Source organism: Lepidothrix coronata, unplaced genomic scaffold (assembly GCF_001604755.1).
Source record: "Lepidothrix coronata isolate B3197 unplaced genomic scaffold, Lepidothrix_coronata-1.0 Scaffold18, whole genome shotgun sequence".
In the NCBI taxonomy this organism is placed as follows: Eukaryota; Metazoa; Chordata; class Aves; order Passeriformes; family Pipridae; genus Lepidothrix; species Lepidothrix coronata.
In genome coordinates this window covers 1,305,064-1,449,242 of record NW_016690198.1, presented here as the reverse complement: position 1 = coordinate 1,449,242, position 144,179 = coordinate 1,305,064, and the positions used below count along the sequence as shown (strand labels likewise).

At 38.6% G+C, this 144,179-nt stretch overlaps 5 protein-coding genes across 16 annotated transcripts in view; 1 reads left to right on the top strand and 4 right to left on the bottom strand.

Annotated features, from left to right (window-relative positions):
- Nucleotides 1-74,951, bottom strand: part of TRPM6 (transient receptor potential cation channel subfamily M member 6) — a 92,598-nt gene extending 17,647 nt beyond the window's left edge. Inside the window, exons 1-32 of one of the 5 annotated variants that reach the window (XM_017807378.1) lie at nucleotides 74,672-74,951; nucleotides 52,320-52,399; nucleotides 51,499-51,537; nucleotides 46,178-46,358; nucleotides 45,598-45,811; nucleotides 44,658-44,782; nucleotides 43,685-43,856; nucleotides 42,225-42,399; nucleotides 40,756-40,879; nucleotides 37,434-37,506; nucleotides 37,217-37,317; nucleotides 33,553-33,687; nucleotides 33,054-33,107; nucleotides 30,570-30,710; nucleotides 29,108-29,242; nucleotides 28,491-28,771; nucleotides 27,324-27,552; nucleotides 26,563-26,718; nucleotides 23,632-23,766; nucleotides 22,427-22,555; nucleotides 20,115-20,366; nucleotides 19,008-19,182; nucleotides 17,293-17,407; nucleotides 15,367-15,566; nucleotides 12,847-12,979; nucleotides 10,019-11,163; nucleotides 9,197-9,309; nucleotides 8,171-8,297; nucleotides 7,185-7,282; nucleotides 4,923-4,981; nucleotides 3,322-3,347; nucleotides 1,626-1,676 (exon numbers count right to left, since the gene is read on the bottom strand). In XM_017807378.1, coding sequence (XP_017662867.1) covers nucleotides 1,626-1,676; nucleotides 3,322-3,347; nucleotides 4,923-4,981; nucleotides 7,185-7,282; nucleotides 8,171-8,297; nucleotides 9,197-9,309; nucleotides 10,019-11,163; nucleotides 12,847-12,979; nucleotides 15,367-15,566; nucleotides 17,293-17,407; nucleotides 19,008-19,182; nucleotides 20,115-20,366; nucleotides 22,427-22,555; nucleotides 23,632-23,766; nucleotides 26,563-26,718; nucleotides 27,324-27,552; nucleotides 28,491-28,771; nucleotides 29,108-29,242; nucleotides 30,570-30,710; nucleotides 33,054-33,107; nucleotides 33,553-33,687; nucleotides 37,217-37,317; nucleotides 37,434-37,506; nucleotides 40,756-40,879; nucleotides 42,225-42,399; nucleotides 43,685-43,856; nucleotides 44,658-44,782; nucleotides 45,598-45,811; nucleotides 46,178-46,358; nucleotides 51,499-51,537; nucleotides 52,320-52,399; nucleotides 74,672-74,686 — 5,188 coding nt within the window. In that variant the 5' untranslated portion in view covers nucleotides 74,687-74,951. The remainder of the gene's footprint in view (nucleotides 1-1,625; nucleotides 1,677-3,321; nucleotides 3,348-4,922; nucleotides 4,982-7,184; nucleotides 7,283-8,170; nucleotides 8,298-9,196; nucleotides 9,310-10,018; nucleotides 11,164-12,846; nucleotides 12,980-15,366; nucleotides 15,567-17,292; nucleotides 17,408-19,007; nucleotides 19,183-20,114; nucleotides 20,367-22,426; nucleotides 22,556-23,631; nucleotides 23,767-26,562; nucleotides 26,719-27,323; nucleotides 27,553-28,490; nucleotides 28,772-29,107; nucleotides 29,243-30,569; nucleotides 30,711-33,053; nucleotides 33,108-33,552; nucleotides 33,688-37,216; nucleotides 37,318-37,433; nucleotides 37,507-40,755; nucleotides 40,880-42,224; nucleotides 42,400-43,684; nucleotides 43,857-44,657; nucleotides 44,783-45,597; nucleotides 45,812-46,177; nucleotides 46,359-51,498; nucleotides 51,538-52,319; nucleotides 52,400-74,671) is intronic. The other 4 variants (XM_017807380.1, XM_017807381.1, XM_017807379.1 and 1 more) reach the window with 4 other exon arrangements.
- Nucleotides 74,952-77,511: 2,560 nt separating this feature from the next.
- Nucleotides 77,512-83,007, bottom strand: CUNH9orf40 (chromosome unknown C9orf40 homolog). Its single transcript, XM_017807255.1, has 2 exons — nucleotides 82,650-83,007; nucleotides 77,512-78,834 (listed from the first exon to the last, which is right to left on the bottom strand). Exons 1-2 carry the CDS (start codon nucleotides 82,968-82,970, stop codon nucleotides 78,679-78,681), a joined length of 477 nt encoding a protein of 158 aa, XP_017662744.1. The 5' UTR covers nucleotides 82,971-83,007; the 3' UTR covers nucleotides 77,512-78,678.
- A 171-nt stretch (nucleotides 83,008-83,178) lies between these two features.
- On the bottom strand, nucleotides 83,179-104,783 carry CARNMT1 (carnosine N-methyltransferase 1). 3 transcript variants are annotated; one of them, XR_001873548.1, is made up of 8 exons: nucleotides 104,460-104,783; nucleotides 101,784-101,979; nucleotides 100,653-100,816; nucleotides 93,296-93,436; nucleotides 88,843-89,021; nucleotides 87,714-87,823; nucleotides 86,638-86,741; nucleotides 83,179-86,392 (listed from the first exon to the last, which is right to left on the bottom strand). XR_001873548.1 is itself a non-coding variant. In XM_017807245.1 (8 exons), exons 1-8 carry the CDS (start codon nucleotides 104,777-104,779, stop codon nucleotides 86,291-86,293), a joined length of 1,320 nt encoding a protein of 439 aa, XP_017662734.1. In that variant the 5' UTR covers nucleotides 104,780-104,783; the 3' UTR covers nucleotides 83,362-86,290. The 3 variants fall into 3 exon arrangements, 2 of the variants coding, with proteins under 2 accessions (XP_017662734.1, XP_017662735.1); XM_017807245.1 differs by having other exon boundaries at nucleotides 83,362-86,392; nucleotides 87,710-87,823; XM_017807246.1 differs by lacking the exon at nucleotides 104,460-104,783 and adding an exon at nucleotides 104,236-104,439 and having other exon boundaries at nucleotides 83,362-86,392; nucleotides 87,710-87,823.
- A 3,055-nt stretch (nucleotides 104,784-107,838) lies between these two features.
- Nucleotides 107,839-118,321, bottom strand: NMRK1 (nicotinamide riboside kinase 1). 6 transcript variants are annotated; one of them, XM_017807250.1, is made up of 9 exons: nucleotides 117,899-118,317; nucleotides 115,757-115,804; nucleotides 115,254-115,344; nucleotides 114,565-114,613; nucleotides 113,037-113,199; nucleotides 112,888-112,959; nucleotides 111,823-111,932; nucleotides 110,780-110,869; nucleotides 107,841-108,310 (listed from the first exon to the last, which is right to left on the bottom strand). In XM_017807250.1, the coding sequence occupies exons 2-9, from the start codon at nucleotides 115,783-115,785 to the stop codon at nucleotides 108,231-108,233; spliced, it is 684 nt and encodes a 227-aa protein (XP_017662739.1). In that variant the 5' UTR covers nucleotides 115,786-115,804; nucleotides 117,899-118,317; the 3' UTR covers nucleotides 107,841-108,230. The 6 variants fall into 6 exon arrangements, with proteins under 6 accessions (XP_017662737.1, XP_017662736.1, XP_017662742.1 ...); XM_017807251.1 differs by having other exon boundaries at nucleotides 118,139-118,317; XM_017807248.1 differs by lacking the exon at nucleotides 115,254-115,344 and having other exon boundaries at nucleotides 107,839-108,307; nucleotides 117,899-118,321.
- A 136-nt stretch (nucleotides 118,322-118,457) lies between these two features.
- On the top strand, nucleotides 118,458-140,982 carry OSTF1 (osteoclast stimulating factor 1). Its single transcript, XM_017807254.1, has 10 exons — nucleotides 118,458-118,619; nucleotides 129,357-129,403; nucleotides 129,973-130,023; nucleotides 130,107-130,170; nucleotides 133,093-133,146; nucleotides 133,579-133,686; nucleotides 134,152-134,201; nucleotides 134,317-134,395; nucleotides 134,862-134,960; nucleotides 138,871-140,982. The coding sequence occupies exons 1-10, from the start codon at nucleotides 118,586-118,588 to the stop codon at nucleotides 138,927-138,929; spliced, it is 645 nt and encodes a 214-aa protein (XP_017662743.1). The 5' UTR covers nucleotides 118,458-118,585; the 3' UTR covers nucleotides 138,930-140,982.
- Nucleotides 140,983-144,179: the final 3,197 nt, after the last annotated feature.

Sequence of the window (144,179 nt, the reverse complement as noted above, 5' to 3'; positions counted from 1 at the left end):
GTAACCGAAAAAGCCATGGTGGCAGTCTTACACAGCTTGTACATTGTCTATCCTTCTTTTAAGATTACTTCTCCATGCAGAACTTAATTAGAGATTACTGAGTCCAGCAGGGTAGAGCAAAGGGGACCCATGACTCATCAACCCATGAATTAGGGTCCTCATCTGAGAAAATCTACACTTTGGACTAGTCTTGGAGCATGGACTGAAAATCATGATCTTCCTTTGATGATGACTAGGAGCATGCTCTGATCATGAAATTAGTGCATAGCAGGGACAAGGTTGTGAACAGAGCAGCTACCAAACCTGTGCCATCTGTCAGACCCTGCCAGCAGTCACTCTACAACCTTGAGATGTCATACAACATGGACTTCCACCAGCTGCTGAATCTGGGAAAAAAATCTAATTCTTTTGGATGTGCAGAGAGGCAGGATTTTATTTGCTTGCTCAGCGTGATAGAAAAATAATGCATAAGCAATATATGGTATAGGATTTTAGTGTCCAATTTTTGGGCCTAGTTGGCTAAATTCCATTCAGGTCTTCCTGAGAAAAGAAAACTACACTGCAACTTCTTAAAATATTTGACAACTCATAGTGGAAACCACTTTCATCTGTGCTAAAAAAATCCTACCTCATCTCAAATAGTAAGCCTAATGAGGGACAAATTAATCACTACAACAACGCCAACATGTCAGGCAAATTACTCCTGTATGATTCATTAAAATCCAGGAGGTGTTATTCCCAGTGAAAACAATGTGGATTTTGAATTTAAGGAGGCTGCTATTACTTCTGGTTTACCCCAGCCTTGCCTGTAAAAGAGGCCAAGTCCTGTGAGCAATCTACTAGCAACCTCTCCTCTGAGAAAAACTGAAACCCATGCCTCATGGGATAATCTGTGTACACTCAGCTCAGGAAAAGACAGGACTGCAGGAAATCAGCATTAAAATTATCTATTCCCTGCCAGATTTTCAGGAGTTCATAGGTAAAAAACACAGATTAAGAAGTACAGCACCAATTTACTGAAGAAAAGAATTCTAGAAAGTACAAAGGAGAGTGTGGGAGGTGTGAGGGGAAGTGACAGCTATCAACAAATTAGCACCTCTTCTGCCCCCTCAGGAACTGGATGTGCATTCATTGTTTCAAATGATATTTTGAAAGTGATTATCTACAGTCTGCTCTGGATTTGCCATATATACCCAGAACAGAGAAATTATTAGCAAGAAAATAATTAATAATGCTCTCACTTAAGTGTTAGGCATGAATTAACAGAGAACCTTCTTAGCAGTGGTCAATTGTACAACTCTTCAAAATGAAAATCACAGAAGATGACAAGGGGAGGACTAATGTTCTTTTTAACTGCTTAAATTTCTCACCTATTATTCTGGTGTCTCTGCTGTGGCAGATTGTATTACAGGAAAAATGCTGAGGAGCATTCTGGGAAATGTAGTTCCTTATACTCTGTTGCACACGCTCCATGGAATGCTTGTATGTAATTGGTTAAACATCGTTTGTTACTTTTCAAACCTCATACATATATCAGATGTGGTTTTTTTTCAATAAAGCTGATTCAGGCGTCTGCCACCCCAGGCGTCAGGGTCTGTGCCCACAGTGCCGTCACTCCTCCTTACCTGAGTAGTGATGATGCAAATCTTGAGATGTTTTCAAGCAGGCGAAGATATCTGAAAGAATTTTTAAAGGATCATTACATTAATTATTATAAAAGACATAAATGTATGATTTTTTAATTCCTCCCATCTTAGAGTTTGTCATGAAACAGATTAATCAGAATTACTGTCTCAGGATTCCAAAGAGGAGAATTATTAATTGGCTTTAAGTACATTGTAATATACTGTATATTGGCAGATTTCAGTTATCAGTGTAATATAGACAGATGACTTATTTCTTCAGGAAAATGGTGGGAAAATTGTGTTATTAGTCTCAAGGACATGTTAAGCCAATTACATCTCTGGGATAACAAAAGAACTTTGCTGTCCACCATGCTTCTTGGTCTCCCAAAGGCATGATTTTTCTAAGCCATTAAGCATTCCATTAACTATACTACTGAACCAAAGTTATAATAATACTGTCCCATTAACCTGCAGCATCTAACATGCTGTTAAAAATATAAGCAGGCAAACAATTTATGTGGTGACATATTTAACAGGCTCAACCAGACCAAATTTGGTCCAAAAATCTTGGTTTTACAGAAAGATGTTTTTAATACAGCCAACATTAATGAGCATGTTCCCATTAGGTGGATGAAATAATTTTGTTCGGTTAGAAAACAGTTCTTCAAAATGCCAGATTTTAGAATTATATATACTGTACTACTGTTAATTCTGAAAAAATAAGATAATCAAAACAATGTTCATCAGATTTTTGAATTTAACACTTTTCTTCTTGGTGTATTCTATTTGCTTATACTTCCTTATCTAGCACGAGATCTTATACAGAAGTATCAACAGATGTTGGGGGAAGGCCTAGCACTTTCACTGCCCTTAGTGATTCGAAGTTCCTTGTGCTTTCTTTCTTGCTGGATCCAACAACTCTGCTTGCTGCAGCATGCTTTGGCATGGAAGTGCTTTGTGCAGAGATGAACCCTGAAAGAGCAGCACTTGAAGGAGAGATAAGACTAAGGGCTACTCATTTCTGCATCACATCTAGCCTCAAAAAGAGATAGATGCCCAGATGCTCAGCCTCTTACAGATAAGTCATGTCAGGAAAACTGGAAGATAAGACTAAAATGCAACAAATACAAGTGAAGTTAATACTCTACTTTTGACGAACAAAGTATTTCCTCGCTAAAACCTTGAATTTCTTCATTGGACATTTCAAAATAAATTCAATCCTTCACTGTTGTCATAATTTCAGGTAAACAACACAAACGGAGGAATTACACAAAATTGCAACTTGAAAAATCGAACATACATTAAAATTTTATATTACAATCTGTCTTCAGACTAACACCCTGTTTAACTCAGGAGGTCTCTTATACTGTAAGGGATGAAAGCAGAACCATCATCTTAAAGATCTTTTTCCTGCTGAAATTACTGGGCAGACTAGAATAAAAACAGATTTTTCCATTTAAGATTAGGCAGTTATTATGAGAAAAACATGTCCTCATAAAAAAAAACCCTTAAAGTACAAATTAAAGTTTTTAATTGTTTGTATTGTTTCATGAAATAATGAAACAATATCTGCACATTTTCCTATAACCCTCGACTACAGTAAATTAACTTCCTTTTTGGATTTTGTACTTCAGAATTGTCAGAGTGAGATTTGCAAACGGGAATTAAAATGAGTGACAAGCAATGCAAAACTTACTGTCAGTTTCCTCTGAAGCTCTCAACCTGTTTAAAAACAAATACTTGATATTTTAACCTGAAATTTCCGTCATTAAGCTAATACTGGTACACATAGATCACATATAAAGAGATGTGATCTATGTGAAGGCTAAACTCACAAAGGTTTGATCAGCAATCACAAAACAAAATAACCCTCAGTGCAACTTTGTTCAATGCAGCAATCAGCAAACCACCTTCAGGTATTGAAGATGTGACCCATTTTTCTGCGTGTTTCTTTCTCTCCTTTATGTTGAGCTGCTCTGGATTCTGCACTGGTGTTCATATCTTTTACACTGCAATAACAGTATCAGTTACAGACCCATCAATCACATACACAATAGTTCATTTTTCAATCAATGTGAGATATATTAATGTGTCATTACCACCACTTCTGTATGTATAAAAACATACTTTTTAAATTTATGGGCTTTTGGATTAACAAGTCTGCTTATACAAAAAGACTATTGCATCAGTAATAACATTAAAGCAGTCTTTCACAGAACACAGAAGATACAATTCACCTCACAGACCAAAGAATCCTAACTGAGGACAACTGACTAAGTGACAGAATCAGGCCACTCAAGAGCCTGTATGTCTTGCTGGTACATATGTGGTTTGCTTACCACCTATAAATGAGTCAGAGTAAAGAAAAAAAAGAAAAAAAGAAGAAAGAAAAGGAAAGCCACCCAAAACCACCCAAAATAACAAAAAAAACTTCACCCAACCCTCTCACACACACACCAGTATGCATAAAAACCAAAAAACCCCCCCACAGTAACCTTTTTCCTCCTCTCCCCATGGTGAAATCACACAGGATGTAACGGCTTTCTAGTATCTTTTATTTATTACATCCACAGTGCTAAAAAATAAGAGCAATATAAAAGAAATTGATGAAAATAAGAAAGAAAAGGAAAGGGAACATACAGACAGCACTGCATGTGATAAAAATACTCCTAATATTAAGATAATGATTAAACAAGCGGGGGGGGGTGGAAACCACTTCTGAAACCAGTATACTTTCACCAAATATAATCAAAGCTTAACAACTTTTGAAAATGCATGAAGATATTTTATGCAACTCAGCACAAAAGACATTAATCAGAGAGTGAGAGAAGCTTTCAGGAGCTGCTAGTATTTTAACTATTAAAAAAAGAAACATATAATTTGCACAGCAAAAGCAAATGCAACTTTTCATGCTCACTAGACTGGAAAAATGGTCAGTTAAAGATGGTTGTAAAACCACAGAATCATAGAATTGTTAAGAGTGGAAAAGGCCTTTAAGATCATGAAGTCTGACTGTCATCTTAGTGACTGACATAGAAAATTGGATTATTATTAGAATTGGAATGGGTGTGCATTCCACCCAATATCATACACTTTGTTTAAACGGATCTCCTTTATCCCCAGTAACAAGGCTTCCCCTAAGCATCTTAAAAAACTGAATTGCCTTAACTCTTCATTTCACATAAATTTCTCATATGAAGTATCAGAAACAAAACTGAAGTAGAAATCTGCAGACAGCATTAGATATCTCTTTCTGAAAACATGCGAAGGGTATCTTAATACGCTAATAATACATACGAGGAGTTCCTGTTCAGATTACTTTTCTTCATATTTCCAAATACTCTGTTACTCAAACCCTAAAAAAGAGAGATACTTTTACTGGTAAAATATGCACATCACTATAATATGCACACTGCACAGCTCAAAAAGATACAGTCTTAAAAACAGTTATTGATATGCTTATTGTTAACATAAATAATGATAGGCAGGTGAATCACAGTATTGCCAAACCTACACTAAAATGAAACTAATTAGCTCACATCGCAGTGTTCCGTGTTGCCTCCACACATTTGAATGAAATGCTCAGGTACCATATCTCAATACACTCACAAAGCTTGTTAAAGATGTTCTAAAATGGACAGTATAAGAGAACTAACTTTATGTTGGAAAATTCCAGTTCAGGGATAGGCTTTACAATTGTTGAAAATAAAATTCACTCTAAACCTCTATAACAGAAGAAGGTGACACGCTGAGCAGCTTTCCAGTGATATTTAGATCACATATTTTACAGGTCTTTTGTTTAAAGAAATACTGAAGTAGTCTTTTAAACTTCCAGCAATATTAGATAAAAATGGGTCAGCTAGGTCCTCCTAATGTGCTAGTCAGAAATAGAATTTTTCTTCTGAGTAGTAGTCAGGCAGATTTCAATTCTCAAACGAAAAAGGCCCCTCCAAAAAATGTTCAGAGACAGCTAAGTTTAAAGATAAATCAACTAAAATTCAGCTTCTAATTTAATCTGAAACTTAACTTTTTTTTTATTTCTCTCATATATTGACCTTATAGCTTGATCTGCAGATACAAAAATCTTTTAAAAACCTTCCTACACACACCCTTGCTTTGCTCCCTGCTATCTACCAATAGAGATTCCTAAACTACTAGTATGCAGTGGATACATCTGAGAAGTACCACTTCAGGAAGAGAGATTTCTTTAAAATATATCATACTACAAGTGGAACAGTTGGATGCAGCAATTTTATTACATCTCAGTGATAAATACAAACTTTCATAGTTCAGAGGGGACTTAGAGAGAGGCATAATAATTCAGTGGGTATTGAAGACTGTATCTTGGAAGAATAAATAATCTGAAGTCAATGTTCTGAAAGTGACTGGTTTCAGCATAACTCCAATACTGCTATTAATCACTGGATTTTTTTTAGAATTTTAAAAATCCTACTCTTGAGTTTTACCCAAGAATATCTTCATATGAGTTTTGAAGCACCAGATGACTTGGTTCTTTCACACAGTTTTCCTGACTTTACTTTTATTTTGCTTGTCTGATCTTGTGTTCAACATTTCAAAGATTTATTGATTTATACTCCAAGCTTGGGTCTTACAGAATACAAAATCAGTAAATGTATTTCTATTTCTCTCTTTCTCTTCATTTTTTCATAGAAAACCCCACCATTTTAAAAACTGACATTCAAGCTCTCTTTCCTGATATTTGGGATTCAAATTCTACAACACTGGCATATCTGAAATTATCTGGTTTATCTTTATTCTTAAAAAAAAAAAAATGCAAATAATAACATTTACAGTGAAAAATAAGCTAAGCTTTGAAAGATCACCATTTTAACAATCATGCCAGAAGTAAAACAGACAAGGAAGGGTACTTTCATACTGTTGAAAATTAAAAGGAAAGGATAGTTTCACATTTCCTTTTCTTAACTTATTCTTTATTTCCTTTTATACTTGTGAAATACAAATTGGTCTAGCTCCATTGCATTGGTTTCCACAGGCTGAGGACCTTTAGATTAAGGAGCTGAAAATTAATTCTGTTAAATTACAAAATATGTTTTAATAAGCCAATGGTTAAGAAATCTACACTTTGCAATTCTTATCAATATTTAACTACTGTTTTGCAAGAAATAACTATCTCTACAGTTCACTCACACAATAGAGTGAACACTATGTAACTAACTTTCCAAAATTTGCTTCTGAGCCATTCTGCCCACAGGTTCAAGACTAAGCTGTGTGCTCAGGCGTTGCCTAATGAAACATCAACACACATGCCATTTCTGACTAACTTCATATTCAGAACAACTCTGTGACTCAATAATTTAATATCTTACTTTGATAATCTTAGTAGAGTGTTAATAGATGTTAAATTATTCATTTACTCGCACACATAGACTGAGCCAGCAGACCACAAAGTTCCTCATCTCTCAAAGAGGTATGTCATGACAAAGAACCTGTAGTGGCAAATCTGGCGACAACAGTAGAGCTACCCTAAGCTCATCCCAGCCAAAACTATGGACTAGGATGTGTAATTGTAGGTCTTACCTCTCGAGAATGCCCCAGGTAATCACAGAATGGTATGGTATGCCTACCGATGTCTTGATTTTTCATTTTCTGGTGCGTGAAACTGAGACGTTCCAGACCTAGCCAAAAGAGAACGTCAGCTATTTCTAGAGTGTAATGAACAGCTCTATCATTATAAACCAAATACCTATGCAGTGCTATAAAATGAACATGTATATACCATATTGTCCAAGCAAACCCATATTTTATAAAAACAATAACAGAATTTCATAGGGATAAAACAGACTATTTCCATTCTTTGTCAGCAGATTTGGGAGGAGTGCAGCCCTCCTCAGATCATGAGGTACTGAGTCACACCATTCCCCAATACTTCTCCCAGCAGCTCTCAGGATGAAACCAGTGAGCCACATCACAGCAAAGCTGAACGATAAGATGAACTATACAAAGGACTTCTGAGAATGAAAGAGATGGAGAATTATTAAAAGAAGAGTAAGGAAGTCATTTCTTTTCATTTCAAAAAAGACAACACAAAATTTATATCTTCCATTTGGAGGATGTCTTTCTGAGCAATGAGAAATGAATAATGCAAGTAGGGGATCTGCCAGAAAATACAGTATCACAGCACTGCCTGCGAGTGTAAATGTCCTGGAAAATCATGAGTTTATTTTTGCAACTAGCCAGGATGCCACTTTAAAAGATACTTCAGGAGAGGAGACAAAGACACCACCCTCCTTCTTCCCACTTATTCCTAAGATCAGCACGCTATTGTCTTCCATGCAAGAGAGGTAGTGCTCCCAGAAAGATTCAACTGACCTTCCATCCAATCTATATCCCTCTTCAATGATGCAGCAAATAACCAAGCCATGTGTGCTTGCAACCAAAGTCTAATTTTGTGGAAATTATGCCATGAGGTGAAAATGGTGGATGACACTTGAATTCGTGATTTATATTTACTGCCTCTTTTTAAAAACTGTTCTGAAATTCACTGTTTGCAAAATGTCACATACTTAGCTGACTGAAATTAGACACGGTGAGCCAATTCTTGCTGTGTTTCTCTTGCTCATCCCAGACATTGATCTCTGCAGGCTCTGAGATCACTTGAGTGTTTTGGGGACAATCATCCACTCTAATCACCTGGCAATACAGTGACAAAACAATACTCAATTTACAGGATAACTAGCATCTGCAGTTCCTCTGATAGCCTATGGTGTGGCCTTTCAGAGCATCACTGAAATGCCAATGATGAACATACTACCAACCGAGAAACAGGTTTTCCAATTTTTTGTTACAAGTTGCAGAAGACATGTTGCATTGGTCTAGTAAATACAACTCATGAAAGATCTCACACTATTTAAACATATTTGAACTTCAAGACCTAATACATTCGGAGGTATTTGATCTCAAAGTTTGAGTATTTGCTGACCTGAGCATCTTCTGTAAACAAAACAGTCTTCAGCATTCATCTCATTAAACAGTGATAACTCTTCTTAGTTGACAAAGACACTAGGAATTTCTTTATAGTTCTATAAATAGATTTTTATATATGAACACACAGATACAGTTACAAAAAGTTGCCCCATACATATGACACAATCAATATGGTTTCTGCAACATGCAAAGTATTTGCCATCAGAAAACACTGTGGGACTGTTGTAGGCAGGAGATAACCTTATGAGGCCTAGCTTCCTTGTTTACAGTTGTATACCACCTGGATATGGCCCCTTCTTCAGTCTATCCTAGATCCTATGGACCCTCCTCAAGTTCTCCTGCCAACTGAAGTGCAAGGACTGATTTATTCTTGTGTAAAATCCATATCACTCCAGTACACTATCCAGCAAAGTCCCTGAGCATCAACAAGTTCAAAAGGGAAATCCCACACATTTCAAATAAAAGGAAAACTGAAGCAAAGCTAGACACACACACACGAGATACCCCAGTTCGTGTGCAGCATTTTAAATGTATACATTTTCAATTAAATCACACTGCAAAACTGCTCTTAATGAATGAAAAAGACAGTTTGCATCTGCCCATACCGGCACCTGAAGGAGTTTTTGATTCCTCTTTCCTCTCCCAGGCGTTCTGTCTCTGTTTTGCTGTTTTGCTTTTGTTGCCTCACTGTGGTGTAGCTCACTGGATCGTAAAGACTCTGCAGAAAAGAGCCAAAAAACCACCTCTAAGTTAGAGAGTTTCGTTTACTAAGGTAAGACTGAGAACTGGCAGATCTCTAAGGCAAGCTGAGAAAGACTTGTGACATCCAAAGTTAATACTCATGCAGTTCAGTGCACAGTTGTGCACCATCACAAGATATAAAACAAGAAATGTTATCCATCATCTCACATTAATCATAATTAGAACAAGAATTTGCTGTATTTTAGTTCTTGGTAAGCAAACTTCGTGGTGAGCAGGGAGGGATTTAAACTCACTACAAAAGTGTATACCTCTTCATTCTCCGTGCGCCCATCTGACCTACGATAATGCTAATGTATCTCTAAGGGATCGTGTAACTTATTTTGGGTCCTGCAACTCTTGCATTGCATCCCCATGGCAAAGAGACTTCCCCAGAGTGAGCACAATCCTTCTGTTACTCCATTTGTGTAACCACAGACAAAGAGAGCTCATGAGAAGGGGAGAATCAGGGTGGCTGACACATAGGTGTATCACAGCTTGGATACAAGGCTCACTTCAGAAATTCCCAACTGCCAGACCCACAACAAAGAAAGTGAAAGAGTAACTCTGGAACCTCTGCTACTACCATCAACTGCAGCTAATATCTTATCAGTGCAAATGAAAGATTTTTATAATGTCTAGGACTCTCCAGTAAAAGATACTGTACAGGTGTAATGTTTTATAATTACCGCCTATAGCCTTGCAGGTTTTCCCTGATCTCTCTTTCTTAGGCAACTGTAAGCTCTTGCTTCTGCAGAAACTCCAGTCCCTCTGGAGTGGGCTGATCCAGAAGGAGGTGCTTTGTTTCAGCATGTTCTGAGAGATGCTGCTGCTGCTGTGATGTGACCAGTCAGAGTTGTAGGAGAAGGACTTTGATTCTATTAACTGGACATGCCTGAGAGGACTACTCTTGCAATTATTGTCCCTGTCATAGGAGGAATGTATGTACATGGCTTTCTTCTTTGAATCTGAGATGAAAACGCCTTTTTCATCACCTTCAGAGAACCCCCAGTTCACATAACCACCTTCAGTTTCTTCCCCATCATCGCAGGGGGATGCTGCACTCTTTTCAATATCCAGCGGTGGCTGGAGACCCAGAGGATGATCAGACTCTACAGCATTAGTCTTTTCTGATGGCAAATGAATAGCAAAGTCTTTCTGGCTCCAATGATAATCTTCTGTCTCTTTTCCAATGAGGCTGACACTGGGCAAATTTTGCTGCATCACAGTGCTACTTTGCAGGTCATCTCTGACCACTTCATCCTTGTACTTGGCAGGAGTGCTCAAAAAGGAGAAATTTAAGGTGACATCCTCAGACAAAGACCCTCCCTGATGGTCAGGGGGCACCAACAAAAACTGTCCATACCTAAGGGTTGACTTAGTCTCAGAGGATACTCCTGAAGTGGGTGTGTCACCTTCTATCTCTACTTTTTGAGAGCTGTCTTCTATTACCTTGTTACTCTGAGACCTCCATACATGGTCTCTGCACTCTGATGGACCCGGACTCCTTACCACGCTCCGTAAGAGGGAGGGTGGCATGCTGTAGTAGTGGTATTTCTTGTCGTACAAACACTTCAGGCTGCTCAAGGTCTCAGAACAGAGTGCATTGCTCCAGCTATGTGGCAGCTTCCTACACGTTTGATGTTTTGTGTCAGCCAGCAAGGCTTCTTCCACCTGCAAGGTGTCTACAGCGGAAAGGACTTTCAGGATGTCCACTGTCAAGGCAGATAAGTCTTGCAAGTGTCCTAGCTGGCTGTCCAGGGAGAGTAAAGACTCCTTGATAAAAAATACCTTCTTATGCACCTCCTTAAGCTGTAGAAACATCTCCTCCACTCTAAGTAGAAAAACAAAATATAATTAAAATACCAAAACATAGATCTTTACGTCCTTTTGCAAGATGATGAAGGAAGTCATTAATGCATTTCAAAAAGTCAGTGTTTCAAGCAGACACTTTTTTTTTTAATGGTGACTTTCATTTTTGTCAAATATCTATACTTGACAAAACCCAGCCAACAGCCAGTGTTTCCTAAGGAAACAGACTTTTTGCTCAAAAAGTATCTATTTTAAAAACTCTTGTTTTCCTACTAATAGCCATTCATTGCCATTGAACTACTAAACCATGGACAGCAGGCAGCTATTGCTGCCAGTGTAAAATGCTATAAAGGATATTTCTTGTCAGCTAGTCATCCTGCATTTCTACATTTCTTGTGCAAGCATGAGGACAAGACTTACACAGACCTACATGTATTTTTCAGTCTTGCATTTCTCAAATGCTAGAGACCTCTGGGAAAGAGGTCTTCCCAAGAACCTACTTGGCCTCTGGAAGCGGATTCTCTGCATCTTATGGCATCAGTTACCTTTAGGTAAAATGCAACTTCCTAAAAAGCAAAGCCTATTTTTTTATCATCTTCAAATCTCCAGTAAAAAGTGCAAGAACTTCTTGGCCTGGAATTATATCATTTTAACCAAATAATTATTCTCATATTTCCTGAAGATACTCTCTGGTGCTTTACCACTAAGCCAATGATAAACTGGTTGCAGGCAATATGCAGTAGTCATTTCTTCCACTTGTCACAGAGTAACTAAAAGATATAGTATTAACTAATTGCTGAATAAAATCAAAGATCAGTATTCCAGAACATTTTTTTCATCTAAATTAATTTCTTGCATGAATGTTATGTAATCCTATGAAGTGTATTTCACTTCTGCACTCAGAAAAAAATTCCTTTCCAATTCTATATTTATCCAGTAAATGAAATCTTCTTGATGTAATCAATTCTGTAGCTTTTGAACAAAGCTGTTTATTTAATTTCTTTTACAGGTGATGCTTATACTGCTTCTGTTCTGTTTTAACCTGCAGAAAGTAAGATTATAAACAGGGAAAGATTAAGAGTCTAACTTTTGCTAGGCAAAACAAATTTGTTAGGTGAGATGAGTGTTGGCATTTACTAAGACTTTTTAAAATTTTCCCTTTTTTTAACTCTTCCCCTTAAATGTAGTGGCAGATTTGCCATTGATTTCAATAGAATGCTAAATTAGGCCAATACTGAGAGTTTTGAAGCCCTACTGACAGCTGTGTATTAGCATTTTGCAAACCAAGACACTATATTGAAAATAATGCTAAAATGGTTTTATGGTTATTTCTGTAAACAGCAATTATACTCAATCACAAGCAATACTCTCACAGCATTATTGCACTGCTAACCTTTTAAACAAACACATATATTATATGATATTTTCTGGCATGTTTTTGTAGTGCTAACTGGTCTGCAAAAGTGAAACTTAGTAACACCTAACTGTACCCCTTTAACCACCTACACACATCTGGGGATGCAGTTCTGCCAGCAAGGCTTCCCAGACAGACCTGACATGCACCTCAAACAGATATATTTCCATCAGATTAGCAAGGTCTATGCATGTTCACAGTGCCCATAATCTGTTTCAAAAGCATTATCTTATCAAAGTCGTTTTATATGACAAATTTATAGAAAGAACACAAATCTTCAGCAAAACACACCTTTCTGTGGTCAGATGGATCCTTTCACTGTCACTGGAATTCTGGCTTTCGTTCTTTTCATGAAAATATTTGTCCACACACTGTTGCTCAAAGTCATGAAGTTTCTTTAACTCCTCATCACTCAGGTAGAGCTCTGAACAAAGGAGGTAGGAATCAGTATGAAACATGCTGATAATTACAATTCTTTATGAACATCCATGAGGAAAAAAAAATAAAAAACTTGTCAGAACTTGTTTACACTCCTTTCCTTGAAAAGAAAGAATCAGGCCTAACTCTGTGAATTTGGGCTTATGCATAAAGACCCTACATGCCAAATAGAGGAAATTATGTTTTTTATCTTTCCTTAGACAGGGAACATAACCATACTGACAAAAATTCCAGTGCACTTCCCTTTAAAGCCTCAAAAGCACACACTCGAATGGTTGCACACAAAGATGTATTTTCTCACAAACTTTTTCCTTTATTTTGTTATGCATGTGTCACTTACAAGATGTAGGTATACATATAAAGGCTTACAAAAATGTCACTCTAATGTGGTCAAGACATTCACTTCAGGCTAGTCACCTACAATTGCAGTCCTTCCAGGTATTCAAAGGTGCAAAGCTTTTTTCCCAACTAAATGCTTAACATGTGCATATGTATAAAACATTAAGGCATTCTTAATTAACATTCATATGTATAAAACATTAAGATCTTCTCTCCACCCCCTTCCTCCCCAAGATTCCTAGAGGACGAAGAAAACACTCAGAAGTTTACAATTTGGGCTGTTCATGATGCTATTCTTCTAGCACACCAAGATTTCTGAGAGAACAGATTGATTGCAAAACAGTACAAAGAAATGCATATGGTGGAAAGCTGTTTCTCTGATTCAAACTCCACATTTTCCAAGCTCCTCTTTTCTTTCTTTATTTTAGGTACCACAGTCCTCACTGTACTTGATAAGGGGATATCTCCATCAGGTAACAAGGCAGTGTTTGTCACAAGCATGTAAAAAAAAGCTGCAACACACAGCTCAGCAGCCAAAACCCCAGCAGTGTTCTGGGGTTCCCCCTTTCACTCCCAATGGGACTTGATCACCTTTGAGGCTCTTTTCCCCCATAACCTACCTGTGTTCTTTCCTCCAATATTTTACTCCGTATATTGGTATTTTCACTGATTTTCCACAGGGTGGCACTGGATCCTCATTGCGAAAACCAGTTAATTATAACCACACCAAAATTAAAGTAGAAGAAACTTACCAAGCAATGCACAGGTATATAGAAAAGGGGCACAGAGGTATACAAACGGGAAAAAATTCTCCTTCTGAGAGAAGTGTAAGCAAGTCATGAGCCCCCTTCTATCCAAGGACTTTTAGATGTGCTAAGCAGGGTTTTAGTTTTCCTTTAGCCTGATGCACCTTACAAGACACTCTCTATGCTACATCAGTGATTTATGCTATTCATGCATATAAAATAATCAGTGGCACTTCAAAGTGCCTACTTCGTATCTAGTGTATCCAGTCATGATGGAGAAGGTGAGCCTGAGAGCAGCAGTAAAACAGCTTAGCATTGATTATTTAAGCCTGGTTTTGAACCCTGTAACTACCTGCAAGCATGCCAGATCTCTTCAGGGATTCATTGTTTAGCAGAGCAAATCCTAAGTAAAGCATGACTCAGGCAGGATCCTCCCCACATCTCTTATTAGGTTCCAAGGGTGTACGTTGCATCAAAAAGGATGAGGCTGTATAATATTATACACCAGTGTTTCCCAATGTTTTTGTAGAAAAGGTTATAGCCACCAGCCTCTCGTCCTCCCCATTTCTCTGCCTCACCCCAACCATCAAGCCCCACTACTGAGTATTCATTCCCATCCCAACATCTTGTGGTCCCATCCCCTCAACAGCTAGAGCTACTCCTGGCAGAGCTGGCAACAGTAAGACAGGGAACTGACATCACCTTGAAGAGGCATTAGGAAGGACGCTGGGATGAAGACATCCAGGCTGGGAATGTGCAGTGATAAGCCAGTGCACAAAGGAAAGGAAAACAGTGAGAAGGTGGGAATCCTCTATGCTCTCTCTCTGCATCTGCCACCACTCGATCCCCTTTGTCCTTGAGTTCTGTACCTTCTTTCTCCAGGTAATAAAAAAGGAATTGTTGGTCTTTTCATGACAAACATACAGAAATTTATACCCTCACTACTGTTTAATTTCTTTAAAAATAAGGCTATTAATTCCTACAGAATAAATTGCTGTCACTTTATTTCAGCTGTGTGTCACTTTATTTCAGAGCTGTGAGGTATCTTGACTGATGCACAGTATGTAGCACAGCAAAGCATTCCCCTAGTCACTTAGTCATTTTTTCCTTCAAGAATTCTCAGGGAGTCAAGTTAAATTCAGTTTTCAAAATTAAAACAGCCCTCTACCCAGAGAATATATTTTTTCTTTTTTTTTTTTTTTTTTTTCTTTTTGAGGAACTCAACTTCAAAGTGATGGGAGGCTGACAAACAATTGTCACCAGCTTTTTCTTTTGGTTCCCAGCTTACTTAGTCCAACATCGCCTTCCTCTTGATCCAGCTCATTTGGGGGCTGATGGCGGAAGATGCGATTTATAAGAAGTCCGATGTGGCTCAGCAGGATGAATGGTGGAGGCAGCCATGGTTTCTCATGGTAGGTCATAATGTAGCGGTACCGGTTGTACTTCCAGAGCTTGTTCGATATGGATTTCAAATCAAAATAAACATTACTGAGAAGAGAGTGACAGAGGGAGGGGGAAGGAGGGTAAAACACTGTGAGGAGTACAGCCAATATAGCACAAGACGCTTGTGTACAGATCTAATCTGACACTGAAGTGCCATTCCTCCAGTGAGGTAAATCTGATTAGCGACTTTCATTTAACAAAACAGCAACATGTGTCAGCAGCTAGTGCACTGAGAATGAGTGCATCAAAGCTGCCTAACAGATTTGGAGATTCGATTCCCATTCACATTAATGGAACTTGGACAGAAGATATCACTGAAGTGGCTTTGAAATCTCAGCCATATTATTTAAACTTTAATGCACAGCCTAACTGAAAATTCAACACTGTCTACCTCTTTGGACTGGACTAAAAGTGGGTACCAGGCTAAGGGAACACTGTTAACAAAACGGTTCTGTGCACTCCCCCTAAACAAAATACTGCGGCTACATGAGCCATTCTTCTGCAGGATACTCACTGGAGCTCGGATATTATTAAACACAACTGCTGTTGCACAGAATAATTTTCCATATCTACTATCATAGACCCAAGCACAGGAAAGCAACGTTGTGGTTTCTGGTACTGTAATTTCATTTGAACTGTCATACTACACACACAGTGTATAGTCACAAAAACATCAGCTTTGCTTCTGAGACCATAATTAAATATATTGCTCATACCCATTTTTCATCCCATTTCTGGAACAATCAAATCACTACGCAGAAGATTTATCATATCATCATTGCTGAAGGTTTAGTTCCAGAAATAATTCAAATTGCAATTTCACAGCTGTGTAATATAAAACAATAGACTGATTCCTTGCCAAAATTTCAGGAAAGGGATTTTTAATTGGAAGTGGGAATAGAATGACTTTTGATAGTTCATTTTTCTTGAATATTAATCACTACATTTATTCATTTAAATTTTCTTTTAACCTACAGCTGACTTTTTCTTCCTCAGAAATGTTAGAACTCTAGGAAAAAATTATTAACTACTTGGGTTAGGCTGCTCTTTTCTTATATATTACAGAGCTTGATCCACTACTAGAGGCTCCCTGTTAAAACTTGAAAGGTTAAAATGACTATAAAGACAGTGATTAATTACCATAGAATTACTATGAATTACTATAGAATTAGTATGAAGACCCTTCCTACTCAGGGATTAGTAATCACAGCAGACATTAAAAGGCAGTTTGTTAAAAAAACTACAGTTAGATTTCAGTCTAGAACATAAGAGATTGCATTAAACAACAGGAAATTTCAAATTATTTGCTAAAGAAAGAGCATACTCCTACAGTCATTATTCTCTTCCCTTGATGTGCCAGCTTCCTCTTCCTCTGATGTGCCAGCTTAAAACTTGGGCTACCCTATGATGAATGTTATATGGGTTCTCAGCACAACACATACAACTTTCAGGAACAAAATAAAATTACTTCAGAGCTGAATTAATGTTACCTTTTTTGCCAGCTGGAGTTGTCTGCTTTCACAGAGTCAGACGCTTGTTAAATGGTAAAACAGTTTAGGTGTCTTCTCACTATCCCTTTCCTTGCACTGTCTTGTTACCACCATTCTTTTTTTATTCACCTTACCCCCATGGAAGACATGGTGGTACAACACCCATTTATGGTAACAACGACCATTAACATGCCTTTGCTGGGGCATTTTTGGTGAAAGGCTTTTGAGAAGCGTTGGTAGAAGCATTAGTTGCTTTTGCAGCAATATACCAAGGTACCTACTTAAAGAAAGCAATAAGCAAGTTGACCATGATGATGTATTGCACAAAGAGGTAGACAGCTTGGAGGAACGGTGTGAGGAAGGAGCCAGGAGGACAGTCTTCATTGTTTTCACAAACTGGAAATTAAGGACATACAGAGCGTAGTTAGCATGGAAATCAGAGCAGAGCACAGCAATGGCCTGTGCTTCTCATTTGTCCAAGCAAGAAACAGAATAGTCCTCATTAATTTCACAGATATAGATCACTAAACTTCCAACTAAAAGGTCAACCTTCACCTAAAGGAAAACTGCAACCTCTTTATGCTACTACAATCCCATAGTTACCCTCACAGTTCAGAAGCTGCAGACACCACTTCATACATATCAGTTCTTATTCCGGTCACTCCAGTTTTTTGTTAAGGGGAAAAACGATGCAGCCAAAATGCATTTGAGAGATGGCACACACTCAAGCAAACTGAAATCCAAATCTTTGATCCTTAAAGCAAGTGGCAAAGCTTTCACAGACTCCACTGTGGAAAAGATATAGCTCAAAGGCTGCTTTATCAGTACTGGAGTGATATTCATTTAGAGCTTCACACACAAAATCACATTGACTCATATGCAAAAAGATACATAAGGCTATGCATATTTGTGGGATGAAGCAACAAATCACAGAAATTAAGGGATCTCTTTTAATGTTTTTAAAATATCAAAATAAATATTTTTCAGTCCTTTTAATGTCTAATCAAATTTCAGACCTTTGAGGAAATTTTAACACACATTTATAAAGCAGCAGCTCTAAATTCAGGACATATTCTGAGCAAAAAAGTCACTAAAGAAATCATAGCTTTATTTGGGAAGTGTCAAATTTCTGAAGGTTTAGCATTACTAAGTGATTAAGAGGATTAAACTGTGAAACTGAACAGTGTGCTTTCATTAAAAGAATTTTGACTTATATAACCAAAATACATAGTCATCATGTGACTGTTCAAGCAGTAATAATGTATGCAATATTCTAAATTATTTTAATGAATTGGGTCTGTCCTGAACTATGTAACTTAAATATATGTATCTATTTCCATACCTACTTGTCCATTTTAGGGATTGTTTTACTTGTACCCATCACACAGTAGCATGAGAGTGCCTTCCATCGGTAATGCTGAAACACCTCCTGGAGTGCCTGGTTCTTCTGTCTTGCTAAGACAAGTTCAAAGCCATAACCAAGATACATTGTTTTTCCTATTTACACTGATTGGTTCTATTTTTCCTATGTTCACATGGTTTACCTGTTTAAGAATGATGCCAGGTAACTTATTTCTCCCTTTTTTTCCCCCACCTTAATTTTTTTTCTTTTTTAAGGCAATTTTGTAGTCTTTTCTTCAAGAGATCAGCAGCTTTGTATTCACCTGATTAGTGAATCATTTCAGTGCCAGATCCCCCGAGCATGAAGTAGCTAAATATTACTTCCTATGTGCTTTGCTCTGAGATTTGCAATATACGTAATTTTAAGCACTGAATTTGAAGGGTTTAGAGCCTAATCTTTATTTTTAAGAAAGAAACTAATATTCTCAACATTATTCATGCAGTATTACTCATTAAGGACATATATATGCTGGAATCAGAATTGTTTGAGAAAGAACAGACTCAACGAGTACTCAAAACTCTAGTAGCCCAAAGTAGGTGTGTTTCTGCATGTATTATATTTAAGCTGTTGAACTGTATTATGAAAATTACCTACCATCTATTTCTCCAGCATAGACCTCACCAAACATCATCCAATAGGGCTGAAATACAATATCTCGTGCCAGAGTCCAAGAAGGAGGCTCCTCTGGTGAAAGAATTGCCTTTCGTGACACCCCAAAACTCAACAGAACTATGGCCATCATAATCACAATATAGAACATGTTTGCTGTCTGGAAGACATGTTTGTGTGAAAGAATTAGTTGTGTTAATTATATGTGAAAGAGACATACATTATAGGGAAATCTGCTTTTACAAATCAGAGTATAAAAGAGGGGTAATAATCTAATATGTTGGAGAAAATAAAATATTTTATTTCTATGACCTGACTATATGAACATTTTGTAGAGGTTAAAATCCTCCTGGACCAAAAAAGCCACAAGTCCTACTTGCTTCCTATGCCCCTCTTAGATCTTAAGCAAGATTTGAAAAATGCAGAGATCTTATGATGATGATTTTTCTCAGTGGTGTTTCTTTCAAACTGAGAGGAAAGAACACCAATGAAAACTATTTTGTCTTCTTAAACTGAATTGGAACTACCATGCAAGAAAAAATGTAAAAGTATTAAGAAGGTAGACCTCAATAACGAAGTGAAATTACAGTGGGAATTTGCACATGTCCCTCAAGACTAGGCAGCAGTTCAGTAGCAGTTCTTATACTAAAAGAGAAAAAAAATTAACTTTGATCTCTGATAAAATGGGATACAATTATTTTAATCAAGAGCTAAAATAATAATGAAACAGTTTCCAAGAACTAGGGCAACAATCTATACTATTGAGCCCATCTGCAAGAGGCAGTAGCTTTTCTTCCATAATCAAGCTGGATAAGAAAATTAATTCAAATGCAACCCTTTTCTAAGGAATGACGTAAAAATGGCGCTTTTTTGGAATAAATTTGCATAATTAATAAATTAAAGAAAAATTAAATCTGATTATGGTCAACTCACAAACAGAAGAAGTCACTGTATTTTCAGGTAATACATTCACTATGAATTATTAGGTGACCTCTCCTTTGACCATCACTCTTTTCTGTCACTTCTCAGCTGTATATATTACTGAATAGATGCCTTAACTACAAAAATACTGCTCCAAAGCACAATACTTACCATTTTCCCAATCATTGTCAGGTATGGGCCAGCATGCTGGTTCACAGCAAAAAGATCAAGGAGCCGAGTATACCAAAATATAATATCCAAGCAGTAAAGTAGCCTCCCTGCAGTTTGAAGAGGGGGGTTGGACCAGCGCAAACCAAAACCAATCATAAACAGGATGATAGCTATAGAATCAGTAAAATTCCAGTATTCATAAATCCACACCTTCACTTTTTGGCAGAATTTTCCAGGTTCTGAGATAAATACCTGAGTAGAATGTGTAAAAAGTCCACAACAAAATGCCATTAAAATCACAGATACATTATTTAACCTTTTCTGTCTGAACTATTTTACAATATTTGGGAATGTATCATTTCCCCCCCTGCCCCTATTCCTTTTCTTTATTTCTGCTTTAGACCCATTAACTGCATATTGCCATTCACCATCAATGGAGGTTTGTACTTAATCTATAGCATCATATTCCTCAAGTATGCCAAATAACTCTTCCTAAGGAAAAATGGATTCCAAACCTGAATCCATTCACTAAAGGGCACATACCTCAGCAGAACAGAGCAGCCAGTATAGAATTGTTACTCATAGGTATCATTATAAATTAACAAACATTTTCTAAAAGGATAGTCATGACCTGCAGTGGCCTTTTCATAAACCCCTAAGTCATGGAAATTACCAGCCTAACCTTGCTGATGGGAAAATAACTAATGCCTTTTACTTCAGACCAAAAATATAAAGAAAGATCCTTGTATTCCACCAAGGACACCTTAAAAAAAAAGGAGTGCTGGCAACTAGCAAGGTAAAGAGTGAAATGTTCACTCCTTGAATTGCGAGATGCCCCAAAGGGATTTTAAGCTTCATTGAGCAAATGTGTGAAGTGGAATCTCTGGGAGACCATAAATAAAACCTTTGCACATTGCCGCAAGTGAGGCCAATTATGCGGTGTGTAAGGTCACACTGATAAGTACCAAGTAAAGGAGAGATTTTGAAATGTTATGCACCAATCTTGCAAGAACTTATGCATACAAACACATTAATGTAAACAAGTGATCTGGACTAACTCACATGACTAAGTAGTTGCAGGATCAGGGCCTAAGGCTTTAACAATTAGTTGATACAATCTAGAGAAACAGAGGTTTGCAGTTATATATAACAAGGCCCTCAGCAGTTAAAAGCTGCTTGTGTAAGAAAGTGTCCTACAAAGTCTTTGCCAACAGAACAGAACTAGAACATGGAAAAAGAAAATCAAGTAGAAGACATCAATTTCAAACTGTGCAGTGAATGATAATGCTAGAAAGAAGAGCTGATGTTTCCACTGTCCCACCATCAAGATGATGCAAGAGTCCAACAGAGATTTTCAAATTTCAACATTTTTCTCATTTAGGGAATCCTGGTGATTTTTTCAATCTTATCTCATGCAAAGACAGAACTTGCAAGTTTATCCAAGCTTCTATATACTTCCAGCATTTGTGCCACCCCTTGAAATCTTTCACCTCAATACTGCTGTCACAGTCTTCTGAGTGATCTGCATTAACATCAACTTCACTCAGAACTGTGGCTGATTTTTTGCTATTTATTCCTCTGGAAGTACAGCATTTCAAATGTCATACAAAAGATAATTCACATTACTACTGTTTACTATGTGCTAATTTTACAGTGAAGGTAAGTTGGCTCAGATACAATAAATTGGGAAATACATAGCTCCATTTGTCCCCACACTCAGGTTTGGACAGCTAGTTGTGTCCAGAAGTTTGGGTCTAATCAACGGCAAATAATTGCAATCAATTTTGATTGGAATATCATTTTTCTGTGCTCAATGTATCCAGCATTAAAAGTGGATGGTGGTTTTTTTCCAAGTTCATTTATAGAAGGTCAGTTAGTCTTGAGAGAGAGCCCTAGATTTTGCTATGAATAATACTTACTAATTCATAACAGTGTCCACACTCAGGTTTAATATCTAATATAAATATCTAAATATCTTCATTATTAGAAATCTAATGGTCCACTCAAAAAAAATAAGAAACATGTGACTACATCAAGGCTCCAAATCTCAATTCAGCACAGTCACTCTCAAGTGACCTGCACATTACCACCAGCTCTACACAGAAAAGAAGGACAAAATTTAAGATGCATTTTCAAGGCCAAAGCACTGGTCTTCAAATAAAAGTCTTCTAATAAATTAATTCCCTGTATAATTCTTTCCTCTGCTAAATTCTATACAAAAATAATGCAGGATTTGGCATTCTTCAGATTATGGTATTCTCTGGGTTATGATATATCCTCTACAGATGAGAAGAGTGAATGGAAAAGCTTACCTCTCTGACTTTTTCAATAGCAGTGGTGAAAATATAAATGATAACAAGCCATTCTTGCACACTTGGTCTTGGTCCCATCTTCACCAACACAGTATAAGTAAAGAGCATGAGGAATGCCATGTATGACATCTACAAAAGACAAGGCATATAATCCATATGCACAAAAATCTCCAACAAATTTCTGCAAACATAGTAATAGGTGATTAACCTGAATATATGTATTCAAACTACTAGGGCACTGTCAAATGTTTGAACGCAAAATCTTTATTCTAGTTCTCCAAAGTTTTGTTTTATTTTGTTTTGTTTCTATGGGAATGTCCTTAAACACCATTTGGAAATTGCTACTATAGCGCTGAAAAAATAGGTAGGAGCAGAAAATAAACTATTGCAGCACATGTTCACCCCATATATGAGACAGACTATTTCAACTTGGATGTTGGACAAAATGGTCTCCAGAGGTCCCTTCCAACCCTAACTATTCTGTGATTCTGTTCTGTGGTCTGCACGCTATTTCTTGAACATAAAGGTAGTCCTATGCTTTTATCCCAACCTTCTATAGGAGGTAACAATTCTCAAAGTTATATAAATCACTGCTGGTTAATCAGTGCCTTCCAAAACCCAGGAAGAACAATATGAGGTGGAAAACATGCTGTAAATGTATCTGACATAAGGGATTAACAATCTATAAAGCAGTTAAGCACAGCCCATTAAAGGAGTAAACGTTTATGCACATGGTGGTCTGACCCAATGGGCAGCCTGATCTTAAACATCCTGAGCTCTACTGACACAGGGTTACTTAAACTGATTTAATAAATGCATATTTTTCTGTAGCAAATGATCTCCTATAGATTAATATTCACTCTTTCAGAAACAGTTCCCAAAGAAAGGGGCATAAATATCTGTGAGATACTAAAGGTATTTAAGGCCAGCTTCAAATCTGTCTCTACATGTGCAATTGACCACTGTAAAAACCTGTGCTTGAGCTTTTCTTTAGTTCCTTATAATTGTTTTTCTGTTGTCTTTCTTTTTGTTTTAACACAGTTACATGACTTTAGTAGAAAATCTTTCCACTTAATTGCCAGAGAAATATTCAAATATCATCCCATCTACACCTACCAGTGACTGCAAAGTAAAAGCAGAATTAAGTGGCATTTGAAGGATCAAAGGAAGGATTTGTCAATCCAAGTTCTAGCACGATCACTAACCGTGTGAAACCAGAACTTGACAATTGGTGCGTTGTAGAATTCATAGATTTTTCTAGTGCCAGGTAGGTCTCCTTGTCCACCATCTACTTGGCTTTCACCAGACTTCTGAGCAAGCTTTTCCACATCGTAATCTTTCTGTAAAAGAAAACAGCATTTTAAAAGTAAGAAACAACAGTCTATGATTGCAAAGGTAGTGTCGTTTCAGAGGGAAAATAGACCCAAATGTCTAAACTTCGCTCTGGTCTAAATCATTACTGTAGTTTGCTTTATTCTGGTTACAACCATCTCATTTGCAATAATTACCATGCACACTTTCCCACTAGAAATACTAATTTAGAGTTTGCTCTTATGACTACAGACAGTGGACCTGGTGTCAGCAGACCTGAGTCCACTCCTATTTCTGCCACACATTTCTTTAAGTCTGTAAGCATCACATAATCACTCTGTGTCTCACTTTTCCCATCTGTAAAATGTATATAAATAACAACTTCCATTCAACATAACTGTGTTAGCTAGAACTCCACTAACACTTGTGATTACATCCTGAAAAAAGAACATCAGATTTCTGCTGATATATACAGTTGCACAGAAAATGTCAAGACAGTGAAATTCTAAATACGGAATCTAATTGTTATTTTTGCTGTATTTTACATCTGATTAGAAGATAAGGTTGTAATAAGTACTCTCTAACGAAGATCTGCCTATGCAATATAAAGATAATTCCTTTATTTTCTTCAGTAAAATAAAAACAAACTGACACCTAAGAAAGTAAACATACTTCATTTTGTATCCACAATTTGCTTGAGTACACCTCTGAAAGTTCAAATATCTGATTGCTGCTGAAGCCTAAAACAAGCTGCAGACATAGCAGGGGGCAACTGACAAAACCAGAATGTGCTTAAAGGAGTTTTCAGTGATGAAGGAGGGAGGCCCGAGGGATGCACACACGCATTGCTCAATTTGTTAGAGAACAGTGCTAACAGTGACAAGTTTACTTGTTCGAACTATGGGCAAGGCTGAGGGAACCAAACTAACTTGTTCAGTTTTGTTTCAATGCTGGCCAATTGTCTTGGCTAATATCAGTTCTAAAACTTACTGCTACTAGACATCTACAGTTTGAACGCAAGTATAGAACTTCTTATGTAATGTATTTATCCCTATTACACAAAGTTTCCTTGAGTTATCAGGGCGGGGGGGGACGGATTTTTTTCATCACATTAAACTTGAAAAAGGGCTAAACCACAGAATTTCATATACAGATTCATCTCAATATGTTAAAATCAGATCTTCCTAGGTGAAGGAGAGAATACATCTCATGAAAGAGTGCGATTTCCAGCTGCAGCTGGTCATTGGAATTGTGAAAGATGCTCTATAAGGCATATGTACACTGTTGAAATTGTATATTTTTCTATATTATTTCCTATAAGATTATTTAAGAAAAATCATTAGCTCAGACTTGTGCTTTAAACAATTCTCTAATAGATAAAATCAAAAGTAAGCTTATTGCTAGTGCAGGAAGGGAGCAGCCCTATCTGAGGCAGATCAAAAAAAGTACTTATATACATTTCTCTGCAGCCTTCTGCCAGACTCCAGGGGTAATCCTACTGCAAATAATTACGATTGGCCTGTCCTCTGTATCATAGTTGTTACCTAACCCTATAAAAATAATTTTTGAATCATGTTAGACAAAAACCACAGGAGACAATGGCTTTGAGCATTTTTCTGCATCACAGAAAAAAAAATGTGGCAAAAATAAGTCTACCCAAAGTCCTCAAAGACAATCTGTCTTCTTTTATTGTACACAAATTGAAAGTTAATTGAGAAGGTCCTAAGCAATCTACAATATTTATCTGATGTAAGGTAAGCAGAGAACAAAAAGTTGCCTGACAGCTCTCACTTAGCAATCATGTTTTCATGGGTTAGCACCTCATCAACATTTACCCTTTGGCATAGAAATTCTCCATGTCTGTCCATGTCTAGCTCAGACTGAAAATTTTTGGAAATTCTCAGCTCAAGGAATGTGTGGTGGAGAATGAGAAAGGGCATTAACAGAAATCTTGGAGAATTCTTGAAGATCTCAAAAGCCAAAGACATCACCTCACTTATGCTGGAGATTCCTCACCAGCAAGCCTAAGAAGGACTTTTGCACAACCACCTGTCTCTGCAGCGTGTTTTGGCACTTGGTTCAGATGACTAAACCAAAAGCACAGTGCTTCCCTTTAAATAGCTTTAAGATGCTTTAAATAGCACCTTTGCTAGGCTCAAGGAATGCAGAAGACACCCTGTTTTTCATCAAGTAAGACAGGTGCTAGACCTCTGGAAGGGCTACGATGTAATTCAGGAAACAAAACTACAAGGAGAGAGTAAGAGGGAAGGATAGTCATGGAGAAAGGGAGAGGCTGAGGCTGAGATGCAGAATGGGTCAGGCAGAATGGGAAGGAGGAGTGAGTTGGAAAGGATGGGACCTGGACTGTCACAGTTCTGCTGTTTCCCTGCCCACCTGGGCAACCTGAATTGAGTTTTATAGTTGTGATTTTGCGTATGACATGAAATCTTTCTTAGACTATCTGGTATACAAGATTACATTGGTACACAAGATTACATAGGTATTTATCTGCACCTTGAATAGACTTTGTGCCCTAAAAGACCTGCAACTGACAGATAAGTATAATCTCAATATACTTGTGTGAGGTTGGGAAGGATTTTCTCATTATGACCAGTGGCAGAAGTCACCAGAAGTGACATCTAGGACAGACGAAGCAACTCGCCCAAGTTCACATCAGTCCGTATCCAAACCAGGGATCTAATGACTACATCATGAGAACTGGGTTCCAGCACTTCCAGCTGATGACCATCTTTTCCCTCCTTAGAATTATACTGTGGTAAACAAACAAACTCTGACACTCAAAATTATAATCATCACAGACTAACCAGAGACAAAGTATCTTTAGAGCTGATTGGGCTCTGATCCCCGTGATACCATGTGAACTGGTGGAAGTCTTGAGATTGAGGAACATGAGACATTTCTGCCTTGCTTTTAAACTCTAGCATCAAGATGGCAGGAGGGAGGAGAATACTCATAACGACCTAAAAGAGAAACACAAGATTCAGGAAATTATTTCAGCAGAAATTAATTGCTCAATAGACCTGAAGCCACAGTCAGCCATGTGTGGTGTCAGCACAAACCCAGCACAATTCCACTGGCCTGGGAGGAAGCCACTGGTGCTGGGAATCTCTGTATCACACTCTGACAGCCTCTGAAGGAGTGTATTGTTCTTGTCTGTTTTGTGGCTTTCAAGAGTGCCATGGTATCTGGGGATGCTTACGATACCGCTTCCTATGTTCAGAGAGCATTACTCCCATCAGCAGCTCTGCCAGGGAATAAGCAATGTGCAGAAGCAAGAGCAGGTAAGGGGGGACTGAAGGGTGCTGAGAGAATGGGAACACAATAGGAATAGGAAAATAAATCCCCTCTCCTAATGTCACCCCATAGGTGCTTTTGCAAAGAAACAAACCAGAAGCAAGTACCGTTTCCCCTCCCTGCCTTTCTTTTGTTTTCCATATGTGCACATTCCAACACGTGCTTAAGCACAACTGTCTGAAGCTGCATTAGCCATGTTCATAATCAACAAAACAATCATAAAGCATCTAAAGAGCTTCTAAATACTCAGAAAAAGCTAGAGTTGTGTTACCTTAAACCAGGAGTTCTTCCGCATCTTCAAGCGTCCCATCCACATATCAGTCAGCAGCATCTGTGTGCATGTATGGGATATGAAAGGCCGCAGGCCTACAGAAACCGCTAGTTTTAAACAAGTTGAGTTGCTCCAGTTTTTCAGTTCATAGGTCAGCAATTTCATGGCCATCTGCTCATTTTGTTTGAATGCTTTGTCCAGCACATCTAAGGCAAGCTGCCCAAATTCCCTAAAGCAGAAAAGAATTAACAGTCAATATAACAGGGATCTATCCAAACTCAGAATCATTGCTGCAAAGAGGTTGTTGTGAATACTCTCGTAACTAAAGTTCAACTAGAAATCCTGTTTTCTATTTTTTTATTTGTTTTGTTCTTAAGCTCTCTCAGTGATCAAAATGGACCCTATGAAATTCTGTGTATATCCTTCAACAGATTCATCACCACTGTGGCCAAGCACTGCAGGCAGTTCCAAAAGTCTCTTCTATTAGACAGGCTTTAAAACATCTCTGTAGGCAACACTCTCCAAGGAAACTACAATTCCTTCAAATTAAGCTTTGGAGCTGCATACAAAAGAAGGCAGTACATTTTTATTGTACCTGAATTTTAGGCATGAAGTCTACAAAGCACAAGATATATTACTAACTAAAATATATTACTACTAAGAAAAACTATCAGAAAACACCAACTGAAAATTGCAAACCTAAAGAAAATTCTTTGTCTACTTTCCTTTTATTCACTCAATTATTTCAGGATACATTTTTGATTTAGTCTTACACAGAGCAGGATTTTAACACTGATTTTAGTTTGTTCATTACTACTTGTTACAGATTTGAAAAGTCCAACACCTGTGTGCCATATGGCTTCTTAACAAATTGAACTGTAAGGGAAATTTCAGCCATTCACTTGACCATTTAGCAGACAGAGAGCCATGCATTACTCACTTATAACTTAATTTTCAAAAAAGCATCTAGGGAATATACAAATAGCTTTTCTTTAACTCTCAACCAGACTGCACACCAATACATAGATCCATTATATAATATCGATAATTTGTTTTATAATCCATAGTCCATGGGATCACTAACCCTATAAACTCTTAGTGGATTAGGAAAATATCTAACCATTCCAAGCACTGCAGAACTTTATTAACTGAAGGGACAACTCATACTTTGAATACTTCTTCAGTTCTTCTGAAGTATCATCCACCATGTTGCTCTGTTTAGCTTCACGTGCCATTGCCCTGTAGAGTTTGCAAGCTACAACAGCCTTGACCATGGCTTCCTCTCCGTGCTTCCAGAAGAACATTGCCATCTTCTGTCTTTTCATTAATACTGCCCAAACCAGGAGGTCATTATAGGGGTAGATAAAGCCAGTTGACTCATAATTCTCTGCATAGTTTATATCCTCTTTTAATTTCTTCTTATACTTATGGAAAGCACTGGATCTTTCCTGTAAATTTGTTAAAAAAAAAAAAAAAAGAAAGAAAATCCCAACAAATGATTGAGATTCAGATTCATAAGAATAAACTGCACACAAATCTGAATTGCAAGTATTTGATATTGCAAACAATTGCAACTGTTTGATGGTTATATATATTTAAGTCATAAACCACAAGCTAGGATCATGTTCAGATTACCAATGGTAAGAAGCTGGTAATACTACTGAAGGAAAAATACTCCTTGCTCAGTATCCATGCCTTTTATAGCTTCCTTTTCCAGAGTGTTGGGCATTCTCCAAACCCTGTGACTCCAAGATCCCCAAGTCTAAAGTAAGCAATTATATTACCTTGTATTTGTAAGGCTGTGCTGTTCTGAAGAACTGAGAATGCAAAGTACTTTCAGTAGATCCCATTCCACTGTTCATCCTATTACTCTGATGAAAGGAATGAGACAGGCTCTGAGAAAAGCTGGAGAGTACTCTCTAGATCCAAAGGCATACCACAAAACACAAGGAAAGAAATGCAAATTAGATATGATTTCGTGCCTGTAGATATATGCTTGTACTTTCTGACTGCAACACTGCATGTGGAAAACTGATGTTATTCAAAAACCAGTGAGTCAGTAATCACCATAACTACCAGTGGAGCTTATACAATAAAGGAAAAAATAGCCTGCTTCACATCTTAGTTAAAAAAATATATATTTTTCTGAAACTCTGAATTCAAAATATTGATTTTCCAAATAGCATCCATCAGTTAAAACAACACCAGGGTTTGTACCAGACTAGAATAATCCAACTGGAAGCTCTTCTGAGTGCCAACCTTTTTTATAAAGTGCCGTAAGTCCTTTGGAAAACAGAAGTCTCTGAATTTTTTGCTGCTTGTTTCCTTTGAACATCTAGCATCCCTATAAATTTTGTTCAGTGTTGACACAGAGGGAAGAATGTTACGAGCTGAATCACTAATGCTCTTTCCTGTAGTACTTAGTTATATGATTATAAAGTGTCATCCATTCCTGTTAAGGTTATATTTCATCAGCAAACAGTGAAAAGTGTTACAACTGCTCATATATCTTTTTTTAAGCATTGTATTAAACTAGTGACATACAGGAAACTTTTTCTCTGTTTCTGTTCACTACAAGTAACAGTTTTCATTATTTCTTCTCATTTTCCCTGATCCTCCTGAGATTCTTCTCTTAGTCATGAAAGCAGTTCATGGGGATGATAGGGTTTTGTTGTTTGTTTTTTAACATGTGGAACTACTTCAATCAAAGTCCAGTTCTACTATAAAAATTGGGTAGAATTTTTATGCAGTGATGTTGGCAATGATATTCAGCTAATTTATTGAGAAGTTTAGGTTCCTTTTAAGTTACTGGTTTTGGAAAGTCAACAGGGAAAATGATGACACACCCTAAGTCTAGTTCAAGGCATGTGGAATTCACTATTTCTGTGATGTGGTTCAAGTTGCAAGAACAGAAACATGCAACTGCTTCAGAAAAGGGAAAACGATGGTTGGTACAGTCTTCTTGATCTTTATTAAAGGATGACAGACAAAGAACACAACCCAACTACTGGACACAAAGGTAAATTTACTGAATTAATAGTTAATTTAACAATTGGTACTCTTGGGGACTTGTCTGTTTTACTTGCAACCTCCCCACAGCTGGCAAAGAGATTCATAAAACAGACAAGTCTGGCATACCTTTAACTGATGCTCTTCAGGCAAATCACAATGACAACCTGAGCTATTTTCAGGTGTCACATTTTGCCTTTTCTTGAAGACCAGCGGTAGTAATTTTGAAGAAATTACCTTATGTTTTCTGTAGAGATCATTGTAGTGAATTCGGAAATGCTTCCTTGTGTAGCTGCTCCGATAAGCTTCACCAAGGAGGTACTCTATTACCAGTCCAATATCAATCAGTGATATCTTGTAATCCAAAGGAAGGGTATTCTGAAACACCAAATGTCACAAACTTTTCATGATGCTATTACATACCATAGTCAGCCATGTCAGAGCCCTACTAAGAGGTAGTCTGGAAAAATGTGCAACTGAGAGCTCCTGCTCTCAGGAAACTGTATACATTCATTAGGAATATGGAACTCCCTTGGAAAGAGAACACAGGCACATCCCATTTTCAGGCTGAAAAATGTGACGTTTACAGTTGACTGCACACACGTTGCATAGGGACATATAATGCATGATCCCAAGACCGGCTTCAGTCAACTGTGAGAGTAGTTGTTCTTCAGGACAATCACGAACATCAGAGAGACAGACAAAAATCTTCTCCTCATAACAAGAGAAAACTAGCATGGGGTGATTTGGTCATTAAGGTCATTCATTAATTAAAAATCAAGAAGTAGCTGAAGCATGTATTTAATGATGCAAATAGTTCCTGGAGACTGGAAATGCCTTGTAGAGGCTCAAGACTGTCTCTTGTCAACTAGGACAGAAACTGTATGTGCATTAGCTCTACCTTCTGAATCTCTCACCACTTCTGCTTAAAGTACCTTCACTGTCCTTCCCACACCCTTTACTTTGTGACAAATTCTCTGAAGAACAGATTATTTTCCACACAGATGTGAAAATTATTGGTAAAACCTTAAAGTGCAAGTCTTTAAAGTGAAAAATGGGCCTGTACATAAATAGGATCTGAGACATTATGTATTTCTAGCACTACATGCCTTTCAGACTGTGAAAAGTCTTTTTTCTGGACTGAGGTTTTTTTCAATAGACTTCAATAGCCAGCTAAGGCCACTTAGCCTTGAGTAGCAGAAGGCTTCAACATGTTGAACACTCTGGGGCAAAAGCACATCTCACAGAATGGAGCTTGTCAGCTCTGTTGTTGAGAGTTAGTTAGGCAAATATTTCTGACTACCTATACTTGTAGATACTTCTCTGCACTAAGCCTCACATTTTATGATATCTGAGCAGACTGCAATGTATCTCCATTCAAATGAAGCAGAATCAAAGGTGGTGACCCTAATGGAGAAAATATTCTGAAATCCATGATCACATCACTCTGGTGACTGTCCCACTTACTGTGTCACCATAGTAGACTGTAACTGCATGACCCATTAACAGAGCACTTACACATATTAACAGAAACTCCAGTGAAAAAGGGTTTACACCATTTAGCCCTGAGTGCAGATCCCAAGTAAGTTTATCTTACACAATGGCATAGAAAGTTTTGATATTGTGCAGATAATTTTTACATAAATTCCATTAACATATATTAAGTGCCAAAAGTTTTTCTTCAGATCACACGCTGAGTTTTCCCAAAGTGTCCTGAGATACATACAGGGCATGGATTTTAGGAGAGGGGTCATATCAATTACTTCAGTATCAGTGAGGGAGACAGATTTTTCAGCTTGGATAAGTTAGATGTTTTTTCAACACTGAGCTCTTCCAGATCTTTCACATAAATCAGACCTTGAATATGTTCATCAATAAGGGAAAATACACAAAACAGTTTGTTATGGAGATCAGAATACCATACATCTATCTAAAGAACCATAAATGAGATTGACATGAAAATCACCCACAATAATAAAATCACACCACAAATACAACAGAACTCTGCAAAGATTAGGATTTTATTTTAGCATTCATACCCTGGAAAGAACTAGCCAATTAATCTATTTTTGGATCTAGGAATCTCCTGCAGTGAAGTCTAGATGCCTAAGTAACAGCTCATCCCTTCCTGGCTAAGCAGTGCTGTGAGGTACAATAGATAACAGAAACATAAAATAAATTAATGATGTACCCAAATAACAAAGCTGACACTAAATTACTGATGGAGCCAGTGCTACATGCAGTAGTCATCCACTGCAACCCTCTGTTCTCCTAGGCAAAGCAACACTCTAAAATAACATTATATTTTGTCACAGTATCTTTTTGTTATTGCTCAACAAGGAAAGAATATTTTAGCTTGGGGGAAAAAAGGAAAACCCTAAAACAATGACAGTAATTATTGCACTAATTCACTAAGTCTTTTGTACAATCACTTCATAACATCACATTAGTAATTTGAGAAAGAGAGTCTGATCTACACGAACTGCTTGGCTTTGAAACTAAAGTACAGGATCCTTGGGAGCCTCAATAGAAGTGTGCTAGTTAATTTCTTAGGGGATCAATGGGATTAAGATAAAACCATTTAGCAGATATAGGACCATAATAATGAACCCATCACTTCTATTCCTAAAATTTCTCTGTGTTATCTAATAGCAGTGTGCCAGTGGACACTGAAGTTCTAAGCTACCATTTTTGCTCCCCAGCCTTTCCTATGTCTATTACCTGTTTCACATCTCGAACTAGGTGATATAACAGTAGATTTGATGGTCCTTGTTTCTGTGGTGTGAAAAGAAAAGACAGTAAACAAACATGCCACTCTGCATTAGAAAATCAATACAGTAAAAGAAATCAGCTAAAAAATCTTCAGAATAAGCTACTGCAATTGAAGCTCTCTCCATTTAACACCTACACACAACTCTCCTCAAAAATATTTCAACACTAATCTGCAACACATCTACTATCTTTAATCATGACATATTGTAGAAAGAAGCTGATATAGCTTTGGTCTAAACAACATAGCATTTTCAGCAAGACAAGCATGTCTTTACCGGATTTAAATCTGAACATATTTCTCATAAGCTTCCTGTGAATACTCAGTCTGGTTTAAGATAGTGAATCAAAAATAACTAGCTGGTACACCAACCCAAAAATCCCACATTACAATCAAAAATTAGCAAAACCCATTAATTTCCAGTTGTACACTGGAATTCCAAATACTCACTGTATTGTAGAGTTCTTCTAAACGAGATATGGTAAGAAAATGGTGCATGTTCACTCCATGCTCTATTAACAGCTTCACAAAATCCACGCGGTCCATCACTAAAGCATCCAGCATTGCCTGTTCCAAGGCACCAACCTCCAAATGGACAGAGTTGGAGGAAAAGCTTAGAAAATTACATTTGGAAATAAATAAAACATTCCTGAACAGCTAATAATCCCTTTACCAAAATGACTATGTTTCTTTAAAGTGCACAGTACAAAAGAAAAATATGCTGGAGGAAGCATCTGTGTAAAAAAATCCAACAAAGAGGAGAAGCAAAACTGAGTTACCATAAACCCAACATCTGCAGAGACTTCTACGAATGTAACTTTACAACTAGACTCTGATAATACATTCTCTACTCTCTAACTCACTTCAAAAGCCAATGTAGGATAATGCATGGGGTGGAGGGAAGCCTTTCTTTTGACGTATGACAAAAGATATTTCAAGATACTCTATTTCAAAATCTCTCTAAAGAACTGAAATTTCTTTAAAGCACACTTTTTTCAAAGAAGAGGCAACATGTATTAGAATAAACTCTCTTAAAGAAACCATGAAGCAGAAATCTACCTACAATAGTGTCCAAACAGTGAAAGCACTGTACTCATGGCACTTGCGCAGAGCTCAGCAAGGTTTCTACATGCAAAATAGCAAAGGAGTTAGACATATGAGGTTCATATAAATTCATATAAAGTTTTTTTACAGAACATGTATGCACAGGAAATGCAGTGGGGCGAGCAGAATGAGGAGGCTGGCACTGGGGCAAGCATTACTCCTAGCCTGAAGTTAGTCCATTCTGTGTACATATTGACGTTTGACAGAAATTATGTCAAAAGATGACCAATAAATATGACAGAATTTTCACATGTAAAAAGAATACTTATGCACTGATTCTTAATTATTGGTGTTTCTTCCAGAAATATCTCAGGGTGACTGACCATTTTTGTATTAAATTTCTTGTAGCAGTCATTCCTTGAGCTGTTAGTGTGTCCGAAGAGGTTTAGACAGCTATTTGGTAACTACTAGAATGACATTCTTTGGTGTGAAGTCCATTTGAGATTGAGTTGACATTTGAGCAGAAACATAATTACAGCTTATTACAGTCTTTACCTTCTGAACTTCTAGGACCAGAGTTCTAAAAGAAATGGCCACAATCTGTGCCTAACTGTGCGTGTTTCCTTGAAACACTTACATAGACAGAAATATACTAAGACTCTACAATCACCTAAAAATTGCTGCTTAAAAACATAATTCAAAATTTGAACACACAATCACAATAACCCTGCAGAAGCTGTAGCCTCTGATGATTGCAGGTCTGGCAGTTCCTGACAGTCAGAGGGTTACACCTCTTTAATTAGAAAGCAACTAATTTAAAGGCAAACCTAAATACTGTGCTTATACTTTTTTTTTTTTTTCAGTGCAAGAAGAAAGTAGTTGTTATTTAAGATTATTTTTTTCAGCTCAGTCAAAACAAAAACTTTCAGGAGTATATGTCATTTTAATTTTTGCTTGGAGAAGCTAAAGATCAAGGCTTATTTATTATGAGATCTTTATGTCTTACTTAAAGTGGGGAATATAGTCATTATTTGACAATGGCTTTTCATATCAAATGCTGCTGAACAATTGTACTGAAATAGATATGAATAGGTACACAGATTTTTTTCAAACATATCAGAAGCAGAGAAGTGGGAGTAGGGGTCCTGCCAGTGGATCTATAAGGTCAGAGGATAATCAGCGTATAAAAGAAACACTCAAGGAGATAAGGTTATTGCAGACACAGTAAACTAATTCATTGCCTCACTGCTCACTACAGAACAGTTTGGGAAAGTCGTATACTTGAAGCTGTTCTTTATGGCAGATAAATCTGAGGAACTGTGTCAAATTGAAGCGTCGGTAGAAAAGACTATAGAAGTCATCCATAAATTGGTAACAAAATGTATTCACCTAAGAGTTCTCAGGGAACTGAAGTACAGTTGAATTCAACCCCTGTAACAGCATCATGGAAGACAGTAGAAAATGGGTAAATACAGTAGAGTAAGTGGAAGCAAGGTTAAAATTCTAGTGGACCTACCTTCTCAAGGCATGAATACAAGTTAGAAACCAGTAAAAAAAGCATACAACCTATAAGGATTTATCGTTAGAGAATTATTCTTAGATAGCTATCTTAGATTTATTCTTAGATAATTATTCTTAGATGAATAGACAACAATCTGTAAAATATTAGTATTTCACTAAATATCTAAATTAGAAAATTGAGTACAGTGCTGGTCTGCCTGACTCAATAGATGACTTTTACATCTGAAAAAAAGCACACAGAAGAGCACAAAATATGGTCAGAAAAATGGAAAACCTGAACAGATCCTCTCCTTGGAAGAGCCAGGAATAAAGAGGCTGAACAATTCAATAGTTCTCTAAACTCTTGTGTGTTAAAGAGGTGGGGACTAGGAAGATGTTATTCCTTACTTCTCATACACACGGAATCATTGAATCACTTAGTTTGATGATCTTTAGATCATCAAGTCAATCTGCAAACCTAACACTGACGAGTCCATCTCTAAACCATGTCATGAAGTACCACATTTCTACATGTCTTTTAGATAGTTCCAGGAATGGTGACTCAACCACACTCTGTGTAGGCTGTTCCAATGGTTGATAACTGTTTTGGGGAACAAATTTTTCCTAATATCCAATATTGAATTCATGGATGTTTAATTGTAGACATCTCAGGCATAGTCCTCCTTCAGCTTTACACACCACAGGAAAGTATGGGCTGGTGACAAAAAATTCAGGTCTCTTGTTGTGGCAAACAACCACCTATGGCCACTCATATATATATACAACTGCATCTTTTTCAAAATTTACATTTTAAAGAAGACACACTTGGGACTGGAAAAATCAACCTTGTAATTCTTGGCAGAAAAAACTTAGGAAGTACTTCTGGGACCATCAGATATTATTTCTTGAGCAAAATACTAACTTTTATAAAAATGGGAAAAACATGTTAAGGCACATAGAATTTTATATTTGCCATATATAAAAATCATGTTATGTACATAAAAAACTTGCTAAGGGAGGTTATACTTAAATACTGGATTACATCTGAAAACTTGGAAACCACAATTTATGGGCCTGATTTAATTCCTACTTTATGTTCTTTCACATAGATATAGTTAATGTAGGTCTAAATCATGGCTTGCCTTCATTGTGGGTATTCCTAAGAAACGATATCTAAGATAATGTTACCACAGTTAATTTTACCTTTTTTTTAACCTGGTGATTTACACTGTGATTTCTGTATTTCTGTCTAGAGCAAGGAAAATAGATGCAATGTTCCTTCAGAGCTTACATCTTTGGAGAAAAGAATGTTTTGGGGTAAAATGAAATATCCCTGACAACTGATAATTGTCAACTCCTCTCTGGAGAAACAGATGAGATCTGATGCATTCTGCAGTTGAATACTCCACAATTTTAAGGATAATGCCCCTCCAAAATCACAGCAGATTACAGGACACTGATTCTAATCATCGAACTATTTCTTAATTAAAGCTTGACAAATGTAAATCATGGAAAATTAGTCATCATAATAAAGTGTAAAGACACTGTGAAAAATAAAAGGTAATTGTACCTTCCAGTGTTGTCCATAAGTGAGTACATGTTTCTTGGCAATATCTAGCTGGTTCCAGGCCAATGCCAAATCTAGCTGATCTGAAGTAGACATATTTGTACCTAGGAAACAAGTAAAGGATCTAGCAGTTTTCACACATTAATGTCACTCCTTTGCTTTGAACAGGCAAGTCAATGAGACTCTATATCAGATGAAAATAGGTCATATTTTTCAATACCTTTCAAGAGTGCAGTCAGAATTGCCAAATCAATGTCCTGCTCATCTTCAGACTCGGCATCAAATATGGTTATCTGTTAGAATTGCAGAAGTATACTATTTGAGGTGAGGCAGAGAAGTCTGTAGTTATTTCTTCTTGGTATGGGCTGTGGTAGATTAAATTATACATATTTCAACACAAACAATGGCAAAGGCCCAGACATAATTTTCCTTTGTTTCAGACAGAAAATGCACCATTTTGTTTTTTAATGCAATGGCATCTCAGGCAAACTGGAATCAACCTACTGCATGAGTCTCCATGAGTCTATTTCCTTTTGATTAGACCTTAAAGCTGAGAAATATAGAAATGTAACATGTTTGATATCCACTCAGTTTTCAACTAGAAAACAGACATTCAAATAAAGTAAAACAAAAAATACTGAAAATATATTGGGTAGTTTTCATTTTAGTGATCCTTGCTACAATTGTCATTACTCCTACAATAAATTCTTGGTACTCCATCATATTTGAAAAGTTGTGGCAGACTGGTGAATTTCCCAGCAACTGGAAAAGTGGAAATATAACTACCATTTTTAAAAAGGCTAGAAAGAAAGGCTTGGGAAACCATAGACCAGTCAGTCTCAGCTCTTGCCTCTTGCCTGGCAAGATCATAGGGCAGATCCTCCTGGAAACTGTGCTAAGGCAAACGGAAAATAAGGAGGTGATTGGTGACAGCCCACATGGCTTCATTAAGGGCAAATCATGCCTGACAAATCTGATGGCCTTCTATTGCAGAATTACAGCATTGATGGATAAGGGAAGAGCAATTGATGTCACCTACATCAATTGCATTTGATGTAGGTGACAAAGCATTTGATAATGTCCTGCACAACATCCTTGTCTCTAAACTAGGCCAACGTGGATTTGATTGGTGGACCACCCCATGGACAAAGAATTGGCTGGATGGTGGCACTCAGAAGAGTTGCAGTCAATGGCTTAGTGTCCAAGTGGAGACCAGTGACAAGAAGTGTCCCTCAAAGGTCAGCATTGGAATCAGTATTATTTAAGATGTTTGTTGGGGACATGGACACCGGGATCGAATGCACACTCAGCAAGTTTGTGGATGACATCAAGCCGAGTGGTGTTCATACTCTAAAGGGAAGAGATGCCATCCACAGTGACCTTGACAGGCTTGAGAGGTGTGCAGACCTCATGAAGTTCAACAAGGCCAAGTGCAAGACCTGTACCTGGGTCAGGGTGATCCCAAGAACAAATATAGCCTGGGAAGAGAATGAATTGAAAGCAGACCTGGAAAGAAAGACTTAGGTGAAGGATCAACAAGAACTGTAATGTGCACTGGCAGCCTAGAAAGCCAACTACATCCTAGGCTGCCTCAAAAGCAGCATGGCCAGCAGTATTTGGCCCAGTTCTGTCCAATATCTTTATTGATAATCTGGATGAGAGGATCAAGTGTAAGTAAATTTAGTAAGTTTAGTAATTTTAGTAAATTTAGTAAAATTTAGTAAAATTTTAGTAAATTCGAGGACAACATCAAGTTGGGTGGGAGTGTCAATATGCTAGAGGATACAAAGGCTCTGAAGATGGATCTGGACAGGCTGAATAAATAGGCCGAGATCAATGGCCTGAGGTTCAATAAGACCAAGTGCTGGGTCCTACACTTTGGCCACAATAACTCCATGCAGTGCTACAGGTTGGGCGTAGAGTAGTTGGAAAGTGGCCCAACTGAAAAGGACCTGGGGGTGCTGGCTGACACCAGGCTGAGCAAGAGCGAGCATGTGCCCAGGTGGCCAAAAAGGCCACTTGGCATCCTGAAATGTATCAGAAATAGTGTGGCCAGCAGGACTAGGAAAGTGATTGTCCCCCTGTAATCAGCACTGGTGAGGCTGCACCTCAAGTCCTGTGTCCAGTTCTGGGTCACCCACTTCAAGAAAGACATTGAGATGCTGAAGTGAGTCCAGAGATGGAAAATGAAGCTGGTGAAGGGTCTAAAGAGTAAGTCCTGTGATAAGCAGCTGAGGGAGCTGGGGTTGTTTAGCCTAGAGAAGAGGAGGCTTATGTGTGACCTTATCACTCTACACAACTACCTGAAAGGAGGTTGTAGTCAACCGGCACCTTCTGCCACGCAACTAGTGACAGGACAAGGGATCACAGTCACAAGCTGTGCCAGGGGAGTTCAGGTTAGACATTAGGAGGAAATTCTTCACAGAAAGAGTAATTAAACATTGGAATCTACTGCCAAGGGAGGTGGTGGAGTCACCATCCCTGGAGGTGCTTAAAAAAAGACAAAGACTGGATGTGACACTTGTTCTAGTTGATATGGTGGGGTTCAGTCAAAAGCTGGACTTGATGATCTCAGAGGTCTTTTCCAACCTAACTGATTCTGTGATTCTTCCCCTCTACTCTGCTCTGGTGAGATCCCACCTGGAGTTCTGTGTCCAGCTCTGGGGTCCCCAACATAAGAAGGATGTGGACCTGCTCAAGCATGTCCAGAGGAGGCCCACAAAGATGATGACTAGAGCACCTCTCTTTTGGGATTGTTTAGCCTAGAGAAGAGAAATCTCAAGGGAGACCTTGTAGCTAGCTTCCACTATCTAAATGAGGTCTACAAGAAAGATGGGGAGGGATTCTTTATCAGGGAGTGTAGGGATAGGACAAGGGGTAACAGTTTTAAACTTAAAGAGGGTAGATTTAAATTAGATGTTTGGAAGAAATTATTTACTGTGAGAGGGGTGAAGCACTGGAACAGCTTGCCCAGAGAAGTTGTGGATGTCCCATCCCTGGAAGTGCTCAAGGCCAGGTTGGATGGGGCTTTGAACAACCTCATCTTGTGTCCATGCCCGTGGCAGGGGTGGTGAAACTACATGGTCTTTAAGGTCACTTCCAACCCAAACCATTCTATGGTTCTATGATTCTCCTTGCAAATGAGCACTTGAGCTCCTAAACATACCAGCAAATCACAAGAGTACATTGCATTACAAGTTCTAGGAAAATTCTGTTTTAAGTAGAAAATGGAAGGAAACCTTTCTAAATTATAAATAAGACTCTACTAGAGAAGCAAAAAACTAGGAATTACTTGATCTTTCCAGTGAAAACAAAGATATATGGCCTTTTACTAAAATCAGAAAGGCTGTCATTTCATAAACAAAAGCTGAAACTTTAGAAGTCAACTAAGTGGGCTCTCTAGAGCTACTCAATATAGAAATTGGCACAGACACCTTCATGTTATCTTTATATTACACCTGTGCGCCAACCCACCACAGAAGAAGCAAAAAGGTTAACACCAAATTAAGACATCCTAAATTCAGGGCATGAGCCCCACTCACGGAGTCTCTGTGTTCCATGCATTCCATCAAAATGTGAAATAGATGACTGGATTGTTTCTGTTCCAAACCAAATGTGTTTTGAATCATCACTAAAACCTCTTTCTTCACTTGAGGGCACAGGTCCCTGGAAAACAGACATACAAGCAAGAACAGTTATGTTTTAGCTACTTCTTACTTGCTCAGATGTCACTTCAGAAAAGATGAAACTTGTACTAAGCAGAGACATATGGGAAGTCTCTTCTTTTTCTACTTCTCTGTTGACTTAATCCTGCCTTCTTTCAGCATAACAAAGGAAAGTCATCACATAACATAAATTATTATTCCCATGGGTATTTGTTCTGACATACATATTTGCTACTGGAAATATAACACATGAATAAGTTAACAACTTTGAAAGGATTGTCTGTGAACACAGAGCTTAAAATCAGTGGAAGTTTAGCAAACTTTTTCTTTCTTTCAATAATCATATAGAGATAAAATGAATTTGCTCACTATTTTTTCATTAGACTTCATATCTCTCCTATCTTTCCCCCCCCTATTTATCTTTCCATTAACATTTCCATCCACACTTCCTTTTGAAATAGAAGGATTTTTTTTTCAAATATCATAAATATGGAAAAAAGCAAGTGAAGAAAAAAGTTCTCAATAGAACATACTAGGGGCAAATACTACCTCTCCAAAATAATATTTAGAAAGGACAATAAGTAAACAATTAGGCCACAAAATTTATTAAATTGTTTATTGCTCAAATCAGAAGGAATCCAGACCATCTCTTTAAAATTTGATTTTTTTAATCTAAAAAGGTCTCTGACTTTGAAAACTTTCACAAATAATATTAATTGGCTTTACAAATACATATATTTTTTTCCAGTTTGGATGAAAAATTTTCATCAAGGTAGGTTCAATAGCGCCTGCAGCTGAAACTGCACTGGCAGTGGCACAGAGTTACAGCTAGACCAGAGTGACAAATCTGAGTTACCACTGAGTAAACCAAAGCAAAAGACAAGGAAACTTAGTCCTCTTCGTGCTGCAGTCTGAGGTTTCTACAGCAACTAATCCCAGCTCTAGTCTCAAAAGCTTTATGCAACCAAATTCAAGCCCATATACAGAGCATTAATAGCAGGAGAAACAATAGAGTCAAAACACAAGCAAACACTCTGGAGTCATCCAACAGTGTCTTTCACAAAGGTGAGAAACTTTATAATAACTCAAAATAGCTACTCGCAGGTTTTGGTCTTCAAAAAAGCCCCAGTAAATTTGGCAGAATAGTTATTTCAGCACTAGTTTGAGACAGAGAAGGAATAAACTCTACTCTCAACAGAAGTTAAAGTTGGCAAAAGGCCATAGTGGGGTCCCCCCTAGAAGCATTAGAAATTATCTCATAATATATACGAGGTTTTGAGATAGGTGTTTCCAGGTCCCTGCCAATATGACAGACCAAGGAGGAGGACCATTATGCCACTACTCACCCTGTATCGCCTGTGTGTTTGTGGGTAAATGCCAGGATATCTGCAGCTCTGCCAGTGCCCTCATAGACCACGACAGGGACAGCTGGGGTGGCCCTCACGTACTCCCACACCATTAGGATCACACTGGGGCCTCCTTCCATCACCAACCCAACTATGGGTACACCTTGGCTCATTCCTGTTTCAAAACACACCTAATCAGTCATAAACACGTCTCAGTCACACATAAAAAATTCAAAACATCTGGGAAAAAAATACTTATGAAGGAGTCATACATGGTTCAATGAAGATGAAATCATGCCTTCACCATCTCTAAGCTGACAAACACTTTTCAAGACTTTCACAGAACTTCTGCAACCAGATCGTAAAGACCCTGGAAAACTCCTGAATAAACTGTAAGTGGCCCTAGCACTGGAAATTAAAAATATCCTTCCAAACATCCCTCTGGCCTTTGTGATAGATGTCACATGCAAGGATGTTTGAAATGTGTTCAATATCCATTTGGTTACCTACATACCCATAAAGGTAATCATGCATTTCTTCAGAGACTCTCTCAAGTTTTGCAGCAGCAGGGTGCGTTTTTTAAAAAACAGAAATAAATTTCAAATACAATGCAATAGAAATGAAAATACTACAGAAAGCTTGACTTGTAAATACTCACAGTAAGAAAAAACATAAGAGTCTGAGTAAGAAGCTCTATATATGAACATATTAAAAATTAAGTTAGTTGCTAAGTTTGTAAATTCAATAATGTGAGCACATAAGGGAAGCAAGGGTTCAACATCATAACTGCTAATGCCTTTTTAACATACCTCGAGATTCAAATGACTAGGTAAAAGTGATATAATAATTTGTACAATCTAGTGCCTAAAAGGAAATACTTGTCTATGTAATAAATAATTAATGATTTCTGAACCATAACTTAGTTACCCTATAAGCAAACAGTGGAAGTTATGCAATCTGTCAAACATTGTCTAAAGGTATTACTTTTGCAACCAGTCTTTATTGCTGTACCTGAGGACGTCACAGGCTTCAATAGATAAGAGTGATGAGGACAAAAGTAGTGAACAGAGGAAAAAGGATTTGAATCCCATTGAATGTAACAACTTTTCCACCTAGCAAAATGCTGGGAAAGTATCTAGTGCTGATACAGAGACCACACAAAACTGCAAAGTGAGCAAATGCTCAATACTCACTAAATAATCTGAGTCATTTAGATGTCTCTGCAACTAAGAAACCAACATGTGAGTTCATCCAAATGCATAATGCTTTATGAATATAAAAATGCTGTCCTTTTCATTTTTCTGATATTCATAGTTCAAGACACATGCAATTAATAACATTTGACCTCAGTGAAATCTATGGCAAATCGAAATGTATAACACGTAACAGGAAATGTCAAGTACCTCCACAACTTTTAGGATAGGTTTTTCAGTCACAAAGATGACCACAGTAGTACTCACTCATATGTATTTTTTGAAGTGATATGTACTTCTCCAAATTCCTCCTGAGCATCATCTCACTACCATACTTGCCTACTGTGCCATCATCCGCCATTAGAAAATAAGAATGCATGCTGTTGAGCGTACTCAGCTTGCTGAGTGGGTTACCAAGAGTCTGGTACAGGCAAACTACCTGGGAAAACCAAAATAAAAAGACCCTTAAGAAAACAAACAAAATACCACCATGTATGTTGCCTCACATGTATGTATTCATCATTCTGTGATTGTCTGAAATCCTCCATCAAGCTTTTTGCGTTTCATCCTTAGCATTTCATTCTTAAAAGCAACAAAACCACAATTAATAGCACAGAAAACATTTCTGATTAGGTTTGCAATACTTATATTACAATCTAAGGATTACAGTCTAATCCTTGCAATAACTGAAAAACAATGGCATAGTTTCCCTTGGTTGTATTCCCTTTAAATACACATGAGCTAACATTTATCAGGAATGATTTCACCTTACCTCTCAAGTGCTCTTACACAGTTAAGTAGATTGTGCCCTCGCAGTGGCCATCATATAAAGTTATAGTTTGTGCACAAAAATCACACATATTAATAGCATATTTGTGTACACCATTAACCTGATTGCTTATTCTGAATCTTAATATAGAAATACATAATTTGCAACCACAAGAGAGTTGCCTAATTAATTACAAAATTTGAAAAAGGAATGGCAATTTCCTGTAAGAAGATAAATATTTTAAAACTATTCACATATGAAAAGCAAAATACAGTGCCTCAACATGCCACAGAATGAATAGCTGAGTAAAATCAGCGGCTGATTTTACACTGCTGAGTAAAATCTAAGCCTCTGTTACTGAGAAAATGTATCAATACAGTGAAATGGATCAAGAAGAAAATCAAGCATGTGAGAAAGCTATAAGATCCCATGAATATGAAGGCTTTTATTATTTAAATCCGTCCAACTCACATCTTTTCCAATGAGATCCCTCTGGTTCTCAATGACACCCCATGGAGGAATCCCAATAGTGCAGATCTTTCTCAGGTGTGGTGAGGCACGGCCTTTCAGTGCATCCCCAACATGCCTGGACACTCCTAAACAGATAATGAAATCATAATTTTTCTTCTATATTCTGAGACCTACTCTAGGACACCAAGAAAGGTTTTCCCATCACTTAATTTATTCTATGGTTATATTTTAACAAGAACATCCCACTCAACATGTGTTATTGATGTACACTTCAGGAATCATAAGGCTCACATATAATGCACCAATTCTTCAAACTCAGCACATATTCCTAATTAGTAATACTCTTCTATGTTGCTAATGGTGCTTTCAACATCTATAAAACTTCATTGTTTACATAAATGCACACGACAGTTCTCCTCTAAGCTCACCAGCTAAAGAAGTAAAACTCTTTCAGTTCCATGGATTACTGACCCCTGAGTTTTTGAAAGTACTCTAAAGGGAGTTTCAGATACTAACGGCTAATTAATGGATTATCCTAATTCAAATTTTCTTAATTATAAAACACAAGCTAAATTTAGATTTGAAAACTGTTTTTTCTTGAAAAGACCAGTTATAGTCCTTAGAACCTAAATACTTTAATGAAGCAGATAAATTGACTACAAATAACTTCTGGTTAAATACAGTGTTCCTTATTACATGCAGAGTACTCTGAGTTTTAATAAAAAATAATATTAAAAATATTCAAATGCCTGTCAACAGTAAAGGAATATGATGTCACTCTTTGAATTATGCATTTTTCCTTAAAAAAACCAGTTTTCTTTTGTATTACCATATCACCAATTTTCAAACAATTTCAATGTATTTGACCTAAATGTATATGCTTTTATGCAGGGAAAAAACACCAAAGGCAGATTGAAACAAAGAAAAAGAATTACACTACCACTGTTGATGCCTTCTGTAATTATCCATGCTCCTGTAACCTCAGCAGCCTTCACCAAACCTCTGCTGAAAACCTTCTTGACCTTTGAGGGAAGCTTGAAATTTTGAATGCCTCCATGAACAGAGATCACGAGCTTTGGCAAGTCCATCTGCCATTCTTTAACCATCAGGTGCAACAGCTGATCTGAATTGCTATCATAAGAGAGTCTAATATACTGGAAAGAATAATAATAGGTTAAATAAACATATTTTAAATACTCTAAGAAACTGCAACACATTACAAAGTTCTCAGCATTAATGTCCTGCAGATTCTGTGTCAAATAGACACAAAGTGTCATAATACCACTAAAACTGATAGCACAAAAATACATCTGTGAGTAATACAGACAAGACAGCCTATCCTTAACCACATTAACATGAAGTCAAATGTAAAAATATCATACACAGACTTTAACCTGACTTACTTTCAGAGTCCCCTGCCCTCTTAAGACAATCACTGATATTCACCCAAAACCACTTTTTGTCTTTCTTATGCTGAAATTATAAAAATAAGTTGGACATATAAATACAGCGTCTATTACCTTGGCATGGTAAGTGTGGTCTCCATCTTGAAAATTGATTGTACCAAATGCATCTGTTGGGCTCATCTTTGTGTGTTTTTGCACAGACCATTCTCCATCATCCCTCTGTGAACCAGCTCGATAAACAGGCCAGCTGTACTGTACTCCTGGGTGTTCTCCAATCAGCCGTCCACAGCAACATCTCACATTAAAAATACAAAAATTATTTTATATCAAACTCACTTGCATACCACTCTAGAGTCTTCACCTGAATAGTCCAAACAGCTTTTCTAAAAGAGGGATATCGCAGTTTTTGCACATGGAATATAATAAAAATTAACTGTGTTGAACATGTTTGAATGGCAAAATGACATTGAATGAAATCAAAAATACATTTTGTTGGATATAGAATTTGTTCTCTACCTGAGGAACACTGATAACAATTTTGGGGGGTTGGACTAGATAGTTTTCAAAGGTCCCTTCTGATCCAAACCATGCTGTGATCCTGTGTGATTCAGTAACAGCTAGTATTTCCCAAATAGCTCATGCTTTGCTCCAGTCAGGCATGCTTGGTCTCTCTAGCCATCTAGCAGATGTTAAGGATTCCTGAGTGTCTCAGATACACAAGACAAAATGTTTGCCAAGGAGGATGGAAACCTTCCTGAGGTAGGAAGAGGAAAAGAAACAAACTCCTCCCTCCAAGTTATTATATCTTTGAAAATTAAGAAGCTTTAGGAGAAAAAAAAAAGTGTGGAAAAGGAAATAACAGTCCCTTACTATGGAACATATATAACAAAAACAGAACAAGCAACAACACCTTAACTGAAACTTTAAACAATTAAGTATATTTGCCTTTCGGCGCTGTTCTAACCACAAACAGCAGGGACCACTGTTGGGCTCCGGGAGGCAACAATGAGAATGGTGACCGCGAGCTGTGTCAGTGCCCCGTTGGGTAGCGGGGGAGGGAAACAGACAGGAGGCGGCAGCCGCCGCAAGAGGATGCTCTGGTGTGCAGCACTGGCGCAGGGCGTGGCCGGGGCGGGTACCTCGCTCCAAACGGTCCGTGGCGAGGGCTCACCTCACGCAGGAAAAATTTTCCTCACCCAGCAACTGTGCAGAGGTTCACATGTGGAACACAGCCCCACTCAAAGGGAACCCCCCGGCCGGCAGCGGTGGGGACTCTCCCGGGCTCCTCTCAGCAGCGGGAGTGGCGACTGGCAAAGGACAGGGCCTGCTCCTATAGGGGTGCGCAGTCAGGAGACTCCTCCTCAGGAGCCGAGCAGCACAACGAAAGCGGGCTAACAAGTAGTGCCAGCAGCCTTAACTGTCGCCTGCCTTCGCGCGATATCCCCCTGTCCCCCATAGACTCTTCCCTTTGAGCTGGTACCCCAGCCGAGGTTATACAGCGAAACTCGATCTTGCCCCACTGCCTAGGGGGCAGAAGAAACAAAAGAGTCCCACCTCTGCAGAGAAAGCTATTAGCTTTTCAACAGGAGGGCCATTAGAATCCGAGCTTAAAAACAATGAAGCTTTGATGCCTCTCTCCTCCTAGTGGAGTCTTGCTCTCCCCATGCCCAACCACGCTTCAGTGTAGAAAATTCACGTAGAAAAGTTTGAAACTGTAACACTGAGCTACCTGGAAGATCTATAGCCAAGACTAAGAAGCTCTCAGGAAGGTTGAGGAAGCCATAGCAAAACATTACATACAGCTGTTTGTGGGTTTTTTGGTGATGTTTGCTGCTGCGTGCAGAGTGACAGGGTGCAAGGAGGAGTGGCACTACAGCCTGAGATGATAGTTGAGTCAGAGGAGAGGAGCAGAGGGGCACTTGACTCCCACACATGTCCCTGGCACCTGTCAAGCTGCAACCCAAGGTGCTGAGGTAGGTGCTGGTGTTTCTGAACAGCCAGTTTCTATCAGATCTCCAAGGTTGTGGATATCAGGGAGGTCCCCTGCCTTCAAAAGGCAAAAGCCATCCTGGGGAACCACAGGCCAGTCAGCTGGCCATCAGTTCCAAGTAAAATCAAGAAACAAGACCTCCTGGAGCACACATCTGGGCACATGAGGAAGCAGACAGTGACAGGAAGCAGTAAACAAGGATTTACCCAGGATGACTGACCCACCTACTGCCTTCTGCAACATAATTGTGGGGATGAGAACAGAGCAGCAGATACCACCTTACCTCCACTCTAGCCAGGCTTTAGTAGTTGGTCTGTGACATTACAGTCCAGGAGGGATGACATGCTGAGAGGTGAGGACCTGGTTGGGTGGTGGGGCCACTATCAAGCAGGGTCCCGTAGGGTCTGTAGAGGGTCTGTCCTGTTCAGCCTCTCCACCAGCAATGTGGAGGAGGGGAAGGAAAGAACATGCAGCCCTGGAGAGGGTGCAATTCTGGGGCATAGTAGTAGGTGCTGGTGGCCAGTGAGCTGAGCCAGGGCCATCCATGTACCTGGGCAGCAACGGGGGACAGTGGTGCCTGGGGTAGTGTGAGCAGGACATGGCCTGAGAGCTGGGGGACAGCAAGGACTGTCCCTTGTGCTCAGTCTTTGTCAGCCCCTTTCTGGGTACCACCCCCAGTTTGGGCCCCCAACACAGAAGAGACACCAGCAAACTGGTGAGATTTCAGGGGCAGAGTGACTATCCTGGTCATCGTGGGGCTGGAGCCCTTGTTCTCTGAGAAGAGGCTGTGGGACTGGAGAGAGCTCAGGTGGGAGGAGAGACAGATTCAGGGGCTCCAGCAATACACCCGGCACTGATTGGAGAGGATACAGAAGATGTGGATAGGCTCTTCAGTGGTGCATGGCAGGAGAGTGAGAGGCAGCAGCACAGCTGAAACATGGGAGGCTGAGGCTGGAAATAAGAAGAAGCCTTTTTTCCAGAACGACCCAGTGGTGGAATCATGGCTTGGGGAGGGTAGGCTCTGCCCCTCCTTGGGACAGCATCCTCATCTGTCCCCCCTGGCTGAGCATGCTCTGGGAAGGGGCTGGGACTGAAGAACATGTTCCTGGAGAGGGTGGGGCATTGTCAGGAACACAAAAGCAGGCTACTAGAAAAATCATACTTTGAGCAACAAGAAGAAACCCAGAGGGTCAACTCTGAGGTAAAAGTAACTGCAGTAGTCAGACTACAATATCCAGTGCCCTAGCAGGCAGCAATTTAGAAGCTATATCCAAAAATTATGCCTTTAAGTTCAGATATAGAGAAAAATTGTGAGAACATCTCAGATGTATAAGGATGCAGAAATTTGGTACAACATTTCTGAATATTCATATCGTGAGATCAGTCTAACTGCTGTCTGGGATGCTTCTGTGAGTGCTGCACGGAAGAGTAGATCGAGGCCATTTCAACAAACTAGGGAAGCATGGACAAAAGTGCCAATAAATTACTCAAATTTGATTAGCAACTACTAAATGGAGTCATTCTACTTAGAATTAGCAAATAGTTGCATAACCCATTCATAAACTGTTTGCAAATCTTGGAAGTTCTCTGCAAGTAAGAAATCATTAACAGATTTCATTTGCCCACAATATCAGATCAAATTATAGTAGGCATCAAGTACATTCACATGATTTTAGACTGTTGTGGAAAACCACAGATCTCAGGAGGTCCAAAACCTGTTTCATTGCTGATCTAATAAATATAGTATAACCAGTCAAAACAATCATGTGAAAATTATTTCACCTTGTTCAAACAGAAAAATTCTCCTAGAACCAAGCTCTGTGCACACATTGAGACATACAAGAAGACAAGAACACTTAACATTTGGGAAAATGTACTTGCAAGATAATGGCTGACTGAAGTGAACGTCAGACAGCCACAGACATTCTGCAAACATAGACTGACAAATCAGATTTAAACAGCATGAAATGCTCAGGAAAAAGTGAAAGAAACAGCTACAAGATAAAAAACACACAAAGGTATGGGATGTCTTGACAGAGAAACAGGAAAGAAAAAAATAAACCCATCCACTGGGGTGCACATTTCCTGTTTCTCTTCCTCCCTCTCCCAGTGTAGTATTCACATTCATGCAGTTAAACTGTGTTTGATTAAGAGGCTGAATTGGTGAAAGGTAATCTTAGTTTGGTTTTCCACCTCTTCAGGGTAATTTCTCTATCATTGAGCTTCCCAGACCAATTAACAATATGTTCACTCTGCAGGGGTAGAGGGTGAGGATTGCAGAACTGCTGTAGTATTGATTTAGATAGAATTGAACTACTATATTCTGAAGGACACGTTAACATTAGTTTAGATAACCAGCTGAGTATCTCCAGGTTAGCAGGAAGTATTAGAATCCCCCCGCATTTCTGCTTTCAGAAAACCTGCAAAAATCTTTGAATCTCTGTTCTTCTGCCCTAAAGCAAAGTGTACATGAGACCATTATCTTAGAAGGAGCTGAAACTTTCTAAACAGATTCCATGCAGATCATTTGCCTTACAGGCCAGCACAATTCTGCATATTAGCCCTTTACAGTGATCTGATTTTAAGGAGTAATTTATTTAATTTTTGTAAAACATGACTCTTCCCTTCACATAAATCTTAGAAGCAAAATAAAATATGAAGCATAATAAAAAGTCCTGCTCATGCAGGTGACAGGATTACTTGGCATCAGCTTGCTAGTCATCAGGTATTGGAAACTCATTGTTTTCTGTTGCTTCAGCCTTCAGAAGCCTTTAACACAAAACAAATGTCAAAGAAAATTGAAATTTGTGTTCCAACAGCTGATAATTTCTTATCATAAATATACAGTACCAAAACCTCTTTGGTAACACCAGCTGAAAGACAAATGTTGGATTGAAAGCAATGACTTAATACAAGCCACAAAATACAAGTTGTTTGAAAAAAATCACAAACTACTTGAAAGCACCAAAGGGATGCTATTTTTGTTGCTTGCTTTCCCAAAAGCAGTAACTCAGAATGCTTACTGCACAGAAGTTGAAAAATCTTCAGAAAACCTTTTATCAGGGATGTTTCTATTATGTCCTTTCTTCTCCTTTCCGTAATTCTTATTGTTCTCTATTGCTTTTGTCTCACGCTCTTTCATATAACCCAGGATATAGCTGGAACTGTCTCACTGAAAGAAGCATTTCTGCCTTTCATTCCTCAGGAGATTAGGACAAACTCACCCACACAAAGTATTTGGATAAAATTTTCTATTTCAAATAATGTAAGGGCTATCATGCAATTTATTCTACTTACATTTATGCTAAGCATTCTCCAGCACACCCCTAGAAATGCTGCTCTGACCATATAATAAGAAGATTTCTCTTGTTATTATTTCCTTGACTAGGAATGCCTATTACTAGGTCATTATAAAAATCATAGATATATATTTATGTACTCTTACCTGATTAAATTCTGGCACACCTGGCATCCTGCAGGACACCTGTGATAAAAGGTTGATAATTAATACACACTTGCATAAAAAAAGATACCTGTAATGCTATTCTTAAAGGATCAATTCAAGTGTGAAAAAACTCTTATCAACAGCATTACAGGCTGTCATCTTATGCACCAAACCCTGGAAGATGTACTGGATAACTTTAGATAACTTTAGATAACTTTAGATAACTTTTGTTTGGCATTTCACATGTCAAATCCTCATTTCATAGACAAGTTATCTATCTTATCTATGCTACATTAACCATGTATTCAAAACCATATGATCAAAATCACAGTTTCAGATCCTCAGGTAACAGCATCGACTAGATACACCATCTGAAATGCCAAGTTATGTTTGCTTTCCCACGTCCTAAAACACAGGTTGAGATATGTTACCTTCCTTACTCTTTTCATACTCTACATGAGTCTGAGCAGAAATTTCTCAAAGACTGATCAGCAAAGGGATTATTCTGAGGAAGGGAGAAAGTAATACAGCAGTTCGTCCATGCAATTCAATCACTCAGTTAGATACCGTATTAGTTTTGGTTCCTGGACTGAGAGCAACAAATCTAAGAAGCCTATGAAGGTTAACTGTTGCCAATTTCTAATTCAAATGAACAGCCTGATTTACTATGTACTCGTGACAGGATCCATGAAAATCCATAGACCAGCAATCACCAAAAAGGACACTGAAAACTGTCATCCAAATCACACAAAATGCCCATAAAAAAATTATTCTGATTCTTTCTAAATATAACAGAAAGAAAGTGAAATTCATAGTTTTACCTGTGTGGATCTTTTGAGCTGGGAATGATGTGTGTGCATTCTCTTTTACTGAAGACCTCTTCGATCCAAGTTTTGGGGGACTAAAAGGACAATTCAAAATTAATTGTATTCCCCAACATCAGAACATGATGTCAAAAATTGCACTGTAATGACAACATGGCTATATACAGATAACATAATTCAGAACAATTCCCGTCATGTTGGGTGAAACATGATAAGCCAAAACAGCTCTGAACAGGCCTAGCCCTTCACCTCCAAGCTTTACAGAATTCCCCAGAAATCAATATAAAAATTTATTGCTACCATGAAAATTATTTAGAGGTTCTATCAAACACATGTACAATAGAGAAAGTAGCAAGGACAAATCAGAATTGCTTTAAGGTTTGCACTCTCCTTCTGCCAGAAGACTAGCAAATGGCAATCTTACTAAAGCTGAGTTAAAAAAGGCAAGATTTTCATTTTACCTGGGAGAGATGGTTGAGTCCTTCTTTTATCATTCTTGATAAGAGTAAAGAATAGATTCATTCTGGTCATATGTTTGCTCAACAAATGAACAGTGAAATGCAAAAGCAGGGACCTAGACCTAGCACTGAGAGTGTATGGTAGGTGACCTTTTTCCACTGGCCTCCTGGTACACTGTGAAAACTGTGTCAGTTACAGCTGAGCAAACTGAATAGTCACTGGTAGTACACAGATTTTTTTTCAAAGAATCTCCCTGGGAATCTTTGAACCTTTCTCTTCAGGTCTCTCAGGATCAACTTCCCTGAAAGGAACAATAATTTTCGGATGCTGAACTGTGAAATCTCTGGATCTGAATTTAGTAAACACTGGAAGCAAAGGATTTCTTTTTTGTCTTCAAAGGGAACTACCCCCACAATGAACTGTGCAATGGACAGATTTTTTTATCATAAAGAGTAAATACAATTATACTGGTCATTATTGCCTTATTGTTTCTCATGTTCATCTCACTCTACATCTGTTGTCTAGCTTACAAATAGACAGGAAGCTCTCTAGGACAGAGCACAGCAGTGTCCTTGTTTATGGTTAGGCATACAAGGCATACAGTAATCAAATAATAAGCATTAATTCCTTATTCACTCCTCATGTTTAAAAACAATTGTTCCTTTGCAAAATGTCATCCCTGTGAAAATATTTATGGTACGTGTTTATCTCCATATCTGTTTTTAAATTGTGTCTTTCATACCATGACTTAGAAAACAATTCTATTCATGAGAATGCCAGTAATTCAACTTATTAAGAGTACTGCTGGGAGCATTTTATGGATGGAATTCAACAATATCTCATAAAAATACCTATCTTTTATCTCCCAAGTGGAATTATGGTCCTTAATAAAGCAGGCCCAACTAGTCATGCAGTTATAAAGGGCAATGAGTTATTTGAACATACCTTCCACCAAAATTAATAGATGCCCTACCATTGGTTTTATTGTATGCTGAAACAGACCCCCACTGACAAAGATGAATGAGATAATTAAAAAGCAGTTTGCTGGTATTGGTGTGCATGTGTATTCTTTTGGGAGCAATTGATTGAATTGTGTCTGTTTGAGCTTTGAATGAAGGAGAAACAGTGAGGAAGATCCTCTGGACTAGCAGAGCATTGGCATGAAAGAAAATTAATTAACTTTGAAAGACACATAGTAAAGATGAAGTGCAAAAAATAAAATCCACAGGAAAACACTGGAAGCAGTGAAGCAAATTTCATTACTTTAGGGCAGGGCTTTTGGTAGTATATTCCTTAGTAATCAGTACTGTTTCATGCTTCCTAAACCACTTTATTCTAGTTGTTTGAACTATCAAGCAACCACAAAATGCTTCTAATACTACAATACTGGGGGTCTCTGATTTTTCTGAAACCCTTTACTATTTCTGGTAATTTGTTTTTCACTAGAACTAAGGACCAAAAAACCTTTTTATGTTATGGGATGCCTCAGATAAGAATGACTCTTACTAAACTTTTCATTAACAGGAATGAGTGTGACAGAATGGCCAAGAGGTTGACAAGCCTTACAGCATTTGTTGAGGCAACATGCTCAGCCTTTTGAGAGAAGAATAACATTCAGCTGCTGTCACTTTAATTTAGTAAGAGAAGTAAGAGTTCAAAGGAACTTTGAGCAAGTTGTTGGCATTACACAGACTCAGGGAGCTCCCATTGTGCTACTTCACCTCCAGCATGATATGCTGGAAATCAATGCCAAGGTCTCCTGGTATACATCAGCTGTTTGGTGTGGTTATTTCAATCCAAAATATAACTTGCAGTCCTCAGCGATGGCAATACACTGTGTGAGTTGACGTTATAATATCTAATATGGGAGATGAAAAGACATCTTCTCTACTATTTTTGATATCAGCTAAACTGCCCCCTAAAAGACATCCTGTGCTTTAAAAAGTTTCCATTTTCTAGATTTCAGAGCGTGATTATGACTTAAGACAAAAATAACAATGCTTAAAATTTGTGTATCCTTTTTCAATTTGATTCAAAAGCACCTTTTTCTTTTCTGCAACTGAGGCAGTAAGGGCAGTGACCGACACACACCACAGCTGATCAGGCCACTCTAGTGACAATGGTTTGGGCTCAAGGTCCAACAAAGCCAATGGAAAAAAGAACTTTATAGCTTTGGATCACATGCCATGAATTTTTCCTTGCTACTGCACAGGTCATTGAAAAAATTGCCGAATTATTCCAAATGAATAAGGTCACTATGAAATTTATTTGACCTTTGAATCTCTAAGTACAAAGGATGCTCTTCACCCAGTGGCCCAAATACTCCCCTAGCACATCACAACAGCTAATTCCACTTCATGATTCTCAGTAAATAGGACTGAAAACAAAATTTCAAAGTGCAATTAATATAACACTGGGAGTTTTCACCCTGCCTGCCAAAGAAACATAATAAGTTCCCATACAGATATTTCACTAATAATCTTTGCTCATTTACATAGAGTTTGCCAGAGTACTGTCTATGCTACACTCCTTCACCTATTTGATTCCTGTAGTTTTTACATTTTAAAAAGCAGTACTTGGATAGCATATCAACTGTACAGGATCCTGATGAAGCCTGTAATTTTAACATTTATTTTCATCTCAAAAAATAAACATGTGAATATAACAAAAACCATCATTTGCAAAGTCGACCATTTTTTTCTTCAGTGAAGTTCTTGAGCAGATCATACCACTGAAAAATATATATATATTGAAATTCCAACCAACCATAGGAAAACAATAGGAAAAGAAAAATGCAAGACTATCACTGTATTCCATCTTGTGAAGCACAGATCTTAAGATTTTCAAAAAAAACTGTGAGACACACATATTTACCATTATTCTTAATTTAATATAGGTAAAATCTTCACTTAGTATGTAAAATTTACACCATAACAACAACATTAATTTCTTAATCTAAGGCTTTACTTAGATTTTTAAGCTAATTGTATGATCAGGAAAAGGGTTGTAAAACTTCATGGTTTTTACAGTCATATATGACATTAGGGCAGGGCAAGTAAAAATAAAAAAGGAGACTTCTGAACTGCAGTCTGTTTGCTCTTGGTTCCTAGCTTTGTAAAAGACCTCTGTAACGTGTATCTCCTTCCACAAAATCCTAACATTCCAAAAGTGCCATAATTTAATTAAATTTCAACAACAAATTAAAATTTCTCCTGTCACTATACTGAGGTACATATACCTCAGCCAGCATGAACGTGTATCCTTTTTGCCATCAAACCCTAAAGGGAAACAAAAATAAACCTACATGTTCCTTCTGACTGGCAAATTTCTGTTCTGATATACCAAAGTGAAGCCAAGTTTATATTGCAACCTTCCTTCCAATTTTCCTCTGAGGAAGTCCTGAGACCTTTGTGAGTTTTGGCTTCTCATTTTTTGCCAGTCTGAGGATTAGGATTGCTGCTTATACTTCCCTGCCACAGAAGAGGCTTTGGAGATTTCTAGACTGATTTAGTCAATGGAGTGGCATGAGTTTGGCTCTGAAATTTAAGGCACATGAGTAGTTTTTAGAAAATTGCTTTTAATCACTTCTCCAATATCTTTAATGTCTGAGATCCTTGCATAATATGGTATTAAAGGGACACTGTCAGGTCAAACCTGGTTAAACATAACTAATGTTCAAAAATTAGGGTTTCCAGAAGTAAAGAAAGAGATCAGAGTGTAAAATTCAGGGAAACACCTGCACCACTCATTTCTTTCAAATCCTTGCTGATGGGCAGTGAGAGCAGACAAAACCTAAAAACCCTGCCTAGCACAGAGGTAATCTGTCCTTCAAAATGCAGGGGTGCTATCACCTGCAAGGCAGGTGACCATGGTAGGGTCAGGTATGCAGTGCTTGGCTCACCAGTCTCAGAGGACAGGGCAACACAGCCCTGCGATCCCCTGCTGTACAGCTCCCCACACTGATTTCACCACTCACCCATCCAGCAAAAACAGGTGAATGCTTTGATTTTTCTTTCTGCTTTCTTCTCCCCCAGCCCATACAACTCTCCACCACCACTCCTGTAAAAGACTGGCCAAAGTCTGTAGATGCACTGCACCAATTAAACACTGATAAGAAGAGGGTTAATGTGCATTCATTAACTGCTGCAAGAAACATTCAGCTCCTTCAAGACCAGACAATAAGCACTGTTCATTGGTTGAGTACCAAACTCAGGAAAACTAGGTCACAGTGCTAATATTAAACAACAAATTTTTAGTATCATTAGTTGTACATATGTCCGCTTTAGAGTGAAAGGCACAGATATGCACACTTTTCTAATGAAACAGCATGTGCTTTAGACAATTTTTCCCCTGCAAAAGGAAATTAAAAGGCACACCTCTCTCTGTCAGAATAATTTCATCCATTTTTTAAATATAATCAATTATTGGACAAAACAGTAGCAACTGCCTTTAATGACATATCATAGCTCCAGACAGGTGCAGGTAATAAGAAATCACATAATGACTAGCGAGTTTAAGTAAGAGGTTAGTCAACCTAAGCAAAGTACAGTTGTGCTGGAAACTAGCCAGAACAATCAAGTTGTAAGTAGCTTATTGAAACTGCGACAGAGAAACAGTGTCTTAGCCAAAACACTGTTTCAAGAGCTAAAAAGTGCTGTCAAGCACCATAACTCAGCTCTGCATACACTGTGCATGTAGTGAAACCAGTACACAATGTCACTTTCAAAGAACTTGTGTTTTCTAAAAGACTATAACTAGCAGAGCCAGTATTTCTGCATTGTTGACCAGGTTTGTCAAAATTTTAATTAAAAAAAAAAAGTTACACATCTATACATCTTTTTCCAGTTAGGAAATTGTTACCATTAAAGAGTATTAGATGAAAGCAAATACTCTTTAAAAAGAAACAGATAGTCCTGAGGCTAATAGAACTGCATCAGTACTCAAGTATACAGCACCTGTAAAGATCCAAACCGATTTTCAGTACCAGGGAATGAGGGAGGTAATATTTTCAGGAGAAAGCATGCCTGTGAGAAGTCAGCATACTGCAGTCTGTGACCAACCTTTACTCATATACACCAGAGGAGGGAAAGAAGAACTTTCCCTTATTACACCTACTGCAAGAATCCACTGCAAGAAGAGTGTCCTAAAATATTAAACCCTTTTAAAATTACCTACACATAGAGCAAGTCAATTGCAGTAACACTGGATACCTGAAATGCAGCCAGAGTTCTTTTAAGCTAACACTCAAGACTATTTCACAAGAGCTCAGGGTATAAGCATATTGGTATCTCTTGAACCCTTACCCCTGGAAACTCTTCATGGCAACTGGTAAATTACTGCCAGCATTAAAGAGATTTCCAACTTAACAGGCTGTCTTGCATAAGCTTTTCAGGGCAGGAACTTTCTGGTTCAGCATCCATTACACGCATGCTTATGGTATGAAGTAATACAACAACTGATCGTTAAACAAAGAACACCACTTCAGTTCCACTTAGGATAGAAGTACATTGTCATACTCCAGGGTCACACGCAGTAAAATATGAACCCATGTAATGTTTTCAACACACTCTTCTAGAATTTCCTTGTGTTCAGGCTACCTGCCATAGGGTGACTTCCTGGCTTTGAAACATAGATATGCTGGGGTTCCTCTTATCTTCATCACTACAATAGGTCAGTACATCTGTTAGTAATTGGCAGCTTTTGCTTTTCTACTCTTTCTTACCTACTTCTTTGCCCCAGTGCTCAAGACTGGGACATCAAGACTGCGCATCTGTGGAAATACAAAATTATAAGTAACTGAATTTGCCAGAAAATTTTATTCACTAAATTTCAAAAAGACTTACAAGAATATCATGCAAATAATTTCATTTGAATGCTTCCACTGTTCACCAGTTCACCATGCCCAATTATAAAACAGCTATTGGCTAATCTCAAACTGCCTTTGCAAGCAGACTGCAGATTCAGCAGACTGTCAGATTCCCCTTTTAAAGACAGAAATAATTTCAGGTTACAGCAGAATTTTTGTGATTATTTCCTAGTAACTAATTCAAACTCATCCACTGCAAAATATTCTTAGATGTTCACAAATAAACTGCCTATATTAACAGAAGTCATCTGTCCTATCAGGATAAATACAGACACAAGTCAGAGTAGGATAACAGAACTTCTTAAAACTCTTCAGATATGCTGAAGAGAGATTTTAGATTTTTTTCCTCAGAAAAAATGTAGCATGTCAGCTTCTCAGAAATATATAAATTCAGTCTTCAATCCACATAGAATGCTATGACATTTTCTTTCACAATTAATCTACCGTACTTAAAAGCTAAGTATGGATGCCTAAGTGCTTTTCTGGATTGGGGTCTTACATCAAAGACTCATAAAACTGTTTCCAATATTTTGATCTCAAGCTTAGCCAATAAAAGAAAAACTCTATGACTTTAATGGGCTTTCCAACATGGTGTTTCTGATCCCAGAGTAGACTGCACAACACAATTGGAAGAATATTTCTGAGTGCAAGTGTTAGTGAGGCTATGACAACAAAACACAGGAAATACTAAAACCAAAACTATCCCTGTCACAGAAGGTCCACCTTAACTCTTGGAGCACAGAGCTAGTGAACTGATGGAAAGCTTAGCCCAATCTGAAATACTAGACCTTTAATTAAATTGTTACTTTTTACTTTTTACTTTTAAAATTTATTAAGTAATCAATTAAGGCTTTCTGCTATCCCTGAACATGTAATGTTTTAGAAAAACACATCAAACAGCAGTTCTACAAGAGCACGCCCAGCTTAGCATATTCTTTGCAGCTGGAGGGAGTGAGCAGACTATCCTGTCCCACTGCAGACCACAGGGCAGTGGACTAGGTGGGAAAGGCCGTGCAGGCACTCACCTTAACACCTCTGACAGCAGCCCAGCTTTTGCAAAGGAGCTAAACACAAGAAATCTTAAAACACAATTTAATTCCTCAGCCCTATCCTTGAAACAGGTTCCAGAAACATTGCTAGAAATCCTATATTGGCACAGTAACAAAATCTTCATGGGCCTGACAGCTGCATACAGCAGCCCTTGCACACACTACAAGACAGGCAGGCTGTCACAGGACTGAAATTCCATTTTCCAAAGAAAGACGAACCTCAGGTGATTTCTAAAGAGGCTGAAGGTATTGTTAGTCCCACCTCTGCATTTCCCACCTGGACACATCTCACCTCTCCCATCAGTTCTGCCCTCCATACCACCTTGCAAACAAAAAGGTTTCCTTTTCAGTGCTAGCTCACTGTTAAATGTAAGTCATGTCATTAACTCATCAAATATCACAGACCCAGGAGCAGTCACCTCAAACCAGTTGGAGGAAGAGCCAGCCATGGCCTGGGAGCAGCCAATGGGAACTGCAAGGAAACATCCTCCTGCCTTTTTGTCCCACATGTCGCCTGAACACACCCTTGGGCTCTCCACCAGATCTTACTGCAGTTTCAGCCTCATGTCCAAGACACATTCTGTGATGCCAAGCTTATCCCATTGTTTATTGCACTGGAGGTTACAGCAGCAACCAAAGGGACCCCCAAAGGCTTAGTTTCACTGGGGTCAGGCAGTGAGAAGCAGCTGCAGTTGCATTTTATGCTGGGCTGCACAGGATGACTTGGCAGCCATCGCCACTGCCCTCTCGGCATGAAGCTGAGCTGCGGCTCCTGGCTCCCAGCAGACCAGGCTGTGTTTCTACGCATACTCCCCTGTCTGCTCCTTCTGTATGGCCAGTCTTCGCGAGCGAAGATTTGGGAAAGGTCTTTACCCTTCGAGCCTGCGCAGTGGATTTTTTAGGTGAGACCCAGTGTGCGCTGAACTGAGCCCACCCTTTAATCCTGAGGTTCATCTGCCGGGGCCGAGCAAGCTTGGACAGTGGCAGTGAGGGTCTCAGGACGTAGGTTTGTTTAGAGTGACCTTCTCTTAGATGGATGGCCTTACAGGGCTGATGAGCTCCATCTGCCCAGGGGTCTTTTTCCCTGATCGGGATCCACCCTGATGACAACTCTTCTCCCTCCAGTCACAGCTCCAAACGGCACTCAGCCTTCCAGCATCACTCTCTGCTCACCAAGATGGCTATCTGCATCAGATGGTGTTCAGATGGTGTCATGAGCTGTTCTGGCAAGAGGATGAGGGAAGGGCCAGAGCATGGGCAAGGAGGGTACTGCAAGGAGAATGGACAGGACAAACACACTGACAGGGCTGAGGTTGCACAGCACTGCCACCCAACCTTTCTGAAACACTGGTTGCCTGGCAGGCACAGAGATGGACGTACTTCATAAGCATTGGGGATATATTAGTAGAAGCTCTGATATGCCTCTTTGGGGGTTAAACTGCACCAATATAATGTAATTAATTGCACTGGCTTATAGCAGTAGGACTGATCAAACCTGGGATCGTTCCACCCCAGTCAGGCTGGTAAAAAATTTATATCTACAACCTGACCTCAGCAATGCAGCCTAGGTCGATTGACATTACAATCACAACAGGCCACCAGCCCTTCAGAGATATGACTGAGTCCCTCATTGTCAATGTACCCCAATGGAAATCATTTTTATAATGAAAACACATTATTTTTTCACATCACAGAACTGACATGAAGGTGCAGCCATGGTGTTTACCAAGTTCTAGACCATTGCACCTGAAAAAACTGAAGGCTGGGAGGCAAGTCTGCCCAGACACAATTCCTGTGCAGAGTTTTTCATTACTGGCAACACTGAGACTTAATAACCAGGAAAAAACAGAAACACCAATTTCATTAGGAAATCAAAGACTTCTGATTTGGAAACAGTGACAAGAAGATGTCACAAAACCCTTTTTCTGACTTGCATTTATCAATGTACAGTGCAGCAGAACTCAGCTTCTGTCCTAGTGAAAACAGCTAGAAACTCCAGAAACTGTTTTTGGATGCCTCCTTCTGTTCCTATAGGATAGACAGCAGGAACTGTACAACTCAGAACAGCGTGTACCAGCAACGGCACTATGGCAGAGATGCAAAGCAACAACAGTCCCAAGGAAAGGATGAAGACAAGTACTTAATACATCCTGCCTTTCTTGAGGCTTAAGCACTATGGTCCCTCAAAGGGGCCTCTCTTCTTTCAGGACTGCGAGGGGAAGGTATGACCAGCTCAAAAACTAAGGCAAAATGCTAGAGATGATAACATAAAGCAAAAGAACTAGTAATTCAAAGTATACAGAGTGGATCACAAGGGTTTACCTAGAATGCATGAACACAGAAACAGGTTTATGTATTACACAGTGGTTGATAGAGCCAGTCTGAAAACAACACAGAAGGAAGATCAAAACTTGCCAAACTGTGGCCACCTCAGCTCCCTATTGTGCTGTGAACTGCCCAAGGGGTCTCAAACTCATTACTCATTCTCAAAAAATAGGATTACCCTGCTTGACCTACCGCCTCCCTGGATAGCCCACAAAAACCTATGGATTGGCTTATTGGGGGACATGTGTGGGGACACCCATGTCTTCAGTTAACATAGTGCTACTAAGTGAAAAATAAATTTAAGATTATCTAAACCACAAAAAGGAGGGATGAAAGGAGTGATTTATTTAGAAAAAGAAGTAGGAAGAGTATTGCACATTGTTCCCATAGATTTTCCTCCTAGGAAGGTTTCATTCAGCTTCAGCAGACCAGATTAGAGCCACACAGATGGATGGACATCGTAGGTCGGATATAACAGTCCAGCATGGTCTGCACCATCCTATTTGTAACACTAGTCATGTTCAGTGTAGTGCTGACCCCAACGTGAAGGGACTGACCTTCCCTTCTTACTGCTGCAGCTTTCCCCTGACATGCTATCCTGTACTGCAATCCCACTTTAAAGGCAATACTATAAATCAAGGACAATTCTGGCCTCATGACCATTAAAACCTGTTTTCTATTATTTGGGGCTTCTCTCACTGTTGTTATACAGGGGCGAACAAGAACTCCTTGGCATGATAGAGGAGTGACATGCTGCAGCTGTTGGGCACATGAGGTTCTCCACAAACAATGCCAGTCACAAGGTATGCAATGTTTCATTGGCCCCAGAGGGACCTACACTCTTAGATGCCAACAACATTTTTGAAAACTGAAACTCAGGCACATAAATAATTGAGATGTTTTTGAAAATGTTACCTGCAGCGTAGAGTGGAGTACTGTGTGCACTGCATAATCGTGTGTATGCATAGACAGACATATTTATCTACATTTTCCTTTATGAGCTGTAGAAATTTTAAACTCACCTACCTTCTGGTCTTTGAAAACTACTACATGGCCTTTTACTTTTCACTTAGTTGGTCACAAAGGGGAGGAGGGGGAAGAAGTAGCAAGTAGAAATTATCTGTTCCCTGTTTCTACAACACTAAAACAAAAAACAAGTGAAGATGGAGCTCTAAGAGACATGCCTTTTTCTGGTACAGTTCTGTATGATTATTATGTTTTCTTCCTGATTCTGGTTACCTCCAGGGACAACATACTTCAGCACATTCACTACTGGGTAATCTCTGCACTCCTGACCTCCTAACAGCCAAGAAAGCTTCAGCATTTTTTCTTTATCAAGCCATAAAACAGTAAAGGAAAGAGGTACAAACATAACAATCGATTTTGTGCTTATTGTGGTTTTTACACTACTATGTAAGCCTGTTACTACTTTAAATAAGGTTGTTATGCTATAATACAAACTTAGCAAAGTCTGTAAACTGATTTCACCACTTCAGAGCATGCTTTTAATTAGGGAAAAAAAAAAAAAAAAACAACAAAAAAACCCACAAACCCCAAACACTAAAAACACACTATGATGATATTTTCTTAAATTCATTTCAGGGTCATACCAGTATGAGCTTATGCTTATAGGTAACATTGCAATTCCCCTGGGAGGTCGAAAATACATGAACCTCTAAAAACTGACCACTCTGTTTTTGTAACAGGAGTTTGTAGTTTAATTTCAGGTGTTCACAACTTAAAACACTAGCTGTTTTTTGGGGTTTTTTTGTGTACAAGTAGATGCTATGTATTTTGAAAATTATATTCATAAACAGACATACAAAGAATATTACACTATAAACATATTTTTTGTCAGCAAGTATATCAGAAATGGATACAGTATATATGTTGCTACAGCATGATCTGTGTGAAATACCATTCAATATTATGTACAGTAGCAGAGCTCTCTTCTTAAACTCCCAACATCCGAATCACAAATGTTCCATCTTTAAATAACAAAACGGAGCAAAACCAAACAAACAAAAAAATCCCAAACAAACACAACCCGAAACAAAACAAAAAAAACAAATCAAACCAAAACAATACCCAAAAAAAACTTTCAGTCAGCATCATGGTAAAAAGAAGTGAAAGTTTACTAGAGCCAAAGGCACTTGTCTTGCATGTTACACCTAACCTCATGGCATTCGACAGCACTGCCACAAAACCACCGTGCGATGTCCTGCTCGTAGCGTGGGCAATATTTTTTGCTATAAGCCTTTCATGGCTACCAGAATACAAGCAGATGTATGTGTGTGTATAAAATCACTCAAGTCCCCGTTTGCAGCAGAACAGGGGACCAATCAGTATCGGCACCAGAACATCAAATCCCTGGCGAAACAGCTCCGTGTAGCCCAGGGGGTTCTATTTGCCGAGACCTAACCGATCTGCTCTCTCCCCGAGTCGCCTGGACTTTCAGACGGACCCTGTTGCCATTTGCGGATTAGCTCAGACGCCGCTCACGACACGGCGAGTGCCGTGCACGCCGACGGAAACAAAAGAGCTTTAGCTCCGAGCCAGCCGCCCACCACCCACTCTGCGCGGAGACGGCCTCTCTAGAGCAGAAGGGACCGTGGCCCAGGAGAGGACGAGGAGTATCGGTCCCCACAGCCGACGGTCACCCGGGGAGAGCAGCGGCGCCCCGGTGCCGCCCTCACCTGGGGGTCCGCGCGCTCGCGGGGCGGGAGCCGCCAGCCGCCGCCCCGCCAGTCCCGGCCGCCGCGGCACACGGAGCCCAGCGGCGAGAGGAGCAGGTCCCGCCACGCCGCCATGCCCGCCGGGCCGGCGATCCTTGTCCCGCGGCGGCGGCGGCGGCGGCGGCGGGGTGGGCGGGCGGCGCCCTCGCGGGCGCGGCGGCTCCCGGGCCTCTGTCCTTTACCCCCGGCCTCTCAGTGAGCCATGTGCTTCGTTGTTTCTGTCCCCAGTACGTGAAGGTCTGCGCTGTCACAAGGCAGCGACGACGCTTTCCTATGCGAGGCGGCCGAGTACCGGCTCTGCCTTCGCTGCCGCCCGCCGGGGAAGCACCGACGGCCGCGCCGAGCACCCTCTCTGCAGCCCCCCGGGGACACGCTTCACCCCGGGCCCACCAGCGCTTTGCTTCCAACTTGCCAAGTTCTTCCTCACGTCGGGAAACCGGACCATAGGTATCCCGAACTCAGTATATGATTTTTGCCTATGGTTTGCCTGCATCTCAGCTCCCCCTCCTAATGCTTGAGTTTTGATCCTGGTCATTTTTTAGGGGCCTGTAAAAGTAAATTTGTGGTACGAGTTACAGCACTCATGACAAATCTAAGAGGAAGGTCCAAGTGTAAATCAACAATTTTCTTGAGTTGTGAACACTGGAATCATATGTAATCAAGACATTACTAAAGGCAAAAGGTGAAAAAAGAAACAGTAGCTGTATTACAGCTCATGGCAATGAACTCAAGCAGTGAACAAGAAAATAGGCTATGACCAGTGTATTAATTAAAGTCTTCATAGAGTGGTGAAATTTGGATATAAACCCAAATTTTTGAATACTTAGGTTCTTGATCTTCCTAGTCTTCTTCATATACCTTCTGTATAATTTCTTCCACACTGACAAAGAAAACTCAAAGACCACAGCCACCAAACCAAATCAAGTACCTGCAGCAATTATAGCTGGTTGTACCAAATGTGGACTGATAAAACAGGCATACACCATTCTTCCTTTATTCCGAGTTTTGTTCTGTTTCCATTCTTTTGTATGTTCTCCAACTTATCTCAAACCTCACTGTTCATTCAATCTCCAGTTTCTCTTATCGTGAACTAACCTTCTTCCTATGCCAGGCTCCAGTTCTTTGGTTTCTCAGCTCTGCCTGCTCATCTGCTTCTAGCCCACTGCTGCTAGAAGTACCACTGTATTGACTGTGAGCTCCAGTGTCCATCTGCCTCTGGATTTTATCTGTATTTCCAATCCACTTGCTCTTTCTAAATGTTTCTCCCATTTTCTGGTCTCTCTACTTTTAATTTTCCTGCCCAGCCAAGTCTCATCTTCCTCTGTGGTGTTCAGCTCTCTCTCTCTGTCCCCTACAGGAGAGGCTTGCATTTGGATCACGCTATTCCAGTGCATGAGCCTGGGAGCAGAGCCTCTGTGAGCACCAGGGAGAAAATACTTCACTTTTAGTTCAAGAACCCCAAAAACTCAGCAGCACCACAAAAAACAGAGCAGGAGCATGACTCAGGGCCTTTTGAAATAGTGGCTGTCAAACTTAGCACTGGTTTCACATAAACTATTACTTCAAAGACAAAGACAATAATAAAATTGCTTCCAGCCCCCTGCCAAACACAATTTTCTGCTTCTTACACTGCTTCTATTTTTTCTTTAGACTTCTTATATTGCACTTCCTACACAGTAGGTCTTAAAAAATCATTACTGCTTCTAATAACAGAATGGACTTCTAAAAACTTTAGCAGGTGTTGAACACATGCTCATTCTTTACCTAGGTACATCTTTTAAGATACTATTTTCAATTAAATTTTCTCAAACAAGTCATCCTGAGTCAGCATAGAAGTTTTCAGCTTGATTTGCTAGTATCACTGATGTTTATAATTCATTTCATTGATTCATGGCGAGGCTTCGCAAACGAAGATTTGGGAAGGCTCTATCCACATTTGCTACAGGCACGTTGGTGGCTTATGAGGCCAATATGTGACAGACATATCTGATTGCAAAAGGCACAGCAGAAAGACTCCTTAGGTGGTGTATTCTGCAATACACGGTTCTTTCTGCGTTGCCTTTTTTCCTCGAGAGAGATCCTGCGTGTGTTCTCGAAGGAGACAGCTGAGTTATAGATGGTGTGTCTCCAGGCCTCCCGATTTGAGGCCAGAGTAGACCAGTTGTGGTGATCAATATGGCCAAGGCTGAGATGTTGTTTCAGGGAGTCCTTGTATCTTTTCTTCGGGGCTCCTCTCATGCGGCAGCCAGTGGCAAGTTCACCATAGCAACAGGTTAGCTAAGGCATATAGTGCTTTTGGAAAACTCCACAAAAGAGTATGGCGTAATAAACACTTGAAGAAAAGCACCAAGATCAGTGTTTACAAAGCCATAGTGTTGTCGACTCTCTTATATGGTTCCGAATCATGGGTCATCTACTGCCACCACCTGCGTTTCCTAGAGCGCTTCCATCAACGCTGCCTCCGTTCAATCTTAAACATCCACTGGTCAGATTATGTGACCAATACATCTGTTCTTGAGCAAGCAGCTGTCACAAGTATTGAGGCCATGTTACTGAGAACGCAGCTGCGATGGGCAGGGCACGTCTCAAGGATGAAGGACCACCGCCTCCCTAAGATCCTACTCTATGATGTTTATAAATGAAATAAATAAATACTCATGCCTACTCTTTATTTAAAGCTGAACTCTGTAAGAAACCTGAAACACATGTATACCAGCACAGGTGCACTGGACTTACTGGGACACAGCTATGAGTATATATTGCTCTGACTGCAAGTATTTTCTTAATTCTAAGTTTCTGCCATTTCTTTCTAAATTGTGAAGATTTTTTCAGACATACAAAATTGTCAATTTTCCCTGGAATCAAGTCCTGCCATTTGTAATCTAGTAAAAAACCTAAATATCTTCTCTGAAAAGCTGTGTAAACCAATTCTCATGCTGCAAATTCCCACACCCAATTCCTCAGCACTTCACTGATACGAAAATACATGTGGTATATTTTATAACAGCCGTTTTAGTAGTTCAAAGTCCATATAACTCTCCTGTTATCTCTAGAAATCAGAACTGCTGAGATGTTTTCTCCTTATCAATCTTATTTCTACAGACTTACCTTGGGATCAGTGCTATCTTGCTTGCCCATCCTTTAGGTTTCTTTTTTGTTAGTCCTATATTTCCAGTGCCTAAGCTGTCACCTCAACAGCAGTGCAGCCAGCTCATTTCTCAGATGCTCATCAGGAACAGTGCATCAGACGTCCTGCTTTTCATGGCCTAAGTAAGTGAAATGCATACATGTCAAAGTCTGACTGCATTAATTTATGTATAACCTTGCACTATTTTCAAAGTACAAAAATGTCATACCAAAAAGCATTCTTAAAGGAAGATAATATGCTTAACAGAAACCCTTATCAAAATAGCAATGGTTTTGTTTCTGTTGTTTCCATGGGGGGCCTGTAAAGGCATAAAGATCCACATATTCACTCTCTTCTTTTGTTCTGTTAGATCATACCTCATATCCAGTAAGTACACTGAAGTGGGGTTTTTTTCCATCCGTTGCATTTAATCAGGCAGAATCTACCAGAAAAAGCCAAAACTATCTCATGCACTAATCTGTTTTAGAGGGATCTCCCAGTTTCATTTTCATCATCTCCAAGCACATTGAAGACATTAAGTTTTGTAAGACTATGTACAAACCTTTACCTTTGCCTCAGTGTCCTAGCAGACCTTCAAGAACTGATAATGCAGCAAAGAGAGGAGCAAGGAATGAAACTGGTAAAGACTACTTCTAGATTCCTCCCCAGTCCATATCATCATCAACAAATCAGCCTGCCTTTAGGCTAATTTACCTCTGTCTTCCAACATAATTAAAGAAGCCTCATAAGTTAGTCAAACACCAAAGGCTGGCAGCAGATACATTGAACACACTCATCAGATGATGACCATTTCAGCCTCTGCTTTAGCATGCTGTGGAAAGGCACTGTGGCACTTATAGCACAAAACATAAATCTTGTTTTACCATGCAAATTCTGGACTACAACAGAACAGAATGTCCTGCCTTGGTCTTCCCCTTCTACATACACTGTGTAAAGGCAAACTCATGGAATGAGCTTAAGTCATGCTTTATGGTTTATTTCTCAGTATGCAAATATGCAATGATTTTTCCAGATTATTCCTTCCTGCTGCCCACTGCACACTGATGTTAGAAACTGATCTGCCAACAAAGGACAACATTACTTCCCTCATCAAAAATACAATTATTTCTTGATTCAAGGATGAGTTTAGTTCAGTTGGTTAGACTATGGTCACCCATAACACTGAGGTCATGGGTTTGATCCCTGTATGGGCCATTCACTGAAGAGTTGGACTCGATGATCCTTGTGGGTCACTTCCAACTCAGTGGAGTCATATAAATGTCCATTATCTGCTGGTTCACATGACAGATGTGCTACAACATGAGGCAAGAAGGAGGACAGTTTTGAATATTGAATTATACACACACAGAATGCTTTGTGGTCTTTTGATGGTTTTTAAGCAGATCATCCAGAAGTAGTTAATGATATCTGAGTATGGCTCAAAATCATTCAAAATAGTTATGACGTTGTATTTACATGAAGAATTATTTGAAGTCAGCAGGACAGTCTGCAGAACTTATTCTATGAGAAAAATTGACTTTTTACAAGTTTTTATTAGAGTTTGTAAGTTTACAGGAATGTAGTGGGGTAGGTTTCCTCAACTTGATGGTCACAGTCACAAATATCGAACCGTAATTATCCTGAAATGTATTCTGAAATACCTTTGAAGTCAGTGCAGACCCAAGGAACAAAATGCAATGGTACAGTTTAATCTTGTTATAATCATAAATAGCTTCTGTCCTTCTAGCAATGGTGCCAAGGAAACCAACTTCCTAAAGTAGGACATCACAGTCCAGAATAGGGAAATAATGTTTCAGATGCTGTCTGTAGTCTCTGTTACTCAATTTTCTTAACAGAGGCAGGAAAATTAGTGAAGGCACGCCAAGAGGACTCAGTGTAGGTGTGTTTGGCAGCTTTAAGATGTAGTAACCTCCTTCTCTTAAGAATAAATCCTTCACAGTGATAGAGAAGCCCAGTGTATTTTTGCAGGGCAACAATCATAGATTCAAAGAATCATTTCAATTGGAAAAGACCTCTAAAATCAACCAGCCATTAACCCAGCACTGCCAAGTCCACCACTAAGCAATATACTTAAGTACATGCATGTAAAACCACTTGCTCTTCTTGTTAAACATGGTTGTTGTAGGTCTACACATCTTTTGAAAATCTCTAGGGATGGTAACTTAACCACTTCACTGAGCAGCCTTGTTCCAATGCTTGGCAACCCTTTCTGTGAAGAAACTTTCCCTAATATCCAATCTATTGGCACAACTTGAGGACATTTCCTCTTGTCCTATCTTGCTGCTCGGGACAAGAAATGAACACCCACTTCACTATAACCTTCTTTCAGGTAGTGGGGAGAAGGACAAGAAAGATGCAGAATAAAGGATAACTACTTAAGTGGCCCTTACCTCAACATTCAGTGACTCCTTAGACGGTATGTGTATCTAAACAGTAACACCTTAAAAATTTTTCAAGTTTCTAGGGAGTCTTCCTTGACCAATAGCACAATTCCTACTTTTAAGAATAAGCAGTCTTCAAGGTTTTGTACAACAGTTGCAGGCAACACTGCCTGTCGTCAGTTTGTTCTGTCATCCCTTGTATCCCTCAGAGTGATTAACACATTTTTCAAACGCATTATTTTTCAGAGTACCCCTAAAAAATTTGAACTCTGTCTGCCTTTTAAGCTCCCTGGACTGAGTTAAATGACAAGCATATGGATTCTTCAGTGACACTTTCTCCAGATGTGACCCTGCAGCTCTCAAAACCTCATTTTAAAACAGTTTTCAAAATCTCTATTTTCCTTTCCCACTTTTTTTTTTTCCATACTAGACACAGTATATGTGGGGTTGGTACTGGGGCTGATACTGTTCAAAATCTTTGTCGGTGACATGTGGAATTGACTGCACCCTCAGCAAGTTTGCTGATGGCAACAAGCTGTGTGGTGTAGTTGACATGCTGGAGGGCAAGGAGGCCATCCAGAGGGACCCAGACAGGCTTGAAAGGTGGGCTGAGGCAAACCTCATTAAGTTCAACAAAACAAAGTGCTATACATGGGTTGTGGCAACCCTAGGCACATCTGGTTGAGGGGAGAAGTGATTGAGAACAGTCCTGCAAAGAAAGATATGGAGGGTGGTCAACAAAAAGCTCAGCAGGAGCCAGCAACATGTGCTCACGGCCCAGAAAGCCAACCAAATTCTGGGCTGCATCAAAAGCAGTACAGCCAAGGAGGAGCTGAAGGAGGTGATTCTTCCTCTCTACTCTGCTCTCATGAAAACCCACGTGGAATGCTGTGTCCAGTTCTGGTGTCCCCAACATAAGAAGGACATGGAACTGTTGAATCAAGTCCAGAGGAGGGCCATGAGACTATTAAGAGGACTGGAACACCACCCCTATATGAGCGAGTTGGGACTGTTTCAGCCTGGAGAGGAGAAGATTACCTGGAGACCTCACAGCAACCTTTCGATATCTAAAGGGGATCTACAGGGAAGTTGGAGAGGGACTCTTTGTCAGGAACTGTGGAGATAAGACAAGGAGTAATGGGTACTAACTGAAAGGGTAAATTTAGGTTAGGTATTAGGAAGAAATTTTTTACTATGAGGGTGTTGAGAACAAGTTGCACACACACGTTGTGATTGCAACTGGAAGAAGTTGCACGGACATGTTGTGATTGCCACAACCCTGGAAGTGTTCAAAGCCTGTTTGGATAAGGCCTTGAGCAACTTGGTTTCGTAGGAGGTGTTGGGACTAGATGATCTTTAAGGTCAGTTCCAAACCCTTAACATTCTGATTCTGTGATCTCTTTCTCACAGGCACTATAGAGAAGAGAGAATTGGAAAGAGGTTTGTGTTAGTATTCATTCTCAAAGACCTGTCAAAGCAAATGCTTTGAACTTTAGAAGAAAGGAGACAAACAAAAATCTTTCTGCTTTAGACTGAAAAAAAGGAAGTTATCCACGACTTCTTCAGTTTGAACTAACCAAAAATTATTTACCTAAAAATCAAGGGCTAAACAGTGATGAGCGTACAGAGATTACTGTGCTTCTTTAAGAAAGAAGGAAGTCTGCCTTTAGTGACCATGGCTGGAGGCAAGAGGAAAACCTGAATTTACTAGGGCATCTGTAAAACACACTAAGCACACATATTTTCAGATTAGAATACACGACTTACGGCAACACCAAATGATCCAGCGTAAGAAGACGGGCTGATTCATGATGAATAATACTGTCTATTATCCATGCCAGTCTTCCAAAGGCTTGAGGCAGCTGAAAGCACATCCACATTCATGTGATACTGTGCCTTTAATAATTGCTGATTGCTCTGCAGGCAAGTCACACACACTTGACTTTTGGGTTTCACAGCCTAATCAAGCAATTGTGGGATCTGGACCTGAGGGTTCCCCTCAGGCACAGCTTGATGGCAAAGCCATGGCACAAGAGGGAAATGACCATATATGGATTCACCCTATGAGCTGTACCTGGCCAGTAGGGCATGCATGGCATTGACCACACCCTGCTGAAAGCAGCAGGCAGACGATCACACCACAAGTAAAATTGAGGTGTTGGTGTCAGCTAGGCAGAGCACTGTTATGATTATTATTGCTTTCAGGCTGTGTTTTGAGGAGCTAGCCCATAATAAAGGACAGAAGTGTACCAAAACATAAATCTTCAAACATTAACTTGGCTGTGTGTTGCTGGCTGCTCTAATTTCACCTTTAGGTGCCTAGATTTCTAAAAGGAACGAAAAGTAAATTTAAGCTTACTTCTATTCAGGAAATTAAGGAGTTTGTTACCTTACATGAAACCATTTTAAGTATTTTTCCTTTCTGAGATAAAACTGAGCAGCCTAGGAGAGGAAACAAGTTTGGTTGCATCCCTAGTTCAAACTGGTATGACTGATTATTTTTTAAAAATCTATTATATGATCAAATAGATCTTCAATTTAAGAAAACACACTAAAATACTGATATTTGTTTCCTTGACTGCTTGAGACTTAAGACAAAAAAGGACCTGTTCTTGTAAAGATTAGTAGAGTTACTGCTCACTGTCCTGAAAGCACAAATCCTCTATAGAATGAGTATGCTGTAATTAGAAAACTACAAATCAGAATACATCTCAAAAAATCAAATTCCACTATTAAAATCTCTAGTAAAACAGTACAACTAGATTAGAGAACTTCAAACATTGTATCTTTAAAAGGCAAAGTGTTTCTAATTTTGGTTACTGAAAATCTAATAATGCACTTTTATTATTCCTGTAAGTCAATCACAGAGGCTGGTAATCAGCATAGAATGTGGTCCAAGGAATTTGAGTTAAAGAGTTTTGATTCCTGAATTTGTTATTGAAATAACTGGTCTTTACAAATTAGCAATTCTGACCTCACTTTAATTTGAGACCACCTGAAAAAAGGTAAAACAGAAATCCCAAAATTATCTGTGATTGGACTAGTTAGCACTGACAAATCCAAGACATTCACAAATAAACTGCACAACATAAAAAGGGGAGAAAGGAATGCATTGAAATGTATGTACCAGAACCTGTCTCAGGGCTCAAAATAATGAGAAAGAAAAATACCTTTTACACTGTTTGTTAGCATAAAAGCTAGTAAGAAAGTAGGCAGACTCAGTATCTATTTCTTTGACTCAAAGGGACTCCAGTAACTAAGCTGGAGTACTGAAAGCACTTTGGGCATCTCTGCACTGCATGTATGGACCTAAGGAAAAAACACTACCATATTGGACACCAAATCCAGCACAATTTCTTCCTGAAGCTTTGTGCTTTCATAGAAATTTAAGGCACTTTGATATTCACACTCTGGGTTTGATGCGTCCAAAGTCTAAACAGTTTTTGCCTGTTATCCATACCTTTCCTTCTCATATCATACCATATTTCACAATAATAGTTTTGAATTATTTTTACAAGTTAAATTTAAACAATTAAAAGCTGTCTTTGTTGTCCCTGTATTTTTACATTACATATTTGGAAATACAGAGGTTTGTCTGAAGTAGACTTTTCTCTTTTCAACCACAAGTTTCTCCAATTTCTTAAAAGTAGAAAAAATATTACAGGATACACAGATGCAACCCTTTGTGATTATCTGATTTAAAAAGCACTGCAGTTACCAGCTAGCAATCATGAAAGCAAATGATTTTGATAGTTTACTTTAAGCAAAGTAGTTCTTACTTAATAATTACACAATTAGAAATAAAATTAGGTTTTTTTAAATCCCAGGAATTAAAAGAAACTGAAAGCAATTTTCATATTCTACAAGTTGAAGCATCAAAAGGAAACATCCACCATAAAGCATCAGGCCTCAGAAAGGGGCATTTGACACTTCACAAAAATTTACTTTGTCTCCCTCCTGATTTCACATTTTTTCTCCTGGTAATGGTGACATATCACTTTAAAGAAAACTGTTTTTTCCCTTCAGCAGTGGAAAAAGTTATTTACTACCTGTAGGGCTTTAAGAGAAGAAAAAGCAATGATTTTTAAGTCCTTAGAAGTGACTAAAAAGTCATGAACACTATTTTTTTCACCATGAGTATTTAAAACATACTTATTAACAACTAATCAGTTCACTTACAAATGCAATAGCAATTAAAATAGACTGTTAAAGTACACTATACATCAACATCAAATTCTCTAATACAAAAAGCATGAACTAGGAAGTTTAAGAAGACCACCAGAAAAACCCTATTTGAAATTTCCTCATACACATCAAATATAGTTACCTATATACAAACATTTAAATACTTCTTTATGAGTTAGTTTCTTATGAATTACCACTTACCTTTTTTTCCCTCATATTATCACTTTACATTTCAAGTAGCCTTCAGCCACCGATCAAGGTTTCCATCCAACACACAATCAGATAAACCTTGTTCCCCAGTTCTGACTAAAGGAAACAGTACTATGAAGCAGTGTCAACAGATTCCCGTGTACTAAATTGATAATTGGATTTGGTTGGTTGCTTTTGGTTTGGTTTTTTTCCAGGCAAGGGACTTGAAGAGATAATTAAGAGATGAATCAAAAATTCTTGCCACGATGTTTTTACTCTAGTTATGCTGAAAACCTTGTGTCACCTTATGATCAGGAACTTGTGACTTGATCTGCCTTTATTTATGTATCACTGTAAGGAAATCATTAGCATTCATGATGTCACTGCTTGAATTTTCAGTAGCAGTTCAGAATAAAAGCATACCGAAACCATTTTTCAGATTCACTGTAACTTACTGTGTATGTGTATTGCCACCTAGAGAGTCAAGGTTATAACTGTAGCCATGGAAATAATTAAGCCAGCCCAGGCGTACTAATTATTATGAAATGTTTCTTTGAGCATAAGTTTTGCTGCAGCAAACAGTGAGTCTCTGCAGTCTAACACCTCTTACTGCAGCAGTTGTGAGATGCTTTCACAAAAGTGTACATGAATTCCCCACAATGAATCTGCTGTAAACCAGAACATGCTGGCAAATGCTGGACATTAATTATCTTGTCACCTGGAAAGACACATGTACATTCGCACTCTTTATCTTCTTCATGAAGCACCCTGTGGACTTTTCAACAACCTATATACATAAGCATGTGCTTTTTTATTGTCCACTAAATTCTTGGCCTTTCCAACAGGAAAAAACATCATCCAGTAACTGTCAAAACACTGAAAAACCTAATAAATTTACTGTTGATACTCATATTCAAATTAGTGTACTGTTGCTGTGCTGGAGCTAATGCTGCAAATAATGTTTCTTGTCATTGATCTGCTGGCCAACTATACTTTCACCCATAGGCTGCACTACTTCATCATCATCTACCTTTCATTACCCAATTTTTTTCTTCTTTTCTTTCTACCACTGTCTACTTACCCAACACATGGTTACCTGTGCAGCCTGTTTTCCATAGCAGTTCTTCACCTTCCTGATTTGGACTGAGCTTTAAGCTTCTCCCAGAGGCTTATCTATCTTGGGAACCATAGCTATAAAGCAGGCCTTCAATAAACACAAATCAGACAGTGTAAAACAGGCCTCACGTTTAGAATGATGCAGAAAATTTACAAAGACGTGTACTACTTTGCTGTTTAAATCTGCTCTGAAACATATTGAACTCAAGCGTACTGAACTCAAGCATTTGACTTACTATTATACATTTACTTGCAGATGCAAGACACCACCTGGGTGGTGTCTAGGTACAGTTACCCTTTACACTTGTGATGCTGAGCTTTCCTTTTAGACAGAAATATTTTAAAAAATAGCAAACTCCCAGGTACCTGAAGAGAATATAAACAATTTTTTTCCCGAGATTCAAAAACATCAAATTAAGATTGTCAGTTAGTATGTAGCTAATGAATTGTCTCGGGACTTGTTCTGGCAAATTAAAACATCTTAAGCTTACATATAGTTTTTATACAGCTTTTGAACAAAAGGTCTCTAGAAAAATGGAGTCAAAAGTCAAGACCAGCATTTTGATAGTTCACAGTGACACATGGCATCTGGAGACACCAGACACTGCGAAATGTAATTTCTCAATCACACCTTTTGTCAGCTCTAAAGCAAAGTTTATGTAACCTATCATCAGTCCCCATTACCTTTCCCAGCTTTTTGCATAACCCGAACTCTCAGAGTAATTTCAAAAAGTTTTCCAAGGCTTTTAAATTTACCTCTATTTGCAAACAGATGAATGGAAAAAATTAATCAGCTTGGCAAATGCTCTAAAAGTAGCTGTAACATTCCAGTCCATTACGGAGTCTACAACTGGAACAAACTAAGACGAAAGTGCTTGCCTACAGCATAATTGCAAATGAAGTAAACGTACAGCCTACAACACATTGCAAGCTTAATTTGTTTTAAAGGACTTATTTATTTTGTTATGGAATAGATCAAATATGTATTTCAAAGACACTAACATCTCCTGTCTCATGAGTACACTGGAAAGACAGATTTTAACACTAAAATGCAGTCTATTGCTAGGACATACTTATTGTGTATGAACCACCAAGCAGGTTTTAAGTGACTAAAGTGTGATGCAAAGATACTAGCTAATAATGTGAAATACTGGATCCTGAGAACACTGGATGGTGTGAAATATTATAAACCCCACAAACATAGGAACACATATATTAGCAAGGGTAAAAAAAAATCCTAGGTAATGTAACCAAATCAAACACCTCAACAAATTAATAAATCTATTTCTTTATTAATTTATTTTGGTGAGAGAAAACATGAAATAGTTGCATTTTTGCCAGAAAAGGTTTTTAAAAAGATTTTTCAAGTACCTCCAAAGACAAGTTGATGTATTTGGACTTAAAATGTTAAAAATGTCTTGAGAAAAATACATGTTGTCCAAATACGTATCCAGCTAATCTAACAGAAAGTTGAAGCATATCCAAACAAGCATGAAATGCTTGAGTCACTAAGCCTCATCCTTTCTTCAGCAGGCATTCAGAGACCCTAACAAGCTAAATGAATATGCAATAAACAAATACAGATACCTATACAGCACAAACACTGGAAAAAAGTTTTCAAATGTTTACCAAGAAAGCTAACGAGCTGACTATTTTAAGCAAATAGACCTAATAAATCAACAAAGTTACAGAAGCAACAATTTTAAGAAATAAAGTCAAGAACTTCACACAGTAAGAGTCCCAAAGTTTTCAAATACATGCAGGTAAAACTTTATTGTCCTTTAGCAAATACATTATTAAAAAAAATGAAATTCAAAAGTTGCCTTCTTTAATGATGATTCCAGAAAAATACAATGTTTTCTATCCTTAAAGACAATTCATATTTGCAAAATGTAACAGTCTTCCCATAAAACTTCAGTCTATTATTTCTAATTATACTTCAATTTGTAAATAAACTGCAAATCACAAGCATTAAGTTTGTATTTCACAGCAAAAAAACACTAATTCAATGAACTTTGGTAAAAAATTTCTGCAAAAATTCATAGTCTCTGCAAAAACTACACCTCAGTCAGTACAGTCTGAAAAACTATATGCGGTAATTTAATATTGCATTAACTTTTTTTGACACATCTGCACAAACCTGCTGTTTAGACGCTACCAACTGGTTCAGAGCTAATGTCACAAAGACTAAGAATATCAGTCTGAGAATGGACCGAAACCCTAAAAGTTGGGTGTCAACTATTATGTGTAATGTGAAAAAAAGAAAGGGAAAAAACTTTTCCACAATGAGAATGTGAAAAACTTTCAGAACAATGGCAGCTTACAAAAGAAAATATCCCCTTTTCATTCCCCCTCTCTGCCACACAAATTTTTAGTTTGCATAGAAAAGGGAATGTTTTGTCTGGTCTTGACAGACTCTTAATTTTTGGTTTAGCTATTACACAGAAAAAAATCACATTAAAAATCACTACAGATTATGTGCTTTATGATAAATTCACATGTTAAATATTTCACTTTCAGGTACCACAGTTACATCTTTTTGTTTAGGACAGACAAAATGATTTTCCATTTCCCTTCGATATGTAACATATCCACCTGTTTTTTTTAATTGCACCTTAAGTTCTTATTTTCTGTATTCTTCTTTTAGTCTTCTTCCATGTTTTCAAGTATTCTCGTTAGGCATCATAGCCTCCTCCATACTGCACACCTCCAGAGAGCTTACTATAAAGTACCCAATACCGATTATCCCATTCACTTAGGCAACTCAGACTTGCTTTTGCAGACTGCCACAACAGTTTCTTCAAGATGGCATAAGCATGCTTATTATTCAGCCAAGTAACAAAACCTGAATCCCACTGGAAACAAGTTTCCAGCAAGTAAATGTACAACTATGAAACAACTGATCAGGTTTCCATTTCAGTCTCTGTGGTATCAGTCTTCGAAGGAGTTCTAGTGTTTGATGGAGTCTCCCCAACTAGGTTCTGAATATCAGACAAATCAATAGTAGGCAGTGGTGCTCTCCAATACAGGAACGAGTTATACGGACAGAATTCTTCTTGCTTTGAAAAGAGACAAATAGACAAAGAGGCAACAAAACATTAATTTGTATCCCAGCAGTAAAAAGAAACTTTTTATGCAAGAAACTAAAACAAGGAGGACTTATTCAGCTGTTCTATATTAACAGTTCTTAAAATTGTATGATTTTGAAGTAAATCACAATTTATTCTGCCTTTTTAAATACTCTTGCAAAGAACTCTCACACAACCTCTGTGAAATACATTCATAACTGCACCAATTTCTTCAACTTACAACCTTTGCACAGAAAAAGACTGTAAAACTTGTGCAATTATTGAACTTTGCATACAAAAACTGCTCACTGCTTTTTCCTCTCATAACAGTATGCAAATTTCATGCACATTTAAAACATTCAGAAGACTGTATTTACCTACTTTACATCAACTCAGATGATGATAATTGCAAGATAAATAAGGCATTGCATAGTGTTTAAAGCACATTTTTTTTTCTTCTTTTCTGTGTCTAAATTTAATACTCAAGAGAGGAAAGTTTAAGAACTGGAAAGCAGTATCAGAAAAATCTTGGAGCAACATGTACTTATTTACTATTTTAATATGGAATTACATTAAAAAAAATTGTTTTAAACGTCTATTAGAAAACACACTACCTGTTTATAACCATGTCATTGTTATAAACAGTGGCCAATCTGTGCATGTTTCTATGGACACAATACAGAGAAGAAGAGGAATTCTTAAGTCGTTCCTTAGGTCTTGAACATGTATTTCCTTCCGGTATTTAAAAACAGTAAATACTGTCACAAATCTAAAATAATTCATTTCCACACAATATCTGTTTGCATTTTTCTAACATACAATTAGAATTTTTAAATATTTTACTTTACTGTCTCAGCTGTAACAGGTGGTAACAAATAAGCTGGTATAACTGTTTTGGTATTTCTCAGACCACAGTGTGGCCTGCAGGGGTGGTGTATGCACCACCACCATCAAATTTCTGGGCCTCTACAGTTCGGCTCTTGAAAAAATTAATGATTGGTCTGGTTTTGCCACAGAATAAAAAAATGTAACACTCAAACAATAGCTGTATCACCCCCCTCTAACATACTGAAAAATTATGTTTCTTCCCACTTACCAAAAGAGAGACAGACACATGTAAGTTCACCATACTGCCCATTTAAAGAAAACATTTTTCTATTTTTTACCACACAGACTTCTCCTGAACTGTATACAATCTGTTGTACTAGGTAACCTGTTTCTACTGCAAAACCCTGCATTATTCAAGACCTATAACAATTAAGAGAAGATGAAAGGTGCACATGTTTCATCACAGCAAGTTTGCTCTGTGCCTGCAGGATACTACTAATGTGAATTTGCTCACTGGGAAAAGACTGTCTTCAGAAAACAACAAAGAACAAAAATTCTCACTAATGAGAATTGAGACCAAAACCAATTAAATTACACAGTGCCAGTGTACTGCACAGCATTAAAAACAATCAACAACGTGTGGCAGGGATGGTTTTCCAGTCTGTATTTCAAACTAGGCAGCCTCACTCACACAGAACTGTGCAAGGCAGGTGGCAAACAAAGTCTTTGAAAAAAATCTCTGGCAGTGGAGTTTCAGAAACTGTCAACTACCTTTACAAATACTCCCAGATGTTTAATCTGAACTCCCTTTACATTTTAATAAGTTTCTGCTTATGCTGAGAGCTAAGTACTTAAAAACAGAATCCTGTACTTTGTATACACAGAGTAAATGACTGCACGCTTGTTTCAAAGCGATTAGAATCTAAAACTTCATAAACACAAAAATATGCATACTCTTAATTGTGGACTCAGACTACATGCTTGATTAATCTCAAAACATTTCACATCTACAGAGCAGCAGTATTTCAGTGTATTAGTAACTCCCAAATTCAGTGAGAAAATGAAAAAACCATCAAGCACAAAAGACAGGCACAAATGCTGAATATTCACACCTAAAAGGTAAAATAAAGAATCAAATATTCACCTTCAGCTAAATAGGTTTCAACACACGTTTTGAGAATAAATTCTATCAAGACAGGCAACATGTAGCAAGCTCAGAGATAGGAATGCTCTGTTTCTATGGACTAAGTTGTTTAATTTTTAAGGAGTTAGTGTTCCAACTCTAGTTGCAAAAGTGGGTTTCCAAATAAAATTAAAATAATATTTCTTCTCTGGCCAACTGTAATATAATTGGAATTGCTTTAAACTTCAACAGTGTGAAATTAACAGTATCCTGATCAAGCTTATGAATATAAGTAATGAAATACACAAGTCACAAACAGCAAAGAATAATCCCAACCTAGACACTGTATTTTCAGAAAGGTCTAAAAATCATCATCAGAAATATCTCTATAAAAGACTTAAAATATATGGGCAGGAAAAAACTGGAAGAAACATTCTTGCCTCAGGTGCTAACCAAGCTTTATTTTAAAACTAGAACACTTTTTATACAACACTGTACTTAGAGAAACAACCTGTTAAAAATACAGTCCTACAAAAATATTTTATATAGAATAATACTCTTTAGTGTGTGGACATTCAAGGGGCTTCTGATCTTCCTATCACTGCTAAAGCTTACAAAACTATGCCAAATAACCCTAGGGATAAGTAAAGAATCCAGTGTTATATTTGTGATGGAGTTAAACTGCTCTTTAGAGGTTTGCTCAATTTGTTTAATTGCTATGCTTCCAAACACACTTGTTCCCTCTTCAAAAAAGAAAGAGATTCTTGTTTAAATGGCACAGCCTAAAAAGGCTGTATAATTTTCATAAGACATAGAATTTTTCTTCAGGTTTTCCTTTTTGCCTTAATTCTACCATCCATCACCAAAAAACCCCACTAACCAACCAACCAAGTAATAAAGAAAACGGGAAAAGTCAGAGCAAGAGAACGAACAGCCACCATTTTCTTTACAGATGGATTTACAGATGAGTGTTATACTGTGAAAGGCCCCAACACCTCAAAACCAGTCTACAATTGTAATTCAAAGTAATTCAATTGTAATTCAAAGATTAGGCTTTCTGCTACTTCCATATCACTTGATCTAATATTCTGGTCTTACTTAAAAGGTCCAGGTGGGACACGAATTGAGTTTATATACATCAAACTTCTAGAGAGGTGTGAAATTTGACTTAGCATTTTATTTTTGGAAAATTAAAGCTTTCTTGGTACGAAATTTCGTTTTCTGAACTACTGTGTAAAGCACAGTCAAACCAGAAAGAAGAACGCATGCTGTTCAAAGTCAATCAGAAAAGTAATTTCAATATACCCTGATCATTAAATCACTGATGCTCTTCCTATGACCGGCAACTCCAAAGATGTTTTGGTTAAAAGACAGCTTTGGTATTGGTAATAAATGGCAAAACACGAAGTTCAAGGTGTTGATGCTGTAAGTGAGCCTGACCCTCGCCCTCACACAACAGACATGCTACTACAATAACCTCTCCAAGCTTCCACCACGCTCCTGGGAAAGGGATGAGGCAGAGTATAGACTCAAGTGAGGTGAACTCTTGGCAGGTTGTTTTCCATCAGTTTTTCCATGGCGGAGGGAGGGGGAAGGAAGGGGAGTGGAGTTGAGAAAGCTGGATGCTACTTCTCTTGTTTTGAAAACGAAAAAAAGGAAAGAAAAAAAAAAAGTTTTAAACAGCCCACGGCGGATTAACCCCGGAAGGCACAGAAGGGGCCGCGCGGCACCGAGCGCTCTACGGTGCCTGGCTAAGGCCCGCCAGCACCCCGCGGTATCACTTCAGCTGCTACCGGCACCGCCCGCCCATTTCCCTCCCCGGAGGCGAGGGGCCCGGCCCGCCCCGCTCCGTTACCTCGGCGGCGGCGGAGGTCCGCTCTTTGCCCCTGCCCCCGGCGCATCCTTCCGCCGCCCGCTCGTCCTGGGGCACCGCGGGCTCGCCGCGCCGCCGCCACCCGCCCTCCCCATCCCCCGGCGGCGCACGGGTGGCGCTGGGCCCGGGCCGCTTTCCCGGCGGCGCCTCCGCCTCTTCCAGCGGCCGCTTCGGGGCGGCCGGGCCGGCGCGCGCCGGTTCGCTCCGAGGCCGCCGCTCGGCCGCGCGCGGCAGCGGCGGCACGCGCAGGAGCCGCTTGACAGGCACGTGACACATCAACGGCTCCGCGCGCCGCTTGGGCATGAGGAGCCGCGCGCCGGCGGCTCCGCGGAGCTCGCGATCTCCGCCGGCAGATGCACCGCGCCCGCGCACGGACCGCGCATGCGCGCCACGCCCGCCGCCGCCGGGAGCTGGGGAGGGCTCTCGCCGCACTTCCTCACGGGATGAGGGAGCGGGAAGCGCTGCAGCCATGAAAGTCACTCGGCAGTAAAGCAGTCAAACACGAGCGAGATCAAGGCATGCCCCAAGCTTTAATATCCAAAAAGCCACAGGTCCATTACACACTCTGTAAAATAGCGGGAAGTGGACGCAGAGACGTGAAACTTTTCATCCTTATCTTCGCAACCAATTTCAGAATGTACCACGTAAAAAACCCAAACAAATAAAGGAACAAAAAAACCCAGGCCATTTTACATTTGTCAAACTCCATATAAAGAAGCTTTACACTTAAGGTTATGCAGCAGTTTATTTTACATCTGTTACTATGTACAGTTTAATAACGACCTAAAGTAAACAGTCTCATCTGATGAACGCCTTGGACATTCTCCCCCACGTATACAACCGAATAGAACAGTGATCACATTCTATAATACACAACGACCCTCATAACAGTACAAGTGGTGAATTCTAGGAACTCATAAATAGGTAGGTAGAACACTACTAACACAGCTCACTCACAAGATTATTTTACTTCCAACTCTTAATGTGACTGTTGCGATTTAAAAGAACACTGTGCGGGGAAGATGGCATTTTCTAGATCAGAAATAAAAGCACACCACCATATTATACCTGATGTAAGCAAATAAAAACATTTTCAGAAAATACATAAAAATGGCAACTGTGACTACATGGGGTGGCAAGGAACAAAACTACCAGAACAAAGGATAATGACATTCAACCAGAAAGAAAGAGTCCCATTGCCTATTCGTGAAAAGCAGGAACACCACATTCCAAGTTACAGACGGGCTAGGAGGCAGAAATTGGGTAACATTACAGATAGATATACTACTCAGTAATAGCACAATTTACATTCACTTAAGCTATGTCTGATTCCAAGGAGCTTGAAAATTAAGTAAAATGCTAATCATATTCTGGTAGAAAAAAAGCAGATTTAAAGCAAAGAATCATAAATTCCCTCAAAAATTAAAGTAAATGGTACAATACAGAAATTAAAGCAAGTGGCTTTTTTATTTTTAAGTGTGCAAGGATTTTTATTTTTAATTTTATGTTGCAATAGCATTGTTTCTTCTTGAAACACATCTCTCTTGGAGCAGGGTTGACCTTTGATACCTCATTTGTGGAACTGAGTCATGGTGGTGCACTTTTAGAAAGAGTTCAAGTAAGACTAGTTTAAGTCATGGTATACTTAAAAACTGCTGTTGACCAGAAACCTCTATTTCAATACGGATTCTGAATGGAAAGGGGCAAAGTACTGAAAGATATACAGATGCGTGCTTTCTTATGTGGTGTTCAAACTATAAAAAAAAAAGTTGGTGTTTTTCTTCCTTGCAGATTTTGAATTTAGGAATAAAAGCACAAATTTCTGGCCTTAATTGGAAAAATCCAAAAGCCATAACAAATCTATTAAAGGGAGGTGATTAGGACACCACCAAGAAAGACAGGACTAAAAATAATGGGAAATAAACAAGATATTGACCAGTGTCATTAAGGCCAAATATGAAAAAAACTTGAGCCCTCATAATGCTTTTATATTTTAAAGACCATTTTGAAAATGCGTGAAAATGATACTTAAGGTAATTAATATATTAAGAAAACAAAATACTTAACATGACACCTCCACTCAGAATAGTGATTATTAATTAATGTTCTCATGTACATCATAACTTCCAAGTGACAGGAGATTCAGCCTCTTGTATAGTATCATGACTTGTACGTTAAATATTCACCTAAGCAACATCTGCTAGGAAAAAAACACATTAGTATAAGGAACAAGCCAAGAAGTCAGAAGGATAAAGTGTCTGTAGTTATCCTGCATATCCTGACTCATGCAGAGGTGATTAGGTTATAGGACATATTTACACGTAACTTTGTGAGAAATCTCTTGTTATTTAATTTAGAAAGATTCAATTACCTATGAAACAAAGGAACTGTATCACCAAGGAAAGGTTTATTCAGCATGAGCCGGTCTCATCTCACACCAAGGTCCTGGGGAGAAAAACCCCTTGGGTTTAAACTTCATGTATTTTATAGTTTTACAAAATCCCATCCTTTTTCAGATAAGTTTAATATATTAATTTTTACCTAAAAAGGCTTCCTTTTCTCCGAAAATTAATTTTTAATTTTAATTTTTAGGAACTTTATATTTCCCTTATCCCGGCCGCAAAAGAACCCTGGTACCCAGTCCAGTTTGGAACTGCATACCTTACAACTTCACAATGCGCCTATAATTTTGTTTTGTAATAAAAAAAAATGTATTTTATTTCTCATAACTTCACTGCCCCGACAGATGTTTTTATGTTGTACTACCTACACATGGCATGGATAACTCAGCTATGTTTATCAACTTTGGAAGTTTTAGCTTAAGCAGTCAGATGACTCAAAATCAGTGTATTACAAGATGGCAAAGCATCTAACACATTTCAGTTTCAACACAAAGCTCAATCAAAATTGGTAGTATTCCTCAACTGAGGTTATCATACTGCTTCTCTGTGACACATTGCTTTTTCTTCACTCAGTATTCTGCTTTCATATAGTATTTCAAATTGCCCACAGGCTCTGTGTTTTAATTAAACTGTTAACAGTGGTACAGTCAGAGATTAGCATTTATACAATAATCTACTTCATTTCAGTTCCACAGAAAATGCTCTACCAGTTTTGATGGCTATTTTATCTGTCAAGAATAATTTTACCACTTTCCAACCATTTCAGACTTCATAATTTAAGTATACATTTAAAAATACTTCTCTAAACATGACACAGTAAGCACCTCCATGCATTCCTAATATCAGATAATAGAAAAAATCACTATAAATCTATGAAATATTAGGCAGCATATGCAGAGAATTAGCCTACTTATGGCAAACATTTAATTTTGTTCTCAAGAAAACATTTTTGCTTTTATTTCTAATGCACTCCAAAGCACAATGACAGTGTATGTGAACATTACATCCTTCACCTTCACAAGTATATTACAAATATGCATGGCATAGTGTATGTCCGAACAGCAATAGAGATATTAAGAAAATAGACACTATCTATATCCTCTTAGGAATAAGAAGGCACCACTATGTGAGGTTGTGTTCATACATCACCCAGACCATTTTACCCTCATTTCTAGCTTTCAAGCCAACAGTTTTTTTCTCATTAACCTATTTAGACCACTACTATTCTGGTTTTCTCACCACAAACAACACGCATTCATAGTAGTATTTCATCATGGAGAGTTCATTCACAGTGTAAGTTGACAGTACAGATTCTTTCTCCACCTAAAAACAAAGCAGCAGTTTTCAAGACAGCTTCTCTACAGAAACTATACAAGAAATTGCTATATTAGATTTCAAGGCCCATCTGTAAACCTCTAAAAAATGAGAAAAGCAGATAATTTGTAACACATACTCCTAGATGTTATTAATAAATACCATTATGTTGAACTAAATTTATGGTGGTTTATCAAAGCAGTTTGCTTGGTTTATACCAATACTACTCATTGCAAACTGCACCACGTTCTTACCTCTATATGGAATCCATATTGTAGGATAACATTTTTTATATCCTCATAGCTTAATTCTATAGAAAGTTCATTTCCCAAGTTTTCAAAATGGTAAAGGAGAGGACCTAGAGTACAAAGATACAATAGAAATGGCTATCAAAAAGACAAAAATGTTTTAAAAATCAAGAGCACATACTGAAAGTACAACAAATGCTTATATCCAGACTCACATATTCAAAAATGTGGAAGGTTCCCTGCCCACAGCAGGGAGGTTGAAACTAGATGATCTTTGAGGTCCCTTCCAACCCAAATCACTCTATGATTCTATAAATACTGACAAAAGAATGTATTTCTATCACTCAAGTACGATTTTTATAATGAATTTCGGAATCAATGCAAAACTAAAACAAATTACTTCAGCTGCTTATTCAACAGTTTGTCACATTCCCCACCAGACTGTGTTTTCTGTATCTTAAAATTTCTTCAGCCCAGCATTACCTCTCTCTCTAAAGCTCAGGAGCTCTGCCTGCACTCTGTGACTGGCCAGGACTGGGATAGTGACTGACTGCCCAGCGACTGAGCAGTTTCTACTATGCAAAATATTTAATGCCTGAGTTTTGTCTGACATTCCTTCACCACGGAAGACTTCAGTTAAATCTCTTTTGTTTTGATCCAAGGCATACATAAATCTCATTGCCAAAATGTCTGCTTAGAAGCACAGTACCAACTAGACATTAAAAAAAAAAAAAGCAAGAGTGTATTTACACATAGAATAAGTTTTACTTTCTTAGAAAATAGCAAAAAAGAATATAGAACACTACATTTGACAAATAACAAATGTTTGATGCACAAATGCTAAACCTGCCACTAGGAAGATTTACTTGCCTATTCAAAAATCACATGGTGTTGACTTGATTGTAACTAGCAAACATCTGAACATATTTTGAACATTTCTGAGATAATTTCCAAGCCCTGTATTTTTCTAGTTGTACAGTTTTCTGCACAGACACACTCATCCACACACACTTTTCCAGTATTAGATGCCTATTATTTGATCAAAAATAAGTCAAAAAGAGAGGCTGGTCACACTTGCCTACATTTATCCATATTCCTCCAGGCTTTAGTATTTTCCATATAGTATCAATGTAATCAATAACATTATGTGCTGTATCTATGAAAAAGCAAGTTGCTACACAGTCCCACGTATCTGCATAAAAAGAGCAAAGTATACAGAGATTACTTTGAATGCTTTTACCCTGTGAAAGTTCATCATTTAACCCTGGCATTTGTTCACATACTCAGAATTACCTTCAACTAACAACATCCGAAGGCTCCTAATTTTGTTTACAAGTAAATAAAATATTTTGGTTTATATTAAAAATTGTTATGTTTGGGTTCATTTGACCTGTATAGTGTGTATATGTACACACAAACTCTGAAACATTACATATAGTTATGTATACACTTCATAAAATTGGTCATACACATAAAATGACATATATACTGTAAAATGTAAATGTTGTAACATTTTATATAAATGAAACCTCAAGTGTGCTATTACTCACCTGTCCTATGAACTTCATATGACAACTGTTAAAAATATAACTGCAAAAATACCCAGTGATTTTAGGCTCCCTAGTTAGTATTTAGAATACAAGTCTACGTTCACAAATCACTTAGCTTTAAAACATTTTATTCAGTATCTGAATATTTCCCCAGCTGTTTTTTACTGGTCAATTTAACAAGCAGGAACTTTCAAAATCTACCTTTTAATGCATGAGTCTCCCTGTTTTTCTCTAAAATTTTATTCTTGAAATTGCAAAAATTTTAAGTTCTGTAAATAAAATTAAAAAAAAAGTCTTGAGGATTTTTGCCAGTATCAGATGTTGTAATGGTAAAGACAGAATCTTCAGAAAATTAAGTAACTGTAAGGAAGGGTCCTGCAAGATGTGTTAGACAAGGAGGCATCCGTATTCTTTTTATAACTAAGAAGAAAAGAAAAGCTGATTTGGAATAAGAAATAGGCCTATTGATTTGCACTTTATTATACAGCTGGAGAAATATTCTGAATAAGAAAATCTTGCTACAGTTAGTAGCTAGTTTTACTACAGTTTTTCTACAGTTTTCCTCAGTGCTTGTAGACACAGTTCCATTCTCTCTCTAATCATTAACTATCCCAAATACTCTGAAGATACATGGATAGCCTAGAGGTTTGCATTTACTCACTGCACTCAGAATAAATTTCTTGAAAATCCCCTGCAGTCATAGAGAAGTTTGAACCAGAAGGAAGACTGTGAGGATCAACATCTGGGAAATAAATTGGTCGTATCTGATCAGCAGATCTTCTGTTATTGCTAAATTGATGAATCCAGGGATAAAGCTTACATGAGTTAATTTCAGAGCATCTGCAAAATATGAAAATCAGCAAAATTCAGTTTCAACTAATTGCTTACCTCTTAGAAATATAAGCGTCAAAGTTCTTGTAAAAGCTACACATTTGCTAAAGGACTTAATCTAGTTCGCAACACTTCAGATTGCCCATCATTATGAACTGATCAAAAAATTAATTTTACTCTGACACACGAATTATGGCAAAATAACCACCCAGTTTTAAAATTCTCTTTTCCAACTTTTTATAATTTTCTCTAACTCATTTCTCTGCTGAAAAGAAAATACATAAGTTTATTTTGTAAGAATAATGAAATTTATGATTTACTATATTCTATAAAGCTACTATTTTCTGGATCATTTATCTTCCTATTTAAAAAAAAAAAAAAGGAGTAACATTGGTTCCATTAATTTTATTGGAAATGTTTGTTCTCATTCTAGACTTTTCAGTCTTTTCTGAACGAATAATGAAATTTATGATTTACTATATTCTATAAAGCTACTATTTTCTGGATCATTTATCTTCCTATTTAAAAAAAAAAAAAGGAGTAACATTGGTTCCATTAATTTTATTGGAAATGTTTGTTCTCATTCTAGACTTTTCAGTCTTTTCTGAACCAGATTAAAAGCATTTTCCAGATGCTAATGGAAAGGATGCTTTAAAATTTCAAAAAATAAATAAATGCTATTTTGCAAAGCACACTAGAAGTCATTTTAAGTTTGTAACACCTGGATCACTGCAATTACACTAAGTAAACATGTCTTTGTAGAATAAAATTTCTGGGTTGACATGACTAACTAAATCAACTCTTCTTTTAAAAAGTGATAAAATACAGCATTTAAGTATAATAAGAAGCTTTTCCCATGGTCTTGTAAAATCAGTTTGTAACTAAAAAACAAAAACATTTTCTTTCAGAGACAACAGAGGACATAGCTGTCCCATAAAATACATATCATGGAATGCTCCATAAACTGCAAGCAATCTACTGGGTTACAGAAAGTGCATTCTTTTGGTTGGTGGTTAGAATACATCTGTAATGGTCTTTGAAATAACATTTTTTACCTTCTTCATGTCATATTTATATTTCTTTTTATCAACTAAAAAATAATACAAAACCGACTTTTATTTGAGCAGCAGTATACTGAAACAATTCCAAAGGAAACTGCTAATTGAATAGAAAAGACCAACCCCTTTTCATATACAAGCTTGAAAACCACCATTTCCAGCTTCACCAATCTGTACTTCAAAACTAAGTACTCCAGTCCTTTGCAATTCCATCATTCCAACAAAACACGTGTCACATATGTTATATTATAAAACTCTAACAGATTCAATTGTGGCACACTTCTTTATTTTCCATAGGGGCAGGGCATTTACTGTTCAGTTCTGGAAAAAACTGATAGGTCAAATCTCACTTCTGACCACTGGTTTATAGATCAAGAGTAATTTAACTGTTTTCATCCTAAGGCATTCATGGACATGCAACAAACAAGCCTTCTCCAAATGTCAAGATTTCTCTAAAATTCTTTCCAGAATGTACAGATTAACCAATTACTAGCATGAATTCTACTGGTGTTAATTAAAGCTTTTTTAAACTAACTCTATTTTAACTTGTGTACAAAGTGATTTTATATTACTCGAATAGAACTTTCTCAAAGCGAGTGACACCAAGGCTATTGACCCTGTGCTCTAGAAAACAGCACATCAGCAACCAGCTGCTCCTGTCTCATCCACACAGATACCACTTTAGTGTTGTTTCCCCTCCTGTCAGATCTCACAGGGAAGTAAAGTGTCCTGTGGCTTTAGGCTGCCCGGCAGACGCAGAAGAACAGATTATGCTTTTCAGTTTTCCCTCTTCCAAAACTTTAAGAAATGAAGTGTGTCTGTACCACCGGTGATCACCTCTGACATCTGTCATTATATCCAGAACTCAAGCAAACACTAGAAAAATACACCACATAAAAACCTTACGCCTACAAGGAAAAGTAGAATTTCCCATAAAAGAATTGAAGCAGCTTTGGAGCCATTGTAGCTTAAGTACTCCAGGATCACTTTATTCTCAAATTAGTGCTTCCTCAACAGAATAATACACTCTAAATAATTTCAAATACTTACAGTGACCACAGTTATGCCTTGACACATACTATACATATCATACCATGCACCTCTATCCACTGTAACAGAAGTTCACCATCTAAGAAAATTAAGATTTTTTTTTTAAATATGTGAAAATCAGCAGATATCACTTTGTGTACAGAAATATTAAGTCACTGTACATCTAGGAACCTACTGTAGCAATTGACACTCAAAACAGTACTTTGTCCTCCTAAAAATGAACTATGGTCAGAGAAAGAAGGTATATCCAAACTGTTAAGCATGTGTTAGCAAAATCCTCATGTTTTCATCAACTGAAAAAACAAATTAAATTGAGACTATAGTTAAAAACTAGGTCACTAAATCCTTGTTTTTTACCACTCTTCCTTAACTACTATTTTCAGCTCATAGATGCTGTTTCTTCCAGTTTCAGGAAATCAAAGATGTCCATTTCAGAAGGCTAACTGCGAACAGCCACTTAAGACTAAACTGAAAGATTCTCCAAGTCCCTAAGACCTTCATAAAAGACACACCAAGCCCCCAAACAGATCTGGCGGAAAGGAAAATGCTTGGATTTGAACTGAATTGACTGCACTTCTTAGTCAGGCTAGCAGTATTCTCTTTCAAGGAGCTGTAACTGATAATTTGCCCAGAAGTGATGAAGATTACAGCAGTTACATAACACTCAATTTTGTTGTCTAAAATCACATACTGTTAGCAAGTTTAATGCATATACACCTCTTTGCTAAATATCCTGTATAAACAGGAAACACTACATGAGCACTAGATGCTATGAGTGATTACCACTGTTAGCTAAGCGTGAATCTTCAGGACAATTCCACATATAGGCCAAAGACTCATTATTTAAAGAAGCCTGCCATCAGGCAGGATTGTAGGGATGAAGTAGGGATGGTAGGGATGAAGTTAACCTCTGTGACAGTTGATCAGTGCTACCAAAGATGGGAAATGAATACTTTTATACTGCTTTGAATAATTTCAAAAGTTCCAAAGCACAAGAGGAATGTGGCTTCCTTTCAATAGCTGCAAGGCATCAGTCAGATCAACTGTAATATACAATTTCACCAGCAGATGATTCATTTGAGAATAATTTAGGAAAAAAGAACAAATGAACCTCCAGTAAATATCTATTTTCAACACATTGACCTGTTACATGCAGAGGCAGCAGCCATCGTAAACAGTGTTCTCCTCTTGCTGTTTTTGAACAGTACGCTGTAAGAGATGTAAGATCATCACGGTGCACTGTGGACAATCAGTCTACAAACAGATCTTTATGTTTTATGGTAATACAGAATACAAACCAATAGTTTAGGTGTTTTCAGCAAAGGTGTACACTTAGAGACTGATGAATGACTGGCAAATTGTCTCTCTGAACTTGGCACCAACTCCACCAAAAAAACAAAACATCCCCCAGACCACTTTCATATTTGCCCACCTGTAGTCTTCCTACCCTCTTTCTTAAAAGACCAGTTGCATGTGCTGCCTTCTTTCCTCTCTAATAACTTTATTCTGAAACCAGTAATTTCCAATGCACATGCCAGAATACCAAATACAAAAATGTAATTTGAAATTAAACCTGTAAAGTGAAATTTACTACATTCGAATCTATTACCTCCGCATAATTGTGGAACTGTTAACTCTTATTTTAGCCTCTCATGCTCAGCATGCCTCAGTGGTTGTTTTTCATGTCAAAACAGTGCCTAAAATCTTAGGATGGATATGTAATAATATGGATATGTAATATGAAATGTAATACTTTCTTTTAGCAGCTTTCCTCTGTTAATAATCACCAGCACTACATACCACGAACATATTTAAGAGCCCATATTTGACATCAGTAAGAGAGGTGCGCATTTTACAGAACCATGTGAAATAAATCACAAAACCTAATCAAAATTTTGCAGAAAATCTGTGGTACAATCTAGAGATTCTACAACTCATAACTTAAACCCCATGCTTCCTATAATTTTAATGACTCAGATACAATCCCTCCTTCCCCATTTATCCCTATGACTTCTTTTTTTTTTTTTTTCATTAAAACATTGTAAACAGTGGTTATGTGTGTCCTGTATTAGGACTTACAAATCTGTTCTTGTGCGATTTTCATATTCAGACTTTTCTCATTTATGACTTTGCCTCTCTAGGTTTTAATCAGCAAGTAAAATGTAAGCTATATACCTGTTGAGTACAAAGTTAGAAGAAAAGAGCATAAAGAGGCTCCATTCATTTCCTTGGCAAGCATAACCGAGCATAGCTATTTCCCACGCCAATCTACCTAGCCCAGCACCAGGTACCAGGATATTAACTTTGGAGAAATCCCTGCAACAGAACAAAAATAATAGTTAAGTCTTTATCTGATACCTCTTAACACAACTTAGAGGTCCACTCAAACATTTTCCCCCCATATACTTAGATATTATACTTCCTGTATGACTTTATTTTTAAATGGAAACTGAGCCAGTTCTGATTAGATTGGTTAACTGTACAGTCAAAACAACACACAGAAACTACTTAAAAGAACATATACAACCCTCATTCAGAATACAGAGCATAATTAGTGAACGATATTTTTCCTTAAAACTTTTACAGTTATCAAGCCAAAAATCTCTTAAGTGAATAGAAGAACATTATCATATGAACCATGTATTTTTCCAAGTCCCACTGATAATCAGCAAGTATTCTAGATATATTTTTGTTACTTTGCATGAAAAATAAACAAGTATTTTGACAGGAGAAATGAGAAACATAAAACCTCCATAATCTGATGAGCAATTCAGAATGTAAAAACCTTGGTCACCATCTCAGCAACTGTGGGTTTCCCTGAAGTATCTAAGTGACATATTTCCTAAATTGGCTCTCCAACCCTTTAACCCTAACTAGGCATCAAGTTGAAGACAACCAGAAGACATCCAGCAGTGTGTTTACTGACATACCTAGAAAAATCTCTCCCATCTTCCAAGTGCAGCAACTAACGAATAGGAGAACTAAGAATCTCAACATTTGCTCCTCTTTGAGGCAGAAAAGGCAATACAGACTTACTGTAACCATCAGACTTCCACCACAGTGCAATGAAATCTCCACTCATACAACAAAACCCACTCCCATGCCAAACTGAAAAGATAATTAATCTAAAAAGAAATATTTTTTCAGTTTCCAGCCATGAACAAGACTTTATGATTTCATATAGCAAAAAAAAAGCACGAACACTACTCTCTGTTTTGCATGTCACGTGCAAAGACAAAACATATGTCTATCAATTTATATGCAACTAAATGGAAGAGGAGGCCACAATCAGAAGATCCAAGTACAGACAGCAAAATGCAAAGCCTCTGACAACTTAAAAATTCAGCATGCCAAGAAGGGTTCAAAAGAGTTAGCATGCTGCATAAGCACAAAGATCACTGAAGGAGTTATGTAAATTCTGAAAAGCTGTACATTTCTGAACACTATTACCCAAAATCAACAGAAAGTATTATTCTTTTCTAAAGGGCACACAATGTAACAAAGAAGTTTTAACAGCATCTTTTGGGTTTTGACCTAATCACGTAATTAGTGATGACGCCTCTGAAACGGAAAAATCGTTCTTGACTTTCATTTCATTCCCATTATATGTGCAGGCTCTTTTTCTGATTAAAAAGAAGTAGGAAATCAAGACTTTGTTATTACTTAAGAGCACTTCCATGAAGCAATGGTTCTCACTACCTCTAGTCTACAAGAGAAAACCAGAAGACAGTCCTACTGAAAAAAAAAAAATTTAATTCAGGAGAAAACTACATGCTCAAGACAATACTTTTGAAAATATGGAACCAGAAGAAGAAGGAAGAAGAAAATGCACTTTCTGGAAGAAGCTAGAAAAGCCTCAATCTAAAGTTTTTCCTATTCATAGTGAGACACTGTTATTCTAAATGTATTTCTAACCTCATCTATTTCTTCATTTCCTTACAATTTCACTTTATTCATGAAAGATTTAGACTAGCTCTACACAGATTTTAGCACACCCAAGTGGACACTTCTACAATGAATGGGTTGAAAAGCCTTAAGCCACTTTTAAGATTATGATACATTGATTAAAAAAAAGACTTTTCTTAAAACAACCTAATAATGCAAGTGTATTCATATTTTGAAATCTGCACCTTTATGCATCCTAAAACAAGATAAAGCCTCTAACAGTCGAGTTGATTTTAAATTGCTTGTAATTGTCTTGTATCTTTTCATTCACAATATAAAGTTTTCGTATTTCTAAACTAATTTTCCAAATTCTCTCTTAGTAAGTAGTTTTCTACCATATTTTTCTAGTGCAGTCTTAACTAAACTTTCATTCGTACCTTTATTAAGGGATTAAAGCTTGTCTGGAAATTTGTTAGCAATGTAATTTCTAGCTATACTCTTTACATCGGTTGCCAGACACTGGCCCTGGCCATCAACTTCATTTCAGCCTACAGAGCACAGCTAATAAATACAATATAACCAAATCTCAGTCCACTAACATTGAACTAGCCTTCCAAAATGGTTCAAGAGCATTTTTTTTTAATTTATAGTCAGAGAAATTAGGTATGTGGCAAACTGACTGCATAACAAGTAGTGACTGCTGACAGTGTCCTGTTTTCAGAAAAAATGGTCAAACACCTTCTTCTTTTCAAGACTTAAAAAGAATTGTTTGTGACAACCTATTAATGAATTAAAAAAAAATTAAGGTATGAAAGCTGTGGTAGTGGAAGCACCCCATTGCACTATGTACGTTGAATTTTAAATCGTGACAATAGCTAAAAATCTTTAATTGCACAGAAACTGCTTTTTTAATGGCCACAGTGCTTTAACAGATTAGAAAAAACACACTTTCTTTTGGTGGATATGTGATTGCAGCAGTAGCTAAGACAATTTAAAAAAAAAATCAAAACCTGCAATAATATAATTACCCAAAGTTATCCACAGTGAAAACTAGCCTTGATCCAGTCAGCAGCAGCAGGATTTCTACGACACATCTAGCAGCAGTTAGGAACATAAATGGGTAATCAACAAATATCCACTAAATAACTGTGGTCCAGTAGAGTAGAAACATTAGCCTATCAACTTGGCAGGGAGAGGAGGCTAGCCAAAGAGCAGGGAAAGCAGGCAAGGAGGCTAGCCAAAGAGCAGGGAAAGCAGGCAAGAGGGCTGCATGGTTCTGCTTGGCTCAACTATTGAAACTGCAAAAGTCTCTTAAAAAAAGGTAGTGGAGAAATATCAGAAACAACCAAAATCTGTCATGACATTTTTGTACTGCATTTTGCAGTGTTATATATTTTCAGCTTTTAAGGAAGATTTTAACTTTTTAAAAGGTGTGCTTTTTTTAACAGGAAACATTAAACATGATTAAAACAGAGGCTTATTTCATGCATATTGTGCTGTAACCAAAAATAATGGTGCTAAAGTGGTAGACATGCTCAGCAAAATGAAAATTAGTGTATCTCATGAAACATGAAACTCATTTTTATAAACTGAACACTGTAGTTCAATTTATGTAATGAGCAGAAGTGATAAATACACATCCCATACAGAGATGGGCTTCTCATCAGTGGAAATATCAAAATAAAACCACACTGTGGGAATCCTTTACAATGTGTTTACAATGTCTTTATATTTAAATCCAATTCTCAGCATAGGATTTTCATTATTTTTCTTAAATCATATTTTCAGAGACTTTTTAAAGACATACACTAAACAGCATAATAATTTGAAGACCAATTTTTCTCAAACTTGGCAGCTGAGTTTTACGTACTTTCATGTAAAGATCTGCAAAGCACTCAGTGGACTGTAGTAACACTGATGATATAGTTTGCTCTTCAGTCCAATGTTTAAAGGGAAGCTTAAGCTAAGTACAAAAACCTCCAAGGACAGATGTATATTCTATAAAGTTAAATAAAATTCAAATAAAGCAGAAATTTCAACTCTACTATAAATTTGACTGAGCACATTCAAGAAGTATAACCAAGCTCAGGACCAATAAGCTGTTTTTCTTATAAAAAGGAAACTAAGCTCTGGTGATCTCTTCTGGGCTGTTCTGCCAGCACCTTGGAAAATGCAATTGATTGCTGGACAGGATAACAAAGATAAATTTCAAATTATAGTTGATTCCAGAGGCCACGTTAATGAGAAGCAAACAATGGAAAAAATACCTAAGTATACTGTTCTTGGCCATGGAATGATAATTAACAAAAAGGTTAACTATTTCTTAGATTTCTTTTGGAAAAGAAGCTGATGATCTTTACAGCCTTTCACTTAAACAGGAAGGGTAACAACAGTAGAAGTGAAAGGAAACAAAGACAACAGAAAAAAGAGGAATCAGAAAAAAATGTATCAGTATGCTTATTTAGATTTTCAACTTAAATGCTTCAACAAACACATTCCATCAAGAAATAAAAATGTATCTATGTTTTACTATTTTTTCCTTCAGAAAGCAGAGATCATGGCTCATGCAGATTGAAGAAATACAAGAAATTTAAATACTACAGAGCTGAAACACAATTAAATTCCAACATGAATAATGCAGGAAATCTATCAGTTCTTCAGGAAGACCTGATCTCATGGGATTTCACTTAAAAATGCTTGGTTGATCCTAGTAACAGATTCTGCTAAGAAAAAAGAATGAATTATTTCTGAAGAGGAATAAAAGGCAGGAATAGCTCTGGCCATGTATGTTATTTTTAGATGACAGTCTTATCAGAAGACTAGACTGAAACACAGGATAACAGTAGCATCTCTTCACACTGTTGTAATTTACAGCTACTTTCAACCGTTGCTTGTATTTCTTCTACTTCCCAGAAAAGCAACCATATACAATACTTCGCTGCTTTTCCTGTTCTTTACATACCAGCTGTACCCATACAGGTCAATCTTGCAAAGAGCATACTACAACATGTGCGTGCATGGAGCGAAATATACTTTAATAGTTTCAAAAATTTAAACTTCTTTTTCACATGATTCCAATGCAAGGAATCAATAACGTTAACAAATTATGTTAACTAGAAACTGCATGTACCATTCCATTGAGTATTACAAATTTTATGTATATTACAATTTCTTTTACAAAGTAAAAGGTGACTTGCACTGACAGTTTTAAATTTAAAATATTTATTTCTTTATCATTTTTAATGCAAAATACATCTAGAAAATTTGTTTTCATCACCCAGTGCCACCAATGCACTTTTTGTCTAGCACTTTCATCATCTCAGGAGACTTCAGCACAAAAGAAAACTCTAAAGAAATGCAAAGCTGAACTCTGAGGTTCATCTACAACCTGTTTTCATACATTGGTGTCCACAGTTAGTCCTCTCCCACTATAAACAACAGACAGAATAACTCCACTATGGTCAGTTCAGGCCCTGTCCATACCTTCAAAACTGAAAACCCCGCTATGCTTCAAAATCATAAAATCAGAGAATATGCCGAGTTGGAAAGGACCCATCAGGATCATCAAGTCCAACACCTGGCCCTGCACAGGACACCCCAAAAATCCCACCATGTGCCTGAGAATATTGTCAAAACACTTCTTGAACTCAGACGGGCTTGGTGCTGTGACCACTTCCCTGGGGAGCCTGTTCCAGTGCTCAACCAGCCTTTGGGTGAATTCTGATATCCAACCTAAACATTCCCTGACTCAGCTTCATGCTCTTTCCTCGAGTCCTGTCACTGGGGACAAGAGTGAAGCTTGTATAAAACTGTATACCAGACCGACTAGCTAGCATGCCCTGCCAGGGAAGTTACTTCTCGCACTGCCAGTTAAGCTTGACAGTACATGATTCTGCTTCTTACCTCAGAGGTAAGTATAACTAAGTAGGAGAGTGCCTCTGGTAACTAGGAAAAAGAATGAGCTAGACGGTAGCTAACAATATGTGAACAGAGAAAAGGTTTTGCGCAAGTGCTACAACAGCTCCATAGTGATAATGAATATCAAACTTTTAAATAACGTATTTATTTAAAACACATTTTAGAAATTAAAAAAACCCACCACTTAGTTTGACAAACTCAAACTTGTAGTAGAGATGCTTGATCTATACAGTGATGTATTGAGATTTTGGCAGAGACAAAATAAATGGTATTCCAGAGCCACCATAATAGGGACACATGCTCTGTCACATTAGTTCTGTTTGACCACCACCAGAACTCCTGGTAAATAAGCACAAAACTACCAACTTCAGATTCACCTAATCTGTTACCACATGTTGCTTCCTAATATATACTGGAGGTTTTGAAATAGAGTTCATTGATGACAAATGTAAAAGTCAAGGTTTTTCAGACTCAGTCATGGATCTTTTAAGATCTGACATAAGCTATCTCCCTCATAAACAAAATCCATTAAAGGCTGGCATACAAGAGAAAAAGGTGAACTGCTACCTAACTATGAGTTTTCCTACAGACCCACACATCAGAGATGCACCAAATAACCTGCAGTATTTAATTCATTTCTATCTTATGTAGGGCACTGTTAGCACTAAAAGCATTGCAAAGTTCACTTTCAGATAAAACGTTTTGTATTTTGACATAAGTCAGTCCAAAGCAAAACAGAAATCAACCACGTCCATTCCATGTTCTGCCACCACAGTCTTTACTAATGAAACTAAAAAATGGCTAGTAGAAGAGATTTTCCAAATTTGTACTAGTACATTATTAGCAATTACTGAGAGAGAAAAAAACCCAGAGTAATACCCACCTATATCAAATCTAAGTTGTGGCTCGTTACATTTGTGAGTAGAAAGTTCTCATATATTCTAACTGTAAGACTGTTAAGTTTTACCTAAAATATACTTTAAGATGACTGAGTTGATTAATTGACAGAATCATTAAACATGGAATTCTTATAGCACTATTACCTTTTGAGATTTTACCAGTATACTTCTACCTGAAGTTACTCAAAACACCCTGCATCAACAACTATTTTACAGTGTTAACAAGCCAATGTGGTTACAAAATTACCCTCATACATACAGCAAAGCTTTTTTAAGAATTGTCTTGTAACACTTGTTTGAAACCAAGCCTAGAATTTACTATTTTCAGAGTAAATTCTTAGTGCAACTAAGTGCAACTGCACTAGAGCTTAAGAGTATTCCTCCTTCTTTCCATCATGAAGGGCAATAGTGATACTTCCTGCTGTCACAAGTGTCCTTGCTTTTATCTGCAGCACACACACTTTGATAATCTGCTAACCTGCAAACTTTACCTTGCTGACCACAACTGAGTTAACTTCACACACTCCTGAAGTCTTTTACTTGAAAGGTTAAATACATTCTGTTACACCAAGCTGCAGAACAACAACAAAACACTATTCCTGATTTACCTGGTATTACTTCGTGAAGTTTATTATTATGGTTTTTTTCTAATGTATTTCTAATACACCTTGTATTAGAAATAAAAACTTTCCTGATTAAAAAATAAATTCCACTGCATTCACAAAAACTCCTGTATTTTGAAACCAAGTTTTTCATTACTCCACACAAACTTTGTTAGATTTGTGCAACAGTTTATCTCCACATAAATATAAGTCTTAAGACACTATTACCATCTTTCTTTTGGAAAGTTCTTTACAATTTCACTAATGATTGGCTGGTAGCAGGAATCTCTCTCAGACTTTCCCTCTTCACTCCAGTCTCTCACAAATTGTTTCAATGTGGACTTTAATTTATCCATGTCAAATGTTGAAGCTGGTGTTATCTTCCCGCTTCCCTGATTAATGTGGGGAAAAAAAAAAAGTTAGTGGAAAATGTACTAAGTTTTTTGAGTCTTGGGGGAAAAAACCAAAATTATAAACAGAAAAATGTCACGGTATAAGAGCTGTTGGGAGTTTTAGCTGACAAAGCACTTGCCTTTCATTCCTGGGACCAGAGCTCAAATCCACCTTAATATCCTAAACAAACTGAGTTTGCTGTCTCCATTTGGCATCCAAGAGACCAGTTTCCACATCAGAAAAAAAACATACGGTATGGCATAGCAAAGCAAATTGGTAGTCCTCATTCAGGAAAGGACCAGGACCTAGCTAGTGCAGAAGCTGAACTGGTTACTCTGAAAAGAGGAGCCCTTTAGGTACTGGTATGGCAACACTAAGAAGCTCACTTTAGAGTTGTCCATTACTGAATTTTGTCTGCCGATACCAAAAAGGACTTCAGTTTCCACCTCTGTCAGTCTTTTAAGTCTGAGGGACATTTTGTTTGACAGAGACGCCACACTAAAAAAGCAGGTCAAGTAGCAAAAAGGTGCTCACCAATAACAACATTAAAAATACTTGGCCTATCTAGAATTGCAACCAATTCAGAATGCTGCAACATATAATAACCTACAGTAAGACAGACAATGTCATTTCTGTTCTACATAGTTAACAGAAAAAATAACTTTAAAATGTAAGCAGAGTAAAGCTAGAACTCCACAGAGAAAAATACCTTTTTACAAACATTTGCCAGATTCACAGTTAGTTTTCCTAAGTGTAACTAAAAGAACTAGCAAGAAACAGCTCTAGTAAGCATCAGCTTCACAAAATGTGAAAGAGTGAGAAAAGTGTAAGCAAGCAAGAAACAAGAAATGAGAAAATAAAGGCAAAAGGAAAGTTGGAGGTCTAGAGGTGTGAAAAACAAATGTAGAAAATCCCAAAGCATACAGACTTTAGTTTTGGATCAAGAAAAAGTCCACTTTCACATACGTCTTCTCCATATTCTTTATTTTCAAACATATGAACGCAGTCATTCACAATGGTCTGTAGTATCTCTTGATTATGATCAATGCACTTCCGAATCTTGTCAAGGTGTGGAAGAAATTGAGGAAGAAGACTCTGTTGGTTAGCTGGGAGAGACTTAAACTGCCTCTCTGTTCTGTTCACTCGTTCATGCATATTCGTTCTAAAAAGCAAAAGTTTTAGATATTTAGAACCAATACACAAATTACATGTAAATAATTCACTGTAAGCTATTCCAATGACAATTATTCACTTTGTTATACACAGAAAGTGATCAGACTTTTTAATTCTTTACAAGAGAACAAGTTCTCAAGAATTTTTTAGGCAAAAATTTTTTAAAGATCTAGTTCTACATTATCACTCTTTTTAACACGTTCCTGCTTAAGAGGACTTAAGTTTCATCATTAGCCACTTATTTCCAGCGCAGGTGATGACTACCTTAATCCATGGATCTACAAAATTTAACAAACAACCATCTCCAAAATTGTTTCCCAAATCCAAATTAAATTGAATTAATAGCTGGATGCACTGGTAAATTTTGGCTACAGAAAAAATGACATGGAGTGCGAATTGGAACCCTCAAGATCAACTGCTTCTGAAAGAAATGCAAAAGTCATAGCTAGACCATGCCAGAGTTCCGTCAGCCACACTAAGATACTAACCTGCCTCCTTTTAACAGCATATTACCCTAAGTATTAGTACTGTGAATTTGATCATGGAACTGATACAAGCTAAAAATACCTCCTCCACTTCTCCAAGATAAAAGTTTCACAGAAAAGGTGAATCTTCTAAGCTTTTGCTAGAGTTTTCTAGATGTGACTTCTGTCTAAACTGACAGAAGTCTAGTTGCTGAGCACAGTCATAAAGCCAGGACAAGAGACACTGCCCCTTTTGTCCACCAAATCATTTAGGCTGGTCAAGTCATACTGCAGTTTCCCAAACTCTTGTGTCAGCGTAAAGCTGTACAAAGTTGAAAACTAACCATCAGTGAGAGTAAGGTGCAATTGCTGCAATTTTAGTTGCAACCTCAGTCTTGAAATTTGACCAGTTAATATTTCATGCACATGTTTCTGAGAAGGGCTTGTTCACTACAATAGCTACACTGGTTTAAAATTACATTAAGAAACAGAAAAGAAACAATAGAAAAATAAACTGATCCTCGATATAGAGCACATAAGCTTAACTTAACATCATCTTCTTGAAAGGTTTGACCCAAAAAAAAGTATCTTTGAACCTAATTCTCCACCCTTTCATGCTAATTGCAACCATCTAGCAAAATTAATAATTCACTGAAATCAGAACTATAAATAATGAAGTTAAGTCTGTTTCTCTCAAGACGAGAAGAACAAGATCTGGACTTATCTGAAAGTGTGTTATTGCCTTATTCATACAGATGCTCCCAATTAATAAACATCTGTATGTAAATAAAAATTCCAATTATTTTAAACTACTGAGATACGTAATTTCACCTACATTCAGAGTTATTTCTTTGAGACAGAGGTAATTTAATTGAACTTCTGTATTGAAAATTTAGGTCACATCTTTTTCTTATGTATTTACTAAAACAAGCATTCAAAAGCAACCTAGAGCCACAGTTCAGCATGAGGTTGAGAATTATGTTCTCAGCTTGTAAGGCCTGAGGATAAAATTACATCACTGACATGAGGACATTACAGTTGGGAACTGAATTAATAGCCACTAGTATCAGATATTTTTAACTAAGTCTTTGATACATCCAGAATGAATTAGAGAATTCACTCAGGAAGACACACTGAAGTATCATCTAGACCAACCTCCCCACTCAAACACTAATCCCGGAAAACAAATAAAACCGAACACAGGAAAACCTCAAACAGGAGAAGTTACATAAATATCACCCACTCCTATTAAGAATCTCACTATCATGTAAAAATAACGCTTGTGACAAGAAGGGTTCAAAACACAGTAATGAGTCCCATGATGGGGCTTGGTCCACTGAAGTACAGAGATATAGTGTTGCTACATCCCAAATCTGCTTCCCAAACCTAAAAACAGGAAACAGTTTATCAAAATACTGAAGAAGACTGGACTTTTTCAGCCAGTCTCCACCACCGCCATCTTAGTAACTTGTTTCCTCTTCTATTCAATGGATTCAATCATAAAGTTAGATTTATCTAATTTCTATGGGGCCAGTTATCCCTCTTCTAACTCAACAGATGTTATTAAAAATGGTAGCCATTAGCCCTTATCTCTCGGGCAAACTCAAATGTCTTTCACGAATTTCCCCAATAATTGAAACACCATTTGCATTTCTTTGCCAGCACGAACTACTATTGTTTTGAAGACCTTACAGTATCTTAGAGTATTTTATTTCCTAAGAAAGCTTTCACACCCTCTTCAGGTTTGGTGCTTTCTTTTATGCTTCCGAACTGACAAGTACCAAAGCGACCTTGAGCGTATCCAGAAACATAAGTGGCGCAGAAGCCCCTTCCCGACTCGGGCTGCTGTGCCCCGCCACCGGCACAGTGCTCGCCAGGGAGCGCAGACCGCAGGGGGAGCGCCCTGCTCCGGGAGCGGCGGGATAGCCCGGAACCCTTCGGGGGCCGGTCAGCGAGCGCAGGGCCACCCTGCAGGCATCACGCACAGGGATCAGGTCTCCGTTACCCGTAATATCGGAAGGCGTTGATGATCCTCCGGAAATGCTCCCGCTCCAGACGTTCCTCCTCCTCCTCCCTGGCCGCCGCCGCCAGCGCCCTCGGCTCCAGCGGCCGCCGCCTCCGCCGCTCGTCCCTGAGCGGGGCCGCCTGCTCCCCCTCGGGCTCCGCGCCCCGGCCGCACGCGCTCTCTCCCGGCCACGGCAGCTCCTCCCGCTCCTCCTCGTGGCCTCTCCGCAGCCCCCTGCGCATCACTTTGGTCGGCGGATCCCCCTCGCCCCGGGAGAGCGGCGGCGGCGCTTTCCGGGACACGGCGCACGTGGCCGACATCCCCCGCGCGCGCACGCGCCCCTCCTCCCTTCCGGCGCGCGCCGGCCGCTCGGCGGAGGAAGAAATATCGCGAGACGACGGGCGGGGCGGGGCGGGGCGGGGCGGGCCAGCTCCGGAGCGGTGGCGGGATTGGTGTCCTGGCCGGGTGTTCCCTGCCTTGGAGTCAGCTGTCAGCAGCAACATGGGCTGTGGGGCACTGCTCGTCCCCGCCAGTGTGAGAAATGACATGGCGGGGCTCGCACACGGCGGCAGTGACGCTGAAGCACTCTCTCTCGTGCCTGACGCGGATGCGCCCTTTCGGAGTCTTCACACAGATGAAGTCCTGGTGCAGCAGTCAAAGCTCAGGTCTCCACCGGGCTGCCTGCACCAGGTTGTGGTAAGGTATGCATCCAGCCCCGCTGAGCAGGCAGCCACGAGCAGAGCAGCTGTGCTGAGACGAGGCAGTACTTTGCAAGAACCTCTGCGCCAGACTAAAGCCGGATTATGTTTCCTAGAAAGAAATGCAAGGACCAACTATGGGGAGGGAAAAGCAAGGAGGCACGCTTAACTGCCATGCGTGAGTCGCTAGATACTATATTTCCCCCCACAACACGCCTTGGCCCTGATGACCCTTGAGCCCATCCTCCTTCACCTGACAAAACTTGTTTCACTGGATGCAGACACCCTGTGTCCTGCAGCAAGTCACTATATGCCTTTCCAAACTGCTTTGAGAAGAGGTGGCTGATCCCAAGGGCCTCATTTGCAAGGGCCCATCCCCATTTTGAGATGCTGAAGAGCATGCCCTACCTAGCTGTCTCTCTAAAGACAGTGGTAGTCATTTAGTAATCCAAGTAATGGAACAGGAACAGAGAAGTTTTTTGGCATACTAACCTTCTCTCTGTAGAAATAGGAGCATCAGCCTCCTAACACTCTCACTTTACTCTCAGTGTTTTCCAGTATTCTTTACCCTCACACTGCTCCTACTCTCTTGCAACTCCATTAACTGATGGGACACTGGACACTGTTCAGTGGCAGTGCCAGAGAGGAAGCACAGACAGCATATTTAGTTTGATGGACAAAGGAGTCATTGTTCCCAAGGGCACATTACTGGTTTTGTTAATTAGGAAGCACCTTGCATGTGATAAAACCAACATCTAAATCAATGTCACGCAGCCTAAACAGAAATTCAGCTTTTAGACTTTGAAGGTTAGGGCGGGATCAATAACTCTGCAAGATGAAACATTTGTACTTGCTATATCAGTGTTTATGAGAACATTGTCATGTTCTCTCTGTTATTTTGACATGAGGAAATCACCTAAATATCAAACTAGTCACGTACTGACATTACTGCACTCCTTTTACATAAGCCATTTGCCTTCTATAGAACAACACCACTTCTATTGCTACAGTGTTTCTGAACATATGCAAGACACTTAGCAAAGCTTTCTTTCAGCTGTGACAGCCTGAAATTGCTGCCAGCAGGAGGTGACACTACTAAAGAACTACAGGCTCCTATCATGCAGCTCTCCCCAGCCACTTCATAGCTAGCACAGCCCTGGCAATCAAACTGCATTTGCCAAGGGCAAACTAGAGTTTTCCTGTACTACCTTTAAAGCAAAAGCATTCTGCCAACATGCCAACGTTGCAGGGAAGTTCTATAAGTTTTTGTAAGGGCACTCGAAATATTTTTATCTCCCAGACAGACTTAGAAGTTCATTCTCACTTCAGTGCCTGATAAATTTATGGAGAAGATTATTCTGGGAGGTATTGAAAAGCACATGAAAGACAACACAGTCTTATCAAACCTGCATTCCTTTTATGATAAGATAATCCACCTAGTTGATCAGGGGAAGCCAGTTGATGTAATCTTTTGGATTTCAGTAAAGCTTTCAATACTGTCTCTCACAGAATCCTTCTGGACAAAATATCCAGCCCACAGCTGGATAAACACATCATGTGGTGCGTGAGCAATTGGCTCACGAGTCAAGCACAGAGAGTAATAGTGACTGGGGTAACATCAGACTGCTGACCTGTCACTAGTGGGGTTCCACAGGGCTCCATCTCAGGCCCTGAGCTCTTCAACATCTTCATAAATGACTTGGACACAGAACTGGAAGGGATGCTAAGCAAGTCTGCAGATGACACAAAATTGGGAGGAGCTGTTCACTCCCTCAAAGGCAGAGAGGCCCTGCAGAGACACCTCAACAAATAAGAGGACTTGGTAATCACCAACCATATGAAGTTCAACAAGAGGAAGCGCTGGATTCTGCACCTGGGATGGGGCAACCTTGGATGTTCATACAGACTGGGGAATGAGATGTTGGAAAGGAGTGCCATGGAAAGGGACCTGGGGGTCCTGGTCAAAGGCATGTTGAATATGAGTCAGCAGTGCCCTGGCAGCCAGGAGGGCCAACCGTGTCTGGGGGGCATCAGGCAAAGCATGGGCAGCCCGTGCGAGGGAGGGGATTGTCCCGCTCTGCTCTGCACTGGTGAGGCTTCACCTTGAATATTGTGGCAGTTTTGGGCACCACAATATAAGAAAGATACTAAACCATTAGAGAATGTCCAAAGGAGGGCAGCGAAGCTGGTGAAGGGCCTTGAGGGGCAGTTGTATGAGGAGGGGCCGAGGTCACTTGGTGTGTTCAGCCTGGAGGAGATTGAGGGGAGACCTCATGGCAGTCTACAACTTCCTTATGAGGGGAAGAGGAGGGGCAGGCACTGATCTCTGTGGTCACCAGTGACTGGACCCAAGGAATGGCCTGAAGTTGCGTCAGGGGAGGTTTAGGTTGGATATTAGAAAAAATTCTTCACCCAGAGGGTGGTTGGGTGCTGGAACAGTGGCCCCAGGGAAGTGGTCACAGCACCAAGCCTGACAAGATTCCAAGAAGCATTTGGATGACATTTTCAGGCACATAGTGTGACTCCTGGGGTTGGACTCAATGATCCTAGCATATTCTGTGACTATTTTTTTCCACTGAGTTGCTGTAGTAACTGGCAAGAGCACAGAATTTAGGTACACCAGGTGAGCCTGGTCATTTTCTACAATCCATCCATGGTATAGCCCTCCTTGCTTCTTTTACTATTTCTTATGGGTGAGGTATCAATGAATCTTCAAAATCCCCTTTGAACTTGCTGGTACTATCTGCCTCCTGTGGCATTACAGCTTAGAAACTTAGTGTCTGCTGCATGAAGTATCATCTTTATCTGTATGAAATATCACCTTAATATAATTGCTCAATCTGTTTCAAATGAAGAAGTGCCACCCAGACTAGTATTTGTACCATTTGGTGAATACTAATTCTGCATCCATTTGACTCACAGCTTTCAAGATTTTGTAAACCTTGACCCCTTTCCCCCTCAGTCTTCCCCTTTCCACAGTGAAGGGTCCCAGCATTTTCAATCTCTCCTCACAAAGCAGCTTCTTCATTTCCTTGATCAGCTGCCCTTCTTTTAATTCCACAATGGAGTCCCTCTAAATATAGAAACCGCATCTTCCCAGCACTGAAAATCTGGGTCCACCAGTCTTACACAGGAGCAAAGTAGCGCCACCTGCTTTTTTTGAAAAAAAAAGAAAAAAAAAAAAATTGATGGAACTCCAAAATGTGGTATGGTTACAGAAGAATTGTGAAAGATCTCTGCTCTGAGCTCTTATTAGAAGCTGCTGAAGTACAAGTTCAGTGCCATGTATATTCTGATAATGATTTATACCACAAATGCTTAGATCTGTACTGGAGCTCATCTATCACTTTTGCCTAGGGGAGGATCTCACACAACTGAACTCCTTGCCACTGCACCAATGTTGGACTACTTCAGAAAGCTTCGTATGATCTGCAAACTTGGGTGATACCATTTTTCATTACTTCCTCTGTATAAGCATGCTGGAGCAGGTGGATGTGGAAGACTGCTCTAGAGGGTAGGACCCCACTCTGGAGCAGCAGAAGACTGCGAGGAGGAAGCAGTGGTAGAGACAATACTCCATGAGCAGACCACAACCCCCATTCCCCATCCCCCTGCACTGCTGGGAGAGAGGAAGTAGAGAACTCATGAGGGAAGTTAAGCCCAGGAAGAAGGGAGGGGCAGGGGGAAGGTGTTTTAAGATTTGTTCCTATTTCTTATTATCCTACTCTGATTTGATTGGCAATAAAATAAAATAATTTCCCCAAGCCAAATCTGTTGTGCCTGTGACTCTAATTGCTGAGCAATCTTCCTGTCCTTATCTTGACTCATGAGCTATTAATTGTATTTTTTTCCCTTGTCTAGTTGAGGAAGGGAAGCAATAGAGCAGCTTAGGGAGCACCTGGTGGCTAGCCAAGGACAGCCCCACACAACCATCCAGGTCTTAGCTAAGCTCTCCTAGTTATATCCTTTCCAAAGGGAAATAAAAATAAAAATAAAAATACAGTTTAAAGTTAGACAGTCCATCACAGCATATGAGCAAATGCAACATGAAATATTTTTAGTACAAAATAATAGTAATAGAAAATTATATTTGGAAGCACTTTGTCTTAAATGCACCTAAACACAGCTCTAACCTGATAACACCTTTTTCTTATATATTGACTCAATACTGTCACAATAAAGCATTACATTTTAATCACTGATCAGTTCAGCTGTCATATAGTAACATAGTCCATCCTTTGCTTTTCATGTCTGTAGCTTTATTTTTATTCCAACTGATAAAAATGTAAGATATTGTATAGCAAATATAAGAGTTAAGAAATTATTCAGCAACAACATATGACCCAACTACCCAATTTCCTAATTTACCTAAATGTATGTACACAAATTCTATAACAAAGCTTTCACATTTGTTTAGCATATCTGCTTTCTGAACATTTTAATTATTTCAGTTTCAACTTGAGCTATGAATACTAATGTGAATTCCTTCTTCCTTCCTCCCCCCTGAAACATGCATTTATTGTCTAGTAGTCTGTGCCAACCCAATCATCAATCTGCACAATATATGCATTATATTTTGTTAATGATGCATCTGCATTCTCTACGACATCGTATTCCCCCATCTTTTTCCAATAATCTGACTTCTCTTCAGGTTTGTTTTAATATTTTTAATACCCATTCCCAACTGCCCCAAACAATACACAACATAGAAATTGCTTTGCAAACACCAGAGAGGTATTTAGCAAGTCTAAGTTCAGCTATGATGTATACCGTTACTGAAAAAGCAGCATAACAACTTAATCAATCTTAAATTACACAGTTAGTTCTTCTAACCATGTATATGTCAGTGATTATAAGCTCCTAAAAATATTAGAGGCAATCACTGTCATTCCTATATGATCATTTAAAACTGCAAACATCCATGTTCAAATATGCTTATTAATCCAACAGAACTGCATCTTTATAGTTTAGTTACGTAGATAAAAATCTTTATGTTCTTTAAAATGTACCCAATCAATGAGATTTAAAGCCAAAGCATGACTGATTAAAGGAATTCTAAAGAATGCACTGTTGATCCTACTAAACAATATCTGAGACTTACAGAGTTAATAGTTACTACAAAAACACTTGTGTTGTATGGACTAGCATTATGGTCGTGCACGTAACATTTGCTCAGTTGGGTGGCTTGCCAAATATGACAGTCTTGGGGTTTTCAATTCATATCAAATGGAACCCAGGCTTTCTACATTATCATGCTGTGACCTGCTGATCTAAAATAAATAAAAAGTACACATTTAACTTGTAGTGTTCGCAAGTGACATCACTGTACATTAGAAACTAATACTATCAACACATTTGTTTTACCCCATATTCCTTCTGTTCCCCCTATCTTATTTTTATTTTATCATTAGGTAATTGTGGATTCAACTGTTATTTTAGAACATCCCATTTCAAGGAACTCAATTATAATTTAGATTGACTCAGAGTAATGGGCACACATGGGACTGTAATACATAAAGAGATATAATATATACAATCCTTGTAGTATTTTCACGTAAAAGGTTAGCTTCTTGTTAACATGGAATGGGACATGCAGATTCAATTTCCAGTAACATCACTTACTTTCTTCCCTCAGCTTGTTTAATTCCTGCATTATATCACTATACACATAGGATAAAAGCTCCTCCTGGGATTTTGTTCCATCCAAATAAACTGAGGAAGATGAAAGAAAAAGTTTTCATGAGTTTGTGCCAACTATCTGTAATACTAATTGTCAAAGTCTTCAGGATTCCTATAGATGCCATCAGAAAAGATGAAAAAATAAAAACCAAGAACAGCATCTCCCCTTTTCTTTTTTCACAAATTCACTTTACATGTTAAAAAATAACATAATGGAAAAGTATTCTAGTTAATAATTCATGTGGAATTTTTTGTGGTATAGAAGTCTCCATAAGGGTAATAGTAATAATGTTAGGACAGCAGACCAGTGGGGTAATTCAGCAGAAAGGTTTCTGTGCAGTGGAAGACTTCAGGTTCCTGAGCATCAGTGTTTGAACAAGTCAGGGAACAGCACAGTTCCATTCTCACTCCACAGTGAGAAGCAGTGTGTGGATGAAGCAGCCACCCAGCTTCCCTTCCCTCTAGTCCCCCCTCCAGAAGGAGGCAGTCCAAAAGCTGTACAAGTGTGAACATGACACAAGCTCATGGCAGTGCCCTACCAGCTGGCCCAGCTTTGATACTTCTCATGCAAAACTGGTGACTATACTGTGTATAGTCAGCACCTAGAAAGTATCTTCGGTTTATTACAGGACTTCAATCAGGATATCAATTTGGTTCTGAAGAATTCTGCCAGTGCATCAGCTGTCATCTCAGAAGCTTCCTATTTACACATACCTGTGTTGTCTTAACAAGCTATCTTGTTAAGTGGACTTATTTAGTGATTAGAACATTTCTATTTTTTAATGTTATAATTGTCATTATTAAAAAGCAAAACCAAAACTCCAATAGACTTGCAATGTAAACCAACAAAATTGTTAAAATCTACTAAGTGCTACAAAAACATCTCAGGAAAATTTTGTTCCATTTATAAAACCCCACATCTCAATGAAAACTGCACAAGTGCCACACTTAAGCATTTTATAAGTTTAAAACTAAGGATACCATACCAACTTGCATACTTGCATTCTCTTCCAATTCATTTTTGTATTTCAGATACATAGGCCACACGTGTCCATCGAAGTATCCCGGTGTATCTGCTGGCTCATAGACTCTGGTGCTACACAAAAATATATCTGCTTTTCCATACAAGTTTTACATCTTCCCTTACTGTCAGCTGGTTTAATAACACCTTTTATTCAAAATAAAAAAATAAGGGGTGGCAGTTTGCATAACTGTTGGAGCAAAGGAGGCTCCTTTTTTTTAATTCAATCTGTGATACGAATTTTTGCTATCTTACCTATTTCTGCCTATCAAACCACATCTAAGAAGATAAGGTAAAAGGTTGGGTTTTTTTAATTTAAAAAAGTATTACATATAAATTATGCTGTATTGAAACTGTTACAATTTTTTTTTTTATTAAGTATATAGATTTCTCAAGCTTTAAATTACTGGTTGTTGAGTCTAGTCACTTCCATTCTGGACACTAAACTCCTTTAAAGGTGAGTCTAGTGAGAAGCCAAAGCCAGCTGAATAGAGAATTTCTTCACTCAGCCAGTAGATTCTGACTTCATGCACATGTATTGCTCCAAACATAGAGTACTGCTCCTAATTTGGAGACAAGTCAGACACTGGCTCAATAATCTAAATCAGATAAACAGTACAACTAGTGTACAGTCTAAACAAACCATACACTAAAACCACACATGAACATCATTATTAATTGTCATGTAACTGTATGCAACCAAGAATAAGACTGTTTCATATTTTTTTAACTGCTTCTCGTTTTAAACATGGTTTAACTCAAATACACAACCAGTAATTGAAATAGTTTATCAGGACAAAAAATTCTCTTTTTAGTGTTTGTAAAGCATTTGTAAAGCATTTAGTGTTTGTAAAGTACTTTGATATCCCTGTGCTCTAAAATAAAAACCAAAACAAACAAATCTAAAACAGATGACAGATGATCTTAATAGCTTACATTTGGCAAGCACCGAAGAAAAGCTAGTACAAAAGGACTGCTACAGTTCAGAGGGTACAGTGATCCTCGTTAAACAACAACTGAATAATCTTACCTCCTTCTCCTTTTGCACTCTTCATAAGGAAGGGTCAAAAAATATCTTCTATTCCAAAGTTCATTAAGTGGCCTAAGATAATAACATATTTAGTTCCCTCCTCCATTTTAGGGCAGTTTTAATACACCAGGTTACATATTACTGCTTACTCATAATTGTAAAGCAGAAAGCCTTCAACAATCAAAATATAAACATTTTTCTGATTGTCACATGCACTCTGTGGCTCTTCTGTCACAACCCCTGAGCTTGCTGGGCTTTTTATCCAGTTGTGAATCTTTGTCACCATTTCATCCATATAGAGGGCATCAAGTGCTAGATGAAAACAGAAAGTTAGAAATCCCTTAAACACAGAGAATAAAAGAAATAAAAAAGAACCCTTAAGTACCCTTCAGTTAATTAGTAAGAATCAAATAATCCATATACAAGTTTAAAGGAAGTTCAGTTCATGCATATTAGTAGTCCTAGGTTTGCAATTGCTGATTTTCTGAAACCAAAGCTTGCACAAGGATTGGGGTATTTCTGCTGGGTGTAGTTTCTCTGAACTTCATGGCACTCAAAATTGTGTGAACTCACTTCACAGCTTTTTGCTTCATAACAGAAACTGCAGGGACTGTTCTCCTCTTCCACAAAACTCGTAAAAACTTACTTACCCTGAGACCTCCACCCTTGTGTCATTTGTCATAGATGGATTGGATGCTCAACATTTTTTGTTTCAGGTTTTTATGAGGTTCAGGTATATGGAAGGTGGGCACAAGTTGTTTTAAAGGAGCACAGCACACAAAGAAAGACAGCACAATCTAACACCTGGTTTTGTCTGTAGATACACAAGAATATATTAAGTACTGAAAGACATAAAAGCAAACACATTTTCGAAAAGCTTTTAAGAGCAGCATTAAATCTGGATCTTTGAGCCAGAATGTCCAATTTATCTCTCCAGTTCCACATTCCACTTTCATGAAGCCTACAAGTTGAGCCAAAGACTGCATAGCTCATAAGCATCATTTTTCAGATACAATTGAAGGGTCTGACCAATGTCTTGGGTAATGTATTTTGTGATCACCAAGTATCAACAGAATTTAGCCACTAAGCAACCGTTCACAACTAGATATAACCTGAATCAAAGCACTGGCCTAAAGTGGATCTGGATCTACAAGTTTATAAGACTAAATTGACACATTGAACCAGCATTAATCGTGAACTTAAAAACATTTGTTCTTTATGTGAGATCTGAAATGAAAAAAGGTGTCAGGTTAAGATGCCATTTTTGACTGAGTTGGAAAACTCAGTAGTGACATCCCATGAGTTCCTTGTCAAAGTGAAAAAAAATCCATTACATAGAAAGTGATGAGGTTAAACTTACGCCAGTGCTGCAAGCTAAGACTTAACTGAACCGTACCATTTGCTATTGCACCAGATACAAGTGAAGAAGCAGAGGAAAAGATTAAAAAGAGAAAAGGAAAGATTAAGCTAAAGGAAAGATTGAGCTATTTACTAGTTAAGCAAGTTTTCTCAGTGAGCTGAAGGAAACTGAGCAAAGGAGTTCTCTGAAACAACCTTTTGTTTAGTGCCTTGCTTAGAGGGGAAGAAGGGCAGGGGATGTAGGGGAAGAAATGTTGGAAGCTCAGCACAACAGAATTTCAGTACAATGTTCAAAAGCAATGCATCAGAGTTACTGACCATCATATAGCTTAAATCCACGTTCATCTGTTTCTACTTCAGACTCCGGCTGGAGGAGAAAAAAATTGAATTTTTTCAAGGCTGCTTTTATGATCACTGTCACAGATATATACACTTCACTAATAAACACAGGATTTTACACTTTTTTACCCCAATTAATATAATTTATCTTCACCATTAAACTGCTGTATACAACTGTTAAAATACAAAAACTTTATTTAATCTAGAACAACAGATACTCCAAAGCATATGACTTAAGTTCATTAGAGCTTTACTTAAGAAATAAGAGCTCCTTCATCCTCCTTAACAAAGACCTCCAGCATCAATACACAAGCTGCTTTCCTGTTTTGATTTTGGAGACAAAGAACTACTTACTGCTTAACACAGAACTACTAAGTTCATTAGCACAAGGGATCTTGAAAAATGCACCCAACATACACGCACTCCTTATTTTAAAAGGGTAGCAAAGAAGACAGTAAGCTTCTTTTTGCTGAGTTTACTCAGTGGTTTGGCCATTGAGACTTCAATTACCCCAGTAATTGAAATTTTATTTCTCCTTCTCATGAAGTTAACATTATTTTAAGCAGCATCAATTTTAAAAGCTCATCAAGAGAACCGAAAATCTACTCAATTTAGTAGATACTAAAATCTACTCAAGCCTTATCAGGTCTTTTCATCAACACCGTTACCTTAAAGAAGTCATCTTGAGAGATTATATCACAGTTGGGAAGCATTTTCTTAAGCTTTTCTGCCAGCGTTGTTTTCCCCCCATTTGTTACGCTGTTAGAAAACATTGTAAAAACTTCATCGAGACAAAAATTAATCTTTTAAACATATGTACAAGCTCACACATACATTTCTATATAGTTATATGCAAAGAAACAATACAACCCCCTCCCCAAAAGTTTATTCACATTAAATACTCTCTACCTATAGAAATTTTTTGGCATGTTCCAACAGCTTTCAGACAGTAAATCTAGCAGTGCCAAGAAAGAGGCTAGAGACACCTGTACCTGAGACCTCCAACAGAGACAGAACAATTTGTTAAGAATTACATGCTTTAAAATCATACAGTTGTATTTGTAATCCAGTTTCAAAAAAAATTATATTCAGAAATAGAAATTATATCACTTCATTCTGGAAGGAAGACCAGTCTTAAGCTGTAGAGGAAATTTAATTTTGTCATACTTACCCTCCAAGGCCAATAACCAATACTTTCATATTCAGCTCTTCCTTTTTTCTGTCAAGAACAGAAAACAGTGAAAAACTCTTAACTCAGCAACTAGGAAAGCAGCTGTCATATTAAGAAATACCAATTATAGAGAAGATTTATTTTCTGTCCTTTTGTCCATTATTTTTCTTTTTGCAAAGCTACAGTCAGAATCTCAACTGTTTGTTCTAATGCTACCAAAAAACCTGCCATTTATATGCCACATTGTAAATTTAAATTTACTTTACCTTCGATCGTATTTTAATAATTTGAAAAGAACTTTGAGAGACCCAGTTCTAAAAATATTAATATCATCCAAGTTCTTAAAGAAAAGCACAGTCACTAGCTCAAGGACTAACAGTATAAAAAAGACTAGGTAAACAGAGGCTGTGGTGGTAAAACAAAGTCATTAAAAAAGAAACAAGTGACATCCTGAGAAGAAAGATGTTTTTAAAAGTTCATGAAGAGTTATAACAAAGAGTATCTTCAAAGATTCTTCTATGAATCTAGTCTCAGCAGTGTAATATTCAATGTGTAATTCACCACTACCTTTTTGTGGGGACTAACAGCACAGACCACACACGGACTCTTCCTCTCGTACAGATTAATCTGAAGGCATTAAAACTAGTGTAAAGGCTGTTTAAGCCATCCTAGCTGACTTAGCACTGAGAAGGACTAGGTAGCACTTGATTTTCTCCAGAAAAAATCAGAGTGAAACTATAAAGGTTAATTTAGCCATCCATACCCCCATTGCTGCCAAGAAACCAACCCTAAGGCTCTGGCTGGCTGAACACCTTCAGTGGTCAGTGCTGCCAGAAGACACAATCCTGTCTTGCCCCAACTCCTTCCCCTGAATTTTCTTCTGGAACGGGTGTTTGCAGAGTACTTAGAGAACTATACTGGAAAAGGACCGCAGCTGAAAAACAGTTCTGTAAAGAGTGTGGGGAAGAATGTTTTCAGCTGAACAAATTCCCTCCAGTACACCATCCAGTTTCCCATGTCTGCAAAGGTATGACGTAGCAGGACAGGTTGTTCTCTTGGCAGCAACAGGGCTGCTTGTCTTGGCAGCACCACTAGTCTATGGTTCATCAAACCAGTTTAACATTTGTTAGACATTGCTTTCCATGAGCACACATCAATTTATAACTGTTTAACCACAGGCAAACACCCTTTTTTTCAACTGCTCTGTCTTCCTAGGTCAGACTTAAGGAGGTAAGGTCTATGACACCTAAGACCTGAAGGGATGGAGCAGGTAAAACTGTCTCACCCACCCCAACAAAGAAGTATCTGTAGTACACTAAAAAAAGACTGTTACAGGGCATCAGTATGAAAGTAAAACCACACTATTTCTGTGAAAAGTAAGTTTTAGGCATATACGGAGTCTGAAATAATAACATCCTTTTGCATTTGGTGCAATGACTGGATGTTCAACTGTTTCACAGGTCTGTGATGTGATCTTGGCATGGTTCTTTTTATGTATTATTATGTTGAAAAAAACCCAATAACAAAAGACATACCGACTAGTCAAGCCACCACCCATATGATAGCAACTGCTTTGTAATGGTGCTGCACATCTACTTGCATTGGGAAGTTTTTTTAAGTTAGTACACATGGGTTTTCTCAGCATATTGTAATTCTCAAGTTCAAAGACGATTGCATGCTTATGGTATTAGCTATGAGTGCAAAGGGTGCAAACAGATGATCTGTTCTCAGGAAGTGATGATACTCAGGCCACAAAAACCAAAACAAGAATGCTTTTTTCTAAAAATCATCAGTAAGGTTTGTGTTGCAGAGGATTACCCTTTGTCCCACAAAGCACGCTATGCAACAAACTTAATAGTAACTGGACACACGTGTTGAGCTTTGGACTTTAATTTATGTCATCGTCTATATGTAAATTAATCCCAGTCTAAGGCAAAAAACACTAGCACAAAAAAACCCATCAACTCCTCTGACCTCTGAGTAAAGTATAACACAAATTGCAAAGGCAAATTTTTAATCAGTGTTGCAACACAGAAACCCTACTCCACTTTGTCTGGGCTTGAGCTTAGCATCTCTAAATAGAACTAAAACCCATGACAACGCTAGCACAGCATTGCCGTCACCCCATTTTTAAGAGCATACCGGGTCAAAACTCGCGGGCACGGGGACTGAAGCGTGCTTCCTTCTAGGCACCACCACAGCCGGACAGGGAGCGTCTCTCCCAGGCATCAAGCCCACACACCGGGACTGGCGGAGGGGCCCGGGGGTCCGCGCGCCGGTCGCCACAGACGGCACCTCTCCCAGCAGCTGCAACACTTCAGTCTCTGCGGTTCGCACTTAACTTTAACCACACTGGGAGGGTGTCCAGAGCGGAGAGCCCACCTCTTACGTCCTATTACGGAGCTGCCCAAGGCGCGCGTACATCCGAGAAGGGGCGGCCCTGCGCGCACCGCGCTCCAGCCTGGGATAGGGATCGGGATCGGGATCGGGATCGGGATCAGGCCCCCCGCAGACGCCGGACCGGACACCTCAAACCTCCCAGCCCCACCCCTGCCGTGTGCCCCCTTTGCCCGCCTCCTCAGCGGAGGGGAGGGGCGGGGCCTCACCCTCAGCGCCCGTGCCGATTGGTTGCGTCCCGCCCGGGGCTGGTGACGCGCCTGCGGCCGCCGGGGCGGAGCGATCCACCCACCCTGCGCTGCTGTCGCCGCGGCGCGCCGCTCCCGGGAGCCCGGAGGGGTTTTGCGCCGCCGCCCCGCACCGAGTGCCCACCTGCAGGCAGCCGATCGCCGGCCCGCCGCTCCCCCGTCCGCGCTAGGGTCGGCTCCAGCCATGTCCAAGCCTCCGCCTAAACCGGCCAAGCCAGGTGAGGGAAGGACGCAGCGGCCTGACCCGCCGTCCCCGTGCAGGGCGCGACGGAGCCCGGTGCCTGCTGACACGTGGATGATTTGGGAGTCGGGTATGGGCCCTCAGACAGAGAACTCGGGCGTAGGTGGGAGCGGGGCAGAGCCGCCCTTCTCTTCCTGTCCGCGCCCTCCCGCCATGAACCTGCGCACCGCTCTCTTGGTGTCGGGAAGGAAGGTAGCCGCTCCCGTGGCTGGAAAGGGCCGTGGATCTGCCCTTGGGCATTGTGTCTGGGCGGGATCCCGTGGTTGCTGTAGCTCGGGAGAATGTTCGTGAGTGCCGCCGGGCCAGAGCCGTCGCCCGGGGACATCCCTGTCGATGCACAGCCCTCCCGCCCCGGCCTCCTTCCGCTGCGGCGCGGCCCTGCCCGGAGCCGCCGTGCCCGTGGCACTGGGCGGCGCGGCGTGTCCGGCCTGCAGCGGCCGCCGAGGAGGTGCTTGCGTAGGCTGAAACGCGCAGGAAACCCTTTACCCTTTAAAGAAATAGCACTGAAATGCTCTCAGGTTTACCTTGTGGTTGCATGGGTTAGCAATATATTAATGAATAAAAGCAGTTTTATAATACAGTCCCACGCAACATTCTTCCTCTTCTAACGTGGCATCCACTGCATTCCCTTATAGGACTCCCAGCAGCCAAACTCTCAATTTGCTAGTGCATGTAGTCATCGATGCGTACATTTTTGCTCCTGTATTTTTTCCGAAAAAATCAGTGCAAAGTTAGTTTTTAAAAAATCAGTAACAGCCACAGTTTTTTCCTAAAAATATATGAAAAGCCATTGGAAGTTGCGCAGTTTTAAATCCTGGATTAGAAGTGGCGTTTTTTCAGTGAACTGACATTCTTTTGCCAAAACTTAAACCATTATTTTCAGGGTTTCCTTTTTTTAAATAAGGAATTGGTCTAGAAAATGCCATGGCTGTTTATCACGTGTGTGTATTGTCTCCCAATGTAAAAGTTTGAATTCTTATTTAGAAGTTAAGAAAATCACCATGAATGTAATTCGATAGACAAGACTAGTTGGTGTCTCCCAAAGCAGGACTATCTGATCCCTAAATATATCTGAACTTCAATATTTTTTTGTATTTGGAATACTATTTGAAGTACTGATGTAAAAAAATTAATTAAATACATAACCTAATTAAGTATTTTAACTAGATAGCTCATAAAACAAGTTTTTAATGTAAACGCGAGTAAGTGCAAACCCAGTTTAGACCATTTAAACCATCAATCTCAACCTGCCTACAGAAGAAAAATCTGCTAAAGCTCTCTGAATGTACAGTTTCATCCTTGGAAGAACTTCCTCTGCCCTGCAGTTTGCTGAGCCTCTTTGAAAAGAGCTTGCTTCAATTGAAGAAGACAGTAAGAAAAGTGTTGCTGTTGTGAACCCTTATTGACGACAATCAGGACTGAGAAAACCTGCAGGCCTCTAACAGGATGTGGTGTTGCTCTTAACAGCTGAATATACCTGAAGAGTAGGTTTTTCCAGTGAAGTTGTTAATGGAGTTTTCTATTTTGCAATAAGATTCTTAAGGAGTTAAAGGCCTCACCCTACCTAACCTGCCTCATGCTGACTTAGATATGTCTAATATAGATGTCTCTCACTAGTTTGGTAGGGTGCAGTTTTGTGGTATGCTTGATCTGATAAAATGCAGACTGTCCTCAAAAGGACAGGTTCCCTACTCCCACCACCCCTTTCCATTCCATTTAGTGGCATGACAAACTGGATCGCTGCTCTGACTTTTTGCATAAGGTCATTTTAATGTCTACAGTATGAGTGCTTGACACAGCAAGAGGAAATGGGTGGAAGAAGGAAGAGAAAGAATAAGGCTGTCTTGGTAGTGGCTTTCAGAGCTGATTAAAGTAATAAGATTAATTTTGCCAAATCTCTAATTTTTGAGGAGAGAAAATTTTATGGAGTCTGTTGTGTTAAATTTTTTACAAGTAATTTTCAAGAATGGATTGCCTTCTAGCATACTTCAAAATATCTCTGTACTTGTATGTCTGACTTTCTTCTGTCCATGATACCAGTTTCGCCTGTGAGATTGTCATTTAATTTCTTAGGATTGTAAATGTTAGAGACATAAATATAGAAGCTGTATGTGGTGAAATACTTTCTACAGCAGTGTAATGCTGTCTCTTTTGGTGGCATTTAGATTGCAGTTGCTGGAATGTCTGGAATATCGTGGTGCATTTGGTCAAGCTGTGTTAATTTTTCTTCACTGGTTATTATCAGGTATCGAGTCTATAAGCTGTGTAAGGGAACAGCAAGTCTGCTTGCCATGCTGAATTTACACAGTTCAGATTAGATAGAAGAGAAAACAAGCCATTGGTTGCTATAGTCCTTTCCTGTGTGTTCAGGAAATAAAAAGTGTAGGCTAGATAGAGAGGGAAGTAAATATGTCAGATGCCAGGGAAGTGATAATATTTAAAGAAATAAATATTCATGCTTTTTAAAACAGTCTTCACTGCTCTAATCAGGGATTTGGGACATTACAGTTGGACCATGTTTTAAAAATGTGTGAAGGGGGAAAATCAACAAGCTATAGCACTGTCATTTCCATCAGTATATGAGACCATTTTATGTGATAGATGGCTCTTCTATAAATCCTGTTGTGTGCACAGAACATTAGGATTTCAGTTGCAGAAAAATGGTTTTGACATCAATATATGTTAGACAGTCACAGGATATGTTTGTCAGCACTTGAACTAGTCTTTCGGCGTCTGTGGTTAGTCTTTAAGTAAGGGGTCACAATTGTTTATAAAGGCTTTTTTTTTAACAAGCATGTCTAGCTTTGCTTTTCTCTTGTGGTTCTGTATTATTATTATTTTCTAGCTATATTTTTTATTTAGCCTATTGAAACTAGGAAGGAGTCGAGTGGGTGTTGAAAATTGTAGAAACATACTTCTCTGTCAACATTATGCAAGAGTAGGATTTCCCTTCCGTCTTTCGAAAGATTTTTTTGTATCTTAAACTACATTATTCTTTGCACAGTTCATATCGCTTTGGATATTAATCCTATTTACAAAAGTTACTTATGGAGTCCTTTGAATTTGACAAGCTATATTGGCTTCTGCTAGTTGTGTGCTGGTTGAGCACTGTCTCATTGAACAGTGCTTGCTGTTTGATTAGGTCTTTTTGATTAGAGCCCCATATACTGTGCAGCAACAGCTTTTGGGGATATGAAACTGGTGTTTTAATATTTAAAGAAAACTTACTTTCATGTTTACCAGATAGAGTAAGGTTTGTTGATCATGGCCTAGAGTTGACACAACATTTATATTTTGTGGAGAAAGACTAGTCTTTGTACCAAGGAAGTTGTAGTTTTAAATTATTCCAATTGAGAGGAAAGCAGGCAGGAGGAAACATCACTTATGTAACATTAAGAGTTGCTGCCTTAAAGCAGGTTCATTGACTTTGCTCCCACTAGTAGCTGTCAGAGTTCAAAATAGGATTCTGGACATAAATACTGAAGTTCAATCACAAGTTCACCTCAATTCTAAGGTAAAGTAGGAGCTGTGACAGCATTCACAGGAGCAGAAGACTTGCATTGAGTCACGTGCCTCAGACGTTAGCAGTAGGCTTAAATTCAATGTAAGTGGTAGGTTGGGTTTCTTCAGTAGACAAAGAAATGTTTCTGTTAGCTAGAAAGATGTAAGCATGGGAATATGGGGAGTTACACTACAGTCATCAGCTCTAAGGGGAGAGAAACAACTGAACAGTTCCAAGTCTGATTTCGGTATGAATTTTAAACTTCCATTTCTCATTTCAAACCCTCTTTTTACTGCAAGTTTCTGGGGCCACAAACAAGCTTTCTACAGGTGAAGGCATGCTGGTATTGCAGAAGTAAAATTGGTAAGAAGTAGAAGATTGCAGCTTTAAACTGTGCCAGTGAAGTTGTGTTCACCTTCATCTTCTGTGAGAATATTTTTAGTTCTGATTTTCTGTAAAGAAATACTGTTTGTTCCTTCCACTCTAGACACTGGTTAGTGCAGTTCATGTTTGTTCCTGGACTACCCCAGTTTTTCATCTATGCTGACACCAGTCTATCTTTTCCGTTCTTTTTAATATGATCCTAAGCAGATTCCTAGGCTTTCTTGTTTGTTTGTTTCATGCATCCTCACCCCTTCCTCCCCGCAGATGTGTATGCCCTGTGTTCACTTCCTGTTTATAACAAGCACTACTTAGACATGGAAGATGGTTCTCTAAACAGTGAGGACCCCACTTTTTTTTCTGTCTCAGTTGTGGCAGTCTTTAAATGCTATGTTGAACTTGGCTGTGTCTCTGTGCAGGGTCCTCTGAGCAAAATGCTAAACTGCGCGCCTGTAGAAGGTATTTCCAATACTTTTATTCCTGGTTGAAGGTCTGGGTGCAAAGCACATTGTTTTCCAATTCCCATGCAATGCTACAGGTTTGTAGCAGAGTGGCTGGAAAGCTTCCTGGAGGAAAAGGACCTGGGGGTGCTGGTTGACAGCTTCTGAAAGTGAGCTAGTGTGTGCCTAGTTGGCCAAGAAGGCCAGGGATATCCTGGCCTGCATCAAAAGCAGTGCAGCCAACAGGACCCAGGGCAGTGATCATCCCCCTGTACTGGTGAGGCCACACCTCAAGTACTGTGTCCAGTTCTGGACCCCTCACTTCAGTAAAGACATTGAGGTGCTGGGGTGTGTCCAGAGAAGGACAACAAAGCTGATGAATGCTCTAGAGAGTAAGTTGTAAGAGGAGTGGCTGAGAGAGCTGGGGGGATTTAGCCTGGAGAAAAGGAGGCTCAGGGGAGACCATATTGCTCTCTACAACTACCTAAAAGGAGAGGTAGTAGCTAAGTGGGTGTTTGTTTCTTGTCCCAAGTGACACAAGTGATAGAACAAGAGGAAATGGCCTTGAGTTGTGCCAGGGGAAGTTTAGGTTGGATATAAGGGAAAATTTCTTCACTGAAGGGGTATGTCAGGTGTTGGAACAGGCTTCCCAGGGAATGGACTGAGTCCCTGAATTATGTAAAAGATGTGTGGATATGGCACTTAGGGACATAGTTTACCATGTTGGCAGTGGCAGTGTCAGGTAAATGCTTGGACTTAATGATCTTAGAGTTCTTTTCTGACCTAAATTATTCTATGAGAAGCCAGGAAAAAAAAGTTTGTTTGGCCATAATGTCCTCCTAGTAAAATTGCACATCTCCCAAGACACATGGAGATCATAAGATGAACATCTCTTTTCTTATTAAAGCAAACTACAAGCATATCACAAATTATTCTGATCTGTAGCTTACCTCTGATAGTTCCACTTGGCCAAAAGGTTGTAACTTCAAATTGCTGATATACACTGCCAGAGTATGTAGATCCTTTGTGGGTTCTTAGGCCAAGACTGAGAAAAACATGTTGTGCTTTTACCACCATGCTTTCTGTGAGGTCAGGCAGAAGATGCCTCTTACTTCCTTCAGAGAAATTAATCTGAACATGTATCAAAATTCATATGCCTGTTATAAATGTTTTCAGAAGAGACTAAATTTAGCATGAGACCTGGAACATGCAAACTGTCCTGCTTCTTCCCGTCATCCCATATCCTATGCATATTTTCTATTTTTGGGCTATTTGTAGGGATTCAAATTAGATATTTTCAATCGAGATGGTGCTAGAGAGATTACCTGATTCTGAACTGTTTCTATGCAACATTGTAGAAGCAAGGAGGAAGATGGCTGATGACAGCCCAGGATTAACTTGAACCCTTGAAGAAGTTTATCGAAAGGCTTGCAGGTTTTTAATTTTTTCTGTAGATGACCATGGTAAATTCTGACTTTAAACAGCATAGAGATCGTCCCTGTATTGTAGGTACTGATAGTGCTTTGTGAACGCAGTGAGTCTGTTCATCTTAAGTAAGTTACTCTGACTTTTATGGTGGTCTTGAGCTACTCAGTCTAAATATAGCTAATGAAAAGGTGCAGCATCTGGATCAGTATCCAATTTGTAGAATCTTGCTTGCGTGAATGAGATTTGATTATGTCTGTCTATGGCAGATGAAGCAGGGTGTGAAATGCTAACAAAAGACTCATATCAGTCCCCTGAGGCCACGCCTTGGTAGCTGCTGTGAATGTTGGCTTACTGCCATGATTATTTTCTTTAAAGTAAATGTCTCTTTAACCAAGGACTGGTTTGGGTTTTAGTTTGTTTCTTTCTTTTGCTTGAGGAAGTAATGTTAGCTGACAGCTAATGAAATTGCTTTCTCTCCCCTTTGGTGCTGAAAGTTCAGCCTAACACAAATACCTAAATAAGTAATACCATGCAGATTAAGGGGGGGGGTTTCCCTTTTTTTTTTTCCTTTTTTTAGCTTTTCATTCGTGGGTGAAAGCAAATAAGAGGAAAACAGAGAATGCTTTGGTGGCAGGTTCCGTAAAAGAGGGGTAAATGCCAGTGTCTGTGGTGGTTTAGAGAAGCTTGAGTAAAAGAATAGAAAGGAAGTGGGGAAAAAAGCACCAGTGGGAGAGAAACAGTAACAGTTGCGAAAACACTTAGCATTCTTTGGAAACGCTCTTCTGTTAACAATACTGCAGTTGATTAAAAATCGTTACAAATAAAAATCTGGTTTTTTTAGAAAATGATGTTTTAGGTTTAGGGGTTTTTTTTATTACTTAATATTATGAAGTGTAGCAGGTATCTCGCTTCAGTTCAGTACATATCAAAAGCTACATTTTTAAGCTGTTGTTGCTGTTTAGCTCCTCCGTTTCATTGCTTTTAAACACTTAACTGGGAGAAGGTCATCTTAGAAATATAAATTGCATGTTTCCCTTTCTCATAAGAGCTGGAGACATTTATAGGATAAGCCCAACCTGACAAAGTCAGTTTTATGTTGCTGGTTAGAGAGAATAATTAGTTTGAATACTTTACCTTCTTGTGTTGCTGAGGGAGGATTTGGCAAGTTCTGAGTTGGGAAGTTTGTATGCTAAGAATATTTGTATCTTTTTAGTATGTGTAATAAGTTACGTTTTTCATTTGTCAAACAGTTGTTTTGCAGATGTTTAATGCAAATTCCATGAGAAGAGAAAAGACAGCCTTGTGGCTAAAGTTAGGATTTGTGAGAGACTGAAATATTAACAGTAATGGCTCAAACAATCCTTCATTTGCAAAAGGAGCAGGTGCTTTGCTGACAAGGTGCAAGGGAACAGCCCAGGTGCAGAAGGTGTGAACACTAGAGGATGACCACAACCAATTAATCTTTGTTTAGCAAGAAGCTGGGTTTTGAGGCAAATAAGGGAAGAGGCAGATGAGAAGCAGATCCTGCAAGGTGGGATAGTGCTTTTTATTATGCCAGTGATGCCTTCCTTACACAACTGGCTCAGTGTGAAAACTCCCCTTGGGGGGAGGTATTGGGACATTCCCAGGTAGGCGTGAAGGTATTCATCCCTTCTGACAGGGCATAACTGGCTTAACTACGCTGACATGAGAGGCAGGTGTCATGTTGTAAAGGGTGTCATAAACCATCAAAGACTGAAGTGCTCCCAGACTCATTTTTGGGGTCTTCCACCAGAGGACTGCAAATGATCCACAGTGGTACATCAGGTAGTATAAAACTCCTCCTCCAGCGGAGGTACCTGGCCATTGCCACCGATCCTGAGTGTAAAATAACCCACTGAACTTTGTTTTGTGGGCTTTCCACCACTCGCGATCGATCAGGACTGCCACCATTACTTTGACCAGTGGACACTGACATTGCAACAATCAAGTCTCATCATTGGATCCATGGGTTGTGATATTCTTTTATCCTTCTACTCTTCTAACTTCTTCCCAAAACGTATTGTAAGCCAGACTAAAAATTTCCAGTCAATGCCTTAGTAAGTGCCTTGTGATATCTGGATAAGTTAAAGTTGGCTAAGTTTAAGTTTGCAAAGTTAAAGTTTGTAAAATGCCTTACTTTGTCTGGATGTTGTTTTAAAATTTGCTAAGTACCTTATTCTGCCTTAATGTTCTGAAAGTTTACAAGTAATAGTTTGTTATTGAACCTCCTGAAAATTTTATTATTTGTCCCATGCACTGCCGAGACAGAATCAAACAACCATCCCCTAAACCCACTGAGCAGATTGGGGCATAACAGGATTGAAAAGAAAAACCTATACTTAGAGAAAGACTTTTTTGTGGGACACTTCACTGCTCTGTGCCCCCATTTACATTGCTTTTAGGAGGGGTACTCTTCTTGTTAGTTATGCTGAGAATAAAGTCAATAATGTTTGCCTAGTTCCTTGAAATTTTAAAAAGATACATATTTTTGTATTCTAGTTCTTTTGTCCTCTAGAAGTATGTGGTGGGGAGGTGCAGTCAGTCAACTTTGATAAGTCCAAATCAGTGCGAATTAATTGTTCAGCATCTTGTATGAATCTTGAAACATGGTTCATAGTAGATAGATGGTAGTAAGTGAGAGCAGAGGAAGACCTTAGGTGTCTAACTTTTAGCTTGTTCCAAAGCAAAGTTATCACCAATGCAAGCTGTAAGTCTGCCTGCATGCCTAGGGATAGGTATTGCTAGATAAAAGTACTTCAAGTGATTACAGGTACCCTGTGTCTGGTGAAATACAATCGGTATTTCCAGAAGACGAATTCAAGTCAAATGTGCCCTTTGTGTGCTTACATTTAGTTATTTTAACCTTCTGGACTGAATTTTTGCATTAAAATTTGGTACAAGTAATTTCCATTACAAGTCCTAAAGTCCCCTCGTTCTAAGCTCTTAACTGCAGCGAAGTAAACAGGCTTGCTATCTCTTTATTAACTCCTATATAAAGTGCTATAAAATTAACGTTAACCAGACCTGCAGTTCTATAGATGCAGTTCTATACTCTTTGTATTTCATCACAGGAATGTTTTAGAACATGTCAGTCTGTGTGTGACACCACAACTGGACATTTGGGGAAGTAACGCTCTCTTTCAGTTTTATAGAATTAAAAAAAAACCCAAAAAACAAACTAACAACTAACTAGCAACTAACAGTAAATTGTCTTTTGTTTAAACAACATGTCAGCAATACCTTTATCAGCATCAGTGTTTCCATTCCTCTTTTTCTCCACAGGTGTGATAGCTTTAGAAAACCTGCTGACTCATATCCTGTACATTATTATGGAAAGCACACGTGACACACACAAATACGTATTTTTTGCTTTTCCCTGTCTTCTACCATCTTATCATTTCCCCTTTTAATATTCCTTATTCTTCCCTTTTGTGGTCCATTTCCTCCTTTTGCTTACATAAAACCTTGAAAATCAGTGGTTGATGGTTGTAATCTCCAGAGTTGTCAGTGTATAGTTCTGTCTTGTGTTTTTCTGTGATCTGTGTAAGAAAGCCAAGGAGAAGAGACAGTACTCCTGTAATCCATCCTGTTTTGTCATCTCTTGTTCTTTTTTATTTTTTTCTTCCCTGGTTGTTTTTGTTGTTGTTTAGCTTCTCCCCAGCTGCAGATCAGATGTTTCATGCTGATCTCTTAGATCTAGGACATATTACTGTCTGCTTTCCTTGTTCACCATTTCTGTATGGGTAATGAACAGAATACGGGTTTCATCCTTTTTAACTGTTGCCACAGTAGTAAGTACTTAGTTTCTGAGGCAAACTACACATCTATATTGAATAAACTACACCAAACTTCACGTATGTAAACTGTATTGTACAGTACTAGCCTTTGGCAGTAAGTTCATCAGTTTCTCTGAGTATACAAAATAGTCTGGACTAAGTGTGACCTAAGTAATGCATTGTCCTGATGGACCGAACATTGCTTCACATAGTTGATCTGTATAAACCTGTAAAGTATAGTGTAAGAACATGTACATAACCTACACTTGCATACTTATGATATTTAAAAGTAAATAAACCTCTATGCTTAAATCTTCAGGTACTCTAAAGTAAACAATATGGAACAGTTAGAATAATATATTTCTGCATTGAGTTCAGTGGACTTAAGCAGTTCTCGTACTTTCTGCTGGTGCTCTGGAAGTGTACATTTACTGAATTTTTAAAAGTTTTTGTGGGGATGCTTCTTTTGCAGTTTGTGCAATTAAACTTGTACCTCTCTGCATTACAGTTGACTTTTCTTGCCTTGAATGCTGTGGACAGTCTCTTCCAAGCTGCCCTATTAACACAAATAGGAATTGCAAACACTCTAGCTTATTTTAAGCACCTGAATAGAACACCATGTCAGTTGTACATTCCATAAAAAGGACTTGCTGACCATTTGTCATTTTTCTTAAATGCGATGAGTTCCATGGTACTGCGTTATTTTCCTGTTAGTAATGACTGCAAGTAAATATGAGAACATGGTGCAGACATTGGTCATTATTTTGTTTCTTTTTTCTTTCCTTAATTCTGTATCATTTGACAGATGTAATACTAGAATAAAGATATATATAGCATGTATGAGTGTGTGAGGGTGTATATGACTGAAACTACACTTTGCCTCAGAAATCAATGGCAGCACTTGAGTGGTGAGCTGTAAAGCCCATGTTAGGTGTGCATGAGAGGCTACTTACATGTAACTGATCAGATGGACAGTTTCCTTCATAACTCATGCTGATGAGTCTTTTCATCATGATTTTCACTGACAGAGGCATAACACAAATTCATTCAGCAAGCTGCTTTAAGGTTGAAGGAAAGGAATGTATTTGGATTTGAGGGCTGGATGTGTATGCTGCGTTTAAAAGGCATGCTACTGGTATTGATTTTTTTTATTTCTATTTTTTTAGGACAGGTTAAAGTGTTCAGGGCCCTGTATACGTTTGAGCCCAGAACGGTAAGTAATTCTAAATTTAGAGGTTTGAAAAACTTAATTCCAATCTTGTCAGTAACATTTCTTCAATTCTGCTAGGATTGGCCTATTAGACTTACTGTACTGTTTTCAACAATAAAGTCTGTTGATGCGCATTTGTTCTTATTGTGACTAAAACTACCTGATTAATCATCACTCTCCAGTAAGTCCACTCGGTTTTAAAGCAGCATACTTTCTTCTGTAGTATCTGTTACCTACAGTCTAAGATCTGAAATCGTGATTTGGTTTTTCTTCCAAAAAGGGGTTGAAATTAACAAACACAAAGATAAATTTCACTGCTTCTGTTGCACAGTGCTCTCTTGGAAAGAACGCAGTCTTTCTGCATTGTTAGGAAGATCACAGATCCAAAAGGTTATCTGTAGACAAGTTAAACTACTGACTATCAGGTTGTTGTCTAGGTGCTAGAGAATTTGAGTTATCATTCTTTTTAATGAAGAGGTGAATGTATTCTGACTTATCCAGGTATTCGTTTTTCATTTGTACACATATTCAGATATTTGTTTATTCCTCTTTTTTTTCTTTCTGTTTTTAAGCCAGATGAACTGTACTTTGAAGAAGGAGATATCATTTACATCTCAGACATGGTGAGTCTAAGACATCCCATACAGACTGAACACTTCTGAGATGCAACATATCCCTTTTAAAATATTTTCCCTTTTCTCTGCAGAGTGATACAAATTGGTGGAAAGGAACTTGCAAGGGGAGAACTGGACTAATTCCAAGCAACTATGGTAATGTCTAGAATATTTTTATTTGGTAGTTTACAATCAAAGGAAATCAGTAAACAAAAAGGCTTATGATGCCTTAAACCCCAAATAGTTTTTTATTTTTCTAATTTTGTAAGCCTTATAAGTTTTGTAAGTAGTAGAAGTAGATTTTAAAAGCAGCAACCCTCACTGCTTTTCCCTTTAGTACAAGCAGTTTACACATTCCTTAACCCTCTTACCCCATTCTATGCTCCCCATATTAAATCTACCCCCAAATCCAGTAGAAATGTTTAGTCTCTTGTCAAGGCAAGGCCTGTTCTGTTTGGAGAATGTTTGTATCTTGGCCTGAACCGCAGAACACAGTCAAGAACTGGGTGACTGTGTGCACTCTGTGCCCCGAAGATGAAGATTGATGAAGAGAGGGTCTCAAAGCCCCCAGCCCCAATTCCCAGGGGGCGGGATGGGGGGTGGATCAGGGCAAAAGTAACAGGGTGGACACACTTGGGATTGGACAGATATTGTTATAAAATGTAACATCTCAGGCACAGCCAGCGCAGGTAGTGTAACACCTATTGCCTTGGCACATTAAACGCTTTCCTTATCTCACCCCTAGTTAACTGCTCCGGAGTTACTTTTTTAGCACCAACATTCCACGGCATCACTTATTTTCAAAAGCAGATCACATTGGCATCTAACAGTACTCTACTATGTGTTTCAGAATACACCTATCTGCAGTATCAGTCACTATTGTACATCAGCAGTGGACAGGCTGTCTTGTGTTTTTGTAACCTAAAGACAGCAAAAGTTTGCCTAGTGTTCCTGTTTCTGCTTGTGCAGATAACAGTAATAGATGTTCTGAGTGGAAGAATGCGTGGTTCTAAAGGAACCATTTTTGTTTGCCATTTGTTGTATTTTAGTGAATATATCCAGCCACAGAAAACATTGTTTACTTGAGGATTGCATCATATTAAATATCCCTTACATGTCTGGACTGGATAGAAACTGCTTTTTCAGATTCAACTAAAATCACTTTTAAAAGCCATGAATACAGACAACACAGCACAATTCTTCCAAGTCCTTCCAGGAACTGTAGACAGAGTAACAGTGTCTCATGACAGATTGCATCATAACTGCCAATATGATACTGACTGTGGTTGCTTCACATTGTCCCTTCTTCACTAGGAGATCTTATGGTAGCAATGCTATGATTCCCTGCCCTGTAGTTAGTAGAAATACATGAATAGCAATCCATGGTGTAGTTATTGAGACCATGGCATCAAATTTCACTGTAGTTTGGGACTTCCAGTCTGACTCTGCTCTTGCCATCTGCCAGAGTTCAGAGGTCATGCATTGTTATATGCAAGCAGAATAGTTCATACATTACCTACACTCAAATGTCTTTTGAAGGGTGTTACATTTAAAATAAAACCAGCAGTCTACCAATTCAATTTGTGTTCCCATTGAGATAACTTGGAAAACTTCCATTTTAGAGCAGGATTGGGGGATGGCATCTCTGTTTGCACATTTGCAAAACTTTCATGTGTAAGCGGAACAGAAGTCTCTGCAGACCTTAAAACAAGGAGTAGTAGGAACATGTCTTCTAATTTGGACAAACTGTAAAATCCCTAAGGCTATCTTTCTCTGGTTACACCATTAGGACTGACAGGTTTCATTGGTTTTAACCAATGAAACACTGTGATCTCCTGTGCTATTCTATAACCTTTTTGCAAAGGGTAGAGACAGACCTGAAACTACTGAATCTGTGGGGGAGTCTTGTGCTCCGTCTGCTGGGCTCAAAGGAACACATTTTAAAAGAATGTGAATGAAAAGCTGCTGAAGGCAGAATCAGTGTTATCTGCAATAAAAATACTTATTGTGGAACTTCTGGCAAAAATTTGCTAAAAAGTTTTTGAGACAGTGTTGTTAGTGTTAATGCTGTCTGCTGTGCTCAACCAGCACTGCTCATTATGACTAACTTGTGCTGCTTGTGTAATAGCTGTCTGCTCAGGGCCTGGTTTCTCTGCATTAGAATTTTGTTCACTGTTTGCACAAATTATTTTAAAATTAAATCCCAGAATGTAGCATTTGTACTTTATTTTACTCATAGCTAGCAAGTTAAGCATGTGAAATCTTACAATTACAAACATTATGGGAGGAATACACATCAAAGTAAAAAAAGATCTGGAGAGGCCAAAAGAGTCTTGAGACTTTTATTTCTGGTAACTAATGTACGGTTATCAGTATTTTCCTGCTTTGCATCTGATTACAGTAACATTGTGATCTGAGGAAAACCCTTTCACATAACAACCATAGTGCAAGGGCTTAGAGATCCCATTCATCTCATAGTGTACACTGTCCTGCTTGCCTGTACTCTTACTAGTTAGTGATTTCCACCTAAAAAAGAAAGTTTTAAAACAGAAGGTTGATCTTCAATCTGCCCATCACTACTGTCATTGTTTAAGCAGACCTCCCACAAGTTTTCCAGGAAAAATAAAAAATCTCCATCAAACAGAAAGGAAACGAAACCTCTTGACAGTCGATCTTTTTAGCTACCCTTCACAGACCCCTTGGAAATAATTCATTCATAACTATAGATGGCAAGCTGTAGGCTGAAAGCCTAACCTCATGCAACTGCTCAGAACCATCTTACAAGTTTAGAAAGGGAAGTAATAACTGAGATTAAATACTGCTAGATTCCTGGTAACTTGCAACTGCTGATCAATTTGATGCTGCTGTTTAAAGTTTTCACAAGCTTTTTTCTGAAATGCTTTCTTGTACACAGGAAATTCAAGTTTTTCTGACAAGTCTGTCACTCCTAAATCCCTTTTCACATTAGAATCAACTATGTATTACTGGTTCCTCTGGAATAAATCCAGGATTTATTTCCACAAATATCAAATATCTATTCAGTTTCAGAAGTAGTTAGAATTTACTCTTTCATTTCAGTGGCAGAGCAAGCAGAGTCTATTGATAATCCACTGCATGAAGCTGCCAAACGAGGTAAGTGTGTTTGGTCTTTTAGTCCTGTAATGCTAAAGGCTGTTTTGCTTGTTTTCTGCTATAATAATAATAGCATATTAAGAATTAAGATGTTCTGCCTGTTTTGCTTGTCTAGTATCTTGAACAAGTTATCTGGTAAGTTTTACAGCTTTGAAAAGCTGAGATACAAGCCTGGTAGAATTGCCACTCTGTGACTGTATACACAGAAAAAGTGTGGTACCATCCATTTAACTGCATAAGGATCTGAAGGTCTTCTGGGAGTGGAAAACATTTGGTGTGACTTTGGTTTAATGAATGGTGTTGCTGCTAACTCCCTTTTTCTCTTTTTAAGTTCATTGGAAGACTGTCATTCAGAGAGAACTATGTGTCTTTAATGGTTCTGTTAACTCTTTAAAGAAAAAAAAAATCATCAAAACTGATTTTGTCTTTCAGGCAACCTAAGCTGGTTGAGAGAGTGTTTGGACAATCGAGTTGGTGTCAATGGCTTAGACAAAGCTGGAAGCACAGCTCTGTACTGGGCATGCCATGGAGGCCATAAAGGTATCAGAGAATTAATTTGAAATTACTGTTCTTTGCTTTTCTTGATGTGCTTTTCAGACTGATTGATAAAATTACAGTGCTATAACAAATAACAAAGCCTTTTTTTTTATGTTGTTCTATTTTTTAAAAAAAGAAAAATTAGACTAGAAGGGAGGTTCAGCTCCATCAACTGCTGTGTGTTTTGTTGCCATTGAAGCAGGCATTCTCATCAGTGTAACTGTTAGAAGCAGAGTGGGAAGAAGGACAGACCAAAAAGAAGTTTTCTGTTATTTTGCATATTCTATGCAATAGCATGTCTTTTGACTAATGATTGTTTGCCCAATGCAGTCTGACTATTACAGATTTTTATTAGCTGATTGGATCGCTCTTTCATTGAATCTAAATTAAAATTTATACTAAGAGTGCAAAAAGCCTGTTTTGTTTCTACTAAATTTTTCTCTTTAAACCTCTCCCTGTTTTCTGCAGATATAGTAGATGTTCTGTTTTCCCAGGCAAACCTAGAGTTAAACCAACAGGTAGGTTAAACCAACAGATCCTTACAGTAGATGTGTGATGTTATTCATCCTTGGTACAAGCTGAAAGGTTTTTTGCTGTATTTTAATCCTGTTGCTTTTCCCTCTAACTCCACAGAACAAATTGGGAGACACAGCTTTGCATGCTGCTGCATGGAAAGGTTATGCAGATATTGTAGAGATGCTGCTGGCAAAGGGTAAAGATCTTCACCAAGGTTTCAACAATCTATATGGCAGACTAGATTCATGAATGTTTTTTAGTTTGTATTTTTAAGTGTTTTTGTATAACTCAAGTACAGTCCTTAGCCAGCTACCCTGCCTGACTTTATAAGTCTTGCAGAAAATTCTGACAGCTATTTGGAAAGTTGACATCTCACCTGCTCAAGATAGGTTTCATCCTGCTTTGCAGACAAAAGTAGGCACTTAACCCCAGAGCAGCAATGACTTCTGCTTGCTAGAAAGGGAGAGTAGCCAGCAAGTTCCCTAAATAACTGTAGCTTGTGGAAGAGCATCCATAACTTCTGGTCTGCTTCAGAGCAGTTCCTAGGTCAGATTCCTGTGTCCGTTATATTCTACCCACCTTACTGAAATTCATATCAGAATGCCATTGCTTGAGAAATAGCTGGGACAGTGATTCATGATGACAATTTTTTTATTATGAAGGGGCAAGAACAGATCTGAGGAACAATGAGAAGAAACTGGCTTTAGATATGGCAACCAATGCAGCTTGTGCTTCCTTACTTAAGAAGAAACAGAGTGCAGGTATTTCTGATTTTGTTTTTCTGATAAATTTTTTCTTCTAAGAGGACACTTAATATTTTAACCAAATATCAATATGTTGAAAGCCATAAAAAACCCTTGGGAGATATATGGACTGAGTTGTGTTCAAAAGGGCTCACTTGAGAGGGTTAGTTTAGATTTGTGATAGAAATGTGGTTTATCACATGCAGTGTTGCTGACTCCACACAAAGTGCCATCCTGTGTCAGCAAGAGGCAGGAGTTCAGATGTGAGAATAACAAGGGAAGGAAATAGAAGACAGGTCCTTCAGATGGAAGAAAGCAAGATGGAAATTACTTTAAAAGCAGTATACCACAAGGGACAGGATATGAAAGTAAAATGGTGTGCTGTCTTCCCCATTGTGCTTGTCTGTTCCTCCAAACTTATGCCAAACTAACACCAACAGATGCTCCTGTTTTATTTTCTTACTGCTAATTTTTTTTTAATTTCTTATTCCTGTATTTTTCTGAGTGACTGTCTAATAGAGAAATGAAGAAAGACTGCTTTCAGGTATTTATCAAAATAGTGTCACTGCTTCCCACTGTGTTCATATCTCCTGATAGCACAGTGCTGTGTCCAAAAGAGTTAAAAAGATACAAAGCTATTTTAAAAAGCTGAACAAAAACTGAATGATCCAGTATTGTGTAACTGATACTGCCTATTGTTTTCAGGGGGCTGAAGTTAGGGCGGAAACCCTAGGTGAAATGAGAAATTATTTAAAAACAGAGGCAGAGTTAAAGCTGGTTTTGTTGGGATATGCAGTCTAGCAACTGTATTGTCACAGGACGAGTGAGAACAGAGGGAATGCTAACCTGTGGGAGCTTAGTGGTTATAGGAATTAAATGGTGGAATAGCTGACTACAGCTTTAGATGCCAAGAGGAGCAGTTGCAGCAAAAATATTATCCAGCTCTTTGGTTGAGGTGATATCAGGATTTCCCAGAAAACTTCTGACAAATTATTTTGACTCTTAAGAAAGCAGTTGTAACAAAGGGCAGAATTCCTTCTGTTTCTGTATTTTTTTCTAAAGGTGGTTAATCCCTGTTAGGAGCACTTACTTCATCTTTGCATGTTAATTGTAGGCACCTGGTACAGGTGTATTCTCTGTTCTGATGTCCCTCATAACTATGTTAATGTTTGATTTCCTGATCCTAAGTAACTAATCTTCTACTTTGTCACTCCCTCTAAATTAATTTAGTTTCATGGCTGGCTAATTTTTCATCCTTAGTCACTTTGTCTATCACTGGTCTCTGGTACCCTCACACCCTGTCTTTTCTTGCTTGCCTGAGCTGATATTCTCAGTCTAACTGCAGTTTCAGTATTAGCTTCCATGTTTGCTTTTCTACCTTAATTTGGCCTTTTAAATATCTCTTGACACTGCTGATCTGTATACTTTTCTTGCATTTTGTATTTTCTTGGCTATTTTCAGTAATTTCGTTCATTCTGTTGAGTTTGCATTTCAGTATTTCCAATCTCTATGAGTGAAACAATTGTTCTTTTTCAGAAATTTGATTCTATATCAGTAGTCTTCCTGTCCCCAGTTCCAAATCTGTTCTTATTTAGATACAGCTTCTATCATACTCCATTTATAAAACTGTTTTATTGGAGGAAGCTTACATTGCTTCCACTTAAATGTTCAGTTTTGTTTTACGTGTACACACACACATTCAAATGCCATAATTGCTGAAATATATTCTAAAACATTAGAATTATTAAAGTCATGTCATGGAAGTGCAAAAAGATTGCATTATTTGTGCTACTGAACAAGAGAACAACTATTTCACCAAAGCCTTTGACACCATCTCCCACAGCATACTCCTGGAAAAGCTGCAGCCCACGGCTTGGACAGGGGCACTCTGTGCTGGGTTAGGAACTGGCTGGAGGGCTGGACCCAGAGAGTGGTGGTGAACGGGGCTGCATCCAGTTGGTGGCCGGGCACTAGTGGTGCCCAAACAGGGATCAGTGTTGGGCCCAGTTCTGTTTAGTATCTTTACTGATGATCTGGATGAGGGAATTGAGTCCACCATTAGCAAATTTGGAGATGACACCAAATTGAGGGGGAGTGTTGATCAGCTGGAAGGCAGGAGGGCTCTGCAGAGGGACCTGGATAGGTTGGAGAGTTGGGCTGATTCCAACGGGATGAGGTTCAACAAGGCCAAGTGCCGGGTCCTGCACTTTGGCCACAACAACCCCCTGCAGCGCTACAGGCTGGGCACAGAGTGGCTGGAGAGCAGCCAGGCAGAGAGAGACCTGGGAGTTTGGATTGACGGGAAGCTGAACATGAGCCAGCAGTGTGCCCAGGTGACCAAGAAGGCCAATGGCATCCTAGCCTGGATCAGGAACAGTGTGGCAAGCAGGACCAGGGAAGTGATTTTCTCCCCATCCTCAGCGCTGGTGAGGCCACACCTGGAGTACTGTGTCCATTTCTGGGCCCCTCAGTTCAGGAAGGATATTGAGGTGCTGGAGCAGGTCCAGAGAAGAGCAACGAGGCTGGTGAAGGAACTCGAGAGGCTAAGGGAGCTGGGGGTGTTTAGTCTGGAGAAGAGGAGGTTCAGGGGAGACCTCATCACTCTCTACAGCTCCCTGAAAGGAGGTTGTAGCCAGATGGGGGTTGGTCTCTTCTCCCAGACAGCTACCAGTAAGACAAGAGGGCATGGTCTTAGGCTCTGACAGGAGAAGTTTAGGTTAGATATTAGGAAGAAATTTTTTACAGAGAGACTAATCAGGCATTGGAATGGGCTGCCCAGGGAGGTAGTGGATTCACCATCCCTGGAGGTTTAGAGGAGACTAGATGTGGCACTTAGTGCCATGGTCTGGTAACTTATGGGGGTGTTGGATCAAGGGTTGGACTTGATGATCTCGGAGGTCCTTTCCAACCCAGCTGATTCTATGATTATGCAGGATAAATGGAATTCATATTTTCTCAAAGTATGGCCCCTTTAGCATAGAGCTCTGCAATTTTTTTTCTTCCCTTTCCGTTCTTCCTTTGCTGCTTCTCCTACTCAAAAAGAAAAATATTTTTTTTTTTTCAGTTAGATTTCTTTTCTCAAAACAATTAAGCAAGTCAGTTTTCAAGTTATCCTAGATTTCTGGGATAAGAAAGAGTAACACAGTTATCAATTCTGTGAATTATGTCAGGCTACACCTGGTTTTTTTAATCCTTTAAGGTGTTATTGCAAAACTACAACTAACTAGGATCTCGTGATGTACAATGTTATATATGTTATCTGTAATCCATATTCCTATTCCTACATATTTGAAAATCTGTAGGAAAATAATCATCTATCCCAAAAAGCCCATGCTATTTATCTTGGTACAGTCTCAAAGATAGGTGTAGTTCTCTGGGTACTGCTGCACATCTGGTAAATATACTTTAATACTCCGGTTTCCTGCTTACTATCCTTCAAAGACAAAGGCTCGTAAGTGTATCTAACAAATAACTAGTCAGGAAAAAATATAGATGAGAAAGGGGGGATGGGAAAAATAAGTGGAATGTGTTTGATTTTAGGCAGACAATGGCAGCCAGCTAGGCACTATCCCCACTTTATGAGAATAAAACCATGGAGGCTCTTCTACCAGCTCAGTGGTCCCATCCTTTGTGATTTAAAAGTAATATATGCAGAAAATAGGATTAAAGAGTTCAAGCTCTGGTGTACAGGTTCAAAGGAGCCAGAACATGGCTCTTGAAGGTCACAGACTAAATCTCCTAGGTAGGAGGTGTGATTACTGGTTTAGCCCTGCATTTGAGATCCAGATTTACGGCCCCATCTGTGTAGCCCTAACATCTCTAAATGACAGAGGAATCAGGTTTGTTTGGTCCTGGTTTGCAAGCATTGCAAATGTGAGTAATTTTCTGATTTTATCCCAGATTAAGAGAGAGTTTTCTTTCTTTCCAGATACAGTCCGAACACTGAGTAATGCAGAGGAATACCTTGATGATGAAGACTCTGATTAACTTTTTTCATTCAGCATAAAGAACTATAACTTGCGTTGCCTATGTCAGTCTCAAAACATATCTTTGCAACTGTAAAAATATCTTATTTTGAGTATTGCAGTCTTCCAGTATAGCATATAAATGAGTGGGTGAAATCATGCTTTCCAAAGGAATAATCTTTCCCTAGGCCAGAAGATGTCATATTTTGAATCAGAGTTCCTTTGGAAGTATCTCACAGAGGAAGTGTGGTGTACCATTACTATTGAATGGGCGGAAGACCATATTCTAAACTCACATGTTTCATCTCAGGCCTTCCCAGCAAGTGCCTTGCATCTCTGGAACGCGTTTCTCAAACTGAAAGGTCCTTCTGGGACAGCAAGACACCATTGCTAACATTTTCCAAAATTCCCTGGGCATAGTTTCCTTTGTGCAGCTAATACTGACAGAGTCAGTACTGGCTGACAGGCATGAATGGGCATTCTGCTATAGAGAGGGACCATTATTTGCCCACGTGGAGCCAGCATGACAAAGTTTGATTTTTATTTTTGGTAAAATTTTTTCCCTTCCTTCCTCTACCCCTCTGAGTAAAGTGCAAAATGACCTAGGATGATCTGCCCCAGGATACTTTTTCTTCTCTATTGCTATGGGCCCAATCCCTGAAATGTTAACTCAGGTGAAATGCTTGCTTAAGTCAGGTTTGCTTGAGAAATATACTTAATTCTGAATTTGGTGGCTTGGTTATTTTGCTTTTTGAAGTGCATTATGCTGAAAGTATTTGTAGTGAAAAGAAGACAGAATATTTTTCTATTTATTCTGCCTAAAATTTTTAGTACCGATCTCTTTCTTTTACTTTGTAAAAGTGCTCTTGTATTTTGTCCTAAATTACCTCAAAGTTGAAGTGTGTTTGAAGGAATGAGGGAAGATGTATATCAAATATACCACAGGTATTTAGAAGAGATACCTTAAGCTGAATAAACATTTTTAAAATGTGTTGCTTCTTCCTGTGAATTAAAGAGAACTAAAAAATTATTGAGCCACTTTCAAGCTTCCCTGCAGAGTTAAAAAACAGTACTTTCTTTAGATTGCTCAAATAGCTGCAGCCAAATATTGTACCTTACTGAAGGGTACTTTCTTACTGTGATGGTAAGGAAATGTTACAAGTATTTGAGATACAATCTCATATTCAATTTTTGTTGCTAACTTCTCTAGTAGAGACTTCTAACAAATTCATTCCAACACAGTAATCTGGCATACCAAAACAAAAACCAAAAAAAAGGAAAAAAAAAAAAAAAAGAAAAGAAAAAAAAACTCTTGCAAAAGATTGGGGATAAGTGAAAAGCTCTTGTGAAAGACTGGAGATAAATGAAAAGCTCTTGAGAAAGTCTGGGGATAAACAAAGCTCTTGAGAAAGTCTGGGGATAAATTAAAAGCTCTTGAGAAACTCTGGGGATAAATGAAAATCACACTAAGTATTTTAGAGGTTAAAAGAAGTCTAGAGCACTCTTAATTTCCCACTTTTAAAAATACGTTCAACCAGATTTTTTATTTTTATTAGATACAGGTAACGCTTGCTAAGCACTTATCAAAGAAGGCAGTGCTTGATTGACCAGAACTGTGTAAGATGGAGGCATTGCACAAATAGTCATCTGCACATATAATTGAAAACTGTTTAAATGTTAAAACTGTAGAACAAATGGTTTAGCCCTATGGAATACTGTGGCTACATGAACAGTGATGTTTTATTTTGTATGAGCTTGAATATCCTAGAGGGGAAGAAATAAAAAACAAAGCCACCAGTTTTTTCTCTCTAGCTTTCATTAGGACAATTGTTGAACATAACTCTTAATAGACAGAGACTGTTCTGCTTCATATTTAATCAGCCAGCTATTCTGCTAGCTCAGCTTTTTACCACAGTGAAGCTACATGTTATGATGCATGCTGTTGATTAAAATGATACAATTTCAAAGTGCAAGTTTAAAAGGTCCTGTAATGAGAGGCAAGAAGGTTCTTGAGTCTTTTTCCTGCATAAATGAAGCTCACAAGATTAAAATTCTTCAGTGTCACAGGATGTGGAGAGAATGGCTCTTCCCAAGTCACTGTATTCTCTATTGAGTTTTAGAAGCAGAGTTTGTATTCATAAATAACTCTTAATGTCTTCTGCTGCCATGGGTTCAACATCCTACAAGGAAAACATTATGCTCATGTCTCTGGAATTAACAGCTGCCAGAAGACCCTGTGTTCTGCAGATGCTGCAAAAGAAGAATGGTGACAGAAGCACAAGCTGAGCCCAGAGATTGCATCTGAAGTTCTTACCACTGAAAGAAGCACATTTACATTGCAAGGCAGCTAGCAAGTGGTGTAATTTGTTTCCAAGACCAAAATTATCGCTTTTGTTTTTTATGCACAACTTTGTTTTCCTTCATGAGACTTTCTGCTTATCTTGTGAAATACAGATCACTGTGAAAGTTTTCAGGCAATAAATTACTTTTTGCCTAACTCCAGCAGTTTAAGTTTTGATGTAAAAAACAAAACACAACCCAAACTGAATGTCCTACAAGCTAGAAGGAGTTACAGCTGGAGTAAGCTGATACAATTTCTTACTAGTCTTACTAGTTATGCAAACCTACTTACTCCCTCTACTTTTCTTCAATCTATGTGCCACTGCAGGCTCATGGATAAATTTAAGACTTTTTTTCAAGGGCACCTGCATTCGGTGTTGTAACAATAAGAAAAGTATTTTTTTTTTAGGAGCAGCAAAGGGAAAGTTTTTAAGCTCACAGTGTCTTCTAACTGAACGTTGAAGGATATTCTGTCTTGTGTACTTCTGCTTGAAATAACATGTGTGCCTTTCTATTGAAAATAGCTATGGTCCACGTAGAAATTATGTGCTGTTAGGGGATACTTGAATTGATTGGAAGCTTTTTCAAACTGAACTGGTAAATCTTCTGTTGGCTTAATCAAAAAACTCAAGTGTTTAATCCCTTTTTTCTAGGAGAAAAAATGGGATATTTTTTGAATTGTCTTAGACTCTGGATAATTTTCAAGTTATTATGCTGTTTTACTAAGACAAACCCCACTTTACTGAATTCCACTCTTACATATGCCATCACCTGAAATTTAATTTGCTTAAAACAGTTAAGGTCACACAAAAGGATTAAACTGAGTGGCCCGTTTCTAACAAAGTTTCCACCTTAGAACTCTTAAGTCGTAATTTCTGACAACAGTGTCATGTTTCTTGTTTGAGTTTTATGTCAAAGACTGAAGATTGGTGAAAGCCTGACCATGTGATCATTTCAGTTGTATATAGTCAGGTGTTCAAGCATGCAGCATACATCACAGAATTAAAAATTTGTTTTCAGCCATTGCCACCTCCCAGTGAAACCTTTGAAATGTACCACTGAGCCCATTACATAACAAGTAATGGGCCATCAGTCTGCTGCTTCATGAGTCTATCACTTCTCCTCTGTCCAGTGGGAGATTTTTCTTTCAGATACGGATTATTTGGAATATGTGCTGTTTCTTATAATGAAAATCCATATTCCTTCTTTCTCTTCTGTCCAAGACTGACTCCTAACTTTAAGGAACTTTAGTGAGATTTAATATAAAACAAATATGAAGACATATAGAACCGCAAACAAATTGGACATTTGAAAGTTTTTTATAGTAATATTTCCAATTTGAATTCTGAAGCAAGTCTCTGGAATCCAGTGTAGATAAATGGGAAAGGGAGGACCTCTGTTTTTAAACTCAGCACAAATCTGTATTTGTTTTCTTGATTTGTGTTACTTAATATACTACATTTTTGCTCACAGCTGTACTGCAGTCCACTTAACTTCATTTCTACGAGGACATACTGAAATTAATCATCTTCAGATGTACTCAACATAGAATTAAATCCTTAGAATTTATATCCAATTTTTATGTACCTTCCCTGTTGAGACTTCTATAACACAGGTAGTTTCACAGTGTTAGTAATTTATTCAGACTTTTTTAATAAAAGGCTTAAATTTTACCTTCTCATATGATTTCCCTAAGGCAGGTAAAGTTATGGTACATTTCAGGTAATCTATCAATGTTTGCTTTTATGCTTTTCCCTAAGATTTCTGTTCAAGCCTAGAAAATTCCAACTGCCTGGCTATGAATTTGAAACAGAAGAGGAATCAAGAAATAAAAATATACCTGGCCTACATGCACTTACCCTGAAAGCAAGAGCAGTAAACATATTGTTAACAAAAAAGTTGTATGACAGGTAGGTTGAGTAGCAGGCACTGTACTTAAGAGAAACTTGTATAGATTCATTAAAGCCCTGAGCTAGCATTTACTTTGGCTTTAACAACTTCCGGAAAAGGTGGCCCATTCAGTTACAGTTCCATGAGTACTTTTCTAAAATATAGTTTCCACCTGGAGTTAGTATTGACGGCAGCAGGAGTTCAGGAACAACACGCAGACAATCAATGTGATCAAAGCGATGTCCAATTTGTTATTTAAATGAGTTAACTTTTATGCAGTTTAGTTTCTTCCGGGTACATGCTTACAACAAGGTGGTTGGATAGCTCAGTCTGTGCACGCATCTCATGCCTTCAGTTCATTGGTTCTGGTGCTCTGTCCGCGCGGCCTGACATCGTACCTGCCACCCAAAGTCCCTAATATCGATCCTCCTTTAGGGGTTTTCCGAGATTCTGCAGGTGTTTCTTTATCGCCAGTTTTCCCACAGCTTTCAACTATAAACACACGACTTTCTCATACCTAGCAATTATAAACATGCAGTATTTTATTCACACAGCTAACAATTATAAACTCACTTAGTTTCACACAGTCTGCAAGTATAAACACCACACAGCTTGCAACTTGCAAAGTTGTATCAAGCAAGGCCTACAAAAATGCAGGAGAAATTGTTCACACAATTCTGCTCTCCCAACAAGTTAGAGCAGTGGAAGGTCATGAAGTAACACAAATGTGACCAAATTTCATCCTGCTAAAAGACTCTAGAGTGCTCTCTAGTCAGACAAGAATAGTTCAAAAGCTCGAATCACTTCAGAGGCTGAAGCACTGCAGATATTTTCTCATAGAAAGATGTCTGAAGGTGAACAGTTTATGTAGGCTTCTTACAACCAGTGCTGGAAATGCTTGAATTACTTCAGTAGGTATGACAAGATCATTCAAGTTAATTGAGTTTGAAATGAAAAGCCATTATTACACAGAAGAAAATAGGTTGAAAGGGTTTGGTGATGCTTGTATTTTTAGTCATTTCCATTCAGTTTTAACCAAAGC

Coding starts and splice junctions, on each gene's coding strand:
- NMRK1 (XM_017807247.1), bottom strand. CDS start 117,985: ATGCCTGGGAGAGACGCTCCCTGTCCGGCTGTGGTGGTGCCTAGAAGG. Junction 115,805..117,898: donor TGCCCGCGAGTTTTGACCCG/GTATGCTCTTAA, acceptor TGTTCTTGACAG/AAAAAAGGAAGAGCTGAATA. Junction 112,960..113,036: donor TTTCTGCTTTACAATTATGA/GTAAGCAGTAAT, acceptor TTATTATCTTAG/GCCACTTAATGAACTTTGGA.
- OSTF1 (XM_017807254.1), top strand. CDS start 118,586: ATGTCCAAGCCTCCGCCTAAACCGGCCAAGCCAG. Junction 129,404..129,972: donor ATACGTTTGAGCCCAGAACG/GTAAGTAATTCT, acceptor TCTGTTTTTAAG/CCAGATGAACTGTACTTTGA. Junction 134,961..138,870: donor TAAGAAGAAACAGAGTGCAG/GTATTTCTGATT, acceptor CTTTCTTTCCAG/ATACAGTCCGAACACTGAGT.
- CARNMT1 (XM_017807245.1), bottom strand. CDS start 104,779: ATGTCGGCCACGTGCGCCGTGTCCCGGAAAGCGCCGCCGCCGCTCTCC. Junction 100,817..101,783: donor ATAAAGAATATGGAGAAGAC/GTATGTGAAAGT, acceptor CACATTAATCAG/GGAAGCGGGAAGATAACACC. Junction 86,393..86,637: donor AATATGGATTCCATATAGAG/GTAAGAACGTGG, acceptor CTTTGTTTTTAG/GTGGAGAAAGAATCTGTACT.
- CUNH9orf40 (XM_017807255.1), bottom strand. CDS start 82,970: ATGCCCAAGCGGCGCGCGGAGCCGTTGATGTGTCACGTGCCTGTCAAG. Junction 78,835..82,649: donor GGACCTCCGCCGCCGCCGAG/GTAACGGAGCGG, acceptor CTCTTTTCAAAG/CAAGAAGAATTCTGTCCGTA.